This window comes from Myodes glareolus, chromosome 10 (assembly GCF_982192425.1).
Source record: "Myodes glareolus chromosome 10, mMyoGla1.1, whole genome shotgun sequence".
Taxonomy (NCBI): domain Eukaryota; kingdom Metazoa; phylum Chordata; class Mammalia; order Rodentia; family Cricetidae; genus Myodes; species Myodes glareolus.
Window position 1 is genome coordinate 56,322,217 of NC_142035.1, and position 140,474 is coordinate 56,462,690.

Sequence of the window (140,474 nt, forward strand, 5' to 3'; positions counted from 1 at the left end):
CAGCGGATGTTTCCTCCCAAGTGAGGATGTGTGATCCTCATGGGATACGAGGGAATAGACCGAACCCTTTGGAATCTAGTAGCTTTTCAGAAATTCCCTCGGGGGTCGCCATGTCTTTAAGTGACAGAAAGAGCAAGCCACCAAGGAAAACAGGCCTAGAGGGATTAGGAGACATCTGTCTCATGCTGCCTGGGAGACCGCGTCTCTGGGAGAACAGAGAGACTGTCTGTGGCAGAACAGTTGATGTCCTGAAGGAAGCCAGGCCTACACTACCCTTCTTGATCAGCCTTCAGCAGCCTAGCACTGGCCAGAGTGAGGAAGGGTACCCCGAGAGGAGAGAAAGGACCTCTATTGGGGTACTCAGCTTAGCTGTGTTTTCTCTGTAAATACTGGCAAGATGTCTGGACCAGCCTGGCAAGCCTACTACGTGCCTCACCCTGAACTGAGGCAGAAAGAAAGAAACCCCCGAAGGTGGAAAAGCGGTTTATTTGCAAAAGAGTCTACTGCAGTAGGGAGGTAGGGCTGAGGGGCACTGCTCCTGGCAGGTTGGGGCAAAGAAGGGTTTGACTATGTTGTGCAATTAGGCTGGTCCTGAGGGTTTCGTTAAGTTGCCCCTGCCCACTCTAAAACATCTCCCAGATGTTTTGAAAGTGGGGAACCCGGAAGACAGGAAGGTCACAGAGTGAAAAGGTCAAAGATGCCAGCATCTGTACCACCATTTCATCCTCAGGATCACAGTTACCTACATAAACGTGACAGCTTGTCTACTGAACTTTCCTTTTTCCTTGGAAGAATCCTTATTTTGTCCCAACCAGAATGCTCCCCTCCCTCTGAACCTTTAGTTCTTAAACAGCGCGCTTCTCCAAGCTCACTTTCTGGCTCTAGAGATCTCTGCGCCCACACATGATGCCTGAGCATGGCCACCTGGACCAAATTGGCAGACGGGAAGAGGGCCAAGCCTGAGGCAACCAAAAGAAATGAGTACTGGGTTAAGGCACAGGCCAAAGCCCCTGCTCTGCTTGGGCAGTAGTGGACAGAGTTGCTGGGCAGGAGGCCTAGAAGTTCTCATAATGGTGAGAGAAATGAGTCCGGTCCTGCTTGTTGATGAGCTGACAGGCCTTCTCCACATTCTTGGTCATGCCAGGGGGACCACAGCTGAATACTCCAATCTTTCGGACCTATTGCAGGAGAAAGAACCAAAGGCAAACGTATTTACTGGCAGAGCTGGGTCAGTATTGGTCAGCAAGGCTTGTGTTTAAGGTGCAGGCTTTGGTCCTATTAAAAAGCCATCCATTGTTCCCGCTGAAGGTTTATTTTGTACCATGCATGGTGAGGGCTAGCTCACTTTAAGTCTAGCTCAACTTTGTAAGTGCTAGGTCACTGTAAAAAAAAAAAAAAAAAAAAAAAAAAAAAAAAAAAAAAAAAAAAAAAAAAAAAAAAAGGCCAACTTAACCAAGTTCAAATTCAGGGGCAACTTGTTGCTTCCGAGGTCTGTGGCCAGCCTACTCACTGTTCCCGGTGAAAATTAGCTCCAACCAGGGCCAGGGTAGTCCTCAGTAAGGGATGTTTCTCTTGTTGAGCTCTTCCGTTTGGTGGATAAATTTAGGGCTTCCTCCTTTCTTAGCACCTTAGGGTGACCCTCCACCTATGCTTTTCTAGCCTGTAACCTACCAATCTGCTAAGGGATAGATTCTCGGCTGTGAGCAAATCTTTCCCTGATAGAGCAAGTTGGAGGGCTTTGCTCACACCCCAGATGATAAAGGGGGACGAGAACTGGGATGTGGAGGAGATGTACCTGAGGATGGACTTCCTGCAGAGAGTTGAAGAAAGGCTCAAAGGGAGGGCGGCCAAAGTGGGTGACAGAGCGCAGCCCCGTGAACAGACTCCGGTTCAGCACCTTCTGGAAGTGCCGCTCACAGATGTACTGGGGAAGGAAGTGGGCACAGAGGATCATAGCCAGGCATGGCCAGGACCAGCTCTTGGCCCTGATAGTGTCCCACCTGCCCTGCCTGCTTGGCCTGACCTACCAGCATGGTGGTCCTGAGGTCAAACTTCTCAGCCAGCTGGGTGATATAGATGTGCACAGACACCAGGTCCTGGTGGTCATTCTCCTCCACCTCCCGGATGATGTCAGCCAGCCACTCAAACTGCCGCTGAGTCCTTGTCACCCAAATGAAGTAGATCTGAGGACACACACTTCTGCTCAGGGCCAGCTCAGCTTGGCTTCCCTACACATCAGGGATCTCATCACGGAATTCTGACTTAAGCCAGTTTGTGACTGTTCCTAGACCACCTGGGAAATAGGATGTCTGGGAAGTAGGACCAGGCTCTGAGGCCAGGGGTAGATTACCCCTGGACAAAGAGGTAGAAGTCAGAGGCAACCTGGTGCCAGACTAAGAGCCTTCCACAACTGAGCTGAGAGGCTTTGGGGTCAGAAGCAACTTCCTCAGGCCAAGCCCAGCACTTCCTTCAGTGGGAGATGCTAGAGCAGGAGACTGGCCACGGCTGAGCAGCTGCCTAGAGGCAGAACTTTGAGCTGAAGGGCATTTCATGGAGCAGCCACCTTGGGGATCCCCAGCTGCCTGAAATGTGATGAAAGGCGTCTATCAAGAGGAAAAGCCCGGTGCTGCAGGTGAAGGAACAGGTAAGGAAGGAGCTGTCACCCTCTGAGTGCTGACAGCCTGTAGGCTGGGCCTCTGCCTGTTGCATTCCAGCGGGTCTGATTCACCTGCCAGGCCCAGAGAGACAAGCAGAGGCCTGCCATTGGGTCCGAACTACAGAAAAGGCCTGTGTGGAGGGGGCCTGAAGGCTTGGCTGTGTGGCTAGGGCCAACCTACCCGCAAGTCCTACCTTGGCACCTCCCCTCAACCCTGAGACCTGAGCCAGTTTTACTTGTGCCCCACCCCAAAGGTGCCCTTCCCTCTCCCAGCCAGGGCTCTAAGGGCTGGCCTCTTCTGGGTGAGGGAATGCGGTTTTGTTGGTTGCTTGTTTTGTTTTGCCTCCCTTCGGCCCTTCCTGGAGGGACTCCCACAAGCAGTTCCTGTGCAGAGCACCCCATGGCTGAGTGAAGGAGCTCTTAGCAACTGGGTGGAGCCCTACAGACATCAGTTTACCAATTCTGCCTCTCAGGACAACCTGGCATCTTTCCAACACACCGCCCTTCTCCGGGTTTCAGACCAGATTGTCCTTGTCCAGAAGGTAGAGACACGAACAGAGGCAGGAGATAGGGGCAATGCTGGGAGAACTGTGGGCTGGCACTCACCTTCTTACAGAACACTTGGCAGCTGACTGATGACTTGAAAACCAGGTCTTTGAGGATGGAGGCAAAGGGGGTGACCCCAATTCCAGCTCCCACCAGCACTGACACCTCAAATTTATGCCACTCCTGGTGGCCCTCCCCAAATGGTCCATCGAGGTACAGCTGTGGGAAGGACAGGGGTTCTAAAATTCGGCTTAGTCATTGTTCTGAAGCCCAAAATGGACATGGTGGGCAGGGAAAGGGAGTTACAAGACATCAGGAATAATGCAGAATGGGGTTGGGTCTGCGAGGAGGCAGCATAGCAGGGAGCCTGGTGATGCGGGGTGGGGGGGGGGATATAGAAGTGCGTAGATATCTGGGCACCTTTGGGTATCTGGCACTGGTGTCACCGGTCGGAGGTGAGTAGATCTCCCTGAGGCGGGTGGTCCAGGGTCCAGCTGCCCGGATGTGCAGGCTGAGTGTGTCCTCATGGGGTGCCGAGGTCAGCGTGAATGGATGGTACTCGGTGGTCCCCAGAGCCAGGCATGCAATCCTCACCCACTGCCCTGACTTATACTCAAAGCCCTGGGGCCTCTGGAACCGCAGATGGGTCACTCCTGGGAAGGGATGGCGCAAGAGACTGTTGCCCTGAACCCAGCAACAGTATGGTCTCCAGAAAGTTCCTCTAACAATAGCCTCAACTCTGATAGCAAGGTAGACATTCCCCCACTAGAATCTTGCCTTGCAGAGGAGCTGGGGGTGAACAGGGGAAGACTGGCCTGGGCTCCTCTATTCCCTGTCTTAAGAGGGGCCCATGCCTCAAGCAAAGAACATTTCTCATCAGATTGCTTCTCCCAAGGACCCCAGGTCCCTTCCCTTCCCCTGGGCCAGGACAGTAGACTGGAGCAGTCCAGGTGCTGCCTGTGCCCTGTCGGTTGCCTTAATAACCAAGTGGGATTCCCACAATCTTCAGGCTTGTACCTGAAGGCAGCAGCTCGGCCTTCACCACGCTGATCTCCACCTTCTTCCGGCTCAGGCTCACCAGCTTGTCCCCCACATAGATAATCGCCGGAGCCAGGAAGAAGATGTGGAATCGGGGCACCTGGATCAGAGCAAAGCTGCCGTGGATGATGAGCTGCACAGGGTGAAGAATAAGGCTCAGTCCAAGTGATGCACACAACAGACTGTGGAACCAGCTTTGACCTTGGACCCCATGGCCCCTGGTGTATCCGTTCCCTACCTCCCATGAATCCATTCCTTCTAGGTTCTGAGATAATGACTCCCACCTCCACCCTCCAAAGCACACCAAAGGAATACTACCATTCCATACATAGCCAAGGTGACCCCCCCCACCACCTGGATTCTGTAAGATACCCTCTGTGTGTGTGTGTGTGTGTGTGTGTGTGTGAGAGAGAGAGAGAGAGAGAGAGAGAGAGAGAGAGAGAGAGAGAGAGAGAGAAACAGAAAGTATATCTCAGATGTAGCCCAGGCTGACCTTGAATTTGTGATGATCTTCCTGCCTCAGCCTTCTGAGTACAGAATTTACAAGTCTGCATCAACACACCTGGCCAACGTGGTTTTTTCCTTATCATTTTCTCTGTCTAAAAAGCTTTAATGAATTTCCCATTGAACCCTCTGGCCTTGCAGCACTCTGGCCTCCAGAATCCTACTAGCTGGTTCTTTCTCCCTGGTCCTTTTGGGTTCAGAATCTTTGTACTTACAGGAGTAGGGCAAACCTGAGCTTTCTTGTCCCTAGATCTCCCCATGGCTACTCCATCCCCCTTTCCACGTCTCAGCAGAAATGACATCTCCACTGCCTATGTCCATCGCATCAGAGCATACCTCTTTCTATCTTCCCTCATCCATGGCCAGCCTTTGTTCATCCACATGCATATTATTTTCTGAGTGGGCTGAGGAAGTGGAAACTGTGTTAGCATTGTCTTGGATTTTCATGATGCCTGCTGGGTGCACATTTGGCACTCGGTAATTGTTGGGGAAAGGGTTGCCCTGTTTGTTCCACCTTTTGGTGGCTAAGAACACCTAACTAGTCTTTTCCATGAGATACCTTGGCAGCTTATAACCTGCCCCAGGACTCTCTTCCCCTCACTTTCTTTTCTTTTATTCTCTGGGATTAAACCTAGAGACTCACATGTGCCAGATAAGTGTTTTACAATAGACCTACAGCCAGCTTTTCTGACTTTTTACTTTGAGGTAGTCTTAGTGATTTGATCAGGCTAGCCTTAAATTCACTCTGTGGACCAGGTAGGCTCTGAACTTGTAATCCTCCTATTTTGGTCTCCCAAGGAGATGGGACTACAGGCACCTGCTACCAGGCCCTACTACAAGGTCTTCTGTAAGCCATGCCAGCTCCCTCTCTGCAGCCTGTGATTCTAGAGACACCCTCCCTCCCCACCTCCCTGGTTCACTGTTACCTCAGCAACAGTGTTCTGCTGGTTCTGCCTCAGCCTCCCCGGCCACTCATTTTCCAGCTCCTGCGCTGGCCCCATTCCATCTGCCGCCCCAATCATGGGTGTGGTCCAAGCCTGCTTTCCTCACCCGCTGCTCTTTTCTTTCTGTGCTCTGCCGTGTAGCATGGCCTCTCTGATAAGCCATAACCATTCTGCCTCATCAGCCACCCCCACGTGTCACCACCCCCACGTGCCACCAGCAAGTCCTGTCACTACCCAGGCCTGTCTCCTCTGTCCCCTGCATATCCTGTGACTCCTCCCGCCCTTGCATCTCTGTGCATGCCCTTCTACCTAGGTCCTGCTACCTGGATGGCTCTTAAGCATCCACTCAGCCTTGTCGATGTTTAGTTTCTCTCTTCTAAAGCTGTGGCTGAAGTCCCATTTTCCCTCCAAGTCGCCCCTAGCCAGGTCAGTGTAAGTGACACTCTCCTCCGTGACTTCCTGTGGCTTACTGCTGGGACACTCTGCTCGGCAATCCCTTCTGTTTGGTGTGAATGTGGCCCTGGTCTCTGCAGCAAATCCTAACTTCCTAAGGGTAGGAATCACCACCTCTGTTGCCGCCTGTAGGATTTCTTACAGAGCTAGGAAAAAGAGGCCTTTGGATGCTATCTAGTTTGTTGAATTCAGGTCTCTTGTTCAGGAATTCCTTCTCCAGTCAAGGGTTCCACATTTTTTAACCTTTTCCCACAAGTGGTGGAGAAGTTCAGTCTAGGCTGAGTTGTCAGCATCGACATTCTTTCTCAGAGTCTGCTCCCTCCATCCCCGGTGATAAATGGGAGGAAGTTTCTTTGGCCCTGAACTCCCTAACCAGGTGAAATGCTCTCAATCTGCCAGGCTGGGGCTGCCCAGCAATGTCTACAATCCAGCAATGAATCAGAAATCTGTCTTGAACTTAGGGAATCAAGCTAACCACTCTACTGGGGCTCCCTACTCATTTTATCACGAGGCACATATTCCTAGCAAAAGCAGCAGGCATCAGGCTAGGACTCCGCCCGTCATTGGGTAGGGAGGGAGGGAAGGAGGAAATTAGTTAACCAGAGCTCTCAAAGGAGGGAGAGATTATTTGGAAGCAAACATCAGCAATTCTAGAAACTATCCTAAGCCAAGGCAGATAGTTATTTCAAAATCAGGAAGTGCTAAGCCACAGCAATAATCTTCCCAGCTAACAGTGAGGACAGAGCTGCATCTGGGAGGAGGGAAAGTGAGATACCAGGATTCAGCCACAACCAGACAATGGTACATTCTTCATCGCAGAACAAAAGAGACCCCTGTGTACTGTTCTGCTAGGAGATAAAAATGCTAGTCATGGGGGCTTTGGGCTCTCTGAATGCTAGCAGCCAAGCCGTCAATCAACTCGTGGGAAAAGTACGGGCCTCGGGACTTGGTTTAACTTCTCAGTCACCTTAGGGTGCCCTTTGGGGCATACTGTGTACCCGAGGCAGGTGGACAAGCACAGGGAGGGACCCAGGTCAGAGTCAGCTCAGGAAGTCAGGTCAATCAGTTGTTGACAACACAGTGGAGGGTGACAGGAGCAGGGGAAGAGAGGGGAGGGAATGAACCATGGATCCCAGCTCGAGAAAGAAATAGGATAGGCATGTAAGAACGGTAATGTCAGAATCAAGCCTTTGCTTGGGTCTGCTCTCGGGCACTTACAGGTCTGAGTCATAGCCAGTGTCATGACATCTTGTGTGAGACTACATCAAAGGGTGCCATATTCTATTCTCCACTCCCTTTCCTGCCTCCTCCTGGCTGCAGGCTCTTGCTGTGAACCTCTCCCATCCTCAAAAGGCATAAGAGATCCCTTCCTCTGCCACCTAGGCCCTGACAGTCTTCAGAGACCCAGCCACTCTGTCTGTCTCTGGTGCTGTGTCCTGAACTCTCCTTGGAGCCTAGACCATGCTATTACATCTCTGGTGTCTGTCCTTGGTGTCAACAGCTCCTAATAAACTCCTTTTCTCCAGTGATCCATCCCAGTGTCCTCTTGGACCACTTGCCCCACCAAAACCTAACATGGTGGAGTCTTAAAGTCCCTCTTATCAGCAGTCTGGCTGGTGTTTTGAACAACCCTATTAACTTCATGGGTGTTTAGTTGGGTGATCTGGCTAAGGTGTTCTCAGATGAGGTCAGAACAAAAGTAGAACCCACTGAAGTTTCTCGAAAAGAATAATTCTCCCTTAAGGTGCAAGCAGTGCAAGCAGTCCACCCAGGAACCAAAACACCAGTCAGGCAAAGGCAGAGAAAGACTGGAGAGAAATGGTGTGGGGGAATCTGTGAGGAATGTGGGTGAACCTGGCAGGGCTGCTACCAAAAAAATCCCATGGCAGGGAGGGATCTTCCGAGAGGCGCGGAATGGGTTCAGCCTACTGGAGAGCCCCACACTATAATTTCCATCTTTATAGAGGGATATGGAGAAATGAATGCATGAAATAACTAAGGGGATGGAAAATCAACGTCGAGCCCTCAGTGCCTCCCTAGGAATGTCTTGTCTGCACCCCACTGGCCTGGCTCACAGCCAAAAACTCTCACCAGGACATAGAGAAAAATGTAGAGGTGGTGGGTCAGCCAGAAGCCCCGGAAACTGCGTCGGCGGAAGTGGTGGGAGGCGAAGACGTACATGATGGCCAGGGCCAGGAGCAGCAGGACTCCAGTGAGGCCTGGGAAGAGAAAAGGGCAGGAGACTAAAGAACAACGCTAGGCTGTCTTATCACTCATCCTCCTGGCCGTTGCAGGGCCTGGCACATTGCAGGCTTCTCAAACGTGTGCTGAAGGACTGACTGCACAGAAATCTCTAGATGAGACACTGAAAATATCAGGCCCCATCACCATGGAGTCAGAACTGCACCGCTCTACTTGGTTATTATAGGACATGACATCAACTCTGGACCAATTTGTGCCTGGGACCATACTAAACAGCAAATTGACAGGGTCCCTCATCTACGCGGATTTGGTAGAAAGCCCCAGATTTCCTGGAGGATCCCATGCCAGGGGTGCAGAGCGGGTCATGCTGAAACCAGGATGGGGTGTGGAAACACAGAATACCTGAGTGATCAAGGAGGAGAAAGACAGTAATTAGGAAGATTAGAGCCCTGGTGTGTGGAAACGCAAAGGTTAAGGAGGGATTGAACCGTAGCCTGTAAAAGCCGTGAGCGGAGAGAAGAGCATAAAATACAGCCTTATCCACCAAATCCCAGGGTGCGGAAGTCAGCAAGCACCCTCTGAAGTTCAAAGCAGTAGGATTTTAAAAAACCTGTTGTATTTCACAGAAGGAGTGAAAATGAAAAACACATTACCCCAAGGAGGGAACAGACTGAAAATATAAATAGGTTTAGGATCAATCTTAATAGATTCACAGCTATTAGCTCTGAGTTGGGTGATTGCAGTAAGCTAGGAATATTCCCCAACCTTTGTCAAGGCTTCTTATGGTGTGGGTGGGGGCTTCTGCCTGAACTGATAAAAAAAAAAAAAAAAGAAAAGAAAAAGGCCTCCTGGTCCTTCTCCCATGGAGCCGGGGCACAGCATTCCTCCAAGCAATGGTCGTGGTAAGTGTAAGTATTATGAAAAGGGCCTACCCTCTGAGAACCAGTCCAGTAAGCCCCTCCTAGAGGGGATCTAGCCCAAGGTTGAGGGGAGCTGTGATGCAGTCACCAAAGTTTCTTACCGCCCAGAAGTGTCCTCTGCGCCAGAGGACAGAGCCTAGCTCATCATAAGAATTGAGTGAGTTTGGCTATTTAGTGACAGACAGAACCCATAGCCTGGAATTTGGAGTCAAGTCTAGACATTCAGAGAGGGGAAGAGTTCTCACCTGGCACAGTCTGGAAGAACCACCAGTAATACTTCTGAGGGAACTCTGACCTGTGTGGAAGGCACAGCAGGGAGTCGTGAGAGGAGCTCTCCGGGCCTCTGGAGAGTTCCCAGAGGAGCACTACAGCTACCCTTCAAGGTGGTCATTGTCCGTCCATCCCAGAAGATGGCCCTGTTCTCTGGGCCAAGATTTACCCTCCACCTTTAGGAAATTCGTTCCTGACACACACACACACACACACACACACACACACACACGCACACTTACCCATCATCATGGAAGAGGCCAGGGAAGAGGCAGGAGAGGACGCTGAGCGGGCTGACGGAAAACAGGTACACATTCACCGCATGGCCAGCACTGTGTAAGACTAGGGAAGACCAGACGGTGATGAGCCCAGGGACAGCCAAGCGAGGATGCTCAACATATCCGAGCGCCAAACAGACATGGAGGAATGAAACAGCCCTCTCAGGGTCTGGGCTGCTGACTTGTAGTCAACCTCCTGGTCCTCCCCCATTCCACCCACGAACACAACCACACGAGTCTGAAATTATGCCATTAGAAGCTCATTCCTTTGGTTTCTTTCACGGATCTGTTTTAAAGCGTAGGAACTAGGAAAGCAAGCATTTCTACCCTTTGTGCTGGAGTCTTGGTAAATTGTCAGTTAAAGTTGGGGGGGGGTTGAAAGTATAGGAAAAGCCATTCAGGGCAGGGTGGGCGCCTGAACTTCATTTCATCCCACAGCCCACCTAACTCCATTCTTATGGAAATGGCCACTCAAGAGCCACATTAAAGTTAAGTGCAAGTGGGGACGGGGAGGAGCACCAAAGGAGGGGGAAGCTAGCTAGCAAGGGCAGAAGGCACCCGGAGAACCCTAGAGCAGCAGCCCCTGCAGCAGGCACCTGGAGAACCCTAGAGCAGCAGCCCCTGCAGCAGGCACCGGGAGAACCCTAGAGCAGCAGCCCCTGCAGCAGGCACCGGGAGAACCCTAGAGCAGCAGCCCCTGCAGCAGGCACCGGGAGAACCCTAGAGCAGCAGCCCCTGCCTGTGAGGATGATGGCTGTGGAGGCGATGAGGCGATGGAAGTCCACAGCGGCGTCAAAGGGAATGTAGCGGTTGAGGAAGGTCTCCCGCAAGAAGGTGATGAGGTTGCGGCACATGGTGAGCAGGATGTAGGAGAACATGAAGGAGATGCTGGCCGCAGTGCCCCGGGACAGGATGATGCCCACACGTGTGGTATCGGTGATGCCGCTGTGGTGTGCCGCAAAAGCGTAGTCTGTGAAGGGACAAGAGTGCAGTTGGAGGTGACGCTATCGTCACTTGCCGCAGCCCGTCACCACCACCACCCCTGACCTGCGGTATGTGATGTCACTCACAGTAGGCCCTCTCCAGAAAGAGCGCCCCAGTGATGGCGTAGAACACTGCCACACAGCCTATGTGGCGCCGATAGTTCTCAACGAAGCGCTTGAACTGCTGCAGCGTTTGGTGGCGGCGGCTGTGTTGAAACTTCTCGCGGTGTGCCTCCGTGAACAGCAAGGGCTGGAACGAAGTTACCCTGGGAGACAAGAAGCCTTAAACTTTGGCCTGTGAGACTCAATACCAGTGGAAACCTGCTACCCCAAGGGGTGTCTCTGAAGAGCATCCTGGAAGGACAGGTTCAGACCCTCCGTAGGCTACACCTACTAAGTCTAAGAAGTGAGGGCGGATCTCCAAGTGATTATTTCATCTCTGGGGCATACACTGCCTCTACACCAGGGTCCATTCACACAAGCAGCCCCTTCCCCTCCCTGTCTGTACTCCTACCAGGTACCCACTGTTAGCCTATGGAAGGCTCAAGGGGCCTGTCACAGTTAGCTTTAGTGGTTAACCTGACTCCCTGGGAAGAAGGAACCTCCACTGAGGAATTACCTTCATCAGATTGGCATGTTTGGGGCATTTTTTTGCTAACTGATATAGGTAGGCCCAGTCCACTGTGGGCGGTCCCATCCCTGAGCAGGTGAGCCTAGGCTATGTAAGAAAGGTAGCTGAACAGCTAGAGGAAGCAAGCCAGAAGCCAGCGTTCCCCTGGTTTTTGCTGCAAGCTCTTGCCTTGACTTCCTGCCGTGGCCTCTCTATGATAGATTGTAACCTGTAAGTCAAATAAGCCCCTTTCTCCCCAAGTTGCTGTTGGTCATGGTTTTATTTCAGCAACAAAAACCTAACTAGGTCAGGTTCTCCGTGAAGGCCCCCCGACTTCCCAGACAGAGGTGAGAAAACATCCCTGAGTCCTGAAGTTCCTTGCCCTTCCTACCACTCTAACATTCATCAGTAGGGAACTGTAGTGACGGGTGCCCCCGATTCAAAGCATTCTGGGGCAGAGAGTACTTATCTGCCTATAGAGCAGAGTACTCAGCACTATGTAATGGGTGGTTGAAGGGGCATGGATGTTAGGGGCAAAGCAGCCATACTTCTTGCCAAATCTCCGTCGGATCTCTTGAGGAGGGTCTGTGTCCATGGGGCACTGTAGTCTCTGTGCTGATGCCTCAGTCTTGACGTTGTTGCGGGCACAGTGGGCATTCATTCTGGGCGAAGGACTAGGAAGGAAAAGCAAAAGGTGTCTACCAACCGACCTCCTACTGCCCTGCTCTGCCTCCAAACCAACTTTGTCGAGGAAAGATCAAAACTCTCCACGCAGGACAGCAGGAGTCCCCCAGCAAGGTGGACAGGGAGTGAGTTCCAGTGGAGGTCGCCACATGTAACTGTGTCCTCTCTGAGGACACTTGGCCCCGGCAGTGAGTGAGCTCTGCCTGACTCAGCAGCCTCTCTCATCCCGATGCAGGATGTACCCGCTTGGAGGAAATGGGTCCTTTTTCTGTTTGCATGAAGGTGCTACATGGGATGGGGGCGGTGCCCAACCTCAGCTATCCTAGGGACAAAATGACAGCTATCCCATATACCCAGACGGCAGCTCACCAGATCTTCTCCTGGCTGATGTAGGAGGCTCGACGGCAGAGGTTCTTGATGACTTCAGGCACTTCCACCCCTGTGACGGAGAACTTGGTGAGGGGACAGCGCAGAGCCCACCTGAGCCTAGCTCAAGCACAGGGTCCCTCTCTTTCCTAAGTTCAAACCTGTGGAAAGTCTCCATCCAGAGGAGAACTTGCCTCTGAGGACCCCAGGCTCAGTTCTTGACCCAGTCCAGTGAGAACCGGACCCACCTATCTATTGATCAGTGTAGCTATAAGGGAAGTCACTCCAAGGCTATCTAGAAACTTTATCTCATTTTCCTGTCAGGGCTGCACACTGAGAACAAAGCAAGGTTGAGCTGCAAATCCAAGTTCTTTCTGGAGGGGGTTGGGGGTTGAGACAAGGTTTCTCTGTGTAGCCCTGGTTGTCCTGGAGCTCTCTTTGTAGTCCAGGCTGGCCTAGAACTCACAGAGATTCACCTGCCTCTGCCTCTTGAGTGCAGGGATTAAAGGCGTTTTCACTGCCTGGCAAATCCAAGTTCTTACAGGAGACTTGGAGCCTCCAGGGTGCTTCTCAGTTCTAAACCAACCCCGAAGATGTCTTGGCTCATGGTGAACTTATCCACATAAAACTCAAGTGCTTAAAGAGTTATTTTAAATTTATGAGTGTTCGTATCCGTAGATCACTGTGCATCACATGTATGCCTGATGCCCAAGGAGGCTGGAGAGGACACCCAATCCCCTGCAACTTGGTTCCAAGTGGTTGTGAGCTGCCATGTGGATGCTGGGAACTGAACGTGAACCTCTACAAGAGCAGCAGGTGCTCTTCACCACTGAGCCATCTCTCCAGCCCCAAATTCAAGCGTCTAACACCAAGGGCCGATATCTGGACTCTCCAGTTGTTCGGCAAACAGCAATGCAGTGAGGTAGGAATCCAGAAAGACCCAGTCTTGGTGAAAGAGAAAGGCTATTTGTAAAGCCCATGTGCCCTTTTCTGTCGTGTGAAACCTTTTCAAATAAGCTCAGGAGGAAAGAGCAACACGCAGCGATGACTGAAAGGAAAACAAGACGCCCCACAGGTTCACTCAGTTCCCTGCCCAGTCACACCAGGCCCGGTATCCCCAGGACTGTGTAGCCTGGCTCGCCTCTGCCCTCGGGCCCAAGTACCCATTGCTTGACTTCCTAGGAAAAGAAGAAAGCTACAGACTCAGCTTTGCTTTTCACCAGCTCCCCTTGCCCTCAGGCCGGAGGAGGCCTTGTGCAGAAGTTTATCCGCATCTTGCCCAACTCGCTTCCATCTCTCAGCAATGCTGCTAGCCCCCACTGTTCTCAGAATCCCGGGAAGGACTGGGTTTGGTCTCAACATGTTCCAAGGAGGATTTCAAGCTACGAAGATGTTGTGACAGCTCAGAGCAGGCCACACACAGACCCACTGCTTGCAACCTGTCCCATCCCTCACTCTGACCCTGACCCCCACCCACTTGAGTCAGACGCAGGTAAGGCAGGAGGTAGGGAACAGACAATGTCGTTGGACCTTGATGTACTCAGCAAACATTTACTGAGCACTTAGCCAGGAGATAGGGCGGGAGTTAGGGGATAAAACCCCAAATACACCCCACCCTGTGTCCAGAACCATACAACCTAGTCACTGAGAATGTACCCTGGCCTAAGTAGAGCTGGAACAAAGAGACACTGTTTCCTCCTTGCTCTAGGCACTAAGCTTAGAGGTGCAGGGGTGGGGTGGCTTTGGCAAGGATCTAGCAGAAGCAGGGCTGTAGTCAACATCCCTTACTGAAAATTGAGTGTAGTAGCAAACATCTGTTTTCCCAGCACTTGGGAGGTAGAGGCAGAAGGACTACCAGAAGTTCAAAGCCAGTCTGGTGTGCATAGCAAGTTCCAGGTCACCCAGTCACACACAGAGCAAGACTCTTATCTCAAACAAAAAAAGTCTCCCACCTCTCACCCTACTGCAGCAGCCAGGCTACATTCATGGGCCCAAGGCACTTCTATCTTCTTGGGCCCTTTTCTCCATACAAATAAAAATAAATTAGCAATGCTATTTGATAATCACATGAGCATCATCCAGGTTGGCTATATTATGCATTCATTATTATACTGACTCTTTTCTTCTGGTTCTTATATAAAGCATTTCTGTGGGCTCCTAAAAGTATGTAGGCCTTACGCCTCCTGACACAAGTCAGCCAGCCAAGCAGCCCCACCTTTGACACAGAGCTGTGTGAATCGGAGATCGCTGTCATGGTCCCGCAGCATGAAGTGGAAATCCTCCCAGGTCAACTCCTCCTTGTCCTGGAAGCCCGACTCCCGGAACATGGACTCCACCACCTCAGTCAGCTGAGCCTTGGACAGGCAGTTGTTGGAGATCTCGATGAAGGACCTAGGGTTGGGAGCGGGCGCACCAAGCCCAGATACAAAGGTTCGCTGACCATTCCACCAGGTCGTTGGGGAGAGGGAGGCTGTATTAGGGTCCCAGGTTGCTGAATCCCAAGTTCCCTAGTAGTTCTGGAAGGCTCTGGTTACAAAGATAAGGAGGAGGCCCCCTGCTTCTCCTTTATAACTATTCCTTTGATGAACCCTCCTCTTCCTGGAAATCCCTGTCCTGACTTAACTCTCCTTGCTGTTCGAGAGGACCAACCTTAGCATCCTAATGAACTCATCCTTGGAAATGAGACCATTCCCATCAAAGTCATACATTCGGAACATAAGGCGAGACTTCTCCTCGGGGGAGCCTGAAAGAAGAAGGGGTCTGTGAGGAGAGCCCAACCCAACCTCCAGAACCCTTACTAGACTCCCAGGCATCTGACGTGGACTAGGGGCTCTCTGTTTCCTATAGTTTAGCCACACTGCAGCGTCACTGTCCCGTCCCTGTTTGAACATTATTTTCCCCTTCTCACCTTTCATGAAGACTACCAGGATGTCCAGGAACTCCCGGAAGGAGAGGTAGCCATTGCCGTCCTTGTCGGCCAGAGAAAACATGGACTCCACAAACATGTCCTGGGGCTTCAGGCCCAGAGACTCTGCAAATTCAGCCCTGCTCAGCTCACAGGTCAGGGCCTCGCGCACTTTCACTGACGAGTCCAGAGGCAGAGTCCCTGCATCTGCCTGATTGATGTCCAGCACCTGCATTTAGGCAGACATAGGGGTTGGGGGGCATCCTTCACTTGCAGGTTGGTGGGACCACTTTCTGAGGCATCTGTCCAGCATCCCTCCCCCCATGAGCAGTCCAGGTCTGTGAGTTACATACAGCTAGGCTACAGAGGCCTGGCCCTTTGACTTAGCTGACTGAACCAAGTGTGCACATTTGACCCAAGCTGGGCATTTGAAGTTACAACCGATAGGTTCCAGATACGCTGTGACGTGAGCACAATGTTGTGATCTAACCTCTGTGATCAGAGACACGGGGGTTAGAAGAGTCAGAGAGAAAGTAGACACAATCGAAGACAGGCCTTGCTTGCCAACAGTATCCTCCCCCAGGTCTTCCCAAGCCAAGCCGAAGTCCTCCTCCCTTTGGGGTTCCTGAGACTATGTTTATCCTTTATGTCTGTCTTGCATCTAAAGGGGTTGGCAGAGGAGAATTCTTATTGTGGGCCATCTCTATCTTACCCAGCAAGAGAACAGACGGTGAGGGAAGCAGGTAGGCCAAGGCCATAATACCTGTTTTTCCTGCCTGTCAACACAGCCTGGCTGTGTTTTCATGAGGCAAACACTACAGCTTCAAACAAGGTGCTTTAGTGGAAAGAGCCTGGGGCTGGAGGTGAGAGACCTGGGTTCATGTCCCAACCCTGCCATCTGGGTGCTGCGTGCCCTGGGGCGGTTCCCTTCAGTTGTCTGGGTTTCCTTTCCTCACCTGCTCTATTTATTTCATAGGTTATGGTGACATCAGCAAGAGCGTCTCTGTCGGGCAGGGCTTGAAAGTACAGGGCAGCTAGGGGGAAACCTAACAGTCCGGGAAGCTTCCAGAACAAGGTCTTCCCTTCACCCTGATGACATCTGGACTCAGTGTAGGTGCCTGGATCCCACGGGTGCCCTAGCAGGAGCCACACATCCCAGCAGCTTAGGGTTCCCTGGTTCTTATGCACACTCAACAGTTGGAGCATTAATCCTGGTCCAGAGTCCATGTACACATGCCCGTTAAATTATATTCTCCCATGCGAATCTCTCCCAGCTAGGCAGCTTACTCCTTCCCAGACATAATTTTTTCCCTTCTACAGGGCTCCTCTGCTCGGTTCTACCCACTCCCTTCTCCTGGGCCAAACCTTTCCTTTGTGTCCTTGCCAATCTTAACCTCCATCAAGATCTTACGCCAGATTGACAGCTTTTCTTCACTAACGTATTAGATCACGTGTTCCCTGGATCACCTTTACAGTCTTCATCCCTTCCCAATCTTTTGTGAGAACATCATCACTGGCCCAACAGAACGATTAGCTTTCTTGGGACGCATGCTGTATTTATGCCTACCCTGAGCCCCATGCTGGGGCCAGAACCCAGGGTTTTACACATCCCAGAAAGCACTTTACCAGTGAACTATGTCCACAAACACTGTTGGTTCTGAGACAGTAGTCCAGGCTGGATTTGAACTCCCAATCCTCCTGATTACAAGTGCGTACCACCATGCTTTCTACATTAAACCTCCTATCTCCACTCCAGCATTCTATCCAGGTTATCTTTAAGTTTGTGCCAGATATGGGCATCCATCTTGGGATTTTTCCCTCCTATCTAATTTTCCCACATCTTCTCAGTAGTTCTCGGAAGTCCATATGGTAGATCCATGGTGCACTCCCCGAAAAATTAAAGAACTCTGGCTTTCAGCGGGGCACAGGACTGGCTTGCTCTGCTTCATTCCTGCACACTGTCTCCCAGGAGACAGGACTGAGATGGGTAGGGACATCTCCGCAGGAAGTGTGAAAAGAACGCAGAGAGTGCTTTTTCAGAAGAGCGTGGTCCTACAGACTCCTCAAAGCAGAATAAATCTTGGCATCTGTGCCTTTATTTTGTGTATCTCCTTTGGGCTTCCATTTCCTGCTTGGGCTGCAGAGAAGGCTCGCGAGTTAAGAGCACATACTGCTTTCCGAGGGAACCCGAGTTCAGTTCCCAGCACCAACATTAGACTTCTCAAGAGGTTCACAATCATTTACCTGCCATTCGAGTTCCAGGGGGATACGGTGCCTCTGCCCTGTGAGCAGCCACACTCATTTGTGCTGCCCCGTCCTCATGGGCATAATTAAAATAAACCCTTTCTTAAAAAAGCAAAAATAGTGCGGGGCTGTGGTGGCGCACACCTTTAATCTAGCACTTGGGAGGCAGAGGCAGGAGGATCTCTGTGAGTTCGAGACCAGCCTGGTCTACAAGAGCTAGTTCCAGGACAGACTCCAAAGCTAGAAATCAATCAATCAAACAAACAAACAAACAAAACCCACCAGAAAATCTCCTGAAGGTATCGGGGTGATCAACCCTAAATTCACCTCATCTATCTTATCTCTTTTCAAGGCTGGGACATAAGATGAGGGTAACAAAGGAGCTTTGCTACCAGATTTTACGCCCTGTTCCAGACCTCCGAAAAGGAGCTGAACTCTGTCTTAACTGCCATAAACCTGCAGTCACCTTGCTCTTCAGGGCAGCAGAGCCTGCAGGCAGATACTTCCCTAAACAGAAGCAGGAACTCCATGATGGGAGCTGAGGCTGCCCACCGAAGGAAAAAAAAAATCATCTTACAGGAACTAGAATGTTCTCTGGAGCCAATTCGTAGAACTGAAACTAAGATACTAATTTGCCAGACCATGGTGTGACAAGGGCTGACTGGCTATTCATGCCTCAGACTACGGTGTGACTAGGGCTGACTGGCCATGCATGCCTCAGACCACGGTGTGACAAGGGCTGACTGACCATGGATGCCTCAGACCACAGTGTGACTAGGGCTGACTGGCTATGCATGCCTCAGACCACGGTGTGACTAGGGCTGACTGACCATGCATGCCTCAGACCATGGTGTGACTAGGGCTGACTGGCTATGCATGCCTCTGGGCTCCCTCTTCTGCCTTTTCTGTCTATAATCTGGAAGTGCAGGTCAATACCCCCAAAGACAGCGTTGTGATATTCCAGCTCTGTCTTCCCAACATGACTTTGTTGACAGACTCCTTCCCTGATGAGCCACCTTCACTTTGGTTTGTGAGGCAAGCAGCTGGACCTAATTAGTTGGGACATGCCCCTATCCCCACTCCTCCAGATCTGGTCTCTGGCCTGGGACTCTAGTAACATAAAAGTCTGGTGACTTGACCTAAATCATGACAAGCTTAGCTAAGAATTCAAACCTTGAGTTTTGAATGATCACCCCCATGGCCTCAAACAGGTAAGGATGCTGTACACACACACACACACACACACACACACACCAGATCTGATCCCACGTACACACCTGGGAGAAAAGGTGCCTGAAAAACGTCTCCAGGAGGTGACTCCGTTGTTCCCTGGTCACTGCCGCCCTCATCAGCTCCTGCTCCCGCTGTTCCCACTCCTGGAAGCTCAGCTCACTCTCCTTCAGGGCCCCCCTGATGTTTTCTACCAGCGCCTGCCGCTCTTCCTCCGTGTTAAGCAGCAGCACCTGCAAAGGCAACAGGAGCAGAAGCAAACATGTCAGAGCCTCTCAAAGAAACGTGTTTTGCTTGGGTGGCACCAGGGGTCATTGGTGTGGCCTTGCAAAAGAGATACTGTCCTTCCATTTACAGAAGAGGACAGGAGCTCAGGTGAGCGTTTACTCCATATTGGAGAAAAGCCAGAGGTGGGGAGGGGAGCAGAGGGTGGAGTGGACCCACAATCGGCCTCCTGTTTAACACCCCTCCAAGTGCCTGGAAATCCCCTAAACTGAAATGAGGAAATAGGGAAGAGGACCCAGCTTCTTCTAGGAACTCCTAACTACCTAGGACATATAAGAACATCCTTCATAGAGAAGGAAGCCGCCAGTGGCTGCCAGAGTACGGGGAAACTATCAGCCAGCATGGTCTAGAACAAGACAGACACTCTCAAGTTCATCTCTCTATCAGGAGCTACATCTGAGGACTAGCGACCAGAAACCCTACCTCGTAGCTCAGCGTTCCTTCCCTTCCACATAACTACCTCATCTGTGATGGGGGCCAGCAGGGCCATACCAGGTCATACTCCTTGGGGATCTTGAGCAGCAGGGCGCGGCGTCCGCGGTTGCTGGACAGAACGAGGTTGACCTGCTGCGGAGGCCGCAGCTGGATGGTACGGAGCACGGTGAGCCTGCCGTCTACTACTCGGATTTGTCCAGGTTGCAAGTGTACAAGCACCGGCCTACAGGGCTCCTTGCGGCCCTGCCACTCCGAGGCTGGAAAACAAGAGATGGGGCTGGGTCAGCTAGGGTGTAGAATGCATCACACCGGAAGAGAGAGAGGGGGCCAGTACAGGGTCTCAGCAACAACTCGGCCCCTTCCTAAGCCCCAAGGGTCATTCTCGTCTCAACAGTCCTGCTGTTCCTCTAATCCACGAGGAGAAGGACCGCTGTTTCCTGAATGTTTGCTGGATGCTCCCCGTAATGCTTTGCATTAGTTATTGCATTTCTTCACAGCCTAAGGTACAGGCACCGCACCGTTAGGATTCCCCATTTTACAGATAAGAAGAAACAAGTTTAGAGATTTAAACCAAAATCTGCCTAAAGTCCTCCAGCCAGTCTGCAGTGGTGAATCAAGATTCCAATCCTTGCTTGACTTCAGACCTTCATTAATTACTCCCGTTGCCTGCGATTCCAGAGTAAGATGCCGCAAAACCATCCGGGACTTGTGATTCATAACCCTTTGAAATGAAGGCAGGATCGCATGACTCTTCCACTACTCTATCACATTCCATTTCTTTAGGATCACTGGGAGGAGCTTTGAAACTTGGAAAACTGCAGGTCTAATGCCAACTGTGCCTCTCCTCCACCTGCCCATGCTTTCCTGACAGCCCTATAAACGAGAATCCTTTTGTACAGGCTTCTGGTTATGGGGGTAGGGACCAGAGTCCTAAGCCATATCCTTCCTATCACCGCCCCAGCTACCCCCAGGCCTACCTTCTACTCCCCCTACAAGCTTCTCAGACATGATGCTCTGGCGGTCCTGTCTCTGGAGCCTCTTGAAATTCCTCATCCGAAGCCGGGCAACAATCCAGGCACTGAGCAGGCTGACTGGCATGAGAGTGGGGGAGGGTATTTCAGGAAGTGAGGGTGGAAGGAGATAGAGGTCGCTCCCTTCTCACCTCCTTTCCTTAGGATGAGTGCCCGCTAGTCCTCCCTTCTGACGCTCCTGCTGCACAGCTTTCTAACTGTGGAGGCCCCATGGAAGGAGCTACTTTGCATCCCATGGGGAGCTCTGGATAGTGTCTAAAATATCTGTCTTGTCACCAACAGTTCCATTACTCAGATCCCTTCCCAGCCAGGGACTAAGTCCACACTTGGATTCCTCAAACCACAAGCTAGACATATCATACCAGGCTGCTGGGCCACCCACACAGAGCCTTATCATGTTCCTGTTCCAGAAACCGTGTCTACCCCAGCTCTGCTTCTCAAGTGAGGATTTGTCTCTGACAGCTCTCTGGGCACAGGCTCTTACCAACAGGTGTGGACCTGGGCTCTTACAGACTCTTGACCAAGCTAGGCCTGGGGGCATCTCAGGAGATTAAGGAGGCAAGTCTCCTTGGAGCTCACTTTTCTGCAGCAAGCCACCTTTTCTTCTGCTTGCGTTTTTCTCACCACCCAGAGGGACAGTTACTCTGTACTATCTGCTGTCATGCATAAAACAAGCCCAACTCATCCCTAGATTGCACCTTTCAGTAGCACCATCTTGCCTACCCATTACTCTCCTACCTAAGGGGAAGCAGCAAAGGGTCCCAATGGTGAGTCCGAAGCCAAACCCGCTGCCCTTGAAATAGTCTCGAATGAAGAGGGGGACACAAGCTGGCAGGTCCTTGGTGCTGAGCTGACTTGGCTGTGGACAGGGGTCTCCTGGGGAGGCAGAGGAGGTCAGAATATTGGGTACAGCTCCACCATCTGGCACAAGCCCACTGAGGAGGGTGAGAACAGAAGAAAATAGGGTACTCTGGGAACTAGAGAGGAAGGGGCTGTTTATCCCTGCCATTGTAGCAAGACCATGGCATTTGCCTATGTGAGTAGCAAGCAGGTCCCAGCATGAACTTCAAAACACACACACACACACACACACACACACACACACACACACACACACACGCAGAGAGAGAGAGAGAGAGAAAGAGACAGAGACAGAGACAGAGAGACAGAGAGAGACAGAGAGCGTGCTTCCTTCACCACTGCTATGGAGTATGGAGTATAATAACCTCGCCTTCATTTGACCCTCCTAATACCACTTACAGCCCCCATCCTGTCCCATCTGAATGTAAGAGTCCTTCCCAGGTCTTTGAGGGAGTTTATCACCTCCCCCAGTTTATCACCTCCTGGTCTTGTGCAAGGGGTAGCTGTATGTGGCAGCCCTGGTACCCCAAACCAAACTTCACCGGGCAGAACCCTCGGTCACACCACACTTGGAGTGTTCATCCAGCCTCATCAAACCAAGCCTATGGTTGAGGAAGGACAAGACTCTGAACCCACCCCTCTAGCCATCTCTAGGTCTCTTACCTGCAAGCCAAAAGAAGACATTAGGCTGCAGGGCTCTGGGGTCCACATTGGTGACAGCCACTAGAATGTCCCTGAGGGAAGTGTTTCTGATCTCTGCAATTTCTTCCTTAGAGAACAGTCTGGGCATAGGAGAGGTGGAGAGCTATCATGGTTAGGGAGAGACTTAGGACCCCACACTCTGGTATCCCATGGGCAAATCGTCTCTGGTCCACAGCTGTTTGTGAGAGTCTACCAGCCTAGGGAGCTGTCAGAGACAAATCCTCACTCGAGAGATCCAGAGGGGCTGGAATTGAGGCCCGTTGTAGGGTCAAGCAGAGGGCTGTGGTCCAGGCCTCAGTAAATTGAGACATGTCCCTGGCAAGCATTACCCATTCCTGCTGTTCTCAAACCAATAGCGATCACCATCCCGAAGTCTGACAAATTGGTCGAGGACAATGGTGCTGAAAAGAGGCCCAGGGTCCCCATGGCTCTCCAGAAGCCCTCCTGGGAGCAGCTCCAGCCGAGACAGGTCCTGATTGTATAGGGCAGCTGTGGCTTCCAGCACCTGGAACACAGGACGATTGAGAGGACCCAGCAACCAGCCTTGGGCAAAGAGACAGCTCCCAGGGATTAGCCACAGGCGTGATAATAATAATAAATGACCTGGACAATATCTCACTCCTAGAGACACACCTATCTCTAGGAATTGCAGTATTACACCCCAGGCTTTGCTCTGAGTGCTTTACATAAGTTAGAGCACATATAGGAATCTTTCCACACATTCAACATCCTGTTCTGTGGACGTTGAATAAAAGCAACAGCCAGTCGACTACATAGAGAAGGTATAGACCTGAGAAGCAAATCAGTGTGTGAGAGGCTGAATGGCTAAATGATACTCTAAAAGGCTTCTATCCTTAGAGTTAGAAAAAACTTTAAAAACCTAAATCCCTAGCAATCCGTGGTCCCAATGGCTCACACCTCGTAATCGCAGCACCGAGAGACTGAGGTAGGGGGATCACCATGCACGCTGCTTGTTTTGAAACAGAGTCTCGCTGTGTGTGCCAGGCTCGCCTGGAACTGAGATATTCCTGCATCTGCCTCCCTCATGCTGGGATGTAGGTTTGTGCCACCTCACCCAGTGCCAGAACTTTCTACCCTGTGTTTAACTTCATTTTATTTTCTATTGCGTTTAATTTTTGTGTGTAAGCTGTGTGTGAGCGCACGGTGATGTGTATGCGAACCCCAGAGGACAGCTTTCAGGAACTGGCCTTCTCCTTCCACCACGAGGACCCTGGAGAATCAAACTCGGGTTGTCAGGCTCGACAGCAAGTGCCTTGACCAACAAAGCCATCCTAGTGGCTCCTGTTCTTTACCGGTGTTCTAAGTACCTGGCCAGACTCGTTCCAATGACACCTAGCTGAAGCCAATGACTTGTTAAATTGACTTGTCTCACGATTCCTATCTTTATAAAAAGTGTTTTAAAAATGTCTGTGAGACCACTGCACACATTACTTTTGGGGAGAAGTGAAGAGAGCATTTCCTGAGACAGGGTCTCCTGTAGCTTTGGCCAGCCTGGAACTTGCTGGCTTTGAACTCCTGAACCTCCTACCTTTGTCTTCCAAATCCTAGTATTATAGGCAAGAGACACCATGCTGGACATAGCACTTTCCTATAATAAGCCTTTTGATTCTTCCCAGTAACTCTACAGTAAGGGCAAAGCACAATGCGCTAGGCACACAATTGTGGAAACACCTCTATGCCTAGGTGACTGAGCCAAGACGGTAGGGCAAAGTTAGTCTATCGATGAGTAGGCAATGCCATTTGCCCACAGGTGATAGCTCAGAGTGTAAAAGCTAACTTAGGCTGAAGGCAGCGGGAATATCAATACATAGAAACATAGTTTGTTCCTAAGTCAAGGGCCTGCAATACCACTCTAGGGCTATCAAGAGCAACAAAATCAATGTCTACCAAGTAAATGCATTGCATGCAATAGACAGTCAATACACATTTGCTGGACCTTGGCCTTCAAAGTCAAAAGTCTAATCCTGCTAGACTTGGAACCTCTTAACTTGGTGTACAAGATTGGGAAAAGTGACCTTCATGAGTTTTGTCCCCTGTCAAGTGCTTGTCTCTGGTAACCATGTTTTATTATCCATCTTCCCTGTTTGGGAATGGTGTACTCAGGCCCTCCCACTCAGCCCTCTGGGCCCTAACCCTTCCTCACAGTGCCATTGCTCCTCGAGAGTGAAGGGTTGATGTCTTGCCAGTGGGAAATGGGAGGCAGACCCAGTGCTGCTCTGGCTTTGGTGTAAGAAGGCAGGCCTAGATCCCGACCCCGCTGCAGGCTGCTGGCCACGTAGTCTGTACGGGAAAACTTCAGTGGACCTGGCCAGAAATCTGAAAAAGGAAGACTAAAGCGTTGGAGGAGGTCAAGGGCCATCAATGCAGCCTCCAGCCCAGACCGCTCCGACCAATGCCAAGAACATTTGAGCCGTGGAGAAGGAATGGGGTCACGGTCAGTGGATCAGAAATTTTCCCAGCAAAGGATGACATACAGTCCTCAGCCCTGAGAATTCCCCCCTTCCTGGCTCTGCAGATCCAGCTGGATCTCCTCCCAGGAGTCAGAGGTTCACAGCCTGCAGGGACAGCCTTGGGCTCACCTCGCACATCCTCAACCACTACATGGTCCTCTCTCTCGGCGATCTGGGAAACCATGCCCAGCAGCAATGCGTCCACATCTTTCGCACTTCGTAGGTTCGGGTGCTTAAGGAGTGAGGAAAAGAGGGACATGGATAATGGAGCCAGAGGTCAGGCAGCCTAGTGCCCTCTGCCGCATCTGCCAACTCCTTGAGCCCACTCAGTCATGTCTTTTGCTCCTGGTGGGCATTCCTCAACTTCGGGTCAATTCTTCACTCAGGGAAAATGATATTCTCACCCAAAGCCGATGTCTTGGACCACAGAGGATCTTTAAATTTTTATTCTGTCCTAGATTTGACAATATGATGGGCAAGGTCACTAGACGCTCATTTTTGCTCTCTCATTAGCAAGTTATATGATCATGGAGGAGTCATAGGACCTGTCTGAACTTGCTGTTCTCCTTTTACTAGAGGAGAGCCCGGGATTAGTGGTATATATACTCCATGCTCAAGCAATTGCCTAGGAGGGATAGCATTGCTGGGTGCTCCAAAACCTCCAGGGACCCAAAGCTGTCAAGGGAGAGGAGATACCTAGGAGGAGCAGTGAATGTGGAACTGCACCGAGCACATAGTGTCCCCTCCCCTCCTGTCTCTCATATCTAGCCCTTGGGTGAGGATAGGGGACTGATTTTGACCAGGTACCCAAGCTGTCCCCTTCACTCTAGCCCATCCAAGCTGCCTACTGCAGTCCCATTATCTACCTTCTTCACATACTCAGATCCATGCACATACAACACACACACACACACACACACACACACACACACACACACAGCACATACATATATTAATCCAATATATGTCTCCAACCCTAACCTCTTGACTCCAGTAGCTGTTACAGACCCGGAGGGCTCCAGAGAAACTTGCATTATTGGTGATCCTCTGGAAGTGGCAACTGGCATCCCTAAAATACGAAGAGCAAGAATGGTTACTGAACCACAGGGTCCTAATGTCAGACATCAGCTTTGGTCTCTGAGACTTAGCCAGGGGTCCCAGGCCATAGCCTTTCCTATTTACTGTGTAATCAAGGCATCTGACCTTAGTAGTTACTGAACTATCTGACTTTTGGAAAGTCCTGTCTCCCATCTGACCAAATGTCTGAAAATTTGGCCATAAATATATTTTATCCGCACCTTTTCCATGTGGATAAGAACACATACAGAGACAGCAACCATGTACACACAGTTAGGAGTCCTTTGGTAGCCGCTGAATGTTAGTTCTAGGACCCTCAAAAATAGCAAATCCAGGGCTGGAGAGATGGCTCAGCGGTTAAGAGCACTGCCTGCTCTTCCAAAGGTCCTGAGTTCAATTCCCAGCAACCACATGGTGGCTCACAACCATCTGAAATAAGATCTGATGCCCTCTTCTGGCCTGCAGGCAGACACACAGACAGAATATTGTATACATGATAAATAAATAAATAAATAATTAAAAAAAATAGCAAATCCACTGATGCATACATCCTTTATGTAAAATGGCATAATAATCTGTTGCCTATAATCTATGCACAGCAACCCATACAGTTTAAGTAATCTCTGAATCTTTGTATCTATGTTTTGCACAGACATATTCATGTATGTTTGGATGCGGGTGCATGTGTGAGTGTGCATGTATGTTTGTACACATGTATGAGGAGCCCAAAGTTCTTGGGTGTCAGCCCTTGGAAGCTGTTCACCTTGTTCTTTTGAGGGTCACTCAGTGGGACCTGGGACCTGAAGTTAGGCTGGGCTGGCAAATCAGCCATCTCAAAAGGTCTGCCTGTGTCTGCGCTCTCAGCATGGGAATCACAAGCTTGAACTACCACATCTGTCTGTTTACAGGATGTTAGAGATTGAACTCTTGAACTACGGGCCTTGTGCTTGAGTAGCAAGTACCTTCACCAACAGAGATATTTCCCCAGTCCCTACATTTTTATAATACTTAATATAACACAGATGCTGTCTAAATAGTCACTCGATTTTATCCTGTCAAGAAGAGTGGCCCTAAAGTGTCTACATTTTCAGCACAGAAGGAACTTTTCCAGATACTTAAAATCTGAGGTTGATTGAGTAGATAGGGAACCTAACATTGTAAGGACTGACTATATGCCTACTACATGTATACACTTTTATTATATACATATCATCTATACATAGTTTTATTTATATGGATGTATATATTCTTTTTTAGAGAAGGTCTCGAGTAACCCAGGCTGGCCTTGAATTCTCTGTACGGGAAAGGACAACCCTGAGCTCCTGCTCCTCTTGACCTTATCTTGAGTGCTGGGAAAAGAGACTATAGGGATGCATCTCTCTCCCCCCCCCTCTCTCTCTCTCTCAATGAAGTTTTCCCATTGGGCCTACACTGGCCTACTGAGCTCAAGCAACTCTCCCATATCAGCCTCCCAAGCAGGAGAGACTACTTTAGAGACCGAGCCACTGCAACCAATTATACGTATGCATTTCTAAAGGATGTAAGCTTCTCTCTTGATCAATCAAGTGTGTACTTCTGTAACCGAGTCTAGGAGGCAGAGGCAGGATGATCTTGGCAAGTTCCAGGCCAGCCAGGGCTACACAGTCCTGTCTTGACAAACCAGCGACCAAACACATAAAAACAAAACACATGATTGTGGGCTACAGAGAGTCCACACCATGCACAACGGGCTGTTCAAATCTCCTTCCTCCATTCTCAACATTCTCTCTAGAAACTTCTTCAAACTGATAGAACCCTGTCCTGCTCCAAGACACAAATATGTGAGCCCCGTCTCCTACCTCATGTAGACCCCGGGGGGCACCATGGTGGAGAAGAACTGCTCAGAGGCCACCACAAACTCCGGGGAGATGCTGGGGTCCAGAAATGGATGGTATCCTGAGGTAGGAGGAGAACTGTACACATTAAGACCTTAAATACTCACTACCACCCTTTCTTTAAAGGATACTGAGCAATCGCTCGGCCCTCCTCCCCATCCCCTCACCTGCATACTCTGGGGGAGTTTGCTTCAGGAAGCTGGGCAGCCACTCATACATCACAATGCTCTGAGGATAAAGAGGTATAAAAAAATGTGTAGGGCTGGGCCAGGCAGGGTACTGAGCCCAGGAATGCTTACGTGTAGACACAAGGACCCAGCAAAGCCAATGATGGGAGAAAAGATTTAAAAACAAGAGCACCAAGAATCAGGTTCTTCAAAATTTACTGAGCAGGGAATGTTAAGTAAAGATCAAACCCAAAATTATCTGGCATAAACAGAGTTTTGCCTCTCTATCATGCACAGTAGTTTTCCCGGATCTCCAGGAAGATGGACCATCTTGGAAAGAGGCATCATGGGAAGGGGCGTTGACCAAGGCTGGGGACGCTTTCCTGGGGGAGCTGGATCTTCCTGGATCCTCTACGCAGGTGGGCACGGGTCAGGCGGCACCACTCACCTGGTAGGTAGCAATGACCCTCTTGCGCGCATGCTGGAACAGCTCCTCATCCCCCCAGTGTGGGTGCTCCCGTGCCAACCTACTGGCACAAAGGTTGTGGTAGCGAAACCACAGCAGGCCCAGCGCCTGCAGGAAGGGCTCTCTGTTCCCGCGCTGGGCCCCAAAGGCTGCATCCATGTGGAGACAGAAGGGGGTGGAGGAAGGCAATGGGAGGCATCATGAGCCAGGGGAGCCCAGACCTACAGGCAGACCCCTCCAGCCCAGTCCCAACCCCATCAGCCTGATGCCTCCAACCCTGCTCCTTCTGCCAGGACCCCTCGGTCTCACCATACATCTCCTCCGGCCTTCCCTGCTCCCTGGCAGGGTCCGGTGCCATCCACATGAGCAGAGGGTCCTGGGATTTCCGAGGGAACGCAGGATCGGCCCCCGATGCCAGCTGTCCCCCTGAGAAGCTCCTCAGCGTGTCGCTCCAGGAGTGAGAGGAGCCGTAGATGGCACTGCCATCCAGCCAGCCGGTCACCTGGTTGGTCTGTGGGGACACATCGGTGAGGTGTGTGGGGTCAGGTGCCTACACATGGGAAAGAGCCTCACCCTGCCCAGCTTTCCTAGCCAGACCCCAGGTCTCCAGCGGGTCTAATCTCAGTCTCCTTTCCCGCCTGCCTGCCCTCCTGCCTGGCTGCCTGGCTCACCAGGTCCCGGGGATTGCTGGGGCTCTGTCCAGTCTTGCGGTCCCAGCGGCTCCTTTGAAAGGGCAACACCACGTCCCCTCGCTTGTCGGGGTCGAACACGGGGTCCCCACGCGGGATGTAAATGTTGAGGAACTCTGCAGGGCAGCCTGGAGTTTCCACACTCACCAGGTCCGAGAGCACGTGGTAGCCTGCCCATACATAATGCAGGAAGGATTGCCAGGCTAGCCAAAGGCCATACTCTTCCTTGTCTCAGGTGTGGAGGCTTTCCCCCCTTCTCGAAGCTTCAGAATAGTCATCTCCTATTATGGGCAAGTCCAAGCCCTGACCTCCACCTCCCCTCCCAACTCTTTCTCCTGGCCTGCCTGTGCCTACACCTGCTCTAAGATGTTGTCATTGTCAGTTTGGCCTTCTCCTTGGTAACTGGGAGGTGTTCGGTGATGATGCCTCAGTGGGCAGGGTTGGCAGCACCAGCTCCAACACGTAGCTTGGAGCCTCCCAAAAGGCCTGCAGCCAAGCAGGAAGTCACATGGGAGTCAGCAAGGGCACCTAGCATGGCCAGCGGAAGCCATCATTGCTGCAGGACCAGCCATTAACCCACTGTTACTGAGCTTGTGACACCCCAACACCCCCATATAGCCCTCTGTGCTGAGGTCAGAACCCTTCTCTCAACCTATCCTAGCAGCCACTGAGGCAGCAGGGTTCCGGGGAGAGTCTATCACTGGACACCAGCCCTTACCCCAAACAGAGAGATGCCCCTCTGTTTTCCTCCATGTCCTCTCCAGCACAAAGAAGATTCATGCCCTGCCAGGCTTCACTTCAGTGTGGGTCCTCCCTTCTTCTGCTTTTGCCCTTACCCTATTTCATGATTTCATGGCTCCCTCTTCCATCTCTCACGCTCACCTTTGATTCTCCATCGTATCTTTTCTCATCCCCCCCCCCCCGTTCCTTAGGCACTGAGGTGTTCAGTTGACACCCACTGACTCTACTCCTCCCGAGGCTGATGTTCTCACCGAAGAAGACACCCAGGACTGTACGGTTCCGCCGCGAGGGCTGCCCTGCAGGACCTCTCATGGCCGTGTTGCTAAGGTCTCGGGGGTTAGGCAGGTAGGGTTCTCTCAAGGGCTGGTACACACCATCGGCATAGCTGGCTGGAACAAGGCGCTGTAGCCGAGAGCCTGGCACAGGAGAGGTAAAGACAAGGATGGATTTGGTGCGTGTGTCTGTCTGCCTGTTTGTCTGTCTGTGGGTGCAAGTACCTGTAGAGGCAGAACCCCTAGACCTGGAGTTACAGGTGATTATGAGATGCTGGACATAGGTGCTGGGAACTGAGCCCAGGTCTTCTGTAAGAGTGGCAGTTAGTGCTCTTAATCACTGAGCCATCTCTCCACTCCAGGGAGCATTCTTGACCTCTATGCGCAGGCTTCCCTCCACACCTTGAATCCTGAAGCCTTAGATATTGGCAGCCTCTGATGATAGTTGTGATAGCCTTTTGTGATACTTGCCAACTCTCAGTCTCCACCGGAGGGTACCACCTTGATGCCCGGACTAACTTTGCCCTCACCTACCTTTGGTGCCCCATCTGTGCTCCATAAGGTTGTTATACCATCCATCAAAGCGCTGTACCTCCCAAGAAATGGAGTTCTGAGCTCCTGCGTGAAAATAAAGGGAAAGAGGCTGCTGGGCAGGTGCAGGCAGAGGGGACCAAGCAGGCCACGAGGGAACAGGGCCTGTGATTCTGATTCTTGGAAAAGCAGGAGGAGGAAGTACGGCCCAGAGGGAGAAGCCAGGACAAAGTGCTGTCTACTCTTTATGCCACCCAGTGAGGAAGACTTGCTTCCTAAAGTGGAAAACGGTGCATGACCATGCAGCGCCTGCTAACGATGGCCTCGGAGCAGCGCAAAGCAATCGGAAGGGACACACAAGCTTGGACTCCTGCTATGGCAAGTCCTTGGGAGACACAGCAGGACAAAATCATCTCTAACCCTCAGATCCAGTTGGGAACAAGAGCCAGCCACACCCTGTAACTGGGAAGGACAAGTCATTCTGTGACCCGTCACTGGGCAGGAGCAGTGTGAAGAGGGACTTGGCTCTTTCTCACTGAGCAGAGCCCCAAGGCAGGGTGTGTTACTTACTGCTACTCTGGTCTTTTTCCCAGTTTCTTGGGTGAGACCGAGGACTGATCCTGTGAATGACCTTGCCCCATCCTCCTTTGGAACATCTTGTCCCTCATTTCATCCCTCTTTCTCCTTTTCTTCTTCTTTTAATTTATTTATTGTGTGTCTGGGTGTTTTGCCTGCACGAATGTCTGCATACTACACACGTGCCTGATGACCACAGAGGCCAGGAGAGGGCAACTGACCCCCCTCGAATAAGCATTATTGACAGTTGTGAGCTGCCATGTTGGAAACTGAATCCAGGTCCTTGGAAGAGCAGCCAATGTTCTTAACTGCTGAGTCTCTACTCCAGGACGAATTCCTGTTTATAATGCTACTGTAATAACCTACAGTCCAGGAGGGAGCATTTGGCTGATGGGGTGGGGGAAAAACTGAGGAAGCAGGACAAAAAGGGAGGGTCTAGAATCTTCTTGGTCAGTAGGTCAGGTGACTAGCCAAACCCTCCCCATCTCCAAGAAAGGTTAGAAAACTTCTTTGCTCGCCCGAGAGAACAGAAGAAAGGATTCTAACAATGATCAATACCTCTGATTGTCCTTAGACCAAGCATAAGATCTCCATGCTGTGGATGCTGCATGCACACACAGGTGCACATACAGGCACACTCACTGGAGAGGGGTCAGGAAGGAAAACAACTAAAGTTCTAATATTAACCTGGCTAAAGACCTAGGGCAGCAGGACAGTCACTCACACAAGACCTCTAGAATAAGATGCAATGGTGGTAGGCCAAGGAAGGAGTCTCTCGGGGAGAGTATATCATAGGGGTAAGAGGCAATAGCTGGGAGAGAAAATGAAGTCTCAAAGAACGGAGAGTATGGGAAAGAACTCAAACATGAGCAGCTTTGGCAAGGGAGAATGCAGGGTCCTGATCACTGTCTTGCCACTGCCAGTCAGGAGGGTCCATTTCATAAGATTCATCTTTATGTATCATCCCCCAAATGCAAAACACCTTTGAGATTTGCTCTTGCTTGCTTGTTTCGATCCTGGTGCCTCTATCTCCAAAGTGCTGGGATAGCTGCCAGGTGCCACCACACCTACCTTCCACCATTGTGGGTCCAGTTCCCTCTTCAGAGCTCTGGATTATAGGGAACAGCCACTAATTCTAAAGTTCTCAAACTTCCAAAGCTGGAATTGCTGTGGGCCATATTGTGTTCTGATGCTATTATTTTGTGCTTTAAAAAAAGTTTTAAACATTTTTTTATCATTTATTTAACTTTATCTTATGTGCATTGGTGTGAAGGTGTCAGATCCCCTGGAACTGGATCTTCAGACAGTTGTGAGCTGCCATGTCGGTGCTGGGAATTGAACTCGGGTCCTCTGGAAGAGCAGTCAGTGCTCTTCACCTCTAAGCCATCTCTCCAGCCCCTATTTTGCACTTTTTTCCAGCACTGGGGATGAAACCTGGGATCTTATATATTCTGGGCAAAAGCTCTACCACTGAGTTATATTCTCTGCCTAAGAGCATTTTATTTTTAAAAACACTGGTGACTTCTCTATAGCCTTGGGTTCAGTTTTACCCTAAGATGCTTTATTGTCTTATGTGTCTACACAGTCTTTCCTATGCCAAGTCAGGAGAACTTACCTTATCTAAAAGGATAGAAGACAGTGGAGAGAGAAAGGGTCTCATACTGGAAGAAATTATTTCTATTCTATCATCTCCCCATTTATTCAACAGCTAGAAATAAGAACCTGTCATGTACAGTGTATTGTATCTTCTTGAGATTAAGGTTGTAGAGATGATAGGCCACATCTCTGTAGAAGACAGAAGACATTGGTTCCTCTGCTCGTAAGCACACTTCTTCCCCAGTCTGTACTCACCCAAACAGGCTGATGTCCCAACCAGGAGGATCCAGGCCAGAGCTAGGAGGAATCCCATGATGAAAATGGTAGTGAGGGATTAAGTGTTGGAATTCTTCAAAATAGAGACCTAGAAAAACAGAGGATGGAAGAATGTGCTCAAGGCCTTCGTGAGAGTCAGGATAAGGCTTCTGCAAGGCCTCTAAGAATCCAGGCCAGGAAGAACCTGGAAACAACCTAAATGCCCTCAACCAAAGAAAGGATAAGGAAAATGTGGTACATTTACACAATGGAGTACTACACAGCAGAAAAAAATAACGACATCCTGAAATTTGCAGACAAATGGATGGAGCTAGAAAACACCATACTGAGCATGGTAACCCAGACCCAGAAAGACAAATATATGTACTCACTCATAAGTGGCTTTTAGACATAAAGCAAAGAAAATCAGCCTAAAAATCCTAAAAACCCTACAAGAGACATACATGGAGCTAATCTACATGGGAAGTAGAAAAAGACAAGATCTCCTGAGTAAAGTGGGAGCATGGGCACCATGGGAGAGGGTTAAAGGTGAGGGGAGAGGCAGGGAGGGGAGCAGAGGAAAATGCAGAGCTCAATAAAATCAATAATAATAATAATAAAAGAATCCAGGCTGGGGAGTTGGGCCCAGGAGGCTTGGTCAGCAAAAAGTAAGCGCCTCACTCTCTCTGAAGCCTCTCATTCATTCAACAGCTGACTGATGAGCACACGCTGTGCACAGAACTGGCCTATGCTCTGGAGACTTATGTGATAAACAAAGCAAAGCCAACCTTGCTCCTGTGACCTTTAGTTTCAAAGTAGTTGAAAAACCCTTGCTTTGGTCCAGCTGCCCACACAGTCTGCTCCACTTGGGAGGAGGGAGCAGAGAGACCCAGCTGAGATCTCAGGTCTGCTGCTCACCCTCTGTGGGATCTGAAGCAAAACGTTCATCTGATTGCACCGTCCTGGCCAGGAATGTGCCTGAGCTGCTTGTCTCCCTGCTCGGCAGCCAGCATCCGATGTGGTGATGAAGCTGACTTCAAACTATTGTTTGAAACAAACGCCACAGAGGCTGGAGCGTGGCTCCTGTGAGCAGACTCGAGGGAAGCGCCACATCATTGCTTATGTGTCAGGCCTGCTTTCCCTCCACCGGCCAACAGGGAAACAGAGGCAGCAGGAGACTCAAGCCAGGACTCCTCTGGTGAAATTTCACTGAAGATGTCCTAAGGACAACCTGAAGATTGGAGGGGGCGGGGGTGAAAGTCCTGTGCTCAGGGAAGGCCCCATCTTCAGCCAGAATTCCTGAACAGGCTCTCCAGTCAAAGGAGAGAAGCCTGAGAGTGGCCTTGTCCCCTCTCCATCTCCTACCAAACAAGTGAAGAAACCTAGATCCTGCCTGCCCCCAACTCAGCATCCCCTCTATCCTAGAGATTCTTCAGGGTATGGCCTTCGGTAATGTTCAAAGAGCTGGACTCTGGATAGATGAAGCCTTGAACTGGATGTGGTGGAGTGACAGGCCGTGGTTGTTTCCCTAATCCAAATAGTCCGACTGCTTTCCCTTTCTAATGTAGTAGATAGAGCAGTCAAGCTCGGATTTCAGGCCAGACTGTGGGGACAAACTAGAAAGGAAGAGTGGCCACGCCGAAAACCTCTCTGTGGGTAGGTAACCCTTCGCAATTTACACAAGACACTTGGGCGTGGTAACTTCCCAAACAATCTTGGAAATGAAGGCACAACTCCAGGGCGATGGCGCTCCAGGCAGTGGCAGAATCTGGGAGAGTACCAGCCTGCCTCATTCTTGTCCACATGGCTGTGTTTCCAGACCACAGTCTTAGAATGGTGATTCTATTGGCCCCGGGGTGGGAGTGAGAGAAAGATGAGTTAAGGCCTATTCCAACCTGGAAGATGAAGAGCAGGAAGTAACGCCTGTATACTGAAGACCCCAAAGTCCCTCCTTGGCATGACGTGATGGCGCCAAGAAACCCTTTAGTCCCAAACAAACTAGGTCATTCAACATGCTCAGGACCAGATGACCCTGTTTTTTTCAAAACCTCAGCGTGCTGAGCTCAAGCCTTAGCGAGATCCCTTTCAGCCTCGGGGAAGGATTGGAGGTACACGAGGCTCCGATTCCCGATTCCCGTTCTGCGGAGGAGGGCCACCGACCGACCGGTGTTCCTTTCCCCTCCGTCCCCGCCCTTGGAGCCCCCATTCCCGCGGGTCAGGAGAAACGCTCTTGAATCTGACCTTAGCCTCTGGTCCCCCAGTCTGGGACTGTGATTGGCTCCGGCCTGGCTCCGGGTTCGCGGTAGCCCGCTCGGTTCTGGCGGCCTCTCCAACTCTGAGCCGGGGCGGGCGGGGCTCGGGGCTGAAGAACGGGTAGCGAGTCCTGGCGCTGGGGCGGGGCACAGTTGGGCGGGATAGAGGCTGGCGCGGGGACCCGCCGAGGTGCTTCTAGGGGACCCGAGCGTGAAAGGTGAGACCATGTGTGGTGCAGGGCTCCGGCGGTGCCAAGGGTTCGGGCAGTGTGGCCATGTGGGAGGCGGGAAGGGCAAGTCTCCCTTAACAAGTTGGGGGGTGCTGAGGAGAGGGGTGGGAGACCCGAGAGGGTGTGGGGCAGGCGGGCTGTCCCCAGATCCTCGCCACACAGTCGGTGTCAGGGTTCTAAAACAAAGATAATCATTCAATACCTACTTCCATCTGTCTCCAAAACCTGTAAGTCTGGGTAACCAGGGTTCCTGGTGAGAACCTCCCAGGTTTCACCGTCCTGCGAGCCTGGTCGCTAGGATTGCGTTGCAGCTGCCAGGGGCGCTGGCGTGGGTAGGTACTAGGAGGTCTCAGGGGACAGGGGTGGCTGCACAGGGCCCAGGAGCCTGAGCACTGTCCTATTGCTCCGGTCCGTCCGGTGTCCGAGGGCGGGGTGCCAGGAACGAGAAAGTTGAAAATGACTTGCAGTGAAAAGCGGCAAAAGCACCAGGCCGGGTTTATGGGGGGGGGGGGGTCATAACCTGGTTCGCATTTGAATTAGAAGAATGAGAGGTTGGACGGGATCTTGATGGGATGAAGGGTATAGTTTTGGTGACAAGACGTCAACGTCTAGACCTGATTCCGGCGCTATCCCCACGACCAGGAGCATTGCGAGTGAGTTCCCAACGGAGGAGACGAGCACGGGTGCCACGCACAGGATCTGAAAGAGAGGAAGGTAGGGAACCATGGATCGCGTATGGGTTCGGGGGTCTATACGGTTTCCAGCAGATCAGACTTTGGAGTGCTGCTCCAGCACCGACCCCTAGGGGCGCACTTCTTGAGTCTACACATACCAATTCTGAGGTGGGGTGTGCGAAGGAGAAAGTTTTAACAAGAAATTAAGGCAAGGCAAACTTCTTAAGGCTATAAAGTCACATGATTTGTCGACACTGAATCTTTATTTCTCTTAACTGGAGTTTGGGTAGGTCGGATTGCTCAGTTCCCCATCCCTGAGTCAGTTACCATCCATCACTGAGGAATCTCTCTCTCTCTCTCTCTCTCTCTCTCTCTCTCTCTCTCTCTCTCTCTCTCTCTCTCTCTCTCACACACACACACACACACACACACACACACACACACACACCTCTACCTTCCTTACGAAGGAGGACTAGGCATTCCTGAAAATGACTCCCTTTAGTCAGCCAAGCTGAACTTTTCATGGGTTTTACTTCAGCCAGAGAAATAAGCCATCACATTCTGGTAGCCACAAATCACCCAACAGAGTGCTTGGCCTTATTAGATATGTCACCTAAGTTGCCTTCATAGGGCGCTAACAGTCCTTACTCTGCGAGGGGGGGGGACAGGGAGGGGCAGAGGAAGGCTTCAGGAACCTCTCTTGTCAAGCTTCAAGAGAAGTTCCAGCTCACCTACCAAACCCGTTGACTTTGAGTGATGAAACTGGGCATTACCAGGCTGGGTTTTCTTCAGGACTGTTAACTTTATCTCTGCCCACCCATCATAGAAACACTGGAAATCCACTTCATCTTGTTAAAGGAAAGGACTGGATGACTACATCGGAAATGCTACTGAACACGGGGAAGCCTTAAGTGCTTATAGGTTGCCCTCCAGGCCGCATGAGAAAACAGATCCCCAAAGTGAAGGAATTGGGCCTTCTCAGTGAGAAAGTGCCAAGTCATCTCAGGGGTCCCTGTGAAGAACTATAGGCGTCTAGTTAGTGAGCACGACAGAGTCTGGGTGCACCCGTCTTCTGTCTTTCTGTCTGTGCTTATGTTAAGTCTGTAGGGATGTATTTGACAGTCTTGTGTGTGTCAGAATAGACTGTAAGACTGTATGTCATGGCAGTGAGCTGAGAGACCAGCGGGTAAAGTTAACATTGATGTGAGATTTTGCTAGATTAGAGTCAATTCTACTGTCAGACTTCATTTGTCAAGCCTGGGAGAGAAAGATGGTCCCAAGAGAAACACAAGCTTTGTTGAAAAAAGCGGAGTCCTGCAGCCTTTAAAAAAAAAAGAAAAAATCAGTCAGTCTCTTCATGCAGGAACTTTTTTTGCATAATAATGAAAGCAAATTAGGATCAGTCATAAAAATTCAACTTTACTGCATCAGGCAGTGCAGAGTAAGGAATATCCACGCCACGAAACTGCATGATTAATGGAAGGGGCCAAGCAAGGCAAATTGTCGTCAGCGGCTACCATTCGCTCTAGTCATCCTTAATACATATTTTGGAGAATCGGAAATGTTAACAATGTCCTTCTGTACCTGAGATAAAAAACCTTTTGTGAGTGTTTCTTTGACGCATCGTGTTAATAGAGATGAGCCATGCTCACAAAACTTTTATAACCTCTCATTAAAATAAGCACAGAAATACTAAGGGTATGCGATCCCGACCAAGATGCATCAAGTTAGTTAATATCTGCTTTACGTTGCAAATGTCTGTTGTTGGAACTCAATCATATAATACGGGTTCTTTTTCATTTTTCACATTCATGTGGAGGGGGTGTCTCTGTGTGTGCATGCATGCATCCTATGGCATGAATGCGGACACCAGAAGACAACTTTCAGAAATCAGTTCTCTCCTTCCACCATGTGGCTTCCAGGGATCAAACTCAGATTTTCAGGCTTGGCAGCAAGCACCCTCTCCCACTGATCCACCTCACTGCTTCTACTATGACTTCTTTCTATGAACAATCTTGCTTTATCTTAATTCATGTCTTCTTTTTTCTCTCCTCTTCCCCCTTTCCTCTACTTCTTCTCATAATCACCGTCATCATTATTATAATATAACCTTGGATTGCCTTGAACTCACTGTGTAAGTCAGGCTTGCCTCCCAAGCACTGGGGTTAAAGGAGTGTGCCACCATGCCTGGTTACCCTAACTAAGACCTAAGGCCTTCTACATTGTATAGACCTTCTTTCTATATAGACTTAGAAATGGTTTCAGTTTGGGCATCATAAATAAAAATTCACTACAACAAAAAACATACGCTTTATAATAAATGCCACTAGGCCAGCAAGACAGCTCATCCAATAAAGGCCCTTGTCGCCTATGCCTGGCAACCTGAGTTAAAGCTTCAGAACTCACATAAAAATGGGAGGATACAACCAACTCTCATTTCTAAATGCCTGCCGTGGGAAGTACACTCACACACACTCACACACACATACATACACATGCATACACATAATATACATGAACTAATAAACACAAACATTTAAAAATAAAATGTTACTGCTAATTATTTTATTCAAAAAGGCTCTATTTTATTTTTAAAAATTATGTGTACGAGTGTTTTGCAGGTCAGTGCAAATAAAATAAATATTTATTTATTTTATATTTATATATATTTATATTTATATGTCAGTGCACCATGTACATGACTGTTACCTGCAGAGGCCAGAAGAGGGCGTTAGATTCCCTGGACCTGGAGTTACAGACAGTCGTGAGCTGCCATGTGGTGGTTGGGAACTGAATCCAGGTCCTCTGCAAAGAGCAGCAAGTGCTCTTAATTAACCTCTGAGTCATCTTTCCAGCCCCTTATCTATACATTTTTCGGCTGAGCTTACAATGTATGCTTCGTGTTCAACTAAATACAAACACTTGTGGTTTTGTCTTTACTATTCTTAGAGACTCTAGCTATTGGAAGAGGACGTCTAGATAGTTTTTTTTTTTTTTTTGAGATTACTAAATGTAGATCAGCTTCATCAGATCCCTTCTGGTGCAGCTTTGTGTTGGTGGCACTCAATTCACATGAGAGGACAGTGTGGGTAATGAGGGGACAGAGCTCCCTCTTGTGTGAAGACTCAGAAGGAGATGTCCATGGGAAGAACTCATTCATATTCATTAATGTGATCCAGAGTTTGATTAGAATGTGCTATACGAAGATGATGCAAAGATGGGAAGATAAAATCTCTGCCCTCAAGGAGACTCTGTCTAAAGCAGGGACAAATGCTCAGAGTGATGGAGTACAGTCATTATTGGGACCATGAAATACACTCAAAACACTGGGAATGGGAGAGTGGGAAACATTCCCGTTGGTCTAATGGCGTTAGAGGGAACTCCACAGAGAAGGTAAAGAGAGCTGATATTTGAAGTGAGGAAAGGTGTTTGCCAAGGCTGGAACAATCCAGGTAGAGGGAACAGCACACACAGAGGCCAGAATGTTCGGAAAGCATGTCAGCCATGGGGAGGGGGGAAAGGGCGCTCGCTGCTCATGAAGCGTTTTCTATGTGAGAGTGGAAAAGTAGACCTTACCCAGGGCAAAGAAGTGAAACGATTATATTTGCTTATTAGAAAATGTTTTTCTTGCACCGGGCAAGAGAGGATGAGACTAAAATCAACAGAGCAGTAGCGAAGGCAGCCGATGGATAATTTCAGGAAAGTCTCCGGGTGTGTGATAGCTTGTTCAGGCTTCTTTGACGGTGGCGAAGCTAAAAAGCAAAGACCACAGAATGAGGACAGAACAGCCGAGAAGCCCCTATCCATCTCTGAGAGTGCTCCTTGCACTTCCCATGCCCAATCTCCTTCCTTCCCCACAATGACCCTCTGAAGTGAACTTTATTATTTCTGGTTTTTTCCCAATAAAACTACATAGAGGTGAAGTTGCTAAAGACAGAAGCAGAATGCAAACCCTTTGACTCCAAAACTGCTTTCTTTACCTTCCTACTTAACAATCTCCCTGCTCCGATTGAATTAGGGGTCCTCCTGATAATGTGAGTCCCTGGTGCAGACCACCCTTGGGAGAATGAGAACTGGGACAGTTGCTCTAAGGTTCTTTCTCCACCCCTGCTTTTGATATCTCTGAAGTTGGGGTACATCTTATTACAATGGCTGTTAAGGTTTAATTGAAGTACTTTTTTTTGTCTCCATGATTGTGAGATAACAGTGTGTCTTACAATGAATTCTGTCTAAAAGCTGATGAAATGACCAGGTATCATTTTACTAATGCCCTGTGTATAAAGGGACAAACAAGAGTCAAACAAGATCTAAGATCAATCAGGCAACAAGGCAGAGAAGACCAAAGTCAGTAATTGAGTTGAAGAACCGCGTAGGGGTTGTGATGGACGGAAGGGGCCTATGTTGTTGATTTTGGAATAATAGGACCTCTGGTCCCAGCACTGTGCCTGACAGCGAGCAGGGATTCCTGCGATGCCTGTTCAGGCTGTTCTGGACTCACCAGTCCCAGGAGCTAGGATACTTAAGCTCTAGTGATATACTCAGACTGTACACTTAGTAGCTTTTTGGTCTTTGTTCCTTTGGAGGCTGAAGAAGAAAGGCAATCTTTCCGTAAGCAACCTGCACCATCTTCTACCCTTATGGCTTTGTTTGATAGTAAATGCAGTTCTTTTTATGTCTTGTGATCTGTCTGTACTAGAGTCTGGGGAGAATAAAAGAGAGGGTTTTTTTTTTTTCCTTTAGATATTCTCAGAAGAAACAGAAAAGGCCCAAAGGTAATGATGTCACTTATTTAGAAGGCTGAGTGGTTAGGAAGGGACCACGGGGCAACAGAGACTGATGGTCAAGACCATAAATCTCTCACAATCAAAAGATGGGGCGATGGATGGCTAAAAGGCAATGAATAGCTGTAATGGTGCTGAAGATCAGAGCGCACACACAGAGACGGGCTTCAGAGGCGACAGACCCGGGTTGGCTTATTTTTTGAAGCACCCCCGGCCCCACAGTTAGTGTTGGGCACACAGAGGACACTCAGCGAATGCCTATTGTTGCAGCGTCACCACCTCTGCACGCCCCCAACAAAATGGCTGCTCTTGGATACACCCTGCCCTTCTATACTGGCGCCAAGCCAACCTTCCCAATGGACACTGCTTTGGCTGTTATAATCACCATCTTCCTGACTGCACTGGTCACCTTTATCATCATCCTGCCTGGCATCCGTGGGAAGATGGTAAGAAACAAACCCAGCCCTGTAGACTCCAGCCCTGGGGAGGACTTGAGCTTCAAGAGTGAGAAGCCCAGACTCTGTCTAGATGCAGACTCGGGGGAGGAAGTCCGGTGCTGAGAATGCCTCTTCACCATCCCCGGTGCAGAGTTTCCCACTCCCTGAACCAATAGATTGGGAATGGTTTTGTGCCAGACACTCTGATCTTAATTGGCCACATAGGCTCAGCGGTAGAAGCCCCGCCCCTCCCCATCGTAGGAAGCGGACGGGTGTACATGAAAGGAAGGCTAGGCTTACTAAGCCCACCCCTTCTGACTCAGAGGCTGTTTTGGATGCTGCGGGTGGTGACCAGCTTATTCATCGGGGCTGTGATCCTGGGTGAGTGCCAAATGCCACAGACCTGAGCAGCTGCCTCTGTCTTGTGCTGGTTCCTTTGTTGGATTGCCTCTCTTCTTTCTGTTGCTCCCTAGTGGTCACGGATTCAGGGTGCCTTCCACATCCAGCCCGCACATGTCACCATGGTTTTAGCCTCTTATTCTTGCCCTTGTCCTGAAAAGTGTGGGCCACGGAAACCATCTTCCTACTGTTTTTATCTGGGTCCTAATGAATGTAGGCAGGAGGACTCTGGGAGGGTTGTTTGCTGGGTTTCAGTGATTAGGGGAATGGGTAACACAGACCGTGTTTATTGAGGTTGTCTGTGTTTGTCCATCAAGGTCTATGATAATGTTTCCTTACTAGTTGCATGAATGGCTATCTATAAGTGGGACTAGGAGGATAAGCAGAGTGTGCGCATGGAAAATTTTAGATTCTGACCCTTTTCTTCATCCCACAATAGTGGTTGGCAGACTTAGTATGAGCCAGGCCTGGGCTAGTGAATGGATACACAATTATGACAAGTTCAGGCATGGAACCCCTGTAGCATTCCTTCTGACTAACCCAGCAATGCCCAGGCCTTCCTGAGTTGCAACTCCCCATTCCCAGCTGTGAATTTCAGTTCCGAGTGGTCTGTGGGCCAAATCAACACCAACACGACATACAAAGCCTTCAGTCCCAAGTGGGTCAGCGTGGACGTGGGGCTGCAGATCGGGCTTGGAGGAGTCAACATCACACTCACAGGTGAGGCCTCTAACTTGGGGAGAAGGGAAGGCTCTGCTCGGTGTCTTTGAGAGGCATCGCATGTGTTGAGAGGCATCGCGTGTGTATAGAACTATACCGTGTGTGCCCAGTACTAGAGCTTGGAAGGGTAGCAGCTGAGGGGGAAGGGAAATTCAGAACTGTCTGCTCTGTTGGCTCTTGGCCCTTTGCCCCATGTGGATGAACCCCTACCTGGGTGAATGCCCAGTCCAGTTCTGGGTTTCCTGCTAAGCACAGCTACCCTGCCCCTCAGGGACCCCAGTGCAGCAGCTGAATGAAACCATCAACTACAATGAGGAGTTCCGGTGGCGCCTAGGAGGGAGCTACGCAGAGGAGTACACAAAGGCGCTGGAGAGGGGGCTTCCAGATCCGGTGCTCTACCTGGCTGAGAAGTTTACCCCTCAAAGCCCATGTGGACTGTACAACCAGTACCGCCTGGCAGGACACTATGCCTCAGCCATGCTGTGGTGAGCGTGGATATGGGATGGGACAGCCCCTGCTAGCCTAAAATCAGGAAGAGTTTTTTTTTTTTCTAGCCATCTTGTTTCCACTTAAAGGGGAGTATCCTGAGTGGAGGGAACTGGCAATAACCTTAGTTCTTGATAGGGAAGCCTCAAGCAAGAGTGCCCCTTCACATATTAGGGACAGCCTCTACCTGGACCGTCCCATCCTCTCCAGCAGGTAGAGGTGCCTGGGCCAGTCCTCACTGCATCTTGGCTCTCCAGGGTGGCGTTCCTCTGCTGGCTGCTGGCCAATGTGATGCTGTCTATGCCGGTGCTGATTTATGGTGGCCACATGCTGCTGGCTACCGGCCTCTTCCAGCTGTTGGCACTTTTCTTCTTCTCCATGGCCACATCATTCATATCACCCTGTCCCCTGCGCTTGGGCACCGCTGTGCTGCACACTCACCATGGGCCTGCTTTCTGGATCACACTGGCCACAGGTGAGACCCTCCTCTAAAGGTAAGGGCTGAGAATGGAGGGGAGAGACTATCATCTTGGTAGAGTGGATCCACTTCTAGAGGTCAAGAAGTCTGTGCCTGTTTTAGAGACTCAATCCTTCTTAACTCCCTCATCTCCTGGCTTTCTCTCTCCAATGCCATTTTCTCTCCTCATCCACGCTCACTTCCCTGTATCACCTCGGTCACACCCATTATCCCCTAACTCTCTCTACTCATGTTCTCCAAATCTTCCAGTTGTGTGTCCCCTCCTGCATCCCCTAAGCACAGTCCTCATCTTTTCCTAGATCCTTTGTATGTCCCCAGTTCACACTACCCCCAAATGCCCTAAATCAACCTGGCTCACAGCGTCACTCTCCTGCCATGCTGTGTCTACCCACCCATGTCACCTTCATGCCTCCATCTTTTGTCCCCAGCCGTCCCTAGTTTCAGTCTGTCTTCTTCTCTCTCCATCTCAGTTTGGATATGAAAATTCAGGACAGTAGGCCCATACCAGCGATACAGACCCGAGGACATTCAGTGGGCTCTATGAATTCCAGTTACCCCGAGGCAGGGACCCAGACCTCCCTTATAGAGTTTTTCCGATGTTCAGAGGAGATGTTCTTGGAAGGACCTACTAGAACTAAGGAGAGACACGTGTCCCCTTCATCCTCAGGACTGCTGTGTATTCTGCTTGGCTTAGCCATGGCAGTGGCCCACAGGATGCAGCCTCACAGGCTGAAGGCTTTCTTCAACCAGAGTGCAGAGGACTCGGTGCTGGAGTGGAGTTCTGAGGAAGGGGGACTCCTGAGCCCCCGTTACAGGTCCATGGCTGAGATTCCTGAGACCCAGGACATTCCCATGTCAGAAACTTCCTCTGAAACATGTTTCAAGGAAGAACACATCAAACAGTCTGATTGTGCCCTGTAATGCTCCTCTACGGGTGGACACCTGAGTTTCCAGACCTCACCGGAGCCTCCATAAACCACCAGAACAGCCCAGGAGGTGGTCTTGGGTTGTGCCAGACACCCAACTCCAACTTGAAAAATAGAGCAAAAGTCCCAAAGTTCTGAAGAGATGTCAGCCGTGCCTATAAACACTGCTGTTCTGCAAGACAGCAGGGATGAGACTCTGCGCAAACACCACCTTCTTGGATGCGTTGCTTCTTCAAGGTCAACCTCCCTCTCATAACCAACATTTGGGGCATCAAATGGTCCCTCAGCGCCCATCACTTTGCTTTGAGGGCCTGGGCCCCTCTGCTGTCTTTTCCAATTGCTCTCACAGTTTACGTGACCTCTGGGCCTGCACTGGAAAGAGACCAAACATCTTGTTCCAGATCTAACACTAACCAGTTGTGTGCCACATTCTCTTTGAGCTTTAGTTCCGCATATGCTATGTAAGATTCTAGGACTTGGGGAGAACCTTTGAAAACAATCCCATGATGTATATAATGAGTATGAGTATCTTGCCTGCATGTATGTCTGTGCACCACTTACATGCAGTGCCTGAAGAGGCCAGGAGAGGGCATTGCAGAGATCCCCTGGACCTGGAGATACAGGCAACCGATAGTCCCAATGTGCTTATTAGTACTCCAACCCTAGTACCCTCTACCACTGAACCATCTCTCCAGACTCCCATAAAAATTTATATTTTTATGCTTTGCTAATTTCTCTTTTAGCTCTCAAGTACAAACACAAAAGAAGTCAAGTGAGAAGAATTACTGAATCAACACCAAAATCTTAATTTTTTTTCCAGTAGATTCAGTTTGGCCAATACAGAGAGATTTGGGCATTGTAAACACCCTGTGGGGCAGCTCCCGAAGATTCAGGTGCCTGTCAGTTCCTTTCGGACTTCACTAGAGGGCGCACCTCTCCCAGATCCCTTCTGTGTTTCTCTGGTTTCTCAGCGTCTGAATAAACAATACTACATTATCGCTAGCCTAGCAAAACTCTCAAGATTTTGTGACTCCAAAGGCCAAGAGACATCAAGGAAATGGATGGGAGGGGGAATTTTGAAAAAACAAAACTAAACAAAAGTTTATTTACAGCTCTTCAAGAAACCATTCCCTAGAGCAAAGGGCACGTCCAGGGCGATCCCTCGTCCTCCTGCGTGGTCGCGCGGTCCCCTAGACTCAGCTGAGCTCGGGGCGCGCCCTTAACACTGTCTTCAGGTCTGCGGGATCCCAAGGAGGTAGGAATCCGGAGTTAGTTCTCTTCACAGGACAGTGGTAATGTTTAAGTCTGGGTTCTCGAACTGCTTGTGTTGCGGGTTGTCCAAGATGAGAGGCAATTTCCCTTTCGCCTGACTGCTACAGTCTTTGCCACTTTGATCCAGAAAGGAGCGAAGAGCGCTGGGCCAAGTATAGTGGAGAATCACCACCGCCGCTCCGAGGAGGAGGCTCAGGATGCCTGCAGCGGAGGACGGAAAGACAAAGAGAGTCAGGGGGTGCAGGCTCTCCTCGCCATCATCAGGAGCCAATCCCCGGAATTTCCTACACACACAATCCTCAGAAAGAACTCTTCCGTGTTATACACGATGCACAAGTTCTCACTCACCCTAACTGGGGCAAGATACTGAACCCCCCAAACTACTTCCACTCATCATAAAATGAGAGTAACAGGTCTCCCCCACCTTCTGCCCGCTATCGAGAGGAAGAAATAAAATAACTCATTCTATACGCTGGATAGCGCACATCCTTTAATATCCCAGTCACCACCAGGTGAGCATCCCTTGGTACTCACCAGTGGCCAGCGTGACCCAAAAGGAGGCGCCATAGTGAGGTGTGAGGGCGGCGGAACCCAGGCGGAAGGGGCAGAGTGGAACGCTGGAGATCGAGGCGAAGGCGAAGACGCCAAAGAGCGTGAAGGCGCTGGTGCTGAGCAGGGCCAGGCCGCCGTAGAGCGGGGCGGGCATGGACAGCAGCGCGTTGGCGATGATCCAGAAGCAGAACGCCACCCTGTGAGGGACCGAGGCAACGCGCCAGTGAGCCGGGTTCCCGGGCCAGGTCTGCAGGAGGCGCAGGGGAACCCCGGAGAGAGCCAGCTCCTGCGCTCTCGCCACGGCTGGGATTCCCATGGTTTTTGCAGATCGCCAAAAGATCCTGCCCGCGAGGCTGCAGTTCCAACCTGCAGCTCCTGAGGCCGCTCTCTCCGGGTCGCATGCACCCTGCCCACTCCCCATCCACCACACGCTCACCACAGCGTTGCAGCAGCATAGTGTCCTGCCAGGTGATACTGGTGGTACAGCCCGCAAGGGCTGTTGGGTGTAAACTTCTCTGCCAAGTATAGCACTGGGTCCGGCAGTCCCTTCTCCAGGGCGTCAACGTACTCTTTGGTGTAGTCTTCGTCCAGACGCCAAGTGAAACGCTCATTGTAGTCAATGGTCTCATTCAACTGCTGCACTGGTGTTCCTGCCGGGAAGCCGTGGGGTCAAGGCCAGAGACCCGGAAACTGAACGTGTTCAGTTAGGGAGATAAGGGTGGGGCAATTGGCAGGAAAGAGAAAGATTAGGTAGTAGCTGGGGGAAAAACCCAGATCCACGTCAATCAGAGGCTTTCTGAGCCAGAAGGATGCGGAAGATCCTCTAACAACTCTTGGCACGCAGCTCCATGGGATCTCCGAGCCCCAAGAACTCACTTGGCCTCAGCCTCCTCACCTCTGAGTGTAATATTGACGCCCACCAGTCCCACATGCAGACCGACGTGGACTTGAACACGGGCTGTACTGAAGGCTTTGTAGGATGTATTGGTCCACACTCCCCCCACGAACCAGTCTCCGCTGAAGTGCACAGCTGTGGAGAGATGCACACTGTGGGTGACAGTGGGAAGCGGTGATGGGAGGTGGGACAGAAAAGATGAAGGCTTAGTACCTGGTGTAATAGCAAGGCAAGGGCAGGAAAGTGGGCATTAGCCAAGAGCAATGGTGGAGGCGGCGGCCGGGGGAGGGGGACGGTAAGGAGGGTACCAAGGCAAGTAATCTTTCATCGAGGTCAGCCTAAGCTACATAGTGAGAGGCAGTCTCAAAACAAACAAAAAAAAATTTACAGCAAAGGAACAGCCAGGGGTGTCAGAAATGGGTGCAGAATGGAAGAGAGCCCAGGAAACCAAGCTGGCTCCCCATTTCTCGGTGCCCTCTGCCACTTTCCCTACTCCAACTCCTTTCCCCACGACCTGCACCATACACTCACCCACAATTTCTGCACCGATGAAGAGACTAAGAAGAACTCTCACCAACCAGAACCAGCGCTGTGGGAAGAGACAGACGCTCAGGTCAAGATTGGGTACTGCCCAGTCCGTCCTCAAGACCTGCCTTGACCCCGCTCCATCCCATCCCAGCCTTGCTTGCATTTCTGACCATTTTCCCTGTCCTATTTCCAGGTCCACCTTGTCTGGCACTCTCTGGGCACCTTTTACCCCCAGCTGTCTGGCGCCTGTTCTCTACTTCTAGTTCAGTCGCTGCTCGGTGAGGCTCAGTGAGTTCAGAAGTGCCAGGCAGACAAGGGTCACCTCTCCCAGAAGAGGGAGGCCCCAGGACCTGATAGCCAACAAAAGGAGAGGAACAGTGGATATTTCTAGATGAGCCAATTCTTCCAAACCGACAAAAAGATCAACACAGAAAGACTGGAGGTCTTTTCATACTTGGGGGAAAAAAAAAGTCAGTTTAGGATATGGGGGCGGGGAGCATTTTAGGGAATTGCCAAACTTGCTGCAAGTTTGAACACCCATGGAACCCTCCGAGTCTAATGGTAAGAAACACACAGCAGTCTAAATTGCCCGTGCCCATCCTCTGGTCAGAAGGTTCAGAGAAAGGCAGAAGTCCTGGCAGCACCTGAAGCCTCGACTACTGAACTGATTCCCACTTTCTGCAACCGCCTCCAAAATAAGGCACTTGGAGTCTCTTCCTCGAAGTCCTGAACCAGGCACTGTCCCTCTCCTTGTGAAGCGTCCTTTGCTGAACCAGACTTCTGAAGTTTGCTTCTTCTGATCCTCAACTTAACTATTCATGAAGAATCTTCCTTAGTCTTGTCTGCCCTGAGTCTCGGAGAAATGCTGTCCGTATAGCTCTCTCACCCCACGACATGAGCTTCTAGAACCCCCCTAAGAACTTTCAGCACCCCCTTACCGAGTGGCCACGGATCCCAGGCAAGATGAGCAGGAAGCTGCCCGCTAAGCACACGAAGACCAGGATGACAATGAGCAGCGGGACGCTGAAGCCCGCGGCATGCCTGGGTTGGGGGTAAAAGGGCATCACCCCGTCCCACGCAGTCATTCTGAGAGAAGTTGGAGAACTTCTGTGAACTGGTGTGAGTAAAAGAAAGTCTGAGACCCGCGGCTCTCCAAAGAAGCACGGAGACGGGATCCCGAAGCTCTTCCTGACTTGACAGGTTCGCCCCGCGTTTGCAAAGAAAGGCAGACCCCCCTTTTATAGGAGCGTGGGCAGCTAGCTGGGGAGGTGTCCCAATTAGGTGGCAGGGTCGCGTCCAGCTGAGATCAAGCAAGCGCGGGGCGGGGACATGCAAATAACGGCAACCCTGCTTCTTAACTGGAGGCCAAACCTCTGGTCCACACACTAACTTCTCACACCTGCGAGACGGGATCCAGGGTGAAGGTTGAAAGTACATCCAGGAAGCGTGAAGATTCTCGGAGCTGCGAAAGTGGAGTGCGGGAAGTAGAGCAAAGAAACAAAGAAAGCCTCAAAGAACACAGAAGACGACTGAAGCGGACCAGAGCCTTCCACCAGAGGTTGGGTCCTCCTAGCCCTCTCCTTTTTCCGCAGGCATTCACTGCAGATGAGAATGGGGTTGAGTGCAGACCCCTGGCTCTCAGTTCATTAGCCTCTCCCACTCTCCTGCCTCATCCTGGAGAAGCAGTATGTGGGAAATTGAAATGAGAGTACTAGGTTTTAGAACAAAGCCCCGGGGGACTGAAACAATGCTGCTCGGGACACCCCAAAGGACTCCTGCCCAGGGTGGTCCTGCGATTGAAATCAGCACTCGGTTAGGACTGGGGGGGGGGGAGCAATCTCAATACTCTCCCAGGTTGTCCCAGAAAGAGCGTCATGAAGATGTCGGACCTGAGTAATGCTTCTGCGGTCCTCTTCCAGCACCAGCTGTAGGAGTGTGTACTACCTCCCACCTCCAGGCTGCGGGGACAGCATGCTTCCAACAAGCCCCAAGACACTAGTGTTCCTGGGTGCTCTGCTGACTGGACCCCTGGGTCCAGCAGGTAAGTAGAAGGGACCTCTAGCTGAGAGGGGTCACCCAAAGTCCCATGAGGGTGAAAAGGGAGAAGTGAAGTTGGTCTTGGAAGCTGGAAGGGCTGGCTGGTCCATTTCCATCTCCGACTGGATTTGTGAGATGAAGACTTGTCCTGAGTTCTCCGGCTCCGTGGAAGGATTGGAAATAGAGTTGGTTGGGAGGACTTAGCCAGCTGGGAAAGGGCGCTAAGTCCATCGTGTCACTAAGGGGTCTCTGGGAGGTTAGTGCTAAGTGGAAGGCTCTCTGCTCCAACAGGTAGCCAGGACGCACCCTCACTGCCCTGGGAAGTGCAGCGCTTTGACGGCTGGTTTAACAATCTGAAGTACCACCAGCGCGGTGCTACTGGTAAATCCTGGGTTCTGCTTGGAGCACAGGGTCGCAGCAGTGCTGGTCTGCAGCTGGAGTATGGCGGCAAGCGGGTTTTGCATTCACACCACACTCTTGTGCATTCCTGGGGCCAGGAGATGGGAGAAAGAGGGAGGGAGGGAGGGAGGGAGGGGGGGAGAGAAAGAAAGAGAGGAGGGAGAAAGAAGGAGAGATGGAGGGAGGAAGAGAGAGAGAGAAGCGTGAGAGAGGATAGAGGGAGGGAAAAAGAGAGAGAGAAGGAGAGAGGGAGGAAGAGAGAGAGTGAAAGAGAAGAGAGAGAGAAGGAGAGAGGGAAGGCGGAAGAATGAGAGAGAGAGAGATTCTTTTTCCCGGTTCGGGAACTGTTAAAGGTCAGGTTTGAGGCATCCTGAGCACCAGGAGCTATGATCCAGCTAAGCTCTCTGCCTCCTGCAGGATCGCGCCTACAGCGCCTAGTGCCTGCTAATTACGCTGATGGCGTTTATCAGGCTCTGGAGGAACCGCTGCTGCCCAACCCTCGGCGGCTAAGCGATGCTGTCACTCAAGGCAGAGCTGGGCTGGCGTCGATCCACAACCGCACAGTGCTAGGGGTCTTCTTTGGTGAGTGTAGGAAGAAACCAGGGTGGATCCGGAGTTCATTCAGTGCTCAGGGAAGGACCCTGGGAGTCCCACCGCAACTCGCGGGAAAAGAATACTTTCTAAGAAACGCTTCTGCTGTCATCTTTGAGTACTTGGGTGTGATGAGGGGATCTTTCTCTTACACCTTACTCCAAACCAACAAGTGCCATTGGGTTCCCATTAGAACTCTAAGGAACTGGATGCCCTGGTCATTTGCTCTTCTCAAGACTCTAATAACTGCCACGCAGAGGTGAAGGGAGCCTGTTAATCATATCATTTTCATTCTCGCAACAACGCTGGCATGTTCACAAGAATTACTAGAGGTCTTCCTGGCCCTAAGAACCTGATGATTGGTTGACCACGTTGCCCTTTTAACCCAGGCTACCATGTGCTCTCGGACCTGGTGAGTGTGGAAACTCCAGGCTGCCCCGCAGAGTTCCTCAATATTTACATCCCGCGTGGGGACCCCGTGTTCGACCCCGACAAGAGTGGGGATGTGGTGCTGCCCTTTCAAAGGAGCCGCTGGGACCGCAAGACTGGACAGAGCCCCAGCAATCCCCGGGACCTGGTGAGCCAGGCAGCCAGGCAGGAGGGCAGGCAGGAGACTGAGATTAGACCCACTGGAGACCTGGGGTCTGGCTAGGAAAGCTGGGCAGGGTGAGGCTCTTTCCCATGTGTAGGCACCTGACCCCACACACCTCACCGATGTGTCCCCACAGACCAACCAGGTGACCGGCTGGCTGGATGGCAGTGCTATCTATGGCTCCTCTCACTCCTGGAGCGACACGCTGAGGAGCTTCTCAGGAGGACAGCTGGCATCGGGGGCCGATCCTGCATTCCCACGGGAGTCCCAGGACCAACTGCTCATGTGGATGGCACCGGATCCCGCCACGGGGCAGGGAGGGTCACAGGGGATATATGGTGAGACCGAGGGGTCCTGGCAGAAGGAGCAGGGTTGGAGGCATCAGGCTGATGGGGTTGGGACTGGGCTGGAGGGGTCTGCCTGTAGGTCTGGGCTCCCCTGGCTCATGATGCCTCCCATTGCCTTCCTCCACCCCCCACCGTCTCCACATGGATGCAGCCTTTGGAGCCCAGCACGGGAACAGGGAGCCCTTCCTGCAGGCGCTGGGCCTGCTGTGGTTTCGCTACCACAACCTTTGGGCCAGGAAGTTGGCGCGGGAGCACCCACACTGGGGGGATGAGGAGCTGTTCCAGCATGCACGCAAGAGGGTCATTGCTACCTACCAGGTGAGTGGAGCCGCCTGACCTGACCTGCGCCCAGCTGAGCGCAGGATCCCAGGAGACCCGGCTCCCCTAACAAAGCTTCCCCAGCCTTGGCCAACGCCCCTTCCCATGATGCCCTTTTCCATGAGGCCCTTGTTCCCATAATGGCTAATGTTTAGGAAAATATGAAAAGCTCCTGCAGATGTTTATGTGAACGCTTTTACTTGTGATTATAATTTAGTTGCCTGGGTCTCCCATCCCCCACAACTGGTCTTGCCTGGGTCTCATCTCTGCACCTAAGTCTTCCTTCCTCATGGGCTCATTCCAACCTCTCCTTTCCTCTCCTGAACCCTCAGAACATTGCTCTATACCAATGGTTGCCCAGCTTCCTGCAAAAAAACCTTCCAGAGTATTCAGGTAAGGGAGAGGAGTTGGGGGGGGGGCACCTAAGCTGAAGACTCAGAGAAGAAAGAAGGGTAGATTTGTGATGCCAGGGAGTGAGGTAAGGCACCTGTTTTCCTGCAGGGTACCACCCTTTCGTGGACCCCAGCATCTCCCCGGAGTTTGTGGTGGCCTCTGAGCAGTTCTTCTCCACCATGGTGCCCCCGGGGGTCTACATGAGGTAAGGGAAGGGGCTACATGAGGAAGGGTAGGTGGAGCTGTCCATGGTTGGAAGGAGTTATTCCATGAGCGGGCTTGGAACTTGGGGCTCGCTCGCCCCTCCACAGTTTCATCAGAAGAGAAGCAGAAGTGGAGGGAGAGAACTGAAACCAGATCCAGGGGTGGGAGGTTTGGGCTCCAGAGGAAATCCCTTGGCTCTCCTAATGGCAGAACGTTGGTTTCTGAGTGTAGGGCATGCCTGCAGTTGGGATATCTCCTCACCTCCCACCACCAGTAGGTCATAGAGATCACTCTCTCTTCAAATCCCTTCACTGTTCTAGGGTCATCCTTCACTCTCAGCCAGCCCCCAGAATTGCTCTACCTCGTTCACCACCTTAGCGTCTGCCCCCAATTCTTGTATTTTTGAAACTCTGTTTCAGAAACTCCAGCTGTCATTTCCGGAAATTCTGGAAGGAAGGTGCTGGCAGTTCTCCAGCTCTCAGGGTCTGCAACAGCTACTGGATTCGGGAGGTCAGCATGGGGTCAGGGGTGGGGAGTAGGGGTCATGGTCACTTATCATAAACCCTTGGGAACAATTTGAGTTCTTGAGCTGTGGGGCGCTAGGTAGGGAGCAAAAGGGAGAGAAAATGATCTGGGGAGGATTGTCCAAGAGAGTCTGGAAATGCCTGAGCACGAGGGTGGGGGGTGGGGCGGGAAGTGAGAGGTGAAGTGCCTGCTCTTCTAGGACTATGGCTAGAACCCAGGTGTCTAAGGCCTCGGCAGTCTATCAAGATAGGGAGGGGAAAGGAAAAGGGAGTGGGAGAAAGAAAGGGGGGGAAAGAGAGGGATGGGGAGAGCTAGAGAGCCAGAGGGGCCTTCGTCCTGGGGCCTTTGTGCTGTGGTCCAGGGTAAAAGTCTTGTGTGAATTGTTCACTTCCAGAACCCCAATCTGAAGAGCGCCGAGGAGGTGGACCAGCTGCTGCTGGGAATGGCCTCCCAGATTTCCGAGCTGGAGGACAGGATAGTGGTTGAAGACTTGAGAGGTGAGCTCAGAGGGTGGGGTGTCACAGGGGGATACTGAGGATCCTTCTGGGTGAGTCAACAGGCAGACACACCCATACACACAGATACACAGACTTGGAACAGATGTCAGAAGAAGTCGAAATTTGAGTGTCCCCTAATTTACAGTTTTGCGTTACTTTTATTTTAAGGTGACCATGCCTGAATGTGGTGGGCATGGGAGCAGCACCACACATGAACATCCTCTCTGGTGTCTTCTTAGGTCTTAGGGGTTCTTATCCAGCCCTGTTTTACAGTTGGGAGGTACAGAGAAGGGGATTTCTGGTTGGTATCGAGAATTATCTTGAGTCTTAGAATACCTTTTAAGAAAAGTTGTCCCCGATCACACACGGTGACATTGGCTCCACAGCAAACAAGGCCACTGGTGTCATGTGGAAGAGTGCTGGGGACTGAATCTGGGGAGAGTTCTTGACAGCTAAATATAAGAATGCAAGGCAACAAAGGGTTGGGATGACTGACTCAAAGTCTGGTCTCTTTTCAGATTACTGGCCTGGCCCAGACAGATTCTCTCGCACAGACTATGTGGCTAGCAGTATCCAACGTGGCCGAGATATGGGGCTGCCCAGCTATAGCCAGGCTCTGCGGGCCTTCGGACTGGAGCCACCAAAGAACTGGAGCGCTCTCAACCCCCAAGTAGAACCGCAGGTCAATAACAACAACACAACAATAACGGCACCTGGGGGTAGGGAGATGGCTCAGTTGATAACATGCTCATTACATGTTATTAACATGTTAACAAGCATGAGGATTTGGATCTCCTATATATAAAGCTGGGATGCTCCTGTGATCCCAGCTCTGGGGAGGCAGAGATAGGAGGACCCTAGACCTTACCAGCTAACCCATCCAGCCAAAGCAGCAATATCTGTCTATATTTAGGGAGAGACCCTGTCACAAAGAATAATGTGGAGAGCAATTGAGCAAGACACTCAGTGTCAACCTCTGGCATCTACATGCACACATAATTATGTGCAGAAATATATCCCCTCCCCCCACATACATACACAAGATAATGGCAGTCAAAACTTTCTTATGGCCCTACTGTTCCAATCCTCTACACAGGTGAACTCACTTACTCTCCATTAGAATATTATAAGGTAGTTACTCTCAGTGTTACAGTTTTACCAATGATGGCATTGTTGGTGAGTCCACACACGTTTGTTACCCCCCTCCATGATGCTCCAGGTGCTGGAGGCCACAGCTGCTCTGTACAACCAGGACCTATCCCAGCTGGAGCTACTTCTGGGTGGACTCCTGGAGAGCCATGGGGGCCCCGGACCTCTGTTCAGCAGCATCATTCTGGACCAGTTTGTGAGGCTACGGGATGGTGACCGTTACTGGTTCGAGAACACTAGGAATGGGTAAGGCCTGGCTGGGCCCTGCCTCAGACAGACCTCACTTTGGCCTGGGGCTCCAGACCCTCTCTGCCTGACCCTAGGCAGCCCCCACAGGTCTTGATTCCAGGGGCCTACCCCATCCTTCTAACCACTCCAGTCCCTTTCTTCACGTGAGTCCTTGGAGGATGGAAAGCCCCTTTCCATCCCAGCAATGGCCTTTCCCCCATGTAGACTGTTCTCTGAGGAGGAGATTGCGGAAATCAGAAATACCACCTTGCGGGACGTACTGGTAGCTGTCTCCAACGTGGACCCCAGTGCCTTGCAGCCCAACGTTTTCTTCTGGCAGGAAGGTGAGTAGCTGGGAGAACAGACGTGGGGTGGGGCACGGTCACCTGGTGCAGTCCAGGGAACCATGTGCCTTCTGCGTTGGGCTGCGAGGCCCGCAGTAAGCTGCTCCCTACACTGCCGTCGCTGGCGTGAGGGCTAGACCGAGCAATCGAGCTGAGGCGGATGCTGAGAAATCAGACATGGAAGGGGTCTTTTGAGGGGAACAAGTTCCAGAGAGGTAAACCTGGGAATGGGAGAAGATATTTGGCCCTTTCTAAGACAAGGGAAGAGGCTTGCCTAAGGAGTGGGAGTCTTGGGCTCTGAGGTCTGCCCTGACTTGTCCCTCAGGTGCCCCCTGCCCACAGCCTCAGCAGCTGACAACGGAAGGCTTGCCCCAGTGTGTGCCCCTTACTGTGACTGATTACTTCGAGGGCAGTGGTGCCAGTTATGGCATTGTCATCGTGATTCTCTGCTGCTTACCATTAGGTAAGCACTTTACCTCCCCGATCTCTCTTTTTCTGGCCTCCCCCCTCTTCACAGACTGGCTCTGTCCCCCCTGACTTACTGGCTTGCAGGGCTAGCTCCTTTGTATAGCTCAAGCCAGGCTCAGGGAGCCTTGGGTATCTGAGGAGCAGTAGCTGAAGGCCCTCCACTTCTGAGGCTATAAGCAAGAGGTTCTTCCTCCCTCTCACTGATCTCTCCTGGTCCCCTTCAGTGAGTCTGGTTGTCGCTGGGGTGGTGGCTCATCGCCGGGACCAAGAGCGCAAGAAGCTACAAAAGAAAGGCAAAGAGAATCTGAAGAAGGAAACAGCCGGTGGTGGATTGCCAGGTGAGAAGACCTGGGGGACGGAAGGGGGGAAGGGGATCTGGGACCTGACAGTAAGAACCAAGTTATAGAGCGGGATGGAAATCAGGCTCAGTAGAAACACATGCTCAGGTTGGAAAATGACGTGGGCTCAAAGACTTCTGCTGAGTCACCACGCACAACTGTCCTTTCCTCAGCAATGGAGTGGCCAGGCCCCAAGGAGAGGAGCTACCCTGTCACCATCCAGCTGTCCCCAGACAGAAGTCTGCAGGTCCTTGACAAACGTCTCACCGTGCTCCATACCATCCAGCTGCGGCCCCCACAGCAGGTCAACCTCATCCTGTCCAGCAACCGAGGACGCCGTACCCTGCTGCTCAAGTTCCCCAAGGAGTATGACCTGGTACTGCTCATCCCTTTCTGGGCTGTTCTCAGGCACCTCCCCTCTCATAAGTGAGCCACCTCCACTCTGTCCCAGCTTCAGAGCTTGCCTGTGAAGACTGGAACTGGAGGAGCCTCCCTCCTTTCAGGAGCTCCCAGACTGATTGACCCCCCTGAGGCCACTCCCTGACCACTGTCTGGATGGTCAGGGAAGAGACTTCTCTTCCTCCCTCAACCTGAGGTCCTTCGGAGTGGGGCTGGGCCAGAAGAGCCAGCTCCAGACATGACGGCAGCCCCTTCTCCAACACAGGTGCTGCTCTTTAACTCGGAAGAGGAGCGGGGTGTGTTTGTGCACCAGCTGCAAGACCTCTGTATCAGCTGGGCTCCAGGTCTGCGCATGACTGAGATGGACGAGAAGGAGCTACTTAGGAAGGCTGTGACCAAGCAGCAGCGGGCAGGCATCTTGGAGATCTTCTTCAGACAACTTTTTGCTCAGGTGCCATGACTTATACCTGGCACAGGGGATGGAGCCACCCTGAGCTGGATGGGAACTAAGATTTTACCCTGCAGGCTGGCGACAGTCTTGGTTAGATTCTAAGACAAGTCACACGTTCTTGTTTCTGTATCCCCGCTTCCTTATCTAATCAACAGTGGAGCCAGGGAGGTGATCTACATGCTGGATTCTCAAATGGCCCCCGAACCAGTAGCGTCAACTCACTTGAAAATTTGTTATCAAGGCTGGTTCTCAGGTTCCTCCTCAAACAGACTGAACGAGGAGCTCTGGGGATAAACCCTAGGAAGCTCCATTTTAACAAGTCTTTCCCAGTGATGCTGATGTAGACGCAAGTTTGAGAAATGCCGTTCTGCAGGCGCTGCTTAGCCTAAATACATGTACTTAGCCTGAGTACCTCCCGGACCACGATGAAATGGCAACAATGTGTTAGTTTAAATTCTCTTCACGTTGACAGGGTTCAGATTCCAGGCACACAGCAGTGCTATCTGAATTAGCCAAGCACCTAGGCTCAGTCCTTGACTGCTGACCATGTTACAGCTCCTATCACCTGCCTCCAGCACACGTTCTTTCTCTTTTCACTCCTCGACTTTGCTCCCTGCCTCTTACTTTCACTTTTTCTATCTTCTCAATACTATCCTTGCTGGGTAGTGCTCGGGTTCAGAGGAAAAAAGAAAGCCTGAGAGAGTCTGTTGACCCCTACTATAGGAGAGCAGAGGCCCAAATCAGCATGCCTGAGCATCAGGCGCTGGGTTTTGTGACCTGTACGTTGAGGAGATGGGAAGTCATTGAACTGCTTCCATCCCAGGCCTTACCTCCTTCTCTCCCTCCCTGTGACTGCCCGAGTACAGGTGCTGGATATCAATCAGGCAGATGCAGGGACTCTGCCCCTGGACTCATCCCAGCAAGTGCGCGAGGCCCTGACCTGTGAGCTGAGCAGGGCTGAGTTTGCTGAGTCTCTGGGTCTCAAGCCCCAGGATCTGTTTGTGGAGGCCATGTTTTCTCTGGCCGACAAGGACGGCAATGGCTACCTCTCCTTCCGGGAGTTCCTGGACATCCTGGTAGTCTTCATGAAAGGTAGGGGTAGTGACTAGCAGAGCATCTGAGGACCCATGAATTCGTTAGCAAGGAGGTGGCCTGAATCCTCCTTTCTCTCGTAGGTTCCCCAGAGGATAAGTCCCGCCTGATGTTTACCATGTATGACCTGGATTCAAACGGCTTCCTCTCCAAGGATGAATTCTTCACCATGATGCGGTACAGGCTGGGCCTTTCCAATCCTGAAACATCTTGATGTTTTAGACAGTAACACAATTTGGGTCAGAGGCAGGCAGGCAAGGTGGCTGAGGGGTACACACTGCATCCTGGATTCTCAAGGCATCCAACTTCAAAAGGCCACCTAGGCAGGTCCCCGCCTCCAACAGGGTCCATATATACTCTGTCTAAAATTACCAGAAACATTGCCCTAGTTTTAAAATGCCAAGAAAGAGCAACTGTGAGCATCCTCAGTTTCTCATTCCCAAGGACAGGACCTTAGTAACAAGCCCCCTTGAGCACCACAGGCATCTCTCCTCCTCCTCTCCTTCTTTTTCCGAGGCAGGGTTTCTCTGTGCAGCCCCAACTGTCCTGGAACTCACTCTGTAGGCCCGGCTGGCCTCAAACTCAGAGATTCACCTGCCTCTGCCTCCCGAGTGAGGAGGTTAAAGGCGTGTGCCACCAATACCCAACTTTTCATTTCTTCTTGAATCTGCCTTCTCTAAGCTGAGATTAGCATGTAGACATTTGGCACATAGTTCACTGAAAAAGACAATGAAGTCAGTGTGAGTAACTATCAGAACCCAGCAGTCCATTTTCTTCTGAAGTGCCTCTTCCTGCCTGCCTTCCCATTGCTTTTGGCGTTACCTTTGCTGACAATTCCAGCCCGACACAGGCGATTGCCACTCCTTCCTCCTCCTCCTTCGGTTTTATTTATTTTTCTCTTCTGTGTATCGGTATTTTGTCTGCATGTGTGTCTATATGAGGGTGTCAGATTCCCCCGGAACTAGAAATACAGACAGCTGTGAGCTGCCGTACGGATGCTGGAAGCGGGGAACCGGGTCTGCTGGAATATCTAGCGCTCTTAACTCCTGAGCCATCTCTCCAGTCCCCAGCGTAGACTTCCAAAAGAGCAGAAGTGACTGCAGCCTGTACTTCACCAGCAGGTTCTAGAAAATCCAGGAGGCGTTCCCGTCAGCCGCGGCAGCTCCCATCTTCCCATCCTATAACCCTACCATCCTACAATAAGATAGAATGGGGGGGGCTCCACATGCTCGAGGGTATCGGTGTAAGGAGGCAGCTGCCATTGCAGCGCTGCCCCTCCCACACTCTAGTGTCCTCTCTGGATAGGAAAATTGGGATCCCTGAGGGTGATGGGTGTGGGCTTTCCCAGAAGAGAATGGGCAGCGAGTCCATCCCAAGAGAGGGGCATCAGATGTCTTAGACCAGTCTCCACAGCAAGTGTTAGTCTTTCCTATTTGTAGTCATTTCATTCCCTTGGGCTGGGGATGCTTTTCCTACATTGTCAAGGTCCTTTGAGTCTGAGTTCATCACCTCACCCAACTTAGTGTCACCTTCAGGCTGAACAGGCCCCTCCCAGCACCATTTCCCAGATGGCTAGTCTGAGGGAACCCCATCCTGACCTTGCTGCATGATAGTTACTCTATTTGTCTCCTCCTCCAGGTCCTTCATCGAGATCTCCAACAACTGCCTGTCCAAGGCTCAGCTGACTGAGGTGGTGGAGTCCATGTTCCGGGAGTCGGGCTTCCAGGACAAGGAGGAGTTGACCTGGGAGGATTTCCACTTCATGCTGCGGGACCATGACAGCGATCTCCGATTCACACAGCTCTGTGTCAAAGGTGGAGCTGGAGGTGTGTGAGCGTGGAAGGAATATTCAGAGTCAGGAAGATAATGAGTGTTCAGAACAGAGTTCCTGAGGGACACAGCCCAGGCCTTATTGCCTTTCCTCTGAGACCTCGGTGCTTGGCACTGAATTAAATATGGACTCTCAGAGACAAGTTGTATATTGCACAGAGTTGCTCATGACACCAAAGGACAAGCCAGGGGCATTGGCCTAGTGTGTATCTGGCCAGAGGAGGGGGCCTTGTTTTCTTTTCACGAAGGACGTGGAGAGTCCTCTCTGACCAGAGGATAGCCCCTTTCTCTTTACACGGTTACCACACTGGCTGCCCTCTGTACAGGGAGTGCTCAGTGCATACAGGGAGGAAAGCTGGGCTGAAGTCAGAGATCTGGACTTTATTAAGTCACCACCCAGGGCTGAGGCAGCCTTTCAGGGTCCAGGAGAAGAGGAGAGTCTCCCACCCCACCCTCTGCCCTTCCAGAGAAGCCAACTGAAGCTCCCGTTCTCCTTTCCAGGCACCAAAGATGTCTTTAAACAACGCAGCGGTTATAGAGTCTCATTCATCACCCGGACTCCTGGGAACCGGTGCGTATGGGTCGGGGTGGTCTCCTTGGCTAGATACATATAGAAAAACAAGAGAAACAGAGCTAGCTGATCAGTCACTGATCAAATATTTGCCCTCTTACCATAACGTCAGTGTCAGCTCAGACTCCAACTGCTTTCTACAGCGCGTGTTGCCCAAGAGCTTGGCTCTCCCCTCTGCCACTCCTAAGGACAGATGAGCAAACTGTTGCTACTTATCCTCCTTGGTCCCTCCCTGGACTCCCTCAGGGTCCTTCTCTGGACTCCATCCCAACTTCAACATGGCAGTTCTTATCCTGGCTGTCTGCAATGATGAGAAGAAAACAGATTCTGTTTTCTTTTAGGTCCTGCCCCCGGGAACTGGTGCTCCCCTTAAAAGCCCCAGAGCTGGGAAGCACCGGCCTAAAGAAGAAGTTGGGCAAAAAGTGAGTATTTCCTAGGTCCCTGAGCACAAGAATGCTTGGAAAGATGTCTCAGGGTCTCTGCACCCTGACACACCTCCTCAAACCCCCTTCCCTTCGACATGATATGGTATCAGGTGTTCTCCATGGAACACCTGACCCACTGAGGCATCTGGGCCCGGAAAGCCATTGAATCTTCTGCAGGTTGTACAGTCAGAGAGGGGACCCCACTGCCCTGTAGCATGAGAGACAGGCACTGGAAGGGAAGGAAGGGAGGGCTGGAGTGTCAAATGACTTCGTCTTCTCTCAGCCTCTAAACTCACCTTCAGGCAAGATACTCAAAGCAGCACCAGCAGGGTACACAGGGTCTCCTGACTTCTGCTGTACAGAAGCAGGCCAGCGCAGAAAACAAAGGAGGGGGTATAGAACACAGAGAAAGAGACAGGAAGGAGGAGGAGGTAGAGTGTGAGGAGTCAGAAGGGGGTGTCTGGAACAAACAACAAAGGAGATAAAGGATCAGGGGAGTAGGGTCTGCTTGGGTTCCTTACACTGTGAGGACCCATCCTTCATGGTTCCCAGATCTCCATTGGTTGGTGGCACTGAGGGGGTGCCCAGGAGCCCCTTCCTTCCCAATGCCTTGTCTTTCACTGCTACAGGTCAGTGGGGCCCTCTCCCCGGCTGTACACAGAGGCTGTGCCGGAGAAGCTGCAGCGGGGCTTCCTGGCCCAGAAGCTACAGCAGTTTAAGCGGTTTGTGGAGAACTACCGGCGCCATATCATGTGTGTCACGATCTTCTCAGCCATCTGCGTGGGCCTGTTTGCAGACCGTGCCTACTGTGAGGGTGCCAGGCTGCGGGCAGTGGGCAGGGAACGAGTGAAGGGTCCTCTGGCTGCCCTCACCAGTCCTCAGTGTCTGGATGGCGGAGCCCGGGCATTTGGACTCAGACTCGGGATGCTGTCTTGGATGTGGTGCTGATCTGCCTCAACTCTGGCCCTAGACTACGGCTTTGCTTCGCCGCCCACGGATATTGAAGAGACCACCTATGTGGGCATCATCCTGTCCCGGGGTACAGCGGCCAGCATCTCCTTCATGTTCTCCTACATCCTGCTCACCATGTGCCGCAACCTCATCACCTTCTTGCGGGAGACCTTCCTCAACCGCTACATTCCCTTTGACGCCGCTGTGGACTTCCATCGCTGGATTGCTATGGCTGCAGTTGTCCTGGCTGGTACGTGGCCCCTGGGATGGGAGTAGAGTTGGACCCAGTTAATGGCTCTGACATGATGTCTCTCTCTTCCAGTTTTGCACAGTGCTGGCCATGCGGTCAACGTGTACATCTTTTCAGTCAGTCCGCTCAGCCTGCTGACCTGCGTCTTCCCTAACGTCTTTGTGAATGACGGGTCAGTTTATGGGAAGGTGTCCTAGGGTCTTCCGGGTGGGCCAGCAGGTGTCAGAGAAAAGAAGTAGGTAATCACAGTACATGGAGGCGCAAAGCTGTCTCTCGTGGGGAGCTGAAAGGTGACCACTTACTCTCCAGTTGTCTGTGCTTGGCCAGGATAGGACCTTAGGAAATGACATCGGAGTCTCTTTCCCAAATATATCTGACACACAGTTTACTGTCTCAGTTTGCTATCCACTCACTGGACAAACACTTATACACCATGTCCTGGGTTTTTCATTCGAGTGCCAGAGAGCTGGGCTGTGCAGATGTGTGCAGTTGTTCAACACTTTTGCTCTGTAGTTGGCCTCGTCCTCCCTCCTCTCACAGAATATTGGCAAGTGCTCCAGGAGGCCAGGGCTGACTACAGGAAGAGAACGTAAGATAGAATGGCAGGAAATGTTGCGGTGGCTGCAGAGAGTAGAACGGAGACAGTGGACACAAGGCTCCTTGGAAGGATCCCTTAGCCACCGTGCTGGAGACATAGTAACCAGCAGTCAGGCAGCATCAGGCTGGGGTGTAGCGGTGATGTCCCTTCCGCCCCAGCCAGAGGTTCACTGTGTCTTCGCCCCACAGGTCCAAGTTTCCGCCAAAGTTCTACTGGTGGTTCTTTGAGACAGTTCCAGGTAGGACGTGTGGCGGGATGTGGGATCTGAGCAGGAAGTGGGGTGTCTGTGGGATCTGCGCACTCCTTCTGAATACCTCTTCCAGTGCCTCCTCATTCTGTACACACTGGTCTGTCATGGCCAAGGCTCCTTTCTGTCAGCCCAGTCCAGCTCCAGTCCCTACAGATGCTCTATTCTGGAGCCCCAAAGGAATCAAAGTAGAAGTTGGGTAGAATGGGTGTAGTGCGGTGTCCTGTTGTGTTTTTAGCTCAGGCTGAAGTTCACAGATACCCACTGACTCCATCCTCTTGCTCCCAGGTATGACAGGAGTACTCCTGCTCCTGGTCCTGGCCATCATGTACGTCTTTGCCTCCCACCACTTCCGACGCCACAGTTTCCGGGGCTTCTGGCTGACCCACCACCTCTATGTTGTGCTCTATGCCCTGGTGAGGACCTTTGATGTGCAGGGTTGGACCTTGGAGGGAGATACTTGGGATGGACACAGAGGGTAAAGTAGGGAGCAGGGAGAATTAAACCCAAGGACTACGATCCTGAGATCTGAGACCCCACACTGGGGTCTATGCCAGCCCATCTACCCAAACCAGCCCCAGACCTTGGGTGGGCCATGCCTGATGAGGAGGAGGAAGGTGGGGCCTGGCTGGGTGGTGCTATACTAACTGGCCATGTTTCCAGCTTATCATCCATGGCAGCTATGCCCTCATCCAGTTGCCCAGTTTCCACATCTACTTCCTGGTCCCAGCAATTATCTATGGAGCGGACAAGCTGGTGAGCCTGAGCCGGAAGAAGGTGGAGATCAGCGTGGTGAAGGCTGAGCTGCTGCCTTCAGGTAAAGACTGGTCTGATGTAGGCATGAAGAATCACTTGGCTCCTCAGATATGGTGGAGCTTTTTCAGGTTTCTTGAACCCACCTCTGACATCCTCCTGAGAACCCCTGAGCCCCTAAGATTTTTCTGATAGAGATAGCATCCCAAGAAGGGCTATGCTTAGTTCCTCACGAGACTTGCAGACAAGGGACTAAGGAGATAGCTCAGCGACTAAGAGCACTTCCGGTTCTTTCAAAGGATCTGAGTTCAGTTCCCAGCACCCGTGTCAGGCAGCTCATAACCAGCTCCAAGGAATACAATGCCTTCTTTTGTCCTTCGCAGGAATCTGCATTCACGTGTGCATATACCTGCACACAGACAAACATATATACACCTAATTAAAAACAAAATAAATCTTTCAAAAAGAGAACGACTTGCAGACAGTGAGAAGCAATGATGGGCAGATGCAGGTAAAAAGGACACAGACAAGTTCCAGGCTGAGTAAGACTTCCAGGAGAGTACAGAGTAGTGATATTTCATTTGTATTGAATAAATAAAGCTTGCCTGAAGAGCAGAACACAAAACAGTCACAAGAGTCAGTCATACAGGCCAGACAGCACACACCTTTAACCCCAGTATCCACACTAGTTAACCATAGAGGCCAGGCGGTGATGGTGCACACCTTTAATCCCAGCACTAGAGAGGAATATAAAGCAGGATGAGACAGGAATTTATTCTCTTTCAGCCTGGAGATTTCGTAGAGGTAAGAGCGCTCTAGTGGCTTGGCTGCTTTGCTTTTCTGATCTTCAGGTTGAACCCCAATATCTGTCTCTGGGTTTTTAATTATCCATGCAACATTTGATGCCCAATGTGGGGCTCAAACCCACGACTCTGAGATTAAGAGTCTTATGCTCTACTGACTGAACTAACCGGGCTCGATACAGGGCTAGGACCTACCACACCACAGAGAGGTCAATAGCCAGATTGCTGCTATGTCTGGATTGGCTGATGTGAATCACTATGGAGGGAGGTGGGAAGTGTTAGAGACCATAAGGTTATCTAAACTCCAAGATTCACATTGCAAAGAACTCAATTTCATTTCAGTCTTATTTCACTTAAGATTACTTAAGAGTAAAGTTAAAGTAGCCTCTAGTATGCCCCCAAACTTTTAATTCTCCCCTTTTAACAAATGTAAGTAAGCCTGAGGTCCAGCTGTGGTGGCAACCAACAGTATCCAACGAAGATTTGGTAACAAAATATGTTGCTTTGACAATGTGCATCATGGAAGTCACCCTCAAGTAGGGGAGGTTTGGTAAGCCTCTGGGATCTGAAGGGCCCTCCGCTCTGTAGGCTGATTTTCTGGTGGTGCTGTGAGCCTTCACCCTCTGTGGGATGAGGAAGGAGAAAGGAGAGACACTGGATTGGGTCAGAGAAGCCCAACTCTTACATTACCCAGGAAGCAGAGGAGACTCAACTATTCTCAGTACCAGAAATCCATCTGCCTAGACCATGTGACTGTGAGACTGTCTGGGCCTCGGCAGTGTAGGAAAAAAAGGCATCTGCCAGTCTTCAGGTTCAGTCTCTAATAAGGCTCTTTTCTACCGATGACCCCTAGGAGTGACTTACCTGCAATTCCAGCGACCCCAGGCTTTTGAGTACAAATCAGGGCAGTGGGTTCGAATCGCCTGCCTGGGCCTGGGGACCAATGAGTACCACCCCTTCACGCTGACCTCTGCACCCCATGAGGACACACTCAGCCTACACATCAGGGCTGTGGGACCCTGGACTACTCGCCTCCGGGAGATCTACTCATCCCGAGTGGGTGATATTTATGCCAGATACCCAAAGGTGCCTATCCCTGGGAATGTCCCTTTCCCCTCTGTCCTAACACTAGGTGCTCCAATTGTGGCAATGCTAGTCTAAGAGGGGCTGGGGTGCTCTGTCCCCTACCTCTCAGAGTCCTCCCCATTCCTGGCCTCGGAGTTGGGGCAAGGCCAGGCTCATCTCTCTTTCTCTCGGCAGCTGTACCTCGATGGACCATTTGGGGAGGGTCACCAGGAGTGGCATAAGTTTGAGGTGTCAGTGCTGGTCGGAGGGGGCATTGGGGTCACCCCCTTTGCTTCCATCCTTAAAGACCTGGTCTTCAAATCATCCTTGGGCAGTCAGATGCTCTGTAAGAAGGTAAGTCTTCTTCCTCGACTCTGCATGGGGAGTGTGTGGCCCGATGGAGTCCTGATATCACAGCAGAACACTCCTGGCTTTCAACCACAGGGTCTGGGGGGACCATTGCATCCAGTGGTCCAGATGCCAAATCTGGAGGGTGGATAGGGGCATAGCCAGAAAGAACTCTGCTGGCCTCGGGTTCTCTGGAGGCCAAGACCAGAGCATCACTCTATGGGATATCTGAGACATCCTAGCATCTCAGAATGTAGGGGGCCAGACCTGAGCTGGCCCTGAACCGCAGTGTGTGTCCTCAGATCTACTTCATTTGGGTGACAAGGACTCAGCGGCAGTTTGAGTGGCTGGCTGACATCATCCGGGAGGTGGAGGAGAATGACCACCAGGACCTGGTGTCTGTGCACATCTATATCACCCAGCTGGCTGAGAAGTTTGACCTCAGGACCACCATGCTGGTAGGTCAGGCCAAGCAGGCAGGGCAGGTGGGACACTATCAGGGCCAAGAGCTGGTCCTGGCCATGCCTGGCTATGATCCTCTGTGCCCACTTCCTTCCCCAGTACATCTGTGAGCGGCACTTCCAGAAGGTGCTGAACCGGAGTCTGTTCACGGGGCTGCGCTCTGTCACCCACTTTGGCCGCCCTCCCTTTGAGCTCTTCTTCAGCTCTCTGCAGGAAGTCCACCCAGAGGTGAGTCCATCCCCTCCCACCCTAGGGCCCTATTTAATTTTCTCATCTTGGCCCTCAAGACCCCTGCAGCTCCGTCCTGAGCAGAGAATTCCCACCCTGAGCACAGATTTATCCTAACCACCCCCAGCTCTAGCCTCTTTCCTGGGGTCCAGGGTAGTCAGGCTGGACAAGCTGACTTCCCTGGGCCATGGGCAATTCAGGGCTCCAGGGCACACGTCTCTCCATGGACAGGTTCGTAAGATCGGAGTCTTCAGCTGTGGTCCTCCAGGGATGACCAAGAACGTGGAGAAGTCTTGCCAACTCATGAACAGGCGGGACCAGGCCCATTTTGTGCACCATTATGAGAACTTTTGAGCCTGATCCTTGGCTCCTGCCCAGCCCCTCTGTGAACTTCAGCACAACTGTCAATTGAGACCACAGGGAGGGAACTGGACACCACCCAGACTCCGCCTCATTGCCCCGTCTACCTCCTGCTCTGGGCGGATAGACAAGGCCTCTCTAATACCCAGATCATGTTGTAATAGGTTATGGGATGTAAAGAGATGAGGGGGGCAGTTCCTGTTTCCGACAACTCTGGAGGGAAAGGGTACACTGTGTGTCACCTCCCGTAGGTTTCTGTTTCTCTGCTTTGCCCTCACAGAATTGGTATATACAGTGGTGGGCTTTCCTTGGGGGAATCATTTGAGCATCCCCTCGCGGGTCCTATCAGAGACTGAAAGCCTGCAGAGCCCACCTTGCTCAACTCAGGCTCTGAGCCAACCCCCATCCCCCAGCTTCAGCCCCACACCTTCCTGCTCCAAGAGGGCCACAAGTCGTAAGGCCACCAGCCCTGAGTTCCTAATGTCAGCCAGTAGCGCCTGCTGCCCTGACTCTATAGTGGTTTCTCTGTGAGTCTGGGGAGCAGTCCCCCGGGCTCCAGGGTTAAGAGAGCAATGGTCTCTCGACAACTCACCTCAAATCTCTCAGCTCCTATTTCCCAGAGGAAATGTAACAACTTTCCTAGTTTGCCCAGTTTGGGTCCTGGAAGCCTCTTATCCTAGGGAGATCAGGTCACCTGATCACAGGACACAGACATCACCTCTTCCCTCCTTCACTGAGGGAAAAACTGAGTTGTCACACATGTACAGTCGAGGTATAGTTGCAGAACGTGTATGAAACTTAAAGTAGCTACCACCCAGGTCAAGTCAGAAAACATTTCAACACTTCTGTCACTCAGAAGTTTCCCCGGTAAGTCTCCCTCATCTAGAAGCAACCCTAAATGTGATTTCTGTCACTGCAGTTTGGGCCACACCGAATTCAGCTTTTATCCTGGCCTCTTTCTCACATCTTGGTGCACTGTGATTCATTCCTGCCATTGTGTCTGTCAGCAGTTTGTTCCCCTGTATTGCTGTATAGCCTTCCTTCCATTGTAGAGCTGGATCCTAGTCTGTTACCCCGTCTGCTGGAAAGCAGTGGGGTTGTTTCTGGCTTTGGATGATTGAATAAAGCTGCTATGAACATTTGTATGCCTATCTTTGGTGGATATAATGCACTCATTTTTCTGGGTCTGGAATTTATCTGGGAGTGAAATTGCTGGGCCGTGGTATTCTCTAACTGGTAGAATTTGTAGCAAGGAGAGTTTCAGATCAGCTCCAGAATCTGAACCAGGTTCCTTCCTTGGTGGGTTTATTCAGAAGCCAAGTATCTCTATAGTGAGGCCATCTCTGACAAAGCGGGACATACCAAGCCGGAGTCCAGTAGACCTGGGACTCTGGTGCTAATTTTATCTGTAGAGACTATAAAGGACAACCCTCAGCTTCTTTGACCCTGTTCCTATATTTATGCAGCTGCTTGCGAAGATATTAGGAGGTGAGACAACAAAGTGTCCCAGACAAATTATACAGATAGGAAAAGTGTGTAAGAATACATTTTACAATATAGTATGGTGTGCTAAATTTTAGACTGTTTAATTTTTTAAACTTTTACTAAGTGTGTTTTTAAAAATATAATAAATAAACAGTGAACATATTTAAGGACAGCATTATGTATGCCTTGGCCTCCAGCTCTCCTGGTCCCCACCAAATCACACAGTCCCCAGTCCTGAACTAAGAGCTGACATCCAGGCTTTTTGATATCAGCCTTAGCTTTATTCTCAGATCTGACCCATTAGCACCTGCTCTTTCTTAAAAAAAAAATTCTTTCTTATTTTATTTTTTGTTTTTCCAAAATGGCGTTTCTCTGTGTGGCCCTGCCTATCCTGGAACTCATTCTGTAGACCATGCTGGTCTCAAACTCAAAGGTCTGCTTTCCTCTGCCTCCCAAGTCCTGGAATGAAAAGCATGTGCCACCACCTCTCCCTGCCTGCACCCCAATATTTTTCTATTTGATCCTAACCTACTCACCCTTACTAGATTGCAAAATGGCATTAACACAGTCATCAGGGTTATCCCTAACACTCTGTCCCCTATTTCTCTCCCCGTCCTCCTTCCCATGCTAGGGGAAGTGACATTCTTATGAAGAGACTGTGATCATAAAGAGGCATCCCCAGCTACTTGTTGCTCTGACTCCAAGAATGCTAAGTGTGTGTCCAGCTGGGTAGAAGGACATGCTCTGATGACCCTGAACAACCTCGAGTAGCACCTGGTCTTCCTGGTTCCACACCTCAGCCAGGCTCTAGATGTTGGCTGTAGGCAGACATTTAGATGACTTGACTATTCTGCCCAGTCTTGGACACGTGTCCCCAAGCTTTAAGCTCTTGAATTGTATCTAGGTGACCACGAGTAAAACAGAGAACATTTGGTGCCTCGGCTTGCTCCTCCACAAAACGGGGCGGTGTATTTTCTCCATACGATTTAGCAAGAGCCAACGACATAATCCAATTTAATAAGGTTCTGGTTCTGGTGGGTCTCAGAATCAGGCCCAGTTCCAGGGCATTTACATGTTAGTGGAAACGATCAAGCAGTAAGCAATTTAGGGTGGGGGGAGAAGATTTCAGCTCACAAAGGCTTTGAAGGCAATAGAATCACAGTGGGGGTCTGGAAGGGAGGGTGCCTTTCAGTAAGATGGATGAGGAAAGCCTAGGAAGATCCTAAGATTCTAACAACCCATGCACACAATCCTTGCTGCATGTCCAGCTCACTTGGTCCTCAGGATGAACTACAAAACAGCTGTTAATATTACTCCCAGTTTAATCTACAGAAACTGAAATACAGAAAGGCTTAAATGAGCTCCTAATTACCCAAGACACAGTGACTGGAATCCAGCACACGTAGGCAGACAGTGCCCTTAACTCTCACTTTAGCCTCGCAGGTCAGACATCTAATGTGATTTTACTTCCCGCCACTATGAATAATTAAGGTCAAGGTTCAGGAGCAGAGCTCTGAATCCCGAGGAATAGGGTGTGGAGGTCTCATTGTTGTTAAATGACTTATTCTCAGACCATGCTTATCTGACCTCCATATCAGTTCCTATTGGTTCCTACTCACCCTACTAGTTAACTATCAGACCTCCCTTATCAGTTCCTAAGTAGTCTGGGTTTCACCAGGGTCTGGTGCTGTGAAGGGAAGGAGATCTCCCTTGCCCCTGAGGTCCTCCCTGTACCCATTACTGAGAAGTCACTCACCTACGGGCTGCTGTGAACTAGAAGGTGCCGTGCTGAGCACAGGCTGCAATAAAGCATTGGTGAGTTTCCCAGCTGACTTATTCAGAATCCCCTTTTGTCCTGGATAGTGACCTCAAGCAAACTATAGCATGAAGGCCTTCTTCTCTCCTCTGAGAATGAGAGGCTAATTCTGGGGTTCCAGAGTCATCGCGACAGGACTGCAACCAGGCAGTCTGGGCTTCATCTCCACTTCTGTTAACAGAATTACTGTGTGATATCGGGAGACCACCTGAGTTCATTGAGTCTCAAACTTCTCATTAGTAAAAAAAAAGAGAGAAAATGGTGGGCCAGTGAGATGGCTCAGTGCGTAAAGGCACCTGCCACCAAGCCTGATGACCTGAGTTCAATCCCGTAACACACTCGGCAGGAGAGAAACGACTCTGCCAAGTTTCCTTTGACTTACAGGTGCCCAATGTAGCATGAGCCTCTTACCACACATATAATAAAACAAATAAAATGTAAAAGCAAGACAAAGCAATACAAAAATAATTAAGTCGAGGGTCTTTTCATACCTAAACTTTTGTTTTCCCTTCCCCCGTTGTCTCAAACGAACAGAAACTTTATTTTCAGGAAATAGCTCTCCCAGCCTCTTAGCTAAGGATGCATGGTCTTCAGGGAGTTTACTGTGTGCGATCCTATAATTTCTAACGTAATTTGCCTCTTCTGCTCCTCACAATACTGCACTGGAAGAGGCACTGCTATCCCCATTTAATCAAGAAGGCAAATGAGGCTCCGAGTGTCACACACACCCACCAGCATCGAGCTACGAACAGACAAAATCAGCGTTTGAAATCAGGCTTGCTATCTCAGAGTCCATTCCGTCCCCTGACTGTAAGGCCACAATCTTCAACCCCTTTGGGGGTCAAACGACCTTTTCATAGGGGTCACCGAAGACCATTGGAAAACACAGATATTTATATTACGATTCATAACAGCAGCAAAATTAAGAGTTATGGTGCAACAAAGAAAATAGTGGTTGGGATCGGCACAACACAAGGCTCTGTAATGAAGGGCTGCAGCATTGGAAAGGCTAAGAATCACTGCTCTAAGGGAATGGGAAAGGAAGAATGCAGACTTTTTTTATTAGTTTCTCTCTAATTATTCTGATGGCCATTTATTGAACAGCTATTGCACACACAGATCATACTAGATTCCAAACCCAAGACACTCCCAGCCCTTACTTCCCACTCTACCTGGGTTCCACATACCTTCAGAAAGGCCTGGCTTTGGGGAACCATGTTAGAGAGGCGCTGGATGGGGCAGGAGGCTGTTAGGGATGAGTTTTCTGGGCAACTGGAAATTTATTACCTGGTACAGCTGACAGGGGAAGGTACCAAGGAGCCCCTCTAAGACAGCCCAAGGCCAGCTTCCCGATTGTGCACTATCATTTGATCTCCTCAGCAGCTCTGTCAGGCGAGGGTGGGTGGTTAGACACCCAACAGCAAGTAAGAAGTTAAGCAAACTGTTTAACCAAGAGGAATATTATACATCCTTTATCTGTAGAACTCATTAGGCAACTTTCCATATTCAGAAAATCTGGCAAAACATCTCAAAATCTTAAAATGTTTGAGCCTTCTTTTCTACTAATTCCTCTAGTAAGAATTTATCACTGAAAAAAACCCCCAAAATCTAGATAAATATTTATAGCTGAAAATATTCCAGAGTAGTAACAATGTTTAGACTGAATGAAATTTTAAAAGTCGATGTTTCACTACCCAAAGGGAAAAGCGGGCTGCGCTGGCAAGATGACTCAGTGAGTAAAACTGCTTGCCAAGCAAGCCTGGCAACCCGAGTTCAACCCTGTAATGCACAGAAAAAGTCTGATGCTGCCCTGGGGTGCCTGAAATCCCAGCACACACGTGGTATGACAGAAGCCGGGGAAGATAGAAGCCCTGAAGTTGGCCTGAAGCGTGCCACGCTGTGAAAAGAGAGACTGGTGCAGCAAGGCGGGAGGCAAAAACCGATCCTGAGAAGTCGTCCTCTGGTCTTCACAGACCTGCGCGCGTGCACACGCGCGTGCACACACACACACATGCACACACAATGATGATGGCAGTTTTTAAAAGGAAAAATGATTAAAAGGAGAAGGAAGAAACAATTTGTTCACCTTATCTTGAGAGAAAAAGGACAGCATACCCTACACTCTCCTGGGGTAGGCTGTGTGATGATGATAACGGTGTCAGTCATCAGCACAGGCGCCGATTTCTAAGAATCCTACAGAAATATTTGCACTTAAATAATAAAAAGGTCCATGTGCACGGAAATTCAACCATTCTACATTAGCAAAATGCGAAGGAACTCGAAACACCTAGTACCAGGAGACTCACGTGTAAACATAACGGTGCACAGTGTATGTATATAATGGACAGTTCTGCAGTGGCTGTTGTGTTCTCTACACCCATTCAGTGCACGTTATAATAATGCATTATCATTAAAAAATGAGTACTATCTATATGTGCTGGAACATAAATAGAGATATGTCTCCAAGATATAATTTCTTTTTTTTTAATATTTATTTATTTATTTATTATGTATACAATATTCTGTCTGTGTGTATGCCTGCAGGCCAGAAGAGGGCACCAGACCCCATTACAGATGGTTGTGAGCCACCATGTGGTTGCTGGAATTGAACTCAGGACCTTTGGAAGAGTAGGCAATGCTCTTAACCTCTGAGCCATCTCTCCAGCCCCCCAAGATATAATTTCACTGTGGTGAGAAAATGGCCTACTGGGGACACCATCCTCCAGCTCAAATCCTGCTGAGCTAATTTACTGGGCTCCATTACTGTTTGGATCCTCCACTCCATGAGAGTAAGGATAAGACAACATAGCATTTTTAGGGCTCAACAAACGTATGATCGATCCTATGTGGCCTATCCCTGCCAATCTACTTGCCAACTATGAATCCAAAGATGTGATCCAAAATGCCATGTGGCTGGGAGGTTACATGGGCTCTCGAATCCAGAATAAAACGTCTTTGGACATTATGTCCATGACTGTGGGAGTTGTGAGGAACAGTGGATCTGAAGGGCTTGCTTAGGACGTGACATCGGTGTCAGAGCAACCCTGAGAGAACCCCTGAAGAGGAAGTAGAAAGATCCATAACACTTCAGACAAGATTGAATGAGGCTGCTGGATGAAATCTCCAATGAATATGTCTCTATATCAGGATTAGAAAAGGAGCAAAGTTCTTAATAGGCATTAAGAGTAGTTGGCAGGATCTCACCTCTTTATAGAATGTTTGCCTGGAATATAAGAGTCCCCAGGGTTAGTGCTGTGATGGTCTGTCCTGTTTTCCTTCTCCCTCTCCAAGAGGCAGCTTCTGCTTCTCCCCACTTCTCCCTTCGCCCCCCCCCATCTCTCTCCTCTCTTTCCCTCTCTCTCTTTCTCTCTCTCTCTGCTCTTCTCCCCTTCTCCTTTCCCCCTCCATAACACACTCAGCCGCAGTCGGAGACCTGCCCTATGGTCTCATGTGCTGTACCTGCCTGGGACTGGCTGCTCTCGCGACCCGCTGTTCCCGCTGTTCTCGGCCTACCACCACATGACCACTCCCTGTGGCTGCTCAGGGACCTGCAGCGTTTCTACCACTGCAGCTACTCGGGGATCCCACTGCATTTTATTTTTACCTTTTCAAGTCCACTACAAGACAAAAACAAAAATAATAGTGGACTGTTTCTTTTAGGTCTGTCAAGGCTTTAAAAAATATTTTATTGTTTTATGTATGTGGGCATTTTGCTTATGAGTACTGTGTACTATGTGTGTGCCTGGTGCCCACAGAGGCTTTAGAGCCCCTGGGACTGGGGTTACAGGTGGCTATGACTGGTCATACGGGTCCCCCGCAAAAGTAGCCAGTGCTTTAAAAACACTAAAACCATCTCTCCAGCCACCCACCCCCACCCAAGGCCGAGATACAGAGATAGATTACAGTCCTCAAGAGGCTGAGACAGGAGGATTGAGAGTTCGAGGCCAGCCTGTGCTACACAATAAGACCCAGTCTGGAAAACAGAACAAAAACCAGTTCTATGAACTGCAAACTAAGGTAATATTTTTCTCTAAGTGAGCTTAAAAGGACAAAGAAAGCCAAGCCCTCTGGGGAATTCACAGGTAGTGAAGACGAGAACCAACGAAGGACTTGAAGAATGTAACAAAGGCATTCAAGGGAACTAGGAAGTGGAGGGTGACCAGGAACACAAGACGGCTCAGTTGGTGGGAGTGCTTGCTGCCAAGCCTGATGACCTGAGTCCTCACGACTCACATGATGGAAAGAAAGTGTAAGCTCCCACAAGTTGTCCTCTGACCTCCACATACTCCATGCTCGCTCTCTCTCTCTCTCTCTGTCTCTCTCTCTGTCTCTCTCTGTCTCTCTCTCTCTGTCTCTCTCTCTGTCTCTCTCTCTCTGTCTCTCTCTCTCTCTCTCTCTCTGTCTCTCTCACACACACACACACACACACACACACACAAACGTTATGCCCAGTCTGTGTGGACCGACTCCCCAAAACACAAAAGGGCGGTTTATTGTGTGCACAATTACAAGCCAGTAGGAACCTCATCAAAGCGATTGACGCAGCAGCGGCAAGAGGAGGTCCCCCGCCCTTCTAGAGGGCATTATTTGAAGGCAAAACCCAGAAAAGTTACATTAGCAGAGTGTGGGGTGACGAATTCAATCCTGACTGGCTCATGCCTAGGGACTTTTCAGAAATTTTATTTTCGAACCCCACCTGTGGCTTGTCAAGTTTTCTTATCGCCTGACCTTCGAGTGGGAAATTCTGCAGTTACCTGCACTTTCCAGACAGCTACCCTGTTACTTTTGCCCCTAGCCATTTCTGCAGACTGAAATGTTTTACGGGAAATAGCTTACACAAGACACAAGATGGAAGCAGAGGACAAAATGGAGGAACTTTGGTTTGTCAACACACCTACACATTAAATAAATATAATTTTAAAAATGGAAGTGGAGGGTGGAGGAGAGGTTCCTGGGCTGGTGCCACACATGTGGGCTCATCCTGCCCCTGGCTGCATCCTCCTCCTAGTGAAAACAGTCTTAGGAAACGTCAGACAAAAGTCATTTAGTTCTTGAGTAGAGTGTCTAGCATGCAAGAAACCCCAGGATGCATCCTTGCATTAGAATCCAGGTTCAAATTCATGATTTTCCTGCCTTTACCTCCCAAGTGCTAGGATTTACAGGCACATGCCACTATTTTCTGGCTAACTAATTAATTGTTCTGTGTCTCAGTTTTCTCAGCCATCAAATGGGGTAACTGTACTAACCTGGTTAGAATATGGTGAGTTACATGAGATAACGTCTATTACCCTTAGACTTGTCTGGCCCACGGCAGACATGAATTCATGTCTATCCCTTAGAAGTGTCTGGCCCACGACAGATATGGGTTCACGTGTATCACCCTTAGACCTGTCTGGTTCATGGCAGATATGAGTTCATGTCTATCACCCTTAGAAGTGCCTGGCCCATGGCAGACACAGCTTCCTTCTTTCCTGCAATAGCATAGTATTCTGTTGACAAATGGCCACCGGGAGAAGCTTCTGTGATTCCCATTGCAAATGATCAAGACAGCGACTTCAATGGCTCATCTGAAATTAATGTGTCAGGACTCTAAGAATGGATTTTGGAAGAGAGAGGAGCCCAGGAACTTCCTCTGCCCCTCTTTCCCTGTTCCGTTCATCTACCACCCAAAGAAGCCCCTAGACCCAGGAGGCCTAAGGGGCTGGTCCTCTCTGGATAGGCACTTCTAGAAGCCATGGCCAAATCTCATTCTATGTTGTGAAGTGAACAGTGCCTGGCATACATAGAAGAAATTCTGGAGACATCCGTAGCCTGTTAAGACAGCATACTCTGCCTCTGGTCCAGCATTTTCTAAGGTACCCACAATTCCCCTTAAAACAAGAGGCTTAAGGATTCAGCTGGTCCCACCCACTGTCCTCAGGAGATCCTCATCTTCATTGGACTACAGTGTCTTTAATGGGACTCCAGTCCAGGTGAGGCCTCTTCTTGCTATGGGACAGAGGCCTTTGCCCCTTGACCCTACTGGTCCTTGGAGCTTCCTTTTTCCTCATCACAGTAAGTCACTAGACACTTAGACTGTCCAGCCATTCCAGAGTCAGCTCGGGAGAATGACTCAGAGCTGAGAGTCAGGACTACCTCTTATTAGGAAGAGCAGACAACACTCTTAATCACAGATCCATATCTCCAGTTGGAAAATGCTGATTCTTATCTAGGTCTTTCCTGTCACCTTGGGGAGTTCTTATACAACTTCAAGCATCTTGGCACAGTCAGGGGCTCAAAGCTGGAAAAATCTTGGGGAATTGTTCACCCAGCTTTTCAGTATGAGGGATCATCCACCCTGCTCTTTAACAGACAAGGCAATAACTCTTGGCGGGACGAGGACTGAACACGGACACAAGGTAAACACAATCACAGTGACATACTAAGAACTTCAGAATGACTTCATCTGACCCCATGATAACCCCAAGGTAGGTATTACCTTCCTTCTTAAAGGACCCGAGGCTAAGAGAAGTCAAATGGGCTGCTGGGGGTCATAAGGCAGTGATGTAGCCTAACATGACCCCACCTGTTTCTTGCTTTGTGGAGCCTAAGTCATTCAAGTGTCTACCTGTCTCGTCCTCTACCACCTCTGTCAAGTGCATGGCTGCTTTTCCTCAGCTCTAACCCACCCCATGGCCATGCATAAGCAAGGCAGCAGAGACTTTTCCAGCCAACCTCCCAGCAATGCGTGTCTCCCTGTTGGGAGCATCACTCCCTCTGGAGCCACAGAGAAAGAAGGCAGCAACTGGAGGTGCAAAGGTTTCCTTGGGTCCTGGTTTCTCTGAGGGTAGCAGCGTGTGGGAGTGTAGCACCGGGAAGCCAACACGGTATCGGTCCAGGGGAGCTGGCTGGAACCTGCTGGTCTCTGTATTGTGCTGAAAGTTCCGCTGTCTCCCAGCCGCTGAGTCACCACTGCCTTCACTCTGCCCTGGATTAACAGTTCCTCGTCTTCGGGTTTTTCCTCATTCAGATGTTGACCTCTTGGTTTGCTGATAATAGTTATCCCCATTAAGTTCCTGAGAATCAGTAAATTGCTTTTCTTATATTTTGTGTGCGCGCATACGTGCGTGTGTGCATGTGTGTGTGATGGAGATCAGAAGACAACCTGTAGGAGTAAGCTCGCTCTCTCTACCATGCGACTCCTAGGAGTTGAATTCAGGTTATAAGGCTTGGTGGAAGGTACCTCTACCCACTGAGATGCCTTGCCAGTCCCAGCCCTACTGTTATTACCATTGCGGAAACTTAGGCCTGGAGACATGGCGACAGGTTCACGTTCCAAGTGGAGGAGGACCAAGCCTCCATTTTCCTAGATGATCTGAGGTCAGTTAGCCAGTGACTCTATGACCCCATCTTCAGCAGACTCTGGGGGTTTCCTAAGGCACAAGTCCTCTCACGTTGTTTATAACCTGGAACCCCAAAGATTTTTCTAGTCTCAATATCAGCGTGTATACTCACAGGCTGTGGAGACGGCTCAATCGATAAAAAGCGTGTCATGTGAGCATGAGGGCATGACTAGCTCCATATCTAACATACATGTTAAAAGCCTAGTAGAGCAATGAGACTCTGTGATCTCAAAGCTGGGGAGATGAAGACAAGGCCAATCTCTGGGGTTCGCTAGCTAGCCAGCCTAGTCAAACCATGAGTTCCAGGGACAGAGAGATGGTGTCTCAGAAACCTATGTAGAGAGTTAGTTTTCCTGCAACTGTGAAGAGGCCTATAAGTGAGGCCCTGGGTGCCAAGAGGCCCATGCTGATCGGTAGCTTGTGGATCCAGTAAGCATGAGCTTGTAGGATTAGGTGGGACCCACGGGGTTTCAGTATCACCCACAGAAGCATGGGCTGATCAATGGGAGGTGTGCTTCTGCCATGCCTCAGTGGTACTGGATCCAGTACTCCCAAAGGGCCATCTTTTTCCCATAGTTTTCCCCTCACAATGAGTGGATTGATGTATCCTTACCCTTTCTAGGTTGTGCCTCAACCTTCAGCTTTATGTGAAGTACTGGAAGACCAAGACACAGAACAAGGTGAAATCCATAATGCAGGTATTTCCACATGAAGGCCTTCCCCCACTTACCAACCTGGGCCATTCTCTCTCCCTCAAGCCACCCCTTAACCCAGGACTTGAACTAAAACTGGAGAAAGCCCATTACAGCTAATCCTGAGAGATACTTCCCGTGGGGTCTTTTCCCCCAGGAAACGATGTGTCAGTATATGAGGGGACTTCAAGAATGTCCCCTACAGTTAGCAAAGGAGGAAGCAGAGGTTGGCTGGAAATGGAAGTGGCTTGGTGTCATAGTGAGCTAGTGGCTAGCCCTCTTGGCCTTGTAACGAATCCTCTACAATGCACCGCCTCTCAGGGGCTGCATGGGTCCAAGAGGAGGATTCACTAAGAAATCTCATGGTGGTAAAACCTACTACATTCTTGCCCACTATCAGGTGCCAGCCAGGAAAGAACTCAGTGTCTGGCTCAGCTATGGCTTTTAAAGCTGAGAGCGAGGGACAGAGGCTGTGAAGGCAGGGGTGGGGGAGGGGAGTGGTGAGGAGGGGGGCTGGGCAACAGCACACTAGCAACATCTGTGTCTGGAAAGCACGGCCTGTCGGCTGTGTTCTCACAAAGCTGCTACACTACAGTCCTTTCCCACCCTCTTCCTCCCTTTCAAGCATGTGGCGAGGTCAGAACTGTCTGTCACCAGCGGTGTAGGCTTTGACTGGGCCTCCCCATCTCTAGCGGGGTACAGCTTCTGTCCTGGCTGGCTGCCTGAGCCTTGCTTCCCTGTCGCGGTTTCTGAACTTTGAGCCTAAGTTGACATCATGAAAACAGAGGCGGTTCTGAGGAAAAGGCAAACAGTCAACACATCCTGTATGTTTCCCCACACTTGACCTCTGGCTTCACTATCCCACATTGCCTCCTTTATGCAAAACAGGAGGCAAGACTGTGCTGCACGAGAGAGGCTGCTTAGAGAGAGCCCGAAAGAAAGTCCAGAAGTGTCTGCTGTGGCCAAAGGAGATCAGCAAGATGGAGTCGCTGGGGCCAACATACCAGCCTCCCTGGGGGCGGGGGGATCCTACAGGCTGCCTCCCCCACTCCTCAAGGTCACCTGCAGGGTCCTCTTCTCAGCTCTCTACTCTAAACTCCACCCCACTCCAGTACTGGGAGTGCCAACTGGGTGGGGTCCTCCATGTTGACCGAATGTATGCCCAACCTGGTGAGAGCACACAGAGGCTACCAGGACTTTCAATGTTGGGGAGCTTTGGGGAAATTCATCTTTTTGGTTCCGGGACTGATTCACTGAGACAGTCAACAAACACTGAGTACCTTGTGGAGATGGAGGGAATGAAATCCCATCTTCCTGCAGGCTCTTCTAAGGAGCATCTGGATAAAAATGTAGAGGGAGACCCCAGACAACTTGGTGATCCTTCACCATGCTTGTGGCTCACTGAACAGCCCACCCCAGCCTCTCTGGGATGTGTGGGAAGCCACAGCTTGGAAGCTGAGGGCTGGACATGAACATAGGATGATTCTCTTGAGCTGCTATCTTAGGGTTTTGCTTTTATTTCAAACATGTTCTCACTATGTAAGCTAGGCTAGCCTTAAACATGATCCTCAGCACAAGCGCTGGGACTACAGGCGAGCACTAAGTCATTTCTGAACTGCGTTTGGGATCAGTCCACCCACTCTTCAGAGTTTTACAGGCATCATAAAGCCCAACTGAAGCCAGAAAACGGAAGTGTTAAGACCAGCTTAGCCAATCTACTGCAAGCACAGTTTTAGGCAAAGTGACACATCTTTGCTCTTCAAGGCTCAACCTTGCTGCCCGTGCTTCCTGTGGCTCCCAAATCCTTTCCGTAGTTCCCTTTCATTGGGACACAACCAGAAGAAAAGTAGTTATTTGTAAATTTAACAGAGAAACCTGTGCCTGAGACTTCTCAAAGTCTTCCCAAGTGAGGGGCCTGTCTCATTCCTACTAGAGGAACTCTGGGCATCCCCATGCTGGAAGGAGTCGTCAGAGAGGGCAAGCGATCAGTCTGGTGCTAACTAAATAGGACGAAGAGAAAGAAGAGCAAGCCAGCAGGAATGCAAGGCTGCCGAAGAGTATGTGGACAGTCTGAACCTGCCTCCTGCAGGGGCAAGAGAAGAAAAGGGTTGTGCTACTTTGCCTGAATTACTTTCTCTACCTGCAAGATACTCATACATTTGCTACTTCAGTTTCTAGCAGTCTGTGAGATTGTATTACGTATGGAAAATGCCCCCTGCTAAAGCGCTCCGATTCTTCCTTGTGTGAACTGGGCAGCATAAGTCTACTCCCAAAACAGGGCATCAACCACAGCAGGAGTCCGACACCAGAGACAGAATTTATTTTGCAAAGCAGTCCGAGGAAGCTCAGGCATCAGCCATGATCTTCTCCAGAAGATTTTCAGCCATTCTCTACCCACGGGCGAAGAGGTGGGATAAAGTCCGCAGCCCAAGTTACAACACAGCTTCTGGGTACTCGTTCTGAATTAGTTTAAGATCACAAAGGGTGTGATTGGATCCAAATCTTATATAGAAAAAGCCTAGGATGTAAAGTTCTGTGGGGTCCACCCAACAGCTACCACCAGCCTTACACAGTTATGAGAAGGGGAACATTTTCAGAAAGCCAAAACTGAGTGGAATGGGGGTAATAATCACCTGGGAGGGAATTCTAATCCCCCCAGTAAGGAACCCAAGCCCTCTGGTGGTTCTCTGTACTAATTAGGCAGAATTTAAAATTTTCAGGCAGACATCTCCTGGTTGCCTAGCAACTGACACTGCTCCTTGCTGTGAATGAGCAGTGTCGGAAGGTGGTCCTCCACTTTACAAATGTAATGATAGAATTCTTAGGCATTGAGGAACAGGTGGTCCTTGGGCAGAGGTGAGTGCCCTTGGTATTTCCACATTTGGGGAATGTAAGCCAGTGCAGCTCATGTGGAATTTGTCTTGTTCTTTTGATTAGGTTTTATCCAGAAGGCAAGTTCCTTTTCTTATTCGCCTTTTATCATCAAACCAAATGACAATTGGCTTGACAAACACCATTCTCTGAACTCAACAGATGATCATTCATTGAGAGTGAAGCTCAGCAATGGGGCCACTTCCATCTTAAAATCCATTCTTCCTAAGTCAGCTCCATCCCCTAGCCTACAAGTCCCCTGAAGTATCCCTACTTCTGTCTTTAAGGCACAATGACTTCCCTAGGCTCTCTGTTTATTATGAGTTAATTATTTCTTCCATTCAAAGATTAGTTCTGAATCAAGCACCCCCTGCTTCCTAGCCATTTAGTCCTTAGATTCTGAGAGGGTGGGTTGAGGGCACCGATGAATTCATTTTAGGGGTTCTGGTCATTGGGGTCACACTTGATCATAACTTTCAGCCCCACTCCCTTTTTGGATGTTTCAAAGGCTTCTACAGCCTTCTCCAGAGGAAATCTATGCGTAACTAAAGGCTTTACATTCAACGTCTTCGATGCAAGCATGGAAATCGCCATTGGCCACCTGTAAGAGATCATAAGCATTTCATTAACTTTCAGGGGAAAAGTCAGGTCCCCAAAACTACTAATCCTAGAAACTGCTCAGTCACATTTACTTCTAGCACGGTCCTTGTACAAGGTCAGCTCCACAGTGACAGGAGGCCTGTGGCTTGTCATCTGCAGGTACAGAGACTTTCAGTTGCCATATCCAAGCCTCCAACCCCTTGTTCTACAGTTTATGCCATGAAACCTAGACGTTCTTTGCCAAGAAGGACCGAGTGATACTACAGAGGCCAGTGTGAAATGGCAGTAAACGTTGGGGAGGTAGCCCAGAACGGGCCAAGATAACCCATTGGCACAGATTAGCAGCCCAGCTTGGCAAAGGCGAATGCAAAGTGGGCGCTCTGCTGAGGACATGGAAGGAAAAGCTGGGTGTATGAGGCACCGCTATGCTCCAGACAGAGCACCCTTGCTGCACACAGTGGGGAGCAGTAGGATATAGATAGGGTGGGTGAAAAGCAGCTCTACCCCCCCCCCAAAAGACCCCTTATTCCCTTTAAACGAGACGAAGGGAAGTCTGGCTGTAGTAGGGAGGGAGGAGGGCTTAGGTGATGAGTGGCAGACCCCAACCCCCTCCCTGTCTGTTCCTCCCTCTGAGGAAGAAGTACATGTTTTCCCTTAGCAGCCCTATCATATCGGGTGCTGGCAGTGTGGTCAGGGAGTGCCTCTCATAAATAAACATGCAGAGACTCCTGGTCTCAGAGGCTGTGTGGGACCTGCCTTGACCATATTGGCTGCTGGTCACCTTGGCTCACCCTCAGCATACTCACGTGTTGCAGTACCGAAACACGCCCTTGATATCCACTTCCCGCACGGCTGCATGCATTAGGGGTAAATTGACCATCTCAGGGCCCATTCCCACAATCACCAAGGTCCCACCAGAGCGAGTGGCCTAGGGAAGAAATAAAACAAGAGAACTCAGGATATACAGGAAGTCCAGAGAATGTGATTCTTGCTACACTACCAAACTCCTCAACATGCCACCCAAACCCAGCAGAGTGGCAGGGTATGCAGAAATGTAAGGGTGGCTAATGGAGACATCAGGAGCAGTATCGGCTGGGTATGGTGGCATACACTGCAAACTCAGCACCAAGGAGGCTAATGCAAGAGGATTGCTGACCGTTCAAGGCCAGTGGCTACAGAGTGAGGGCCAAGTCAGTCAGAGCTACATAATGAGATCCCACATCTCAAAAAAATCAAAATGAAAATAAGAAACCATCCTCTGAACTCATCAGTAGTGAGAAAACTGCAGCTGTCACACAAACAGGCTGTGAATCCTGTGCTTTAAAAACAACTTCACCCACAAAGGCAGGCAGGAGTCATTTTGTTCTACACCTCAAAGGCACTGAGCATAATGGATTTGTCTTCCCTAAATATTTGTATGGAAATCCAGCGCTCTGCTAATGTCATGAAATTGGACTCCAATGAGCCACTCCCTTCTTGAAGCATGTCAGAGGAGGGAGAATATCTCCTGGCAATTTCCATGTGATGCTGTGTAAGTACAGTGCTGGCCTGTGGCATCAGCAGGAAAATGAGCAATTAGCCCTGCAAAATTTCAATGATAGCCAGACATGGCAGCAGTACTTACACCTGACCATTCTGAGAGACACAAAACAGAGCTACAGGAAGGCACACAGCCAGCCCTCCTGAGGGGAGGGGTAGGAAATGTCATGAAGAGAGGCCTGCAGTACCCAGAGAAGAGGTGGTACTCCAGGCTGTAGCACTGTGAGGCCACTCCTGCTGTTAAAACCTCTGAGCAGCCGACTTGGCCTTTCAGCTAGCACCTCGTGGCTAACAATCACAGGACTTGGTATCATTGTGTGTGCAATTTTTGGCTGCTTTATGCTTTCACTGAAGTGCAGAATTGCTTATAAACAACCCAGGAATAGTCGTGTAATGGAAAAAGCATCACTGTCTCCACTGGAGATGGGCAAGAGGTCAAAGCTGTGGGTTGAGTCACAGTAAACTCTTGATTAACAGCTTTTCCAGAGAAATGCTTTCCCCTTTGGGAGTTGCCCTCTCTGACAATGAGGAGGAACTTGATGGCTATCCCAAAATGCAGGGGCCAGCAGTATGCAGCCATAGGCCAAGGAATGCTCAGATTACTTGACTACTCTGGGTATGGTCAATATACCATGAGATGACATCCCTTCTACCCAAGGGCATCTACCACATCACATAGACAGCATCCAGTCACCTCCCTGACAGGAAGGTGATGCTCAGCTGTGCCCATATTTGGTGCTACTGCCTGCTCATTGGCAGTATGACCATACCTTCTGAAGTACATGTTACGCATGATGGCTCCATGTCAGAGACATCACTTCATGCCTGCGAAGTCCCTCAGGTCACATTCACATCTACACCATCCCAGGTACTCTGGCAACTGGCCTACACTACCAACTACTGGAGGTGACATCTGTTCCCAAATATCAGGGCAGAGAGGAAGAACAGTTACATCCATCAAGTTTCATTGCCCTTCTGTGGTGTGGTATCACTAACCTGCTAGCCACCTGAAGATAGTAGGTATACCTTCTTCTCTCTCATCACCTGCAATGTGTCTAACACAGCCTGGCACCCAGAGGTGCCACTCACAGACTCATCATCTTGCATAGTTTTGGGTTCAATTTGCCTTTCCTCACATGGAGACCACTGGCTATGAGAGTGGAACAGAAGACTGGTTGATTCTAACAGAAACTCAGGACAGGACCAAGTGACACTTGCTTATCCTTCCTGTCACCTCCTTGCCCTATGTGACACGAAGCATCTTGACAGGAGGAAACACACAGCTCTGCAAGAGTTCCAGGCAGGAGGGCGTACCATAGCTGGAGATGCTAGCCTTCCTGTCTCACGTGCTGCAAAGTGCCCTGGGCATGAGTTAGCTATGACTCAGAAGGAAAAGAGAAACCCGTGGCCCTGTGGGAAGTAGCCTAGGAGGCAGAGGCAGGAGCTCCTCCCAGCTCAGGCCCTCCCATCCTAGCACAGTTGTTTGTTCAATCCTTCCCATCCAGTGGGCTCGACAGAGCTGGGACTGACTCTTGACCCTGACTCAAACCTGGGGACTTGGAAGCAGGTTCCCAGACTCTCTCCCTGTAATGTGTTAACTGGATTCAGACCTAAGGTGCAGAGGCATCATGCCTACAAAACGCCCAGCAGAGGACTGACATACAGGAGGGCTTGTTTTCCCTCTTTTCCTTGTACTTTGCTCTGTCAATGCCACACCCTCCCCCACCCCAGCTCCTTCTCTGTTTCCCAGAAGTTGCTGGAGGGGTGGAACCTTGGGGATGAATCAGGTATGGGCAGTTTATCTGTTCCTCCTTCTTCTGGAAGATAGCACCCCACTTACCAGTTTTGGCCTTGAAAACTCACCTCACCTTGGTGACTAGCTGTTGTTTTGTATCAATGACTCAAAGATTAGTTTTCCTCGATAAAACAATACAGGAACTTCCTACTCTACTAAGGCATGGTTCTGTTTGTCCTGCTAATGGTTTTGTCCAATGCACGCTTTACAGGTACTGGAGCAACGCTAAAGGCAGCCCCATCCTGAAAGGGCATCGCGTGTCTGTTTTTCACAACTGAACCTCATTAGGACTCAATGAAGGCTCAAAGCAAGTTCACACAAAAGGCAAGAGAACAAAATGCAGAGGGGTTAGCTGATTGGGGGTCACACAGCAGCCCAATGGAGCTTGATGGCAGATCTCACTACTGCTCTCTTTACCACTCTGTACCACCTCTGCCCACAAGTTGTACAGCAGCAAGCTGCCCTCAGCTCACTCACATAGATGCCTGTCTGGATGGAGGATTCCGCTCCTGTGCATTCAATAGTGACTTCTGGTTTGCTGCCTAGCATGCTTTCCACTTTATTGGCAATTTCCAGAGGAGACTCTTTGGTAATCTGGAGGGTGAAATCAGCTCCAACTTCCTTGGCTTTGGCCAACCGAGAGGAAGATAGGTCTAAAGGAAAGCAGAAGTTACTTCAAATGCAGAAGCCGAAGAACTGACTAGGAAGAGAATGGAGGTGCAAGATCTGACGCAGCAATCTGCAGTGCAAGGGGTGAGCTGCTGAGCTCAACAGACCCCACACCCTTACACGCTGCCCACTATGTGCTCATGCATAGACACCCTTTCCTTCTGCAAAATACCTCTACATGGCCTCATACACACTACACAGTTCTACATAGGTACACACATAATTACACTTACACACACACACACACACACACACACACAAACACAATCTTTGCTTTCTAAATTCAATCAGACAGACAAAAGATTGAAGCCTCCTCTTAGCATTCACAGGGTAGAATGAAGCCCATTCGTGAGGAACTACATGCTCCTCTCCACAGCAGCTACCTTCTCCTTTCACAAAAGAGACTTCTCCTACCAGGCAGTGGTGATACACACATTTAATTCCAGAACTCGGTAGGCAGAGGTAGGAAGATCTCTGTGAGTCTGAGGCCAGCCTGGCTTACAGAGCGAGTTCCAGAACAGCCAGGGCTACATAGAGAAACCTTGTCTTGGGGGTGGGGGGAAGGCAAGGGGAGACTTCTCCTGAACCCTGAGTTAGGACAACCCAGGAGACAGGAGGCAGAAGCTCTTCAGACACCAACACTTCAGGAAGTGTGGTGGTTTGTCCTCTAAAGGTTCACTCACACAAAGGTTTGCTCTCCAGTGTGGAGTTCTGAGGTGGTATATCCTCTAAGAGGTGGGATTGGAGGCAAGGAAATGAGAGTGCCAAGTTTGAAGAGACCCCTCTTACCAGTCACCAACACTTGAGCAGCTCCCATTGCTTTGGCCACAAGCAAAGTGACCATCCCAACTGGCCCTAGACAAAGCAGAGAATGGAGAAGATTGCATGTTATGAAACATCAGCTTTCCCCCTGCCTGAGTCCTGGACAAGGACTATGGTGTGTGTGTGTGTGTGTGTGTGTGTGTGTGTGTGTGTAAATGCATGCGTGTAAATGCATGTGTGTTGCTAGTGTTTATCCAAGTGCCTGGCACACAATAAGATTTTAAAGCTGTTCATGATGTAGATGTGAACAAATGGATGAAGGATTGCTCTTTTCATGAAACACGTTCCTAGCAGTAAGTTCTGTCTGATCCCTCACAGTTCAGAGCTAGAGATGGCTCCCTTTCTCTAAGGCACTGCTGGAGAGAATCTCAAAGAACCGGAAGTGAGGAATCAGAAGATCTGGATGTTTTCCTGATCCTACTTCAGAGAACATTCCACCCCTCCCCAGGGAGAGTCACACTCTTCCTTAACACCCCGAGTACCCGTCTTCCGTGAGGTGGGCCCCTGGGTTGACCCACTCACTCTCACGGTATTTGCTTGCTAAATGGCACTGTGGTTTTACTATAAAAGTCCCACAGAATGGGACAATAAGGAATACTTTGAGTTTGCTTTTTCTATGCATCACCTTGAAAGCAACTTTGTGTGTTTTTCTCCAGAAAGCCAAACACTGGAAAATAATACCTAAAGTGCCCAAAGTGAGTGGCTGGTTATATGCACTGCAGGGGCGGTTAACGACACAGTTTTGAAAATTAGGCTACAACTCTGCAGCTATCGACACAAAAATGTTTACAGAATCATGATTTCTTATTGCATTTACTTTATTTACTTTATTTTATTTACTATATGTGTGCATGTGTACATATGTGCAAGCATGTTCATGTATCATGGCATATGTGTGGAAGTCTGAAGACAATTTGCAGAATTCATTTCTCTCTTTTCTTCATGTGGGTCCCAAGAATTGAGCTTAGGTCATCAGATTTGGTGGTGGTTGTAACAGCTGAGTCATCTCCACAGCCTGGGTTTTCTCGTTTTGTTTTTAAGGGAGCACACGACGACTCTGTGACATAAAGTCTGTAATCTGGCACTCAGGAGGCTGAGGCAGGATTTTAAGTTCCAGACTATCCTGAGTTACAAAGCAAGTCTCTATTTTTAAAAGTCTTAAGTCACACACAAAACCTAGCCAGAGATGGTGAATACACCTGCAATTCCAGCATTTAGGCAGCAGAAGCAGGAGTACCCTGAGTTGGAAGTCAATCTGGCTACACAGAAAGACCTTAGCCCAAAGCAAAGCAAACCATAAAACTAAAACTAACTGATTCTGCACCAAAATAGGAACAGTGGTTCTCTTAGGCTATGAGCAATGAACTTTGAGTGATTTCCTGTGAGCATGTGTGCATGCGTGTGTGCATGTGTGTCGTCTGGGTTATAGGCAATTAAAAACTCAGAATGACTTGGTCTGAGGCCTTTGGAGTTTGTTTCAAGTGGCCAAAAGCAGGAGATGGGAGAAGACTCAGTGGCTGGGCTCCTTCCTTCTGTGAACAGGGCCTACCTACTTCCTTTGCCTAGGAGGCAAGGCTCCTTTCTCTAGTGTGACTTACAAGTTAAAAAAGCTACTCTTCACTTTACTACCAAATATTTCCCCAGTTTTATTGAGGGTTCAAAAATTATTGCAAGATTTTTTATTATTTAAATGGATAAATGGTTATATACCCTATGAAATCTAATGTTAGTTACTACCATGCTTGAAGATATTTATTTATCTGTTTGTTTGGGCTTTTTGAGAAAGGGTCTCACTGTGTAACCAAGATTGGCCTGGAATACACAGAAATTCTCCTGCCTCAGTCTCCTGATGCTGAGATACAGATGTGTGCCATTACATCCACCTTCGATGTTTCATTTATTTAGCCAAGGGCTGATCATTGAAGGAGGCACTGTAATCCTCTCCTACCCAGAAAGGGTCTAGAATCACCTGGAGAAGGAATGAAATGGGGGAGGGATTTCCGCATCCCCAGACAGTGAACCCACAGTCAGGGGCCCTGTTTCTTACCAGCTCCACACACAAGGACCTTTTTCCCCAGAGAAACCGAACCTCGACGACAGGCATAGATCCCCACAGAGAGAGGCTCAATCAGGGCCCCTTCCTCAAAGGTGACATTGTCAGGAAGCCTGAGAAATAATCCAACATACACAATTAGGGCCTCTGACTTTATTAGGGTACTGACAATGCTATTAACACTATATTACCATACTACAGTATTACTACTATAATCCTACCACTGGTATTACACTGTATTTGCCTAAAGTCACTACAACAACAGTTAACATTTACATTGACTTATGTGTATAGCAATGCGCTAAGCACTTTGTATACATTTGCTCACAACACTGTTAGACCGGTTCAGCAGTGGTTTTATTACCCCCCCCATCTATTGAGAAAGAAATTAGGCTGCAAGAGTTCAATGCCTTATCTCAGAAGTTCAAAGTGAGGACTCAAAGGGGTTGACGTAGAAGCCAGAAATGTTTGCTTCCAAAAGTCCTGCCATTCTGCCCCAGGAAAGTAATTATCTTTGGGGAAATCACTTCAGATTTCAGTGGATATGTCATGGTTTCTGCTGATTTTTTTTTTCTGTGCTGGGGATTGAACTCTGCTCCTGCACATAAACACTGGCCCACACTACATGTTTTTCTAACATGCCTCCCAAGCTAAGGCGTGGCATGGTTGTCATTAACCACTGTAAGCTCACTTAGCAAATGGTTAACATAACCAGCACTCCCACTTTCGGCTTCTTGACTTCTCAGCATGTCTGGTTTCCCTCTAGCAGCCCCTACCACTTTGCCAGGCAGTGACTTCATTGTGAGCGCCTCTCTGCCACCATCTCCCGTCATCTACTCCAGAACCACATCTGGTGACAGCAGTTGCCAGGCTGCTCCATGACTGGTTGAGATGGAAACAGGGACTGTTCCAAAAAGCTGAGTTAACAATGTATCACCTAAGCCACTAGATTCTTGGTCTTCTCTTCTGAACCCACTGGCATCTCAACCACATCCACAATCCCACTGGTGGCCATGAGTACCTGTGGGAGGCCTGGCAGACCAGAATGCTTTCTCACCCATCATTCCATCTAACCCTGTCAAGCAGGCAGGGCAGGCTTATTTTCACCTTTATTCCTCAGTGACAAGATTGCAAGGCTGATTCCCAGCAAGACGCAAGCCAAGGAGCCCTGATTGCCCTCATCTGCCCCACATCAGGTGCCTCTTGGCACAAGTAGCTCTGGTGCTATTTTATTTCTGCCGGTTCCTTGCTATCCAATGTTTACTCAGTTCTAGCAACACATAGAAATGTGGAAACCTTTGTAGGTTCCCCAGAGAAATTAATGTGGCAGCAAGACGTGTGTTGATCCCACTAGCCTTTTGTCATTGTTCTAGTTCCTTACAGAATAAACGCAAGGCCTCTGCTTCTCTCACACCATGCCCCACAGTCTGAGTCATACTCTGGGAACATTTTGTCTAAGGGGAAAAATGAAACAAGGAAGATTTCTAAACTGCCAAGAAGCAACCTCTTTGCACATACACCCTCTCAGATACAACTCCCTGCCCCTCACATCTCCTACAGAGTTAGAAATGGTTCTAGAGCTGAGCGCTCCTCTCTCCTATCTTTGCCTTTCTGTAGAATAAGAACAGGAAAAAGAAAAGAGGGTGGAGTGAAGACGGGAGTATCTGTCAGCCAGGTGCTGCCTCCTCACACCTGCACCAGGCTGAGAGCAAAGCTCAGACATGCAGACAGAAGACCAGGAGTCTAAGAGCAATCCAAGGGAAAGGAATCAGAGCACTAGTGCTTTTGTTTACCTGGACCTTTTGTAATTTAAGAACACCAGGGAACAAGCAACTTGGTGGTTTTTACAACAGGATTCAGGGAACAGATAAAAGGGGAAAGGATAAAGCTGGGCAGAGCTGGCGCATGCCTTTAGTCCCAGCACTCAGGAGGCAGAGGCAGGCAGATCTCTGTGAGTTTGAGACCAGCCTGGTCTACAAGAGCTAGTTCCAGGATAGGCTCCAAAGCTACAGAGAAACCCTGTCTCGAAAAACAAAAAAACAAACAAACAAAAAAACAAAACAAAAAGAAAGAAAGAAGGAAGGAAGGAAAGAAAGAAAGAAAGGAAGGAAGAAAGAAAGAAAGAAGGAAAAAAGAGAAAAAGGTAAAGGACAGTCAAGAATACAAGGAGGAAGCTAAACACCAGAAGACATGGGATAGGAAATGCAGACGCTGTGGTAGCATAGGAATCCTTAGAAACAGACTCAAAGAGGGAGGCTAGGGCAGAGCCAGAGCAGAAAGAGGCAGAAGGAAGCCTTGAAGGAAAGGCAGAAGCTACACGGCCCCTAGTGACCTGCCATGATCACTAATAACTAGCATATCACTCACCACCACAAACCACCCATGCCCATCTCAGCCAAGCCTCCCTTCTCAGGCCTGAACCTGGAATTAGTGTCATCACTAAGCACCTGCCATGTGCCATGTGAAACACTTGATATACTCTTCTCATTGAATACATTGACTGTTCTGATAAGAGAGATACTATCATGATGTCCATTTTACAGGCAAGGATTTTGAGGATTTCAAATCCTAAAGACCTTGGTCAGGGTCATATGGTAAGCAAATGGCAGAGACTGCTGTTTTGAGCTTTACCAGTGTTCCTCTGCCTTCATGAAAGGCTGTTTGAGGTTTGACTTGGCAACGGACCCAGAAAAAGATGGCTGATTCAGGACCCCCTTGCTGACACACACAGTCTGTATAGTCTGCTTTCCTCTAGGGCGGTCTCGGGGATTGGCCTCAATCATTACCACAAGTGAGGCAGGACAACAGCACAAGCACAAGCAAGTGCATGCAAACTCACAAGGAATGAGAAACTGGACAAAACAACCTGGACCAAAAGTGTGGTAACGAATGATGCGTACTCCTAGCCAATCACAACACAACAGCAGTGACCGCCAGTTTCAAAAGGACCAACCAAAAAATTCCTGCAGCAGCTTAACTTCCCTAACATCATTAAAAACAAAAACAAAAAACAAAAAAAAAAACACCCGACCTTTTTATAATAAAGAGCTTCTGTATTGGAATCTCTTGGAGACTGTATTGTTGCCTCCATGCCTTCTCATCTCCTGGGAAATGGGGATCATACAACAGGCAGCAGCAACACACAGGTCTCTAGCCTCTGCCTCTTCTCTGAGTTTGCAGGGAGTACTGGAGCACATCAGCGATAGCCAGCTGGGGAGCCTGTCTGCAACCTCAACAACTTGGGCAGCAGAAGCACAAGGACTGTTATGAGTTTGTTGGTGGCCTAGACTACATAGTGAATTACAGGCCAGTCTGGACTATATAGTGAGATCTTGTTGAAGAAGAATGAGGAGGGAAAGGAAGAAGAGAAGGAGGAAGAAGAAACCAAAACAAAAATTGAAAAAACAAAACAAAAAACATCTCAATTAGGTCTGTCAGACCATTCCTGCCCTTGGCACATTTAGTCTTCATCACACAAGGCCCCTCCATCACACAAGCTCCCATACTGACTGAGAGATACCAGGATGATAGATGGAAGGAAAACACTTGGGTTGGTGCACACCAGCAGCCTAAGGCGCCATGGTACAGTATGCAGGATGTGTCTCTCAGATGTAGCTTCTCAGCCCAAGATTGCTCCAGACAAGGGAAGGGCAGTTTGTACCCTGGCTGTGCTCTGTGCCTGAGTTCATTAGCTTTCTTCTTCTTCTTCACTTAAGCCTGGCATAAAACTGGAACAATGTTACTCATCCTATTGTCATTCATCATGCATTAGGCATGTAAAGCACCTATTATAAACAAGCACATGTATGGAGTAATAATGACTTTCCATGCATTGCCTAATTTAGTCTTCTGTTGTTAACAGAAACAAGGACACAAGGAGTGAAAGGACCTAGCATGCTAGGACTCATGCCCCAGGACCACACTCAGGTTCCTCAGTAAAACCCTGGAAGGTGTTGCTATTGGTGGTGGTTGTTAGTCTCCCACTCACAAGCTAAGGATACATAACTCTGACTGGCCTGCCCCTGCCTCCAGAGTGCTGGGATTAGAGGCACAGAACAACACACCTAGCCATAACTTTTCTCTCTGTGGCTGCAGTGGAAACTGAAGGGAAGGCTGAGTTATGGCAAGTTCTCTCCAGAGTGGCTGCAAGGGGTGAGTGATCTTGGCGATGAGTTTCTATCACTGTTCCAGGTAATGGGAAGAGACACTGGAAGGCCACTGTGAGTCAGACTGAGCCCCAGGCAGGCTACATTCCCTCAGTGCCACCAAGAAGGGAAGGCCTGCCTTTAATGCCTTGCATTTAAAATTAATGCTGAGCTGGGCATGATGGTGCACGAAGCAGGCATTCTCTGAGTTTGGGGTTACTTATCCTGATCTACACGTCTTTGAGCTCAAGGCCAGGCAGGACTACATATGAGTCTCTTTCTTTCTCTCTCTCTCCCTCTCTCTCTCTCTCTCTCTCTCTCTCCCTCTCCCCTTCCCCCCCTCGGGTATAGTGATGTGTTAGGTACTAACTTGTAGCAGAAATCAGCATTGTGCTTGTAGAACCGACAGAGGTTCCCGTCGTCTGGGGGTGTGGCACAGAAGAAGATGGATGGGGTCAGATTGTATCGGCCAATCTTGCAGAATTCATCTGTTTCTCGGGGAACGCCGGGCTCGATGGCAACCCGATCACCTGGAGAGAACAAAGACAGTGCCACATCTAAGAGTAGAAGAGGAGCCTCACTTGTGCTGGGTGTGGTTCTGCTTGAGAACAAGAGCAGGGGCAGAAACACTGCGAAAGCATGCCCACTAACTGGCTGACACCACATGTGAGAAGCCAAGCTGAAGAGCATCCTCTCTGGGAATCCTCAGGCAAGCCAAGCCTGGGGGAGCTTTCTCTCTTCTGCTCTCCCCACCCCTCACTGAGATCTTCTGTCTCACTCTGTAAACCAGGCTGTTTTCAACTCGCAGCGATCTTCCTTCCTCAGCTTTCTGAGTGCTGAGATTACAGGTGTGAGCCACCATACCCAGTTTTCTCAGTGCTTCTGAAGGGGACCCAGCAAAGATTCACACTGAGAGCAGAGGGCCAGCTCATCTCTCCACCTAGAGATTTAGCCTGTTTCATATGCCCTTGCTCCTCTGGGAAACACAGAACCAGCCCTATCTCTAAAAGGCAAACTCAGCAGGTTCTCCTATCTCAGTTTACAAAAAGGGTTTCTACTATGCAGAGGGGGCAACCATATTTTTCCCTCACTTGTGAAAATATGAGGCAAAGCCTCTACAAATAGAAATACTATCATGGAAGGACTGGGGGAGCAAAAACTGTGATCAGAATATATTGTATGAAAAAAGTTTTTTCAATGGAGAAAAAGGGGAGCTGTCATGGCCTGGTGTCTGCTTACTCTGGTTTTGACAGTAACTAAGGGTCAGTTGACATGTGCATGGTGCTCAGAGGTCAGAGAAGGTGCTGAATCCCCTAAGACTGGAGCTCCAGACATTTGTGAGCTGCGTATGGGTGGTGGGAATTGACCCTGGGTTCTTTGGAGGAGCAGCCAGTGCTCTGAACTGCTGAGTCACTGCCCCAGTCCCCATCCATCTTTTCTAGTGAACTTGTAAATAGACTGAAAATGTCCAGTACCCTTCAGCCTGCCAGTCATTCACTAAAACCTAATAACAGCTTATACTTCTTTGCTTAAGTGAAAATGCAGGTATGATGAGTCACACAGGTCTTAAGTAGAGCAGTAAATACATTTGACAGACATTTTTTCCTATGTGAGGAAAACTCCCATTAGGACACAGACAGTGTTGCTGCCTCAGAAACTTCATCCCTGTGTCCATTTCTAGTCAGCTCTCGCTCCAGCCAAGACATCTGATGTTTTGAGTCTGTTCACTATTGATTAGCACTGCTCCTTATACAGCATTAAAAACGGGGGTCACATGGGATGTATTCTTTGCATCTGGCTTTTTCATTAAGTGTTTTGTAGGTTGATACTTGTTATGTATCAATTGTTTATTCTTTTTTTTGTGTGTGTGTCTGAATGGCATTCCATCCTATGAGTAGAGTACAGACAGCTAAACTATTTTCAAACTCCTTGTTTCTCGCTTTCTAGATCATTTTTATGGATATCTTGACTCTTCATTTAAATTGAGCATACTTCAAGATTAGTAGGTTGTCCACTTTATATATATTTTGCTACAATGGGGTGGGGAGCTGGAGAGACAGTTCAGTGTTTTAAAAGTACTGACTGCTCTTCTAGAGCACCCAAGTTTAATTCCCAGCATCCACATGGTGGTTCACAGTCAACTGTATCTCCAGATCCAGGGTGTCTGACGCCCTCTTCTGGCTTTCACAGGCACCAGCTGTGATATGGTGCACAGAGACACATGTAGACAAAATACATATACACATAAAATTTTTAAAATTGAAAAAAAAATTATAAAAACTTTATATTCTAAAAAACACAAACGATCCACGAAACCCAGTGGCTTTCAAGATGTACCTACCTCTCAGCCTGCCTGACTCTTCCTCAGCTGTTCTCACCCTGTACTCCTCCTGCTGCTCACAGAACAATACCCATCATGAAGGATAATATTCTCAACTTGACATTCAAGATGGAGTTTAACATTATCCCATTTAACCTAGCTATTACCACATTATACAGTTCACATTTGTACAGTCCTTACCATCCCTACAACCCCCAGTGGAAGACACCTGGCCTGAGAATAGGTGTCTGAGAACCCAGACACATTACTTGGTCTGTGTCATTTTACTGGTCTGACCCTCTTCACTAATTCAAAACAAAACATTCTCAAATCTCAGATGATAGGCAGCTCACTGGTTCAAACATTCACTCTTGAGCCAGATCGAACAGGATGACATTCCAGACAGCTCTGAGTGTGTGACCCTGGGCAAGAACCACATTCCACTGTCTGTATCTATTAATAAAGCTAATAATGTGTACCTTGTGGTAATAATTAAAGAATTACATGCACTGGTGTTTAATGACTGGCAAACCGATATATACAAGCTTTCTTCTTCCTTTTATAATTATTCTTGTCATATATCCAGCTCCAAGATAATATTATGAAATGTCTTTAACCACCCTTTCTTTGACCTCTGACTATATACTTCTTTCTCCAGTTGTTGGTGGTATTGACAATTCTAAAGTCTGGTCTCCCTAACTAGATCTATGAATCCAGGACTCACTATTTTTTTCCCATTTCTCAAAGTACCTGACCCAAGTCTGAACCTATAGGAGACACTGACTAAGCACTTGCTAGAATTTAGAGAACCTGGCCCCACATGCAGGAATCGGTCATTGGTTCGCTGCTGGAAGATAAGAGCCTTCCACTTTGGGATAAGCCTGTATCACCACGGGCTTTTTCAACTTGCATTAACAACAAATAAGGCCTTGACTGAAGACTCCTAAATGAGACACATGTTTAACTTCTAAGCTTACTAATCCCTCTCTGTGTCTAGTCTCAGAGACTAAGCTGTTTCACAGCACCTCTTGCCAAACCCCAGCCTCCTCCAAATAACCTGCAGTCATCTCCAGGCCATGCAATGGTCTCATTACCTCTGCCAAGCCAATTCAGACTTAACTCACTGTGTTGGGGGACAATGTAGTCTGCTGCAGCTCAGCACTCTGGAACAATCAAGCCCAGGTTTTACTAGTCTGTTGTTTTCCTAGACATCTAATAAAAAAATGAAAGGCTATGTTATAGGCCCTAGGGAGAAACTTAACACTGTTGTCATGCGACATGGATATGTTGTCAAGCTACCTTTTCAACAGATACGTTTATACACCCAGATTAGTGCTACTCTCAACCTTGGCCAGGAAGGCTTCTCTCTGCAGTGGTCAGCAGTTAATGCAAAGACTCATAACTGGTCAAAGTGATGAGAACAAATGACTCTTGACTGCTCATCTCTACATAGGACACCAACTTCAACCCCACACACCAAGGCAGGGATCATTTAGGAAGAGGTAGTTAAGGAATGGAAGAGCCAGAGTATGGGAGAAGAGCCATCTTCTGGATCTGGCATGGCTGTTTGTTTGTACTCATGAACTTACTGTAGCTATGGTTACTTGCGTAAGACCCATACAAGATCAAACCTACAAGACCGGTCAACATTCCAGCAGGCAGTACTAATTGGACACATTTGTTTGTTTGTTTGTTTTAAGGCAAAGACTCAAGTGTGGGCAAGCTGGGGACTCCTGGATTCTGGGGCAAAAGTGGGAGGGATACACTATTTATATGCATGAAACTGTTAGAAAATAAAAAATTCTATTAAAAAAGATTTAGAATGAAAGACAAATTAGTTGACTAACTTAAAGGCTGGGTGTGAGGCTTAGCCTTGTTAAAGCTGAACTGTACTCTGAGATAAACATTAAGTGACTAGAAGCAGGAATGGCCTTGGTAGCAAGATGGAAGCCAAGTGGGCCAGAAGAGCCTCTATCTGAAAAGAAAATCAAGATCTTTCTAATTCAAAGATTCTAGGGAAGTGGTTCTCAACCTTCCTAATGCTGTAACTCTTTAATGTAGTTCTTCATGTTGTGGTGACCCCAGCCATAAAATTATTTTGTTGCTATTTCATAACTATAATTTTGAATTGTAATGTAAATATCTGATATGAAGGATATTTGATATGCAACTCCCAAAGTGAGCATAACTCACAGTTTGAGACAGACTGGTCTAGGATGTGGGGCTGGAATATATCTATCATGGGTAAGTCAATTGTGCACTGTGCATTCCAATGCAGAGTACGCATTCTCTCACAATAGCATCAGACTTCCTTTGAATACTCAGTGATTAAAGAGTATTCCTACAGGAAATAGACTCACATCTGGAAATGATGAAGTCAACATGCTTATGCTGTTAATAATAGTCCTCTGAAGGCTAGGACAAAACGATCGCCTTGAGATAGAGGCTAGCCTGGGCTATTGTAGTATGACGGGCCGGCTTGTTGGGGTTTCTGTCCCTCCCAGTCCCCCAACAGCCGGCAAGCAACAAACAAGCCAGCAAGTCCCAAGGAAAATCACACACAGGACTCCATAAGGTTATAAACTGATTGGCCCATTTGGTCAGGCTACTTATTAGTTCTTATGACTTATCTTAACCCATTATTCTGATCTATGTTAGCCACACGGGCTCAGTACCTTTTTCAGCTGTCAGCTTACATGTTGCCTCTTCGGTGGTCTGTACAGGAGTGGCAGAGGAACCTCTCTGCTTCCCAGAATTCTCCTGTTCTCATTGCATCACCTCTACTTCCTGTCTGGTTTTCCCACCTATACTGCCTGCCTGGCCAATCAGCGTTTTATTAAAATATGATTGACAGAATACAGATAATTCTCCTGCACCAGGCTATAAAGAGTTCTTGGCCAACTTGGATTACAAAGTGAGGTCTGGGCCAGCCTCACTACAGAGTGAGACACTATCTCAAAAGTAAATGAATAATTAATTAAAAGTAAAATAAAAGAGGTCTTGATTCTTAGTATTCAGAAGCAGTTTGTGGCTTATATGATATGAACATTTTCTCTACCCATTTTCTGATTTATTTTACATGCACCATCTCTTTTTTAAAGGAGACAGGAGTCTAGTCAAGACATGATGACCCTGCATTCTCTACCTCACATTCTGACTAAGAATCTGCTTTCTGTCCCAAGCCTGTGTCCCACTCTGAGGTAGGGAGTCAAGGCTCTTATCCACTGCTGCACCTCTGTGCTTACCAGAGGGCCTGGTCCAGGGAGAGCACACACTGATGTTTCTACTGACCTGGTTTGAGGTGTTTCACCATCTCTCCGACTTTTGTGACTGTTCCAGCAGCTTCATGCCCGAGCACCATTGGTTTCTTCACAACAAAATCTGCAATCCGACCATGCTGCCAGTAGTGGACATCTGACCCGCAGATCCCCACAGAGTGCATCTTCAGGATCACCTCTAGTTAGAGAATCGAGGAGAGAAAACACGTGAGGAAAAGGCGAACCTCCTCCTCACAGAAGCTCTAGTAATTTCCCTCTGGACCGGGGAGAGAGCTGGGTTCTCAGTGTCAGGCACAAATTCAGATTACAAAGGAAAACAAGCTAAGGGGAAAGCCCAAGCCAAGGAGAGCAGGACAGCTTGATGGAGCAAAGGAACTGAGTGTGATGGGTAAGTTTACATATTTACTTGACTAGGCCAGTGGACCCAGCTGCTTAGTCAAACATCCATGCAGATGTTGCTCACAGGGTGGGTTGTTGTGAGGGGTTTTATGGTACAATTAGCATTTAAACCAATAGAGTGAACCAGATTATCTTCCATAAAAGTAGGTAGGCCCCATCTAATCAAGTAAAGGCCTTGTGTACAAAGATGGGATTTTCTTTTTTCTCTTTTTGATTTTTCGAGACAGGGTTTCTCTGTAGCTTTGGAGCCTGTCCTGGAACTAGCTCTGTAGACCATGTTGGTCTCAAACTCACAGAGATCCACCTGTCTCTGCCTCCCGAGTGCTGGGATTAAAGGCGTGTGCCACCAACACCCGGCCAAGACTGGGATTTTCTGAAGGAGAAACTTTCCTAAGACTCTAACCTAGAAAGCTTTTCTTGAGTCTCCTGCCCTGCCCTAGAGTTTTTCAGACCATCCAACCACAGGAGCCAGTTCTTAACATAAAATAAACTGCCCTCTTCTCCCCACCACCTCCGTATATCTGCTCATACATACATATCTTATTTGTTCTGTTTGGAGAAGCCTGACCAACCCTGCTGTAACAAGGTATCATGAGGAGGAAGCACTGTATCAACCATTTAAAAGAACAACTGGTTTGCCCGAGACAGCTGTTTCCAAACATTGTGCTGAGCCCACTCTTAGCGTCCTGAAAATCTCTCCACTGGCCACTGCATGATAAACTGCCATGATAAGTTCCTCCTGGTCCTTGTTTTCTAAAAAGGTTTAGCTTTACTTAACTCTCCTGGAAGCTCACTTCACACTTCCCCTTTGAGGACTGAATCAAGTGAGGTTTGGTAGGACTGTTGTCAAGAGTCCAAGTTTAAAACGATGCCTGGAACAAAACAAGGTTGACACCACTCTCTTCATATCTTACTCAATATAGTTCTTGAGGTCCTAGCTAGAGCAATAAGACAACAAAAAGAGATCAAGGGGATACAAATTGGAAAAGAAGTTCAACTCTCATTATTTGCTGATGATATGATAGTTTACATAAGTGACCCCAAAAATTCTACCAAGGAACTTTTACAACTCACAAACACCTTCAGTAATGAAGCAGAATACAAAATTAACTAAAAAAAAATCAGTAGTCCTCCTTTACATAGAGGATAAATGGGCTGAGAAAAAAATCAGAGAAACATCACCTTTCACAACAGCCACAGATAACATAAAATATCTCAGAGTAACTCTAACCAAACAAGTGAAAGACTTGTATGATAAGAACTTTGAATCTTTGAAGAAAGAAATTGAAGAAGACATCAGAAAGTAGAAAGATCTCCCATGCTCTTGGATAGGTAGAATTAACATAGTAAAAATGGCAATCTTACCAAAAGCAATCTACAGATTCACTGCAATGCCCATCAAAATCCCAGCAAAATTCTTCAAAGACCTCAAAAGAACAGTACTCAACTCATATGGAAAAGCAAAAAACCCAGGATAGCCAAAAGAGTCCTGTATAATGAAAGAACTTCTGGAGGCATCACAATCCCTGGCTTCAAACTCTGCTACAGAGCTACAGTACTGAAAAGAGCTTGGTATTGTCATAAAAACAGACAGGAGGACCAATGGAACTGAATTGAAGACCCAGATATTAATCCACATACCTACCTATGAACACCTGATTTTTGACAAAGAAGCAAAAAATATAAAATGGAAAAAAGAAAGCATATTTAACAAATGGTGCTGGCATAACTGGATATCAACATGTAGAAAAATGAAAACATATTCATATCTATCACCACGCACAAAACTCAAGTCCAAATAGATCAAAGACCTCAACATAAAGCCAGTCACACTGAACCTGATAGAAAAGAAAGTGAGAAATACACTTGAACGCATTGGCACAGAAAACCACTTCCGAAATATAACCCCAGTAGCACAGACAGTAAGAGAAATAATTAATTAATAAATGGAACCTCCTGAAACTGAAAAGCTTCTATAAAGCAAAGGACACAATCAACAAGACAAAACGGCAGCCTACAGAATGGGAAAAATCTTCACTAACCCCACATCAGACAGAGGTCTGATCTCCAAAATATACAAAGAACTCAAGAAACTAACCATCAAAGGAACAAATAGGGCTGGAGAGATGGCTCAGTGGTTCAGAGCACATAACTGCTCTTAGGACCCGAGTTCAGTTCCCAGTACCCACATCAGGTAGCTTACAACTGCCTGTGACCCCAGCTCCAGGGGAACCTCACACCTCTGACCTCTGTGGGCACCAGCATTCATGTGTACACATCCTCATGTACATGTAACTAAAATAAATAAATAAAAATAATTTTTTAAAAAAACAAATAATCCAACCAAAAAATGGAGTACAGACCTAAAAAGAAAACTCTGAACAGAGGAATCTAAAATGGCTGAAAGACACTTAAGGAAATGCTCAACATCCTTAGCCATTAGAGAAATGCAAATCAAAACAACTCTGGGACTCCATCTTACATCTGTAAGAATGGCCAAGATCAAAAACACTGATGGCAACTTATGCTGGAGAAGTTGTAGGGAAAAGGGAACACTTCTGCATTGCTGGTGGGAGTGCAAGCAGGTATAGTCTCTTTGGATATCAGTATGGTGATTTCTCAGAAAATTAGAAAACCACCTTTCTCAAGACCCAGTAATACCACTTTTGGGTATATACCCAAAGGATGCTCAATCATGGCACAAGGATATGTGTTCAACTATGTTCATAGCAGCATTGTTTGTCATAGCCAGAACCTGGAAACAATCAAAAGGCTCCTCAACCGAAGAATGGAAAAGGAAAATGTGGTACATTTACACAATGGAGTACTACATAGCAGAAAAAAGGAACAACATCTTGAAATTTGCAGGCAAATAGATGGATCTAGAAATCATATTGAGTGAGGTAACCCAGACACAGAAAGACAATTATCATATGTACTCACTCATAAATGGGTTTTAGACATAAAGCAAAGAAAATCAGCCTAAAAATCACAATTTCAGAAAAACCTAGTCAACAATGAGAACCCTAAGATGCACAAAAGTGTAATCTACATGGAAAGTAGGAAAAGACAAGATCTCCTGAGTAAATTGGGAGCATGGGTACCATTGGGAGAAGGTTGAGGGGAGGGGAAAGGCAGGGAGGGGAGCAGAGAAAAATGTGTAGCTCAATAAAATCAATTTTAAAAAAGGAAAAAAATGATGTCTGGTCCTCTCAGTTCAAGTAGGTATCAAAAGATTCCGGGCTCTATCTGATGGAGATAACCACATCATGAACACACCCTGGGAAAAAAAACCCCATCATCAACAAAGAGGCCCGAAAGTCCTGCTGTGCACTCAGACATCTTAGCTACTGTCCTTGCCACAAACCACAGCAAAACCCCAGGTGTGGCTCTGAACGGTTGTCTTTGCCCTTGTCTTTGTTTGAGCAGTTAGGAATGGCAGGCTGAATTCTGAGATCAAAGATAGAAAAGAATTACTGAAATCAGAAAAACTCTCTCTGAGCTTTCACTATAGAAGTCCACTGTTTGCAGCAAGAATTGAGATCTAACGTATTGAAACACTTGCTTTCCAACAAACTTTCCCTTCCAATTCAACTAAAGCAAAAGATAAAGGAATGACAGTAGGCTAGGTGGGAGAGAGCCCTTCACAATCCAAGAAAATCCTTACTTGGCCACCCCTGCAAACAAAGCTATCTTGTCAGGGTAAAGTGGGGCACCTCCTCCACTTTTCTGAACATCATATCTTTGTAAAAATGTTTAAGCCTTAAATTTGCATTGCTTGCTAAACACTGATAGAAATGGGTGTTATTTATATCTTATCACTCTAAGTCAATAATGCAGCTGACCTTTGAGTAGCGAAGTTCAGGAGTTACCAAGAAAGCTAGGTTTAACTTATGTTCACCCAGAACCTGTGCTTCTGGGCTGAAGTGAGGCAGGGTAGAGAGGACACCCCAAGTCATCAAGAAGAACAAAGGGATCTGAGGGACGTAAGATCCTGTCCATTGTCCCTAGCCTCACCCTGGAATCCTACAGACTATGAACCGGATTCTGGGATGGAAGAGACATCCACTAGCCAACACTTGGCATGACCTCCCCAGGTCTAGATACCACCAGGAAACCTGCATGACAGCTCAGCCCAGTGGGCTCACCCACTATGAGGCCGAAAAGTGGAGCAAAGGTGTTCAGAGCCCTGTCCCTACATGCTCAGTCACTTTCTGTACTTGATTGATTAAAGGAAGGGACAGGGCTTTCCGCAGCCCCTCCCACCCCTGCTGGACAGGCAGATAGTTCTGGGCTGGCCCTCTTGGGTGTGCTAATACAGTGCTCCTTTGCTAACTACAAGATTTAGCTCTACAGATTTCTAGAACCAGAATATGATTTGGCATCTAATCTGGTAGACAGGATACTTGTCTGTTAGGTAGAAAGGGTTGGTTCCGCCTTTGGTCCACATGCTTCACATTAAAAATCTAGTGCAGCTCAGCAGTCTGGTATCTTAGTTTTTCTCTTCTATCACTGATTTTTATATTTCATATGGTAGCCAAGATAAACCACTGTGGCCAATGGACAAAGAAGTAAACATGTTAACCAGTAGGAAAGGGGGGCAGAGGTCAATGCCCACGCCTCCAAGGTCAGTACCAGGAGTACCATGTCAGGTCAGTTTCCCACGGACATACCATTTGGGCCTGGCTCAGGGATTGGGTAGTTCTCCTGGAATAAATAAAACAGAGAAGTTGCTCAGTATACATAATAACTTACCCCCATAAACATTTTTATGCTTTTAAAATATTAACCTGGAGTTTCATTTAATTATTCCTTAGAACACAAGTTCAAACCATACTCTACTATCTGTGAGCACTGAAGGGGCATGGCAGATGGCAGGCTACACAGCCTGCCCTGCTCTTCACCATGCTGCTCAAAATAGAGCCACTGACTCAAATAATGGCATGCACAATATATTCCAAGTGCAATAGAAAGTCACATCTGTAACTAGTGACATGCCACAGAATGAAACAAAGTTCTGAAGCTAGGTTTCCTTCCTGGAAAACTACCAACTGCCCCACAATCAAAGCCTGATTCTAGATCAGAATGTCAATTCCTGAAGGAACCCACTCTAGGCACTCAATATACCACCTTCTTTGGTGCTACTTGCTCAGGACTAAGAAAAATGTGTGCTAGCTGTGCCCCCATGCAGAAAGGTGTCTGAACTGCTGTGGCCTCCAGATTTGCCTTCCACAATGGATCTTTTCATCCTGGAAATCATGGTCTCAGACACAGATGTTTGGTCTGACATTCCTACTGGGAAAGGGGGAGGGTGTAAGCAAGTGCTTGCAAGGACTGAATCTCTAGGCAGGTGGGAGGCTGTCTACGATACCACTCCTTTCACTTTATTTCAGTACAGGCAGATAGGACACCCAGTCCTCTCTTCTAAAACTTCCCATTTGGAGTTTTAGGAGCCCAAGGGAACACAAGGGCTCTGCATTTTAGTACAAAAAGCAACCTGAGGTAAGCTGGTATTTATAGCTAGTATTAGAATAGAATTTGAGGGGCTGGAGAAATGGGTCAGTGATTAAGAGCAGGGGCTGTTCTTCTAGAAGACCCTAATTCAATTCACAGCATTCACATGGCAGTTCACAACTGCCAATAACTCCAGTTCCAGGGGATCAAACACACACTCAGGCAAAACACCAATGTACACAAAACAAAAATAAAAAGGAATCACAAAAAAAAAATAGAACTTTCTTTCCATGGTTAACTGGCCAGGGTAAAGTCAGGGTTGACAAGGAGGAAGGACACTGAGTGGCCAGACCCAAGTGTTCACTTTATAAATTCTTTTTGGGCAGACAAGAAGCAAGGGAGGAAGCAAATGAAACGTTTACAGTGCCTGCTGTGAATGAGATCATTCTTTCAGCTTTGTCTTACCAAGCCCAGAGTTGACAGCTGACTTAACTTGGTCAAGATCCTATCGCCATGCAGTGGTTAACCAGGGCTCAGCCCAGCCGTATCCAATGCCTATACCAGTTTCTATTGTACCTACTGGGTACCAAGAAAGTGAGCTTTCTTCTATAGGCAATGGAAAGAGTTATCAATCATGTGACGTGACTGACAGTAGGCCCTTATGCAGAGCATTCTTTTTTTATTGAGCTATACATTTTTCTCTGTGCCCCTCTTTTCCTCCCCCTTCAATACTCTTCCATGACCCCCATGCTCCCAATTTACTCAGGAGATCTTGTCCTTTTCTCCTTCCTTTGCAGATCCATGTATGTCTCTCTTAGGGTTCTTGTTGTCTAGGTTCTCTGGGGTTATGGCCTGTAGGCTGTTTTTTCTTTGTTTTATGTCTAAAGGCCACTTGTGAGTGAGTACATATTATATTTGTCTTTCTGGGTCTGGGTTATCTCACTCAATATTATGTAGAGTATTTTATTGAGGGCTATACTTACAGCTTTCCACCTTCCTGGCCAGTGAGATGGTTCAGCAAGTAAGGGTACTTTTGAACAAGCCTGACAACCTGAGTTTGATCCCTGGAACCCACGTGGTAGAAGGTTAGAATCAACTCCTGAGTTATCCTCTGACCTCCACACACCAGTCACACGACATACACACACAAATAAATGAATATTTTTTTAAAAGAAGAAAGGAAGAGCTGGGCGGTGGTGGTGCACACCTTTAATCTCAGCACAGAGGCAGACATAACTCTGTGAGTTCGAGGCCAACCTGGTTTACAAGAGCTAGTTCCAGGACAGGCTCCAAAGCTACAGAGAAACCCTATCTCAAAACAAACAAACAAAAGAAAAAAAAAAGGAAGAAAGGAAGGAGGCAAGAAGACCTTTCAACCTCCAAATGTTTCCTGAGCTGCCTTTTTTGAATTTTATGAAACAATGTCTTTCTATGTTCCCAGGCACTGGAATCCACTATGTACCCCAGGCTAGACTCATGATTCTTGTCCCAGTGTCCTGCCAGGATTTAGGCTTGTGCCCCCAGGCCTAGCTCAAGTCCCTTGCTTTAGGCAGCCTCACAGCACCAATCCACACTGACACCTCTAGGACTAAATGCTGCTCAACACTACCATGCTCCTATTTCTTCAGCACCAGGTACAGCCCAGCCCCACACCCCGGTGGTAGCCTTCCCCAAAGACTGTCTCTACTACATAAGCTCTAACTGCTTTCATTCACTTCAGAGCACCAGGCTAAGAAAATTCAGTGCTAACTGAGCTCCTCCAGAGAAAGAAAGTTCAATCCGCGTGCTGACGCTGATCAACAGGCACACAGCTACACTGTCCATCCGGTACCTGTGCTAAGTACTTACAGGCGTCACAGGATAGCCCAGGTGCTGCACAGCCTGAAGCCATCCCCATGGGTTGAGGATGAAGACTTGGGGTAGTCAGAAACCTGCCAGGGGCTGCAGAGCCTTTGGGTAGATGAACACTACGTGAGCCCAGGAGTGAGGCATCGACTGGCCAACACAAAAAGAGCCTCATGTGAGGGGGAAATGTTTAAAGTACTTAAGGAACATTTGTTTTTCTGGGGGAGAGTGGTTGGTTTTCTAATGTTATTTTTTTCTTCTCAGTAATTTTGAGGTGGGGGGGAAGTCTATAATCACCACCTTAGGATAGATATCACCAAAATCTCTCTCAAAGGAGTCACCAGTCTCATGTTTGAAATGAACTAACATCCTACATTGTTGAGTAAATTTGCGTTTCTTATCGTTATGTCCAGTGAAAATTTAAACTTCAACTGCAGTGGAATTTAATGACCACTGATTTTGTTTCTAACTTGGACCCTTGCCCACATCCCTACCAATGGCAACAGCAGGCAAATCCCCTGACAAGGATACCCAATTCCACATTCTTCCTATCTTTGCTTCCAGCTAGGGCAAGCCTGAACACCAGACCTGGGTGGGGAAATGAGAGATGGAAGCTCAGAGGAACAGTTGGGACACCATGTAAGCCATGAGTTACTGGAGATTTACTGCTGTAACCGCTAATAAACCTTACCCCTGCCAGACAGTGGTGGTACACACCTTTAATCCCAGCACTTGGGAGGCATAGGCAGGCGGATCTCTGTGAGTTCGAGGCCAACCTGGTCTACAAGAGCTAGTTCCAGGACAGGCTCTAAAACTACAGTGAAACCCTGCCTCGAAAAACCAAAAAACAAAACAAAACAAAACAAAAACAAAAACAAAAAACCTTACCTCTCCCCCCCCACATGCACATGCAAAGATGTAGTGACTGTTCAGGACACTAGAGGGTGCTGTGCTGGTAGTGTTTACTACCCGGCTGCAGAAGAGAGACTGAAAAACTCCATTCTTCACACCATCCCCCTCTCCTCTCTCCAGTTATGTACCTGAGGGTGACCCTTACATTCAGTTTCTCTTTCCAAATGCTGGGAATACAGCTGAGCGCCACCACACCACATTTCTGTGGTGCTGAAGAAAGAACCCAAGGCTTTGTGCATACAAGACAAGCAGTCTACCAACTGAGCAACAGCCCTAAAGAGCCCCCTCCTCTTGATGACTTCACCCACCCATCCTTTCAACTCAAGCTCAGTCAGCACCTGCCTCCCCCTCTCTGCAGGGGATATGCCACTGGACAAAAGATCATATTAAGATCAACCACTGGGGGGCTGGAGAGATGGCTCAGAGATAAAGAGCACTGACTGCTCTTCCAGAGGTCCTGAGTTCAATTCCCAGCAACCACATGGTGGCTCACAGCCATCTGTAATGAGATCTGGTACCCTCTTCTGGCCCAAGCATACAGACAGACAGAACACTGTATACATAACAAATAAATAAATCTTTAAGAGAGAGAGAGAGAGAGAGAGAGAGAGAGAGAGAGAGAGAGAGAGAGAGAGAGAGAGATTAGGGGGGGAAAAAAGATCAACCACTGGAAGCCAGAGAGATACATGGCTCAGCAGTTGAAAGTGCTTGTTGATCTTGTAGAGGACCAGAATTCGAGTCCTAGTACCCATGTTACGCTGTTTACAAATGCCTGTAACTCCTTTATTTGGCCTCTGCAGGTGTGAGCATGCACATACAAATATAAAATAAAATGCTTTCTTTATATTTTATAAAACAATCAATTCTCAGGGTTGGTCATGGTAGCATATAACTATAGCCCCAGTTTTGAGGAAGCTGAGGCAGAAGGATCTAGAACTTCAAGATTGCCTAAACTAGGTACAGCTAGACTTTGTCTCAAGATAAATAAATAAGCCTTAAGTTTGTAAATATTATGCCAAGTATCACTGCTACCACAGCGTGGCCACTGAACACTAAAAAGGTGGTGTGTGACCGGCTGTAACCGTGTTACTTAATCTCCTTTTCCATCTTAGATTTCCCTGACACTAAACTTTTCTTCATCTACTTCTCTCTCAAGATTTTTGAGGACCATAGCTCAGGTGTTGAGACACATGCATGCATGCACGCGTGCACACACACACGCACACACACACGCTTAGTTCCTCTGAGATCCTAGACTTCCACCTTATTCCCAGTGACTACTTTCTCATTTCAGACATTCAAGGTTTTCTAAGCAGAATATCTCATCAATGAGTCACAAAGGTGCAGAGAGGAGCACTGAAGTCTTTAACTCTGCTGGCATGCTGGAACTTTTCCAGTCAGAAAATCTATCTAAATCACCGACAGCTGCCCTTCTCTCTGCAGGACACTTACTCACAGTAGCCCCGAGTCCCCAGGAAGATGTCCCTGGTAGATGGGGCCATCTCAGCTGTCTCTAGCATCCCAAATAGTGTGTTAGTGTGTGTGTGTGTGTGTGTGTGTGTGTGTGTGTGTGTGTGTGAGAGAGAGAGAGAGAGAGAGAGAGAGAGAGAGAGGAAGAGAGGTCTTGAATGTCATCAGCTCCCTTTCCATTGGTATATTTGAATTCACACCCTCCACCCGTTCTTGCCTAGGTTCTCATCCTTCCTAATGCTGCAACCCTTTAACATGTTCCTCATGTTGTGGTGACCCCTGACCATAAGATTATTTTCACTGTTACTTCAGAACTGTAATTTTGCTACTGTTATGAATTGTAATGAAAATATCTGACATGCAGGATATCTGATATGTGACCCTTGTGAAAGGGTTCTTTAACCTCAAAGGGGTCACAACCCACACATCAAGGACCATTGGCCTAGGCGGTAGGAGAAGGCAGGGAGGGTAAGTTTCCCCGCCCCCAGCCAGCCTTGGGCAGAAGTCAGACTCCGGAACAGCCTGCCCACGCGCAAAGTTGGCTCTTCTCAACCCGCTGTGTACCTGGGCGCATTACATAACGTTTGATTCTCCCCTTCTGTATCATGAGGATAGTCATCAAAGGGAGTGCCGCCCCACAGCAAATATGTTTGCTCTTATTGCAAAAGAAACACCCCCAAGTTCTGTCCCCTAATGGTTGAACCAGCTCTGGACAGCCTTGTCCTTTGGGAAAGGGCAAAGTACGCCAAACTATTGTAGGGGAATATCGGACTCTGTTCTTTTCATGTCAACTTTTAGAGAAATTTGCCCTTTAAAAGGTTGGGATTTAGAAGAGCTAAAGAAGGACTCTAGCCCTGTTTTAGGTTTGATTTTTGTTATGTGGAGATGAAGCCACCCCCGTGCCTTAAAGGGACAGGCAGGGTATGGGAGGTAGAGGTGGCCTGTGCCCAGATTCTGAACAGATGTCTTTGCCACTTGCTCCCACATGCAGACTTCCTGTGACCCTGAGGGCTGTCTGAACACAAAAGGTGAACAAGACACTATCGCCACTTCTCCTACTTTGTTTTTCCTATCCCCATGTATTTGTCCTGTGTCCTAAGAGTGGGAGGAAAAGTCGAAGGTTTTCCAATTGGACGAGAGGCTTTTGTGAGGCGGTCAAAATAAAGGGTTGGAAATGCTCCCATAGTCCACTGAGCTGGTCCTCTGCCCAGGCTCTCCTTGTTCTGCCCAGCCTCTGTCCTGCTGATAACAACCTTTCTGAAATACAAACCTGTTTAGGCCTTCCCATGAATTGGGACCCTTAGGCGACTTGTGTTTGTATGTGCTGGAATAGATACATCTGGAAACACCCAGATGGATCTATCCAATAGTAGGATTTTGGGTTTTGGGACAAGGTCTCACTGTGGTTAGCAGGAAATGAAAATCAAATCGTTCTTTCATCTCAGAGTTTGTGAAGCACTGAACTGAAGTACTTGGCACATGGCTGAACTGGAGTAATTTAGCAATATCCTGATTCCTTTTGCTAATTTCCCTTACTATTCTAGCAAACTCTACAGCATAAGATATTTTTAATGCAAAAACTCACAATCCACCCACTTGCCCCCAACACCAAACAAAACTTGAGCGCAGAGGAGAGAAGTCAGCTGTCTACCATTCCAATTCCATGAACTGGTAATCCATTCCCCATAAAGAAAAGCAAGATTGGGGCTGGAGAGATGGCTCAGAGGTTAAGAGCACTGGCTGCTCTTCCAGAGGTTCTGAGTTCAATTCCCCCCAACCACATGATGGATCACAACTATCTATAATGAGATCTGGTGCCCTCTTCTGGCCTGCAGGCATACATGCAGTACAGAACGCTGTATAAACAAGAACTAGATTCTACAAGATAGGCCAAAGGGACAGAAAGTAGCTGAACCACTGCAGTTGAATACAGAGTTGTGCCTGGCCCACATTCTAAGAATTTTGTCAAAATTGCCCATACATTTGGCAGGTTTAGCCTTTAGTCATCTCTCCATGCTAAGATGGTTTAAAGGCTTTGGCCTCCTGCCTAACCCCACAGTTAGCACATAGCAGGGACAACACAAGGGACGCTGGCCCTTGTGGAAGCACAGCACCACTGAAGCCACCCAATCCAAATGAATACTAAAACCTTCCCCCTCCTCTGTATTAAGAATATAACCTAGACTCTGCCACTGGCCTTGAACTTACTTTGGAGCTCACTCAGGCCTTGAACTTTCAGTCAGTCTTCCTGCCTCAGTCTCCTGAGTAGCTGGGATTACAGACCTGGTGCCCCTCTTCAAGACAATTATAGCAGGAAGCGGAAAAAAAAAAACATTGTTAAGCCACACAACTACCAGTGAACTGGGACTAACCCCTCCTCCAGACCCCTGGCTTTGAGTTTACTATTTCCTTTTCAAGAAGACCCCCATGAGCTGACCCTGCTTTCTGATGGGTGGGGTGGCTTTCTTGTACATCAGCTGACTTGATTCTTTCTTCTTCTTGCTTCTTAGAGTCCCAGTTTTCTCATTTAAAATAGGGAAATAATGAAGCCAGGCATCGGTGGTGCACACCTTTGATCCTAGGACTTAGGAGGCACAGGCAAGCAGATCTCTAAGTTTGAGGCCAGCCTGGTCTACAAAGGGAGTTCCAGGACAGCTGGAAACACAAAGAGAAACCCTGCCTCCAAAAACAAAAACAAAATATAAAATAAAAATAATAAAGATAGAGAAATTTGGTTTTCCCCCTCATTATGAAGGAAAGCTACCAGTCTAAAATACATGTATGCATATGCACATCCAGTATTGCCCTACTGTGTACACACACATCTACTAGTCTGTTCTAATAAGTGTGTGTGTGCATGCACAATACACACCACATTCCCTCTCTCATTCTATCACCCCAATTACAAATGCTCCCTCCTTGCTGTGTTGACTCTAAGCGTGAGAAGACATCAGTTGCTGCAGTAAGGAAGAAAAGTAAGCCGGCTTCTAGGCAGGCAGAGGCGAGACTGGGTGTTAGGTTTCCTTCCTGCTTGTCTCAGCAATGGCTCAGGTCCTGTTTGTCCAGAGCCATGCCCTGGACCTTTGCCAGTTTCTGGCCTTGCTGCTGGCAGGAGTGGTGAAGGCAACACTGGGAAAGCCTGAGCTCTCCTTCGCTTGGATTCCTGCCTTAGATGTTTGGAATGGGTGTTTCTCTAAACAATTCCTTTCATGTGAGCTCCTGAGGCAAGGATTTTTATCAGTAGACCCTGCCCCTAATCTACCCAAACAGAAGCTAGGTCTCAGTTGGCCACCCAACCCCAGTGGAAAGACCTAAAATCTGTGTAGTGTCATATCAAAAGGGAACAAAGTCATGTCTTCCCCCTTCTCATCCTATAATCCATAGCCAAGCTGCTATGGCTTTCAAACGCCACTACCTGCTATGCTCAGACATCTTGGGTTTCATTGTGGCTCTTCTATGAGAGAACAGGTCCCCCAAAGCTTCCTTAGGACTCTTCCTCCCTGATGCTATGGTTCGGTGCTGGTACCACCACCCAAACCGATCTGCTCTAAGGAAATGGAGGTGGCTGGGAGAGGATCATGCCTGGGAAGGAGAAGAGCCCAGAAGGCCTGTGCTGGACTATAGGGGCCCCAAAAACAGCATACTCCCCACTAGGAGCTCTTATGACCTTCTTACTTCAAAGGTTATTTACAGGCAAGTGGAGACATCCACAATTTCCCTTAAGGAGCAATTCAGGGCAGAACAGTCCTTTGTACGGGACAGTGCTTTAATGATTTCTTTCATCTGTCTCCCTCTTTTGGGATGTTCGGGGGCAGGGACTGCGTTCTCTCTCAGCCCTCAGACCAATGCCTAGCTCTATAGCAGACATATTCTCACTTAGTAAATAATAGTGACATGGAGGAACATGCTCAAAATCACTCTGGAAGCTATGTAGAGACACATCACTTTTCTATCCCACACCTGCCATCGACTGTCATAATCATAGTGTCTTTTAAATTCAGGATGTTGGGTGGATGTTCAAAAGTGATTGGGAACTGCACACGAAAGGGAGTTTGAATCTGAGTTCTTGTCTTGGGTCCATTAACTAACCAAGACTACCATCTTGGGGGAATGGCACTTTTCCCATCAATTGAAGTGGACTGTCACCTCCAGGCAAGGGTTCTTGGTTTGGAATCCACCGAAGGATAGGCCTACAGGTAGAGGAGTTACGGAACTCCTTGAACATTTGAAAATGCTTCCAAACTCAAGTCTGTTTGCACTCTGTAGAAACCACCGAGGACAGATGCTTAAACAGACAAGAACTGTTCATCCGAATGAGTCTCTCCTGGTACATATTCTTTGAGAGGGGAAGGAGGCATAGATGCTGGGGAGTAGCAGAGATGGCTGATACCCAAACCAAATACTGCATGCGCGGCTGAGATGGACTTTGTCAAAGGAACTTTGGCATGACCACAGAGATGATTCAGCAGATGTCTGGACTCTGGTGCGGGGGCAGAAACAAGTTGAAAGCCAGAGACAGGTACACAGAATGTTCTAGGGAAGCGCTACAGATGTGGATCAAGGGAGATAGCGATAGGCTGTATCCCCAGTTAAAGTGCATTGCGAGCACTTACTGAAAGTTGGGTCCTCTCATGATAAACAAACAAACAAAAACCAATTCTGCAAGGGGGTATTATCGCTTTTAAGTGCCATCTTGCTACCCTTTTCTGCTCTGCACTGTCTACCCTGAGAAGATCTGAGTAGATTCGAATCCTGCCAGTCTCCTTCTGAAGAGCAATAACAGGAGCGTGAATTTGCAGCTAGCAAAGGAGACCAAGGCTTGATTTGTTTTCAACGGTCCAGGGCACAGGCCACGTGCCAGGCACGGGGCTAACTTCCGGGAGCACGCGACCAGAAACTCTCCCTAGAGATAAATAACGGCCGGCTAACTGCTACCCCACCCCCACCTCCCGGTAACCAGCAAAGACCTGGGTAAACCGGGGCAGCCAGGGGTGCTTGGTACGGGTCAACAGCCGGCCCTAAGAGTGACAGGAACTTGGGAGTGGTGACTGCGGCTGCAGGCAGAGGGGTGAGGCAGGGCGGGGCGGGTGGCGGCCTGGGTTCCCACCCCCTCTTCCCTTTTTACCAGGCGAAGGTCCCCAGGTCCGTGCACCACCAGGGACAGGTTTTCGGCCTTAGCTGGAGCTGCCATGTCGCTTTCTTGCTCGGAGGTGTCGGCTGGACCCGGCGAGGCGCAGGTGCTTCTAGTCGGCCCACCGCCAGGGGTCGGGAGTAAGGGGCAGGGGCGGGCCCTGGACGAGACGACGCGCGGCCCTGAGGCGGGGCCTGCTCGCGCTTGACAGTCTGGGGGGTGGGGTCTCGGAGGGGCGGGGTCTCGGAGGGGCGGGGCTTCGCGCAGACCAGCAGCCCCGGGCAAGGAAAGTGACCTACCTAGGCCCAGGCCTTCGCAGGTCCGTGGCTGCAGAAGCCTGGGATTCCTTGCCTAAGGCAAAGCACCGAGATCTTCTAGAGCAAGTTTAGGTCTGAGGTGGAGCTCGCCTGTTTTGCGTTGTTAACTGGAACAGTGCCACTCACTGCAGAAGGGACGCCGAATGCCTCTGAGAAACCCATTCTGCGCAGCAGTCACTTTGGTTTCCCAAACATCTAGCAAAAGGCTTGTCACCAGCAGGAATGAAAGAAAGAATGCACCTGCATAAAGATGCTGCAAGGAGGAATTTGCTAGCCTTTCTCTTTAAAAGTTTTCTCTCTTTCCATTGGCAGGAGGATTTCAGCCCAGATCCCACCTTTAGTACCTCCCAAGTCAGGACAAACAGGTTTCCTTCCCCTCTAGCAATGGAACTTGCTGCCCTTTTCTTTAGATGTTCGTGCTGGGGGTTTCTTTTTTTGTTTTGTTTTTCTAGACAGGCTCTCTGTGTGTATCCTTGGCTGTGCTAGGACTCGCTCTGTAGACCACACAAGCCTCGAACTCACAGAGATCCACCTGCCTCTGCCTCCCAAGTGTTGAGTTTAAAGGCGTGCGCCACCACCGCCCCACCGCCTGATGATACTGGGGGTTTCATTCCCTCACCATCCCTACTACTGACCCTGTAATCTCCAGGAGATTCTCATCAGAGCTCCTAGCTCTGACATCTCCACGTGACCGTGGAGCACAACTTTAAATTCTTTAGGAGCGTCAGTTCTCTGGCTGCACTAGGGGACCCACTGAGGCCAAGGTTTTATTTCTTGACTAGAACGTAGTGAGATGTTTAGCACAGCACAGGAGCTTAAAATAAAGTTGTGATGAAGATGGATGCCAAGTAATGTTAGAAAGGGGAACCCAAGAGAGGTGGAGCAGGTAGAAGTTGGTTCAAGACTTAATAAAGCAACAGGATAGATTTATTTAACTTTTAAAAGTTATTTATGGTTTTAAGTGTATGAGTTATTTTGCCTGCTTGTATGTATGTGCATGTTGGGGGTACATGGTATCCCCAGAGGCCATAAGAGGGCACTGGATACCCCGGATCTGGAGTTACTGATGGTTGTGAGCTGCCAAGTGGCTGCTGGAAATTAAACCCAGGTCCTCTGCGAGAGCAATAAGTGCTCTTAACTACGGAGTCACCCCAGAATGGATTTTTAAATGTATATTTTTAATTGAAAAGCTAAAAAATTTCTAATTACATTTCTCCTCCCAAAACTGAGTATCTAACTGAGATTCAAAACTCAGAAGATTCAAAAAAAATTTTTTTAAGTAAGTCCTCAGGTCCTTGCTACACACTGCTAATCAATGGCAGCCATGCTGCTCAACTCTGGGAGACCTGGCCCACAGCCCAGCACCATCCTTTGGACCATTAACTAAAGGTGCTTTTTTTTCCCATTCATGAATAAAAATATTATGTGAATTCTGCTTCAGAAAATTTTACCAGTTATTTGATTTACAAAGTCAACTTTTAAAAGCAGTTAGTCAGAGGGTCAATAACCTAGGCAGAAATCATTTTCTCAGAAGAGGAGAAGGAGGAAAAGCCCCAAATGCCACTTTCTAATTTTATTCATAATTAATAACAAAGGGACTTTCCCTAACCCAGACACAGAAAGACAATTATCACATGTACTCACTCATAGGTGGTTTTTAAACATAAAGCAAAGAAAACCAGCCTACAAACCACAATCCCAGAGAACTTAGACAACAATGCGCACACTAAGAGAGACTTACATAGATACAATCTACATGGGAAGTAGAAAAAGACAAAAGCTCCTGAGTAAATTGGGAGCATGGGGACCATGGGAGAGGACTGAAGGGGGGAGGGGAGAGGCAGGGAGGAAAGCAGAGAAAAATGTAGAGCTCAATAAAAATCAATAAAAAGTGAAAAAAAGGGGGCTTTCCCTCACCCCAGAAGAAATCAAGACATAAGTGTGGAGTTTGTCTTTCGGTTCCATCGTAACAAGTTCTGCTAATCCAGGGGACTGCGGAGGGGCTCGTCTCCCATCTATCTAGTGTTAACAGCTACATAAGTGACAGCTGGTGTTAGAGCAATCCCACAGTGCCGCAGAGTCAGGACACGCCCCTTCCCTTCACACCGCTCCTTCTCAGTGTGCAGTCTGTGGGGTCTTCTCATGTGAATGACTCCTCTTCAATGGAGTCATTTCTCATATGAACGGGTTTGCAGCTTTGGGGAGGTCTCCTCTTAAACGAGTTGGCACCAATACAGTATGTTGCACCAAGCGAACCCTTGGCGTCTAGTTTTTAGCTAGAATATGCTTGAAGAATACTCCCAAATTTGATCCCAAACTAAAATGTCAGCAGTCCATTTTTCTTTGTTCTCATCATCCTCAGGAGGAGGCACATCCTCCTAGTGGCTGGCACACTACTAAATATCGCTGCATAAAACATCGTTAGAGACACTTGGTCACTAACTCCTTTATCATCCATTCCCGAATCTTCCAATTGTTACAGATGATTTCCCAATTTCTAAGTCAACTTCAGTTATCTCTGTGATGTAAGTCAAGGCATGGTGCTCCGACTAAAGGAGACTGCAGACCAGAGGCTTCTGTGAGAGAGGAGGCAGCTGCACCAAGACCACTAATGGGGTGGATTTTTGCACAGAACAGCTTACTCAGTGGGTTGGGTTTTTGCTTTAAGACACCTTCTGCGCGGTTTAGCTGTGCTTGGCTGGCTCTTCCAGACTCTCTTGCAGCTAAGCAGACCTCACTTTGCTTAGCTTGCAAACCTTAGCATCTGCCTCCACACTCAATAGACTAAAATCCTGCTTGGAGTTTCCTCAGTTTCCCAAGGAAGTCATCCCAGTGGGTGAAGCTGAAGCAGGAATGACAGACTAGCTTATGAACAGAGGGACGCGTCAAGTAGAACTCCTTCACTTCAAATGATGAAAACAGAACAGTCCGAGTGGAGACGAAGGCCATGATGTGAAGACACAAGGGCAATGCCTGGAGTTGTTTCTTTTCTCTCATCACTTCCTTCACGTTGATGCTGCCTTAAAGGGTATTGCCTAGCAACAAAGAGATGTGATGTATATTACATTGGTAAATCGTCACGAGCTGCTTGAACTCACTAAGAATCTGACTCTGGAAGCAGAGTTGGCCCCCCTCCACTTTAGATCCAGGTATATTTTTGTTAAGTGTTCTCCAAGACCCTTTATCTGGGGATGGGCCAGTGCCCCTAACACTGTAACAGGAAGAGGAGAGAACTGCAAACAACATCAGAAAAATAGACAGCTAGAAGTAAACCATTTCCAACAGACTACTACTGATGATCCTGTTTTATTAGAAAGAAAGAAAGAAAGAAAGGAAGGAAGGAAGGAAGGAAGGAAGGAAGGAAGGAAGAAATAGGGAAAGGAAAGGAAAGGAAAGGAAAGGAAAGGAAAGGAAAGGAAAGGAAAGGAAAGGAAAGGAAAGGAAAGGAAAGGAAAGGAATCTTCAGTGGGCACAGGAAGTCCAAAGTTCAACCATGAGAAAGCTCAGTCAGGAACCCCAGCTGGCTGCTGGCTGCCTCAGCTTTCTCCAGGCAGTTTCTGCTGGGTGCTGTGAGCCCCGATAGATGTTACTTTGTCTGCCCTCTCAAAGGCCACTCCAGTGACCACTCCTGGATGTCGTGATCGCCTGACTTGATATTCTGTTTTCTATCTAAAGCTTGTTCTTTATTCTTTTACTTTGCTATCTGCTTGTTAAACTTGCTCATTCAAAACAAAGTACATGGGTCATTCCCCAAACTGTTGAGAACAAAGGGTCAAGGGACAAAATCTTCTGTGGCAGAACTTCTGATAGGAAAACTAGAAAGGCTGAGTTGATAAGGATTCGTTATTATGTGTTTGTTTTTGAGACAGTGGCCATGCCTGGTCTTAGATGTACTATGTAGACCAAGCTGGCCTCAAATTCACAGAGATCCATCTGCTTCTGCGTTCCAAGTGCTGGAATTACCAATTACCACCACATGAGCTGTTTTTATTTTTGAAGACAGATCTCACACAGCCCAGGCTTGCCTGGAAGTCCTGATCCTTCAGCTTTCATATCCTAAGTGCTGGAATTACAAATATGAGTCAAAGTGCCCAGCTGGATAAGGATTCTTAAGAAACTTCTCAACTTCATCTTTAGATTTAGAAATGTACTGAGTGCACAAGCTTTTATGTAGTTTTAGTTTAAAAAAAAAAGTAGATAAAAAACAACAGTGAAAAACCAAGATGCCACTTCAAGGTATGGCCCTTCAAAGCTTTGAAATTCAAAAAGTTATACAGTTTATAAAAACATACACAATGAGGCTGGAGAGATGGCTCAGTAGTTAAGAGCACTGACTGCTCTTCCAGAGGACCCAGGTTCAATTCCCAGCACCCACATGGCAGCTCACAATGGTCTGTAACTACAAGATTTGACACCCTCACACAGACATATACACGTAGGCAAAATGCCAATGCACATAAAATAAAAATTATTTTTAAAAACACAAAAAAATGAATTGAACTATAGCATCATATAAAACAAAACTTTATTTAAAGGATTCTTCCTGAACTAGCTCATTTTAGTTAAAGATAAGCAAGAGGAAGTTCTGGAGAGCCTGGGTACTAGGGAGACCCGGAGCAAGACGCTGAGCCTCCAGGAGCAATCCCTGCCCCTCTGGCCCAGGTCCAGCTGCTTTGAATGCCAAAGATCCTACCTCACCTGGCTTCATGAATTGGAGAATCCTGTAACAGGGCCCCAGACCCTAGTAGGCCCCTAGACCTTAGCACAACTGACTCCATGATGGAAGTGCTATCCAGTCTGCAAAACTCAGCACACAGACAGCACCATCTGCCAAAAATGAAAACAAAGACCTAATCCATCAAAGTCCATAGTTGTGGGAAAGTCTCTAAATGTATTAAAACCTTGCTTTTGGCTTCTGTAGGTTTGCTTCTGGCTAACTATTCTTGTTAACTGAAGTATGTCAACTCAGAGCTTAAAGGCTCATCCTGAGTAAGGTTCAGTGCTACACTGGAATCCCTAGTACCTAGTGTAGTCACTGGCTGGCAAGTAAAGACTTTCTACTGGCTTAAACCCATGTCCAAACAGTCTCCTCTGGTGAATACTCCACAACAGTCCCAATAATCCAGGTCCCAAGCTAGAACGGCCACGAAGACCCTAGACACCCAGTGAAGGGAACTCAAAGTCACCCCTTTGGGTGCCAGTGCTCCAGGCATGAAACACCCCATCCGGTGAGGGGCCAACTCAGCTACCGCTGTTGAGCTGTTCTGAGTCTTCAGTGTAGGAGCCAAGTCCTAACTTGTCGCCATCTGCAGAGGTTGAAACCAAGTCCTTCTTCTCAGCTCAATGCTCCAATCCAACAATGGAAATAGACACCTGTGGTCAAAACAGAGCACGCTTTCTCCTCTGATCCAGGTCGGTGCATGACACCGACGAGTCTGTGATGCATCAGGGCAACATCCAAAAAAGGTCTTCCTCTTGGAGTGGTTTGGACCAAGAGACAGCTCAGTTTTGAAATCTCCACTTCTCTCCCTGGGCCTTCTGTCTCCTTTGCCTGTCCCTAACAAAGGGCTTTGCTCTGGTCTATCAAACAGCATGGTACAGGAAAGGAATAAGGAGTTTCTTGTCTAACTCAAAATCTTACCAGCGTTTACAAGAAAAGAATTTATGAAACCTACCGATGCAGGACAGCATTCACCTGTGGCTTGCAGAATTTATTTACTGTGGATGCTTGTTTTGTTTAAGGTTGCTTTCAACCTATTGTCTGCTTTGAGTAAATGATTTCTACAAGACACACCCCCCCACACACACACACACACATACACACTATTCTGGGTCAGGGACTTGGAAGAGCACATAGTATAAGAATAAAGTTTTTTTGTTTATCTTAGCTTTAAAAGTCTGATTACCTGGGAAGTCCAAGGCATAGTAGTAAGTACTCCTGGGCTCTGTGAGAGAGCATTGGTTATATTGTTTTCTTAGATGCAAGTCAAACTTTTTGTTTTTTAAAAATTAACTTAAAGAAAACCCTAGAGGAGACGGATGGTGGTAGCACATGCCTTTAATTCCAGCACTTGGGAGGCAGAGGCAGGTGGATCTCTGTGAGTTCAAAGCCAGTCTGGTCTACAAGAGCTAGTTCCAAGACAGGTTCTAAAGCTACAGAGAAATCCTGTCTCAAAAAAACTGTGTGTGTGTGTGTGTGTGTGTGTGTGTGTGTGTGTGTGTGTGTGTATCCCTGCACTCTCTGACAGCCCTGAGGGGGAACCTGGAGGCTGCAAACATGACCACGCGGGGGAGGGAACCACGTGTTTCTCCTTTGGGAGCTCACACAAATGCCCTGTGGGAGTAAGTGATCCTGACCCTGATTTGGAGTCTAGACCAAAGCAACTCCCAAGTCAGGGTGGCTGGGACAGATGCTAGGGGCTAGGGACTACACCCCCAACTTAACAAATTGGTCTGTTTATTTCCTTGTATCATGCTAATGCAGTTTTTTGTCTCATTCCTAGCTTTTTGGGTCAGGAGTATTTTAAGCAGTTGGAAATTAAAGGTGGGCAAATTTCAGTAGTCACTGGAATTCCCTCCCGATACTATCCTATATGTTTCTCTGTTTTATTATTTTCATTCATGTCTTCATTTTCTTTACTAATATTTTCCCCATGCCTCTACCCTGGCAAGGTGTACTTTTGTCTGCAAATCAAAACAACTCTGAGAGTCCATCTTACACCTGTAAGAATGGCCAAAAGCAAAAACACTGATGACAACTTATGCTGGAGAGGTTGTGGGAAAAAGGAACACTTCTGCATTGCTGGTGGGAGTGCAAGCTGGTACAACCCTTTTGGATGTCAATGTGGCGATTTCTCAGAAAAATCAGGAAAAAAATCTTCCTCAAGACCCAATAATACCACTTTTGGGTATATATTCAAAGGATGCTCAATTGTGCCACAAGGACATGTGCTCAATTATGTTCATAGCGGCTTTGTTTGTCATAGCCAGAACCTGGAAACAACCTAAATGCCCCTCAATAGAAGAATGGATAAAAAAAAATGTGGTACATTTACACAATGGAGTACTACACAGCAGAAAAAAAATAATGACAGCTTGAATTTTGCAGGAAAATGGATGGAACTAGAAAACATTATTTTGAGTGAGGTAACCCAGACACAGAAAGACAATTATCACATGCACTCACTCATAGGTGGTTTTTAAACATAAAGCAAAGAAAGCCAGCCTGATGGAGGAGGGTCATCTGTCTATTGTGTTACTTTCATTGGTTAATAAAGAAACTGCCTTGGCCCTTTGATAGGACAGAAAATTAGGTAGGTGGAGTAAACAGAACAGAATGCTGGGAGGAAGAAGGCAGTGAGGCAGATGCCATGACTTTCCTCTCCGAGATAGATGCAGGTTAGAATCTTCCCAGTAAGCCACCACCTCGTGGTGCTACACAGATTATTAGAAATGAGTTAGATCAATATGTAAGAGTTAGCCAATAAGAGGCTACAGAGAATGGGCCAGGCAGCGTTTAAATGAATACAGTTTCCATGTAATTATTTCGGGGTAAGCTAGCTGGGATCTGGGTGGGAATGCAGCCCACCGTTCCTTATTACTACACCAGCCTACAAACCACAATCCCAGAGAACTTAGACAACAGTGTGGACGCTAAGAGAGACTTACATAGTTATAATCTACATGGGAAGTAGAAAGTAGAAAAAGACAAGCTCTCCTGAGTAAATTGGGAGCATGGGGACCTTGGGGAAGAACTGAAGAGGGGAGGGGATAGGCAGGGAGGGGAGCAGAGAAAAATGTAGAGCTCAATAAATATCAATAAAAAGTGTAAAAAAAATAAGGTTCTTTTGTCGAGGCTGGTCCCCGACACCTCCAGCACACTGTTAGGACACCTGACTTTGACCTAGAACCTACATGGCCCTTTGTCAAAGTAAATCTTTTCTTTGAAGTTAATTGCCGGATATTCTACTATCATCTGATGGATGACAGGTGGAAGGAGGCAATCTGTGATTTTGTAGTGGAAAAATGGGAACAGGAGTCACATGAGGATGGATCATTAACCACTCAGCAAACATGCAATAAATACATATATGTCAGTACAAGCTAGGGGCTTAATGAATAAGACTTTACAGAGGGGGAGCTATCATTCAGACCTTCACAGGGAGGCGCTTGTGGCTATGTTATAAATGGCCCCTAAAGCAAGTTGTCTTTGTGGTTCGTGACACTGGTTGGCCAGTCTACAGAAGCTAGCATGGCAGCATCTGTGTTGACTGCTACCTGAGGTTTCTGGCCTACGGAGACTCAACAGTAACATAGGAACCTATGAGGCTGCCGGCCTACAGAGATTCCATAGTAACATAGGAACCTATGAGGCTGCTGGCCTACAGAGATTCCATAGTAACATAGGAACCTACAAGGCTGCCGGCCTACAGAGATTCCATAGTAACATAGGAACCTATGAGGCTGCCGGCCTACAGAGACTCCACAGTAACAGTAACATATGAAGGTGTGACTCCAACAGTGTGTGCACAGTCACCTGACCCCAACTTTTCTGTATGTGTGTCTGTCCTTTCTTCATGGCCCTATGTTGTGGGAGTAACTTCCGCTACCTCAATCAATAGTCGCTGAAATACGAGCCCACAGTGCAGCGGGGAGCGACTTCCGCTCCGTCAGCCAATAGCTGCTGAAATACCAGCCCACTGGGGCGTGGTATATTTCTCTTTTAAAAAGAGAAGCAGATCCGGATCAGGCGCTCTTGGTTCCGGCTCTTGGTTCCGGTGCTTGCTCCTGGCTCCTGCTCCCGGCTCCTGCGACTAGGCTCCCTTCCTGACGGTTTATGGTGTATGTAAGTTTTACCCCCCAAAATAAATAACCCCTTAAAACATAACTGGTGTGGGATTGATTCGCCGATAATTGGCGCCCAACGTGGGGCTCGAACCCACGACCCTGAGATTAAGAGTCTGCCCTAGTTAGGGTTTCATAACAAACTATGCTGGTCAAGGCACCAAGGAGCTTGTTTCTCCTTGCACCATGCAAGGACTCAGAGGAAAATTCTGAACAGGAAGAACTGGCCTTCACCAGACACCAATTCTGCAGGTACCTGGATATCAGACTTTCCAGGCATCAGAAATACAAGAAATAAGCATTCATTTTAATAAGAACCAGAATACAACCCCTCCTCTCCCTCCAAATCTTGGTTTCCAAATACCATTGTAAGAAATGACTGAATCGCAAGGTGGTGGTGGTGTACACCTGTGATCCCAACACTCAGGAGACAGAGGCAGGAGGATCTCTGAGTTCAGGTCCAGTCTGGTCTACAGAGTGAGTTCCAGGACAGCCAGGGCTACAAAGAGAAACTCTGTGTCAAAAAACTAAAAGAAAGAAAGAAAAGGAAGGAAGGAGAGAGAGAGAGAGAGAGAGAGAGAGAGAGAGAGAGAGAGGGGGAAGGAAGGAAAGAAAGAAAGGAAGGAAGGAAGGGAGGGAGGGAGGAAGGAAGGAAGGAAGGAAGGGGGAGAGAGAGAGAAAGAAAGAAAGAAAGAGAGAGAGAGAGAGAGAGAGAGAGAGAGAGAGAGAGATGATTGAATCAATGATTGGAAAAAAAATACAAGATAAACCTGGGGCACTCTATTTTGCAAGAGAGTAAGAAAGTGTTCCAAGAATGATAAGCTGTTTCAAAGAAACCAGCTTACAGAAACATGGACTGGCCAAGGCAGAAAAATAGACCATGAAAATGTTGATAGTAGCTGGTAGTAGCACACATTTAATCTCAGCACTCCAGAAGCAGAGGCAGGTGGATCTCTGGGAATTCAAGGTCCGACTGGTCTACTAGTGAGTTCAAGGACATTCAGGGCTACAGACAAATGTATACCTCAAAACAAACAAATGTTGGTAGTGAAACTGAGGGTGTAGTGTTCAATGGTAGAGCACTTTTCCAGCTTGAGCAGGGCCCTGGTTTTATTTCTAAGAAAGAACAACAAAGTTAAAAGTATGTTTGAAAACAATATGTTAAATAATAATTGCTTTTTAGTCTATTGGCTAAGATCAAGTGTAGGATCTGTTCTCATCAGTTTAATGATGACAGTAACAAATCATAACCTGTTGGATAAAATGAGAGGGTACAAGTCCATACAGATAAAAACTATTTAAATAGAAAGTTTGATAAGGAATAAGTAACAATTTAACCTACAAGCACCTCCTCAGAAACTGTGTAATATTTACACAGAGAAAAAGGCAGATTAGCTGTCCTAGTTTCCTTTGTAGTGCTCTGATAAAACACCATGACCAACTTACAAGGCAACTTGTAGAAGAAAAGGTTTATTTGGGCTTACAGTCCCAGGGAACTGGAGTCCATGGTGGCAGAGTTAAGGCATGGAGGCAGGAAGCAAAGGCCCCACATACTGAATGAAACACCAAACAGACAGTGCACTGGGAATGGCCCCAGGCTTTGAAACTTCGAAGCCCACTCCCAGTGATATAGTTCTTCCAACAAGGTCAGTCCTATTAAGTTTCTCCAAACATCCAAGACTATGAGGGACATTTCATTCAAGCCACCACACTTGTCTTAAGGAAACCTGACATATGGCACCTTAGTGCTCATTATGATGAGACCAAAAGAGAATCATCACAGATGTTCAGGCCCCCAGTGCACAAATGAAGGTAAGCATGAGTAACTAGACATTCCCAAATTGAAAAGCATCGCCCAATTATGTTCAATCTAAATCTGTCAGTATCATATAAGTCAAAGAAATTCTGGGGTGGCGCTACCTCAAAATGGCAGAAACTAGAGAAACATTACAACTAGACCCAGTGCTGCCTGTGAACGGAACATTTCTTTCAGTTAGAACAACTGCTACCAGGGGACTGGAGAGATGGCTCTGCTCTGGAGAGCACTGGCTGCTCTTCCAAAGGTCCTGAGTTCAATTCACAGCAACTACATGGTGGCTCACAACCATCTGTAATGAGATCTGGTGCCCTCTTCTGGCCTGTAGGCATACATGCAGGAAGAACACTGTATAGATAATAAATAAATAAACCTTAAAAAAAAAAAAACAGCTGCTACCAAGGTAACTGGTAAAACCTGAAAGAGATCCGAGGTTTACTTACAGTAATTACACAGATGTGAATGTTAGCTTCCAGACTTGATGGGACATCACATCAGTAACTTATACATGGTGTTTTCCCACTTTCCTGTAACCATACCTTAAAATAAACATTAAGAAGAATAATTAAGCAAAATTCAACCCTCTGCTGTGTACAATAAAAGTATAAGAGTCATGAAACCTCTGTAGGAAGGAAGGGAAAGAGCAGAGAAGCACAGCCCAGCTACAAGTCCACCATGAAGATGCCGGCAAAGCTGCCTGCTGGGAGCAGCATCATGGCCAGGCAAGCAGTTTCTCACACATGCTTGAGCTTCAGGGTCAGAAGAGAGCATGGGAGAGTCCAGGAATCTTCCGCCATGTTCCAGAACTCCCCAGAACACAGAGGCTGCTAAGACCGATGGCAGCCTCACCCCACTTGATCCTCCCTCGCCTAGCACCAAGTGCAACCTGCTAGAGCCAGAGGGGTCTAAGAACTTCACCTCTCATCTCAGCGCAGACGTGCCTTTATTTTCTATTATTTAGCTCTTATTCTCACAGATGTATCCCATGGTGGTTTTGCTTCTGTTCGTCTCTACTGCTGTTAGGTTTTAGGGCTTTGGCGGGTTTGTTCCACCCAGTCTGCAACAAGTACACCACTCTGTTTCGCAGCACATCTCATATGCTCCCTTCTCTCTCCGGGAGCAGCCTCAACAAAAGTACTACTGCCAGGGTAGTAGCGTGGGGATTTAGAAATATAGTAAAGAATATGAAGACGCGAATGAAAATAATAAAACAGAGAAACATAGAATAGTACCGGGAGGGAGTTCCAGTGAGTACTAAAATTTGACCACATTTAATTCCCAAATGCTTAAGATACCCCTGACCCAAAAAGGTAAGAGTAAGACAAAAAACTACATTAACATGATCCAAGAAAATAAACAGACCAATTGACGGTTATGGGCTACAGCCATAGTTAAACATTCAGTTGCTAGAATAAAACAAATCATGCTCACACCCTAGACCAAAACATTCTGTAGGCAAACCACTCCCTGGGTAGAAACCAAAGTTATCTCCTTCAGGGAACTTGAACTTAGTTGGATCTTTAGACTTTTGAGGTAGAAACATAACTACTTCTCTCGTCCTGAAATACAAGGTCTAGATATTAGCCACACCTGTTTTGTTTTGTTTTGTTTTTCGAGACAGGGTTTCTCTGTACCTTTGGAGCCTCTCCTGGAACTAGCTCTTGTAGACCAGGTTGGCCTCGAACTCACAAAGATCTGCTGCTTCTGCTCCTGAGTGCTGGGATTAAAGGTGCATGGTGGCAAACCACACCTGTTGACAATAACTTTGAGAGAGCAGAACTCTCTGATCTACATCTAGGTGGGAGCTTTGTTTGAGGTCAAACTCACAAAGATCTGCCTGCTTCTGCCCCTGAGTGCTGGGATTAAAGGCATATGGTGGCAAACCACACCTGTTGACAATAACTTTGAGAGAGCAGAACTCTTTGATCTACATCTAGGTGGCAGCTTTGTTTGAGGTAGAAACACAATAACCTTAAAGGAATTAGAGGTAAGTTCCAATTCTCTGACCTTTGGTCAACATGGAACTAGGCTCATATTTTCAGGCTTCCACACTTCTTAGTCTTTTAAATTCTTTCTCATCCTTATCTCCTCTTCTTTCTCTTTCTTTCTTCTCTCTCCCTCTTCCTCTTCCTTCTGAGACAGGGTTATTTTGTATCCCAGTCTTCTCTTGAACTCACATGTCGTCAAGAACACCATTGAATTCCTGGTTCTCCTGACTTTACCTCTGAGTGCTAGACCGATGAGCTCTTTCTACTTCTTAAATATAACCTTACATAGCTTTAACAATCTTGAACATCTGTGGTCCCTAACAGTATCCCGCTCACCCCTCCCAATTAATTTACTAACCTCATTTTTTTTCTTATCAGGGTTAATCTAATACTTATCCTCTTTTCACCCTACTTCCTTCTCTCCTAATCTTATTTACTATCCAAGAATCTTCTATATTGTCCTTAGTTGTTTATCTTCTGTTATTACCATCAAAGGAGCCACTGTTCTTAACTGGCTAGTACAGAGTTTGCATGGTGGTAATATCCAGTAACTATGAAGACTCCTCCAGTTAATATTCTACTGAGGGAACAATATAGAGTTTTAAGCAGGCATCCTGAGCCCTGGGACTCAGAAATTATTTTCTGAACTACACATCTCAATTCTATGACATTCAAGTTTGAATATTGCCAATACTTAAACTGAAACAACACAGCTGATTTTGAAAAATTCCAAGCAACAAAACAACCCTTGATGGATAAATCTCAATACAGTAACGTAAGAAACCTGAAACCCCAAGGCAACATTACCCCTCCTACAGCAATAGCCCCAGGGAGAGTGAGTTAGATGAAATTCTAGACAGAGAATTCAAAACAATTACCCTAGGTGTGTTAGAAGAAAAACAGGCTTCTGCTCAAGAACACAAATTGTTGAACAGAATAAGGAAGGCGATACAAGTTATGGAAAAGGAGTTTAACAGACAGAAAAACTGAGGAAGAATCAGTCTGAAATGCTGGAAATGAGAAGCACAGGTCAAATAGAAATATGGTGGAATGTCTCAGTGATGGCGTGGGTCAAGGAGAGGACAGAATCTCAGCTTGAAAACAGGATGGAGGACTGGCATTTTCCAACAAGGACAAAATAATCAGAAGGTATGAGCAGGAATTCTGAGAGACACAACTCTGTGGAAAGATCAAACGTATGGATTATGGATAGAGTGTAATGGTCTGCTCTGTCCCTTTAAGAGACAAGCCATGCCCCTTGTATTGTTCTTTTTAAAAATAATACCATGGTGGTATGTCCCGGGCAGCTCGCGGAGCAGCTGCAAGTGGCAGCGCCATGCGGCCGGGGAGTCAGGGTCCCCGGGCGAGCGGCAGAGTCAGGCGGCTGGACACGGTGGACGGCAGAGTAAATAGACATAAGGCTATACATAAAGCTAGACATTTATTACTTAAAGAAAGGAAAACAGACAAACATAGAGAAAACAAAGACACACATACACACACACACACACACACACACACATACATGCATGCACCCACACACACGCACCAGAGAGAGAGAGAGAGAGAAGATGGTGACGAGGGGGAGATGGGGTCAGAAGTAGCTGGGGTGGGCGTGGATAGTTCTTAAAGTGTCCCAAAGTAATAACACCTTGCCCTTCCCACGCCCCTCCCCCCAGGTAAGCTGATCTTCAGCTTCTAGCATGAGTCCCTTCTCTTTTCTGTCTCTCGTCTCTCCCCCAAAGAGGCAGCTTCTGCCTCGCTCCATTCTCCCCACTCTCCCCGTCCCCCTTCTCTGTCCTCTCTGCTCTTCTCCCTTCCATAACCCACTAAATAAATATCCAACCTCGCACTGCCTATCCATGTCTGTCTCTTGCCTGCCACGTGGCTCCCTGCCCAGACCATCGTGGTCTCGTGGCGTGCCCATCTGTCTGTCTCTCCTTATGGACCATCTGCCATTCATGACCCACTGCAGCCACTTGGGGAGCTGTGTCGTCCTGCCTGGGGACTGGCTGCTCTCGGGACCCTCTGCCCACTGCCTGCCCCTGCACGGGGACCTGCGGCATGGTCTCATGGCCCGCTGCCAGCTACAGTTCCTCAGGAACCTGAGGCATTTTTACTTAATCCATTACACAGAGTAGGACAAAAATCTCATTCTATATGAACAAAAACTGGTTTTAAAAGGAATCATAATTTTTTAAAAAAAGCCTCCAAGAGTTAAAGCAAGGTGGCAATTCAACAGGGATTTAGGATGCCAAACAAACAAGACCAGAATATAACCTCCGCACCTCATATTAGAATTAAAGCACTGAATATATACAGAGCAAAGAAAGTATATTGTGACCAGCGAGAAAGAAGTACCAAGTCACAATAGATGCAGGCCTATCAGGATAGCAGCAGGTTTGTAATAAAGCTGAAAAGATAAGACTGACAAGCCCTCAGTCAAACCAGCCAAAACAGATGAACAGGCAGCCATTATAACACATACCAATAAAATTCAGAAAATCATTAGCTCAAGCCAGTGAGACGGCACAACGGGTAAATGTGCTCGGTCACCTCCCTGACGACTAGAATTTAATCTCAGGCAGCCACGGAGAGATGGAAAGAATAAATTGACTCCACAAAATCTTCCTCTCCTCCCTCTTCCACACACACGTACAGAAATAATGATGATGATAATAACAAAATAATAATGATGCTTAAAATTAAAAAGAAAAAGTATTAGGTCCTACTTTTAAAACATGTATTCCACTAAATGGGGAAAACCGAAAGAAATAGAGGAGTTTCTAAATGCATACAACCAACCAAAATTAAACCTAGATGAGCTACATAACTTAAACAGCTCTATAATAAACAGCAAGATTGAAATAGTAGTAAACATTTTCCACCAAAAAAAAGTTCAGGCCCAGAGAGATTCACTGGTGTCATTATGAGACTGTCAAAGATAATTAACACCAATACTTCTTTGGGTCAATTTCCATTCTCATTATGTAGTTCTGGCTGTCTTGGAACTCACTGTGTTGACCAGGCTGACCTCAAACACAGAGATCTACCCGCCTCTGCCTCCTGAGTGCTGGAATTACAGACATGTGCCACTATGGCTGGCTTCCACCAACATTTCTTAAATTACTACCTAAAATGGAAAAGGAAGGAACATTTCTAGACTTTTTCATGAAGTGAATATTATCCTGTTACCCAAACCTGGGAAAACGCAACAAAAAAGAAAAGTACAGACCAGACTCCCTGATGAGTATAGATGCAAAGTACTCAAGAAAATACAAGCCAAGTTCAAGAACACATTGAAAGGGTCACTGCCCGTGATCAAGCTAGCCTTATTCCAGAGATACAGGGATAATTCAATAGATGTAAATAATTAATGTTATAAATTATACAGATAAACTCAAGAACAAAAATCACACGATTGCCCGGCAGTGGTCACACATGCCTTTAATCCCTTGGGTGACAGAGGCAGGTGGATCTCTGTGAGTTCAAGACCAGCCTGGTATACAAAGCTGGTCTACAGAGTTCCAGGACAGGCTCCAAAGCTATGCAGAAAAGCTATGCAGAAAAGGTGGTGGTGCACACCTTTAATCCCAGCACTCAGGAGGCAGAGGCAGGCAGATCTCTGAGAGTTCGAGGCCAGCCTGGTCTACAAGAGCTAGTGCCAGGACAGACTCCAAAGCTACAGAGAAACCCTTTCTCAAAAAACCAAAAACCCACAAAGCTACATGGAGAAACCCTGTCTCAAATCCTCCCCCCACACACACACACACACAAATTCACATAGTCATCTCTATAAATACAAAAGACTTTTGGTGAAATCTAACATCCATTAATGACAGACGTTCTGAGGAAACTTGGATTAGAAAGAACATTTCTAATATAATTACAGCTATATATGACAAATCTAGAGCCAGCATTATATTAAATGGGGAAACACTCATAGCGTTTCCACTAAAATCAGGAGCAATAAAAAATGCCCATTTTAGACTCTTATTCATTATAGTACCTAAAGTCTTAGCTAGAGCAATAAGACAAGAGAAACAAATAACTAGGCAGTGGTGGTGCACACTTTGAATTTCAGCACTCAGGAGGCAGAAGTAAGCAGATCTCTTTGAGTTCAAAGTCAGCCTGATCTACAGAGCAAGTTCTACAGAGAAACTGTCTCAAAAAACCAGAAGGAGGAGCAAGTATAAAGATACAACTCAGAAAGGGAGAATAGAATGTATCTTTAGTCAAAGATGATATGATTCTACACATAAGAGATTCAAAAAACTCCCCTAGAATGCTGCTAGATCTGCTAAACACTGTTCAGCAAAGTGAAGGAATACAAAATCAGCAAACAAAAATAGTGACCTTCCATATACCAATGGCAAGTACACAGATACTAACAGCCTTCCTAAATACCAATGGCAAACATGGAGAACAGTGGCCTCCCTACATACCAGTGGCAAACATACAGAGAGAGAAACCATTGAAACAATTTCATTGTCAACAAAACAATAAACAAAACAGGAATGAACCTAGCCAAGGAACTGAAAGGCTTGTTCAATGGAAACTGTAAAACACTGAGAAAAGAAATTGAGGCAGACACTAGAAATGGAAAAAATTACCATGCTTATGGTTTGAATTAATCTTGTGATAATGGCCACCCTAACAAAAGTTGAATCTACAGATTTAATTTAGTCCCAAACAAAATAGCCATACTGTTCTTCACAGAAATAAGAAAACATTTTAAATTTCACATGGAAGCACAGGAGACCCCAGATAGTCAATGTAGTGCTGAGCAGGAAGAGGACCCAATTTAAGTTATACTACAGAGCCATGAGGTACTAGTACAGGGCACAGTAGTGACATAAACGCAGACATGTAGATCCTATGTATTCCATGGACAGTGACAGCCACCCTATTATTGATAAAAAAGAAAAATTGCCAAAATGAACTGTGAGAGAAAAGACAGTATCTTCAGCAAATGATGCTGAAAAATTAGGTATCTACATAGAGAACAAAATTAAGTCCTTATCTGTTACCCTGTATAAAAATCATCTCCAAATGGATTGAGAACTTCAACAGAAGACCTGAAACTCTGAAACTGCCAGAAGACAAAGTAGTGAGTACACTTTGAAATAGAGCTGTAGGTAAGGACTTTCTGAAGAAAAATAATTAAGGACTCTGATAATTCAATAAGACCAGTAAATGGACAAACAGGACCTCATGAAACTAAAAACCTTCTGCAAAGCACAGGATATGGCAGCCTACAGAACAGGAAAAACCCTTTGCCAGCTATGCATCCAACAAAAGATTAGTGTTCTGTCCACACAAAGAACTCAAGAAACCAAACATCTAGAAAAACAAGAACCCAATTTTTAAAAGTGGGTTATAGAACTAAGCAGAGAGTGCTCAGAGAAGTAACGCAGATGGCTAGTAAACATTTTTGAAGGTGTCCTTCATCATTAGCGACCAATAAAATGCAACGTGAAACTTCCAATGATCTGTCACCCTGATAAGATTAGCTATCGTCAAGAAAACAGATAGCAAGTGAAGATGAGAAGTGGAGACTTTGAACTCACATCTGCTGTTGTAGCATAGAGTCTGCCCACTACGGATCAGAGCAAATGTTTCTCAAAAGGCTAAAAATGGGGCTGAAGAGACAGCTCTGTGGTTAAGAGTGTTTTCTCTTCCAGAACACCCCAGTTCATTGTCTAGCACCCACATCAGGTGCTTGTAACTCTAGTGCTAGGAGATCCAATACCCTTTCCTGGCCTCTGTGGGTGTCTGTAAACTTGGCAGACACACAAACAAACATAGGCACAGACACAAACACAAAAATAAAATTTTTATAAAGCTCAAAACAGAAACGTCATATGGTCCATGTATTGGCTGGTTTTGTGTCTCAACTTGACACAAGCTAGGGTTATCAGAGGAAGGAGCCTCAGTTGAGGAAATGCCTCCATGAGATCCAGCTGTAAGGCATTTTCTCATTTAGTGATTAATGAGGGGCCAGCCCATGGTGGGTGGTGCCATCCCTGGGCTGTTGGTCCTGGGTTCCATAAGAAGGAGAGTTGAGCAAGCCATGGGAAACAGGTAGTAAGCAGTACACCTCCATGGCCTCTGTATCAGCTCCTGCCTCTGGGATCCTGCCCTGTTTAAGTTCCTGTCCTGACTCCCTTCAGTAATGAACAGCAATGCTGCAGTGTAAGCCAAATAAACCTTTTCCTCCCCAGCTTGCTTTTTGGTCATGGTGTTTTGTCACAGGAATAGAAACCCTTAAGACAGTCCAGTTATGCCATCCTGGACATACGCCCAAAGACATATGCTACAGATATGCTTAAATAACCATGTTCACAATAACTGAGAAATGGAATTAGTCTAGATGTCTGCCAACCGATGAATAAGAAATGAGAATATGGACACTGGGGAATATTTTAAAATTTATTTATGTGTAGGGGTGCTTTGCCTGTGTGTTTGTCTGTGTACCAGGTGCTTGACTCATGACGACAGAGGCCAGAAGAGGGCATCGGATACCCTGAAACTGGAATTATAGACCATTGTGCGTACTATGTGGGTGCAATTAACTACTGAACCATCTCTCTAGCCCCCCTTAAACAAAAGGAATTTGAATTGGCTGTAAAGAAAAATGAAATTATTAAATCCAAAGGAAAATGGCTGAAACTGGAAAATATTATACTAAGTGAAGTAACCCAGGCTGAGAAAGATAAATATCACATGTCACCAACACCATGGCTTCAGCTGTCAACCTGATATACAAAGTCATCTTGGGAAGACAGAACCTCAACTGAAGAACTGCCCAGATCAGACTGGCCTGGGGTCATGTCTGTGGGGCCCAGACCAATGTGTGAGATGCCATCCTAAAGCAGGGAGCAGAGGCCTTAAGAGGGGTGGGGATAGCAGAGCACACATGATATAAAAGTAGAGGTGGGGTAAGTACTGGGACTAGAAAAGGTTTGAGCTCTGAGAGAGCCAGGGATAGAGGAGAAATGATGGTGGAAAGATTTAAGCAGAGAGGGGAAGGGGAGATGAAGAGAGAAGGGGATAGGAGAAAGATTAATTGAAAAATAGGCATATATGAAAAGCCTTATAGAACTTTACTACTTTGTAAGATGATGGGGAATGCCCTTCTGTATATGTGTTGCTTTATTGGTTGATCAATAAAGTTGTTTCATTCAATGGCTTAGCAAAGTAAAACCAGGCAGAAAATCTGAACAGATACATATGTGTGTGTGTGTGTGTGTGTGTATTCATGTATATATATATTCATATATATATATATGGAGAGAGAGAGAGAGAGAGAGAGAGAGAGAGAGAGAGAGAGAGAGTAGGCAGAGTCAAGGAAACACCATGTAGCTGCTGAAGGAGACAGATGCCAGAGACTTACCTAGGTAGGTCATAGCCTTGTAGTGATACACAGATTAATAGAAATGGGTTAATTCAAGATGTAAGAGCTAGCTAGAAATACACCTGAATCATTGGTCAAGCAGTATTGTAATTAATATAGTTTCTGTGTGATTGTTTGGGTCTGGGCGACCAGGAAATAAACAAGCAGTCGCTGGCTACAAAATGGCCCCCAATGTGGGGCAACCATATCCACATAAAACATATGAGATCTTGGGAAGGAATTATAGACACCAAAGAACAGAATTAAACATGGCTTCTTGGTAGCAGCATTTTCTCAAGTGGGCTCTGTTTGCTGGTAGCAAGCAGAGGCACAATTCCTTTAAGAAAAGGCTTCCTGATTCAGTGTTAGCAGCAAAAATTGCATGGCTAATTTAAGAGCCAGTTTCCTGGTTTGTGCTGGTTCTGTTATGAAGCGCCTAAATAGGGTTTGTGAGCAGTGTGTTATAAACATGGCGACATAGACTCCCTGCATCCCTGGAGCTGGGGCAGTGAGCATGGCTCACAGAGGCAGTGAACATACCTCCACCATGTTGTACCAGGTGGAGCAAACAGGCAGGGCCATGAAGATGGTCCTAGACACACTCACTTAGCATTTAAAAATAAAAGCGCTCCTGGTCAGAAAATGATTACAGATACACGATAAGACAAATTCAGACAAAAAAGACCTCTGAATGGGTCAAACTGTTGGATAAATGTACATGGACTTAAGAGAGAGAGAGAGAGAGAGAGAGAGAGAGAGAGAGAATAAAGAGTACAGAAAGTCATAAATTAAAGGAGTAAAGGTAATGCAATAAATATTAAAAAGTAATAGAGTAAAAAATAAGCCATGTAAAGATGGAAAATACACATAGAATCTGGATTATGTATATTATTGTGTTTTCTTTGAATTTTTGACTGTTAATGAGCTAACTGCAGAGAGAGATTTGATTTTAGGGGTTACGAAGCTAAACCAACATATATATTTTAATAGTATCTTGACTTCAAAATTTAAGTCTAAGGATATGTTACTTCAGAAAAGAGGTTCTGCTTTTGTTTCCACAGAAGGTGAGAACCTGTGTATTTCTTCCAGGCTACTGTGGTTTAATGGAAATCCCCTAAAAGGTCTCCATGAACCCTAAAAATACTTTGCCCAACAAACAGCAGGAAGCAGTTTGGAGAAAGTTATGCCCAAATTCCCAAAATGATTGTTTATAAATGTTTGTTTTCTTTTAAAGGGGGTATGATATAGAGATGACTGCTTTGTATTGGTATGGGTCTTGATCTATTGATACAAATTTAAGGTTGATTTTGTTACACTGTATCTATGTATTTCTGCTCTTGTTTACGGTATTGTGTTTGCACAGCTCATTTATGTATGATTATGGATTAATAGATAGCCATCTATAATATTCAAACTTATAGTCATATTAATTAGGATTTTTAGGTATACAGAGATAAATTTCAGTTAGATAGATAATCTTCAACACTTCAATATGGCATTTAAAAGGTTTTAAGAACTTAGACTTTTCTTGACAGTGAGATATGTCTGCTTCTGATAATACCAACTACTTCAGAGAGTTAATGGGAATTGAAGAAACTCATTATGGAATTTGTCCAAATGGCTAACCTTGTCACAACTGTGGGCGAGAAACCTCTCTTGCCTAGACTGCTTGATGGTATGTCATATAAACTGGACATGCAGGCCCACAGAAAAATGACTGCTGAACTTGCCTAAAGATGGCAAGACAGTCCTTCAGGGTTCCTGCTTCATGAAAGAGTCTGCCAGACATTCTTCAGGATACAGAAGAAAGGGACTGACAAACTGTCAATATAGACAAAACAGTCTTTCAAATTTCCTACTTCATGGAAAAGTCTTCCAAATACTATGGGCCTGTAGGCTAAAGATGGATGACCCAAGTTTACAGAAGAACTTTGGGTAACTGTCCAGGCAGCAAGATGTCTCTGTCAATTCTAGAGTTTTGGAAGTTCCCTTCAAGGCATTTTCTATTTAGTTTGGTAATATTATATCCTTCCAGGATCTTTGAGGGAGTTGAAGACAGATAGTTAGTTTTATTTTTCTTTAGTTATGATAAAAAATAAAAACTTTAAACTCAAAAAGAAATATTTTAACTGTAATTCTTGCTTGATAACTGTTTTATATATGTAATTTTACTATGTTAAAGTTAAAACCTTCCTTTTTATTTAGACAGAAAAGGGGAGATGATGTAGGATCTCCTTCTATATATGTGGTGCTTTCATTGGTTGATTAATAAATCTGTTTTAGCCAATGACTTAGCAGAGTAAAACCAGGTGGGAAATCCGAACAGAGATATTTATAGAGAGAGTAGGCAGAGTCAAGGAGATGCCATGCTGCTGTTGAAGGAGGCAGATGCTGGAACCTTACCCGTAAGCTATAGCCTTGTGGTAATACACAAATTAACAGAAATGGGTTTATTCGAGATGTAAGAGCTTTTTAGAAATATTCCTGAGTCACTGGCCAAGCAGTGTTGTAATTAATATAGTTTCTGTATGACTATTTGGGTCTGGGCAGCCGAGAAACAAATGAGCAGTCTCTGGCTACATTAAGCTAACTTTAAAAAAATTAAAGAGGAGTTTGAATAGAGGTACCTTGTGTGGGTAGATAATGCTATTCCTCCAAGCCACGGGTTATTAAACAAATGTACCAGTGCCTATAGTTGCTGGTTAGAGAGGCTCCAGAGATCATCCAAACCCAGGTTCTTGCCATTGTTCTTGGTTACCCACCAGAACTAGATGGAGACATCTATTATGGTAGACAACATACACTGTGTTTGAAGGACACAGAAAAACCAATCATGTGGGAGTGTCTCTAAGCTGGCTAGCTGTCAGAGTGCCAAATGGTACTATGCAGGCCACTGAGGGAGAAAAGTCACCAGCAGTCTTTCCCAACACTGAATCTTTCATCCTGCAATACTGACCTACTAGGCAAGACATGCCCACTAGTGCACTAGGGGCCTGAATGTCCTGATAGCCAACCATTTTCCTATTGAATCTGAGGCCTGCTCCATGAGAGGAAATCCATGCCTGTTACTGTAAAACTGGATATGAGTTCAAAATCCCTATTGGGAACCTACTATCATAATTTTGATAAAAAAAATACATAGTGACAAATTGCTGTCCTAGTTAGGGTGACTAATGCTGTAATGAAACACCATGACCAAAGACAACTTGAGAAGGAAAGGGTTTATTTGGCTTGCATGTCCACATCACTGTTCACTATCAAAGGAAGTCAGGACAAGAACTCAAACAGGGCAGGAACCTTAAGACAGGAACTGATGCAGAGACCACAGAGGGCTGTTGCTTACTGGCTTACTCCTCATGGCTTGCTTAATCCACTTTCTTATAGAACCTAGTAATGTTGGATTCCCCTCTGTATGATGTAAATATGTTTTATTACCATTGGTTAATAAAGAAGCTGTTTTGAGCCTGCAGCATGGCAGAATAGACCTAGGCAGGGAAAACTAAACCGAATGCTGGGAGAAAGAAGACAGAGTAAAAGAGATGCCATATAGTCACTGAAGGAGACAGACATCCAGGAAACTTACTGGTAAACCATGAGCCTCTTGGTAAAATAGAAAATAATGGAAATGGGTTAATTTAGGATATAAAAGTTAGTTAGCAATACACTTAAGGTATTGGCCAAACAGTATTGCAATTAATATAGTCTATGTGTGATTATTTCAGGTCTGGGTAGCCGAGAATGTACAAGCAGCCTCTGCCTATAATCTAGGACCACCAGCCCAGGGATGACACCGCCCATATGGGTTGGGCCCTCCTTTGGTCCCTCCCCCTCAATTACTGTCAGGTGTTCCCATATGGGTTGGGCCCTTCCCCATCCCCCATCAATCACTGCCCTCATCAATCACTGTCAGGTGTTCTGTGTTGCACACTCTGTTCAAAGCAGGAGAGTCATCCCAGAATACAATGTAGGCTCTCTGGCAGCAAAGAGGAACAGTTTCTGAGTATTGAACTCTAGACCTCTGTTGTGAAGCATATTTATTGACTGCACACAAAGGTTGTGTTTGGGATACAGCAAATTCCTCATGCCAAAAGTCCCTTTGATTTATTATAAATGCTATCTGAAGAAAATCATTACATGCTCGCAACCTTTAGTCCTTATTATGCACTGTTTGCAGTGTTCAATAATACAAGACCTCCGGGTGTGACCAAAGATATGCAGCAGATGAATAATCCCTTCAGAAGAACAACGCTATAAATCATAGAAAACAATCACTGTTCTTTATATGATGTCTTCAAGGTCCAGGTTTCTTCAACAAACACTAATACATGAAACTGTTACCCTAGATACAGTGAGAAACAACTTTAGAGTTTATGTTTACCCTAGATACCGTGATTCTACTAGATTTCCTCTACATTTCACCCTTTAGTTAAAGCTGATTTGATCATGTTGAAGATGATGTAGTCACGGTGAAGACAGCCTTTTTTTCTGTTATGCTCTCTCATAATCTTATAAGCCAGAGTACATTTTAAAGCCAGGGAAATTATTATAGCAAAAAAAAAAAACCCCAAGTATATCACTAGAATAGAAAAATCTATTCAGTAGATGACAAGGCGTTTGACTACCTTAAGAGAGTCTGGAGGGATATCTTGGGTCTCAATTCAAGGAAGTGAGGCTTGTCTGCCTCAACTTGATGTGCCAGACTTTGTTGATTTCCCCATGGGAGACCTTACTGTGGAGTAAATGAAGGGTTTGGTGGGGGGAAGGTAGAGGGAGGAGCAGGAGGAGGAGAGGTAGGAAAAACTGTGATTGATATGTGAAGTGAAAAAAACTTTTAAATAAATAAAAAAGAAATTTATTAAAATGATGCATAGGGTTAAATGAAGCTATAGTATCTGCAATGCTTTCTGTAACATCCATCCTAGATACATCAGTTAACTTATTTTTTAAAAGTTTCCTTAATTTCTTGTTGTAAATCATAAATCATTTGAAAAGAATTAGGGTGACCCCCCAAAAGGCATTTTAACCCTTTCCCAATCATAATTGCTTTCATTAAACCTAAAAGGTGTACTACAATAAGATGTAACATTCCAATCACATTTTAATTTAATTTGCTCTCTCAGTGTCTCTAACTGATCTCCCATTAGGATTACAATTTGTCTCAAATCAGCTGTTTCATTAACTACCTCACTATCTACTCCATTTCTCTTAGTCCAAAGTTCTGCAGAATTTTTATGACAGTCTTGAATAAATTCAGCAGCCTGGATTTCCTTATGAAGGGTCAGTCCAACTGCCACCACAGTAACTGCCCATGCAGTAATTCCCATAACCACAGCAGCAACCAATCTAAACCTTCTACAAGTTCTTCTTAATATTCTTTCAGCAAGTTTCTGGACTAGGATCATCACAGGTGAGTCTTGCCGTGGTCTTGACAACTTCACCAGCATCCAAACTACTGGCCTTGCTCTAAGAATATATAAACTTTCAGAAGTGACACCCAATAACACACTAGCATTAATACAGGTATGAAGAGTATATCACTCACAAGTGATACTATCATTACTCGGGTACCATTGTATAGGCCCTTTTTGTAATACACAAGGTAATGGTACACAGGCTCCAAAGTAATGGATTTTATCTAAAGGACAAAGGACACTGACCATCATTAATGTTTAACTTTCCCTTCCAAGCGTTAAGAGGAAGGAAAGCACTTGCTAATTTCCACAAATTAGTCTGAACTGAATTGCCAAACTGCAACACGGGAGCTGACATGCCAAATCCATGTCATTGGGTAGGTTCATCCATAGTAGAACGAATTTCTCTAGTTCCATTCAAACTATGCCTTTGCCATCTCAATTCTGAGTGAGAATATTTTCCTTGAGGGAAGCCATAGGGGCTCCAATCAATGACTTCTCCTTGGGAGATATTAACACACACCCCAGGGTTCTCGCATTTACATTGTTGCCAGTGTATCCAGTTAATTCCTTGTTGGTAACCCCACATCTCACAAAACAGCAGATTTAAGGAACTAGCAGTATTAATCTCCTGTCCTCCAGAAGCATGAAGCGAATAAAGTTTATAATGAAAATACTGGGTAGTATTAACTACGGATAGCCATATTTGAAAAGTCATATTTAGACTGCTTGTTCCATTACCCATACAAATAGAAACACCCTGCACTCCCACAGTATCATTTGCAACTTATTTACCCTCCTCCTTGGGTCTAGCAGGTCCTCTGTGGTCTTAAGGACTAGGTAGCCAAGAAGATTCTTTGACCATGACAGGAATACCCATATCTCCCCCAAATTACCCTTTTGTTAATGGGAGGATTGGGAATATAAGCATGTATACGTGATTAGTCCCCGTTACCTGTGCGGTTACCACAGACAGTACAGCAAGGAACAAAGTTGTGACATTCTAAGGTTCCCAATTAAAGCCAACCAATTATTGCTTCCCCTTCTTTAGACAATTTCTTAAACTGTCCCCAAGTAGGAGGATTAGCTGTTTCAAAGGCTTTCCATGTATCTTTCTTTCTAGAGTTGTGCTATCCTTGCCAGCAGTCAAGGCATCCAAGAGACTCCCCTTGCTCATGTCGAAATTTTATTAATTTTGATGGTGTCCACAACTTCCTGTCTCCTGCAGAAACATAAGGATAACCTTGACCCCATCGCAACGCCTTTCCT

At 47.7% G+C, this 140,474-nt stretch overlaps 5 protein-coding genes and 1 pseudogene across 11 annotated transcripts; 3 read left to right on the top strand and 3 right to left on the bottom strand.

The window, feature by feature from the left end:
- Positions 1–467: 467 nt before the first annotated feature.
- Duox1 (dual oxidase 1) lies at positions 468–35,209 on the bottom strand. Its single transcript, XM_087911250.1, has 34 exons — positions 35,104–35,209; positions 32,863–32,971; positions 30,439–30,522; positions 29,884–30,048; positions 28,874–29,061; positions 28,512–28,713; positions 28,185–28,351; positions 27,737–27,797; positions 27,534–27,630; positions 25,600–25,687; positions 24,748–24,850; positions 24,312–24,484; positions 22,477–22,652; positions 22,109–22,227; positions 21,323–21,460; positions 20,531–20,644; positions 19,611–19,810; positions 18,881–19,066; positions 15,363–15,588; positions 15,104–15,197; positions 14,670–14,845; positions 12,458–12,527; positions 11,953–12,078; positions 10,882–11,060; positions 10,551–10,781; positions 9,776–9,875; positions 9,509–9,558; positions 8,233–8,360; positions 4,220–4,373; positions 3,623–3,855; positions 3,263–3,421; positions 2,028–2,183; positions 1,796–1,924; positions 468–1,178 (listed from the first exon to the last, which is right to left on the bottom strand). The coding sequence occupies exons 2-34, from the start codon at positions 32,918–32,920 to the stop codon at positions 1,056–1,058; spliced, it is 4,653 nt and encodes a 1,550-aa protein (XP_087767376.1). The 5' UTR covers positions 32,921–32,971; positions 35,104–35,209; the 3' UTR covers positions 468–1,055.
- Positions 35,210–35,285: 76 nt separating this feature from the next.
- Positions 35,286–45,247, top strand: Duoxa1 (dual oxidase maturation factor 1). 6 transcript variants are annotated; one of them, XM_085696398.2, is made up of 9 exons: positions 35,286–35,332; positions 35,987–36,058; positions 40,759–40,790; positions 41,070–41,245; positions 41,560–41,617; positions 42,221–42,355; positions 42,627–42,840; positions 43,099–43,316; positions 43,987–45,247. In XM_085696398.2, exons 4-9 carry the CDS (start codon positions 41,099–41,101, stop codon positions 44,238–44,240), a joined length of 1,026 nt encoding a protein of 341 aa, XP_085552524.1. In that variant the 5' UTR covers positions 35,286–35,332; positions 35,987–36,058; positions 40,759–40,790; positions 41,070–41,098; the 3' UTR covers positions 44,241–45,247. The 6 variants fall into 6 exon arrangements, with proteins under 6 accessions (XP_085552524.1, XP_048315935.1, XP_085552523.1 ...); XM_085696397.2 differs by lacking the exon at positions 35,286–35,332 and adding an exon at positions 35,407–35,676; XM_085696399.2 differs by lacking the exon at positions 35,286–35,332 and adding an exon at positions 35,552–35,571.
- A 72-nt stretch (positions 45,248–45,319) lies between these two features.
- On the bottom strand, positions 45,320–48,826 carry Duoxa2 (dual oxidase maturation factor 2). Its single transcript, XM_048459979.3, has 6 exons — positions 48,431–48,826; positions 47,496–47,553; positions 46,965–47,099; positions 46,506–46,719; positions 46,052–46,266; positions 45,320–45,718 (listed from the first exon to the last, which is right to left on the bottom strand). Exons 1-6 carry the CDS (start codon positions 48,575–48,577, stop codon positions 45,525–45,527), a joined length of 963 nt encoding a protein of 320 aa, XP_048315936.2. The 5' UTR covers positions 48,578–48,826; the 3' UTR covers positions 45,320–45,524.
- A 35-nt stretch (positions 48,827–48,861) lies between these two features.
- Positions 48,862–67,896, top strand: Duox2 (dual oxidase 2). Its single transcript, XM_087911251.1, has 34 exons — positions 48,862–49,050; positions 49,412–49,533; positions 49,821–49,910; positions 50,346–50,510; positions 50,909–51,096; positions 51,248–51,449; positions 51,610–51,776; positions 52,109–52,169; positions 52,278–52,374; positions 52,793–52,883; positions 53,293–53,395; positions 53,914–54,077; positions 54,615–54,790; positions 54,998–55,116; positions 55,442–55,579; positions 55,809–55,922; positions 56,096–56,298; positions 56,587–56,772; positions 57,639–57,864; positions 57,948–58,041; positions 59,503–59,690; positions 60,196–60,265; positions 60,607–60,687; positions 61,320–61,498; positions 61,661–61,891; positions 61,964–62,063; positions 62,678–62,727; positions 63,025–63,152; positions 63,400–63,553; positions 65,146–65,378; positions 65,553–65,711; positions 66,008–66,163; positions 66,267–66,395; positions 66,627–67,896. Exons 2-34 carry the CDS (start codon positions 49,464–49,466, stop codon positions 66,747–66,749), a joined length of 4,635 nt encoding a protein of 1,544 aa, XP_087767377.1. The 5' UTR covers positions 48,862–49,050; positions 49,412–49,463; the 3' UTR covers positions 66,750–67,896.
- A 12,532-nt stretch (positions 67,897–80,428) lies between these two features.
- On the bottom strand, positions 80,429–113,586 carry Sord (sorbitol dehydrogenase). Of its 2 annotated transcripts, XM_048459474.3 has the most exons (9): positions 113,428–113,586; positions 103,295–103,328; positions 98,236–98,400; positions 92,995–93,154; positions 88,474–88,592; positions 86,394–86,459; positions 85,413–85,588; positions 82,408–82,529; positions 80,429–81,602 (listed from the first exon to the last, which is right to left on the bottom strand). In XM_048459474.3, exons 1-9 carry the CDS (start codon positions 113,491–113,493, stop codon positions 81,437–81,439), a joined length of 1,074 nt encoding a protein of 357 aa, XP_048315431.1. In that variant the 5' UTR covers positions 113,494–113,586; the 3' UTR covers positions 80,429–81,436. The 2 variants fall into 2 exon arrangements, with proteins under 2 accessions (XP_048315431.1, XP_048315432.1); XM_048459475.3 differs by lacking the exon at positions 103,295–103,328 and having other exon boundaries at positions 113,428–113,566.
- Positions 113,587–123,765: 10,179 nt separating this feature from the next.
- On the top strand, positions 123,766–123,893 carry LOC125416943 (U2 spliceosomal RNA; annotated as a pseudogene).
- The last annotated feature ends 16,581 nt before the right edge of the window (positions 123,894–140,474 follow it).

Bases quoted from the DNA above. Each gene is read 5' to 3' on its own strand.
- Duox1 (XM_087911250.1), bottom strand. From the start codon at position 32,920: ATGGGATTCCTCCTAGCTCTGGCCTGGATCCTCCTGGTTGGGACATCA. The intron at 14,846-15,103 runs GTTGGTCCTCTC...TCCCAACCCTAG, and splicing joins GAGTTCATTAGGATGCTAAG to GTCCTTCATCGAGATCTCCA. The intron at 11,061-11,952 runs GTATGGCTGCTT...CTTGTCTCCCAG, and splicing joins CGACGGAGATTTGGCAAGAA to GGTAACTTCGTTCCAGCCCT.
- Duoxa1 (XM_085696398.2), top strand. From the start codon at position 41,099: ATGGCTGCTCTTGGATACACCCTGCCCTTCTATACTGGCGCCAAGCCA. The intron at 41,618-42,220 runs GTGAGTGCCAAA...CCCCATTCCCAG, and splicing joins CATCGGGGCTGTGATCCTGG to CTGTGAATTTCAGTTCCGAG. The intron at 42,356-42,626 runs GTGAGGCCTCTA...CCTGCCCCTCAG, and splicing joins AGTCAACATCACACTCACAG to GGACCCCAGTGCAGCAGCTG.
- Duoxa2 (XM_048459979.3), bottom strand. From the start codon at position 48,577: ATGACTGCGTGGGACGGGGTGATGCCCTTTTACCCCCAACCCAGGCAT. The intron at 46,720-46,964 runs GTGAGGAGGCTG...GCTTCCCGGCAG, and splicing joins CGTCAATATTACACTCAGAG to GAACACCAGTGCAGCAGTTG. The intron at 45,719-46,051 runs GTGAGTACCAAG...CCTCCGCTGCAG, and splicing joins TTGGGTCACGCTGGCCACTG to GCATCCTGAGCCTCCTCCTC.
- Duox2 (XM_087911251.1), top strand. From the start codon at position 49,464: ATGCTTCCAACAAGCCCCAAGACACTAGTGTTCCTGGGTGCTCTGCTG. The intron at 53,396-53,913 runs GTGAGCTCAGAG...GTCTCTTTTCAG, and splicing joins AGTGGTTGAAGACTTGAGAG to ATTACTGGCCTGGCCCAGAC. The intron at 54,791-54,997 runs GTAAGGCCTGGC...TCCCCCATGTAG, and splicing joins TTCGAGAACACTAGGAATGG to ACTGTTCTCTGAGGAGGAGA.
- Sord (XM_048459474.3), bottom strand. From the start codon at position 113,493: ATGGCAGCTCCAGCTAAGGCCGAAAACCTGTCCCTGGTGGTGCACGGA. The intron at 98,401-103,294 runs GTATGTCCGTGG...TTCTCTAACTAG, and splicing joins CCCTGAGCCAGGCCCAAATG to AGGTGATCCTGAAGATGCAC. The intron at 88,593-92,994 runs GTTAGTACCTAA...ATTATTTCTCAG, and splicing joins AATGCTGATTTCTGCTACAA to GCTTCCTGACAATGTCACCT.